The 127585-nt window shown below is 38.2% G+C and overlaps 2 protein-coding genes and 1 pseudogene across 2 annotated transcripts; 2 read left to right on the top strand and 1 right to left on the bottom strand.

The window, feature by feature from the left end:
• Nucleotides 1-12263: 12263 nt before the first annotated feature.
• On the bottom strand, nt 12264-56360 carry LOC107508782 (annotated as a pseudogene).
• Nucleotides 56361-57518: 1158 nt separating this feature from the next.
• DYNC1LI1 (dynein cytoplasmic 1 light intermediate chain 1) lies at nt 57519-87730 on the top strand. Its single transcript, XM_016140758.2, has 13 exons — nt 57519-57750; nt 57962-58035; nt 73115-73231; nt 73961-74191; nt 76004-76173; nt 78305-78398; nt 79364-79499; nt 80096-80207; nt 81509-81568; nt 81692-81736; nt 82410-82530; nt 83447-83602; nt 85753-87730. The coding sequence occupies exons 1-13, from the start codon at nt 57605-57607 to the stop codon at nt 85863-85865; spliced, it is 1575 nt and encodes a 524-aa protein (XP_015996244.1). The 5' UTR covers nt 57519-57604; the 3' UTR covers nt 85866-87730.
• Nucleotides 87731-100744: 13014 nt separating this feature from the next.
• CMTM6 (CKLF like MARVEL transmembrane domain containing 6) lies at nt 100745-117343 on the top strand. Its single transcript, XM_016140759.2, has 4 exons — nt 100745-100986; nt 109198-109374; nt 111839-111937; nt 114555-117343. The coding sequence occupies exons 1-4, from the start codon at nt 100849-100851 to the stop codon at nt 114690-114692; spliced, it is 552 nt and encodes a 183-aa protein (XP_015996245.1). The 5' UTR covers nt 100745-100848; the 3' UTR covers nt 114693-117343.
• The last annotated feature ends 10242 nt before the right edge of the window (nt 117344-127585 follow it).

The raw sequence follows: 127585 nt of genomic DNA, 5'->3' as shown, positions 1-127585 counted from the left end.
CCTTAGCTTTTTGTATGTATAAGATCATATCATCTGCGAATGTAATTTTACTTCTTCCTTTCCAATTTGGATACCTTTTCTTTTCTTGCTTAATTTCTCTCACTAGAACTTCCAGTACAGTTTCAAATAGAAATAGCAAAGGTGGATTTCCTTATTTTATTTCTGATCTTAGTGGGAAAACATCCAGTCTTCCACCTTTAAATATTGTTAGTTATGGGTTTTTGTAAATGCTCTTTATTAGGTTAAAGAATTCCTTCTATTCTTAGTTTGTTGGGTGTATCTTTCATGACAAGGTGTTGGACAAAGTGTCGAATGCTTTTGTGTCTATTGAGAGGACCATGTGGTTCTTGTTTTTTCATTTTATCGATATGATGTATCACAATAACTGCTTTTCAGATATTAAACAAAATTTACATTCCTGGAATAAATCTCATGTGTTCATGGTACATAATTTTTATATGCTGCTGAATTCAGTTTGCTATTATTTGAGTGACCATTTTTCTCTTTACATGCTTTCATTACCATTCTTATGTTTTAAATTCACCAATAAAGAATGAATCTGTAAAACTCTAGGCTCCCCAACCTCGACTCTACTAAAGGCAGAACCACGAATCCATCCTCTTGTTCTCTCTCTCTACTGTGACCTCACTGCGTAGCCCCAGACATGCTGTGTATTCTCCAGGTCCTATGAGTAATAAACTTTGTTTATTTCAAAGTTCCTCATGGTTGTTGCTGAGGTGCCTGTTGCAATCACAGCAACCACAAGGACTGGTCTGGCCTCAAAATTGGGGAAATGGTGAGTGTTCCCAGTCATTTCTAGCCAATAACATCACTGTCTACAGGCTGAGACACAAAAAGAATGACTACCTTGAAGGCTTTGTTTGTTAAATATGACATCTAGCTGCTCACATGCAGTATCTGTTGCTTATTTTTCCCCTCAATATAAGTCATATTTTCTTGTCTCTTTTCACCTGGTCCTCTGTCCTACAGCCTGAAATATGAATGCAATGGTTGGAACTCCAATAGCTATTTAGACCATAAAGAGTCCTAGGGATGGAGAAGTGGAAAGCTTAAACACCCTGTGTTCCTGATGATAACGTAGACTCTCCATAGCAGCTTCAGACTGCATATGTGTGTGTATGTGTGACAATAAAAATAAAACCTTGTCACATGCAAGGCATATTCATTGTTAATTTGAATTTTCTATCACTTGCAGCTGAAATAAATCCTAACTGATCCAGCGTCTGAATCAAACTAAGCGCATAGATCTGATCGATTTTTGCATGTGTCATTTAAATTTATTATTTCATTATTTACAGCCCCATGTTAATCCTATAATAGGTCAGAATGTAAGCACTAAGTTTATGTTAGAACCTTTAGTATTATAATAGTCAGGTCTAATATATAGTTGGTGTTCACATGTGTGGTCAGCTAGTTGTTTACAACTGACTCCAGTACTGAACGAGAAGTGGCCATGCCCTATCTGTTGTTAAATATTTTAAAAATCACCCCACATAAGAATTGCATTCACTGATTTACACATTTAAAAAATAGTTACGGAATGTATTGTGCTAGATGTTGACTCAATAGAGAATGAAAAGGAATATAGACCCCGTTTACTCATAGACCAATGAGGCTATAGGCATTATTAAAAGAGTCATATGTGTGTGCATACATTTCTGTACATATTATGACACATGAGAGGTAGAAGGACCAGAAAAATGCTGTTCTGAGAGTGCATATTTGGGGGATGTGACCTAGTCAGGAGGTCATGGAAAGCCTGAGGAAGCTGAGGTCTGAAGGATGGGTAGAAATTAACAAGGTAAAGGGAAGAGTAGGTGCAAAGGCCCTGTGGAGAGAGGGGTCATGGTGTGAGGGATGACACACATTCAGTGTGGCTTGAATAGAGAGAACAAGGGACAAGATGAGGTCCATGAGGCAGGGAGGATCCAGACTGTGCCTGGCCATATAAGCCATATTAAAGAGACCCATGAGGATCACTGTCCTTTATCACCGAATGTCCAATATTTTGAAACCCATTATTTGTCATATATTTTTTGTCCCTTTGTTGTTGTTTTCTCTACCTTTTTCTTAAGTGCAGTAGTACTATGGGGCACCATTCAAGGACCGTCAGCATGAATAGTCTTCATTTATCATCCTCCCCAACCTCAGGTAAATCCAGCCTGGTCCGAACATTCCTGAACTCAGAGCTGGGGACCTGGAACAAGGCTCAGTGCCCCAGAGTCTCTGGGTCATCCAGATCAATGGCCTAGCTGCAGGATCAAAGCCTAGAATAATCTTTCATCATCCATATTCCAGAAATGCCTCTTACAACCTTTGCTCATTTTATTGCTATCAGTTATCAGTTACCACCTGACCCAAGACCTCGTTCTACTAAGTCTCAGAATTGGCCTTGGAAGTGCCCTTCATGGTCTCTGGTTCTCTACAGACTCCTCACATGTGTGGCTCGCATTACAGATGTATTGGACATCGCCGGTTTGGACTTTTATGACTTCACTTGTATTATAACCTGAACTTGAAAACATAGTTACCATTGACCACTAGGTGGCATCCTGTCACTAAGCATACTATTTTTAGGGTAGGCACGTTAAGACAGCTTTCTTTGTTTGAGAACATCTGATCTGACCAGGAAAATGCCAGTCTCATGTGTGTCCTCTTTAGTTTGGCTGGTCTAGTCTCAGTACTTTGCCCACAGGGAATATGCCTTCCACTTTCGCCCTTTCATTTATCAATAAGACAACAGGAAGAACAATAGGGCCACAAAACCTTTTCCTTAGATAATCCAAGGAGGTCAAGGCCGCACTATTTATAGTAAATATTGCAAATTAAAATAAATCAAAATATCTTTTCCTGTGGGTACTTCAGCTCCGGTTCCTTGCTACTGTTTAACCTCCTGTGGTGATGTAGCCCTATTTCATAAACCCCTCATGTAGCTGTACCTTGCTCAATTATAGCAAATATTGGGAAACCAGACCCAGCTTTCTCTGTATCTTGTCCTAGCGCACTTGCAAATTGACAAGGCTTGCTCTCTGATTTCCTGTCATGGCATTTTGCTTTATTTCATGTCCCTGCCATTCTTAATTCAAAGTATTTTCCACCGGCAGTATATGTCAAAGCCTCTGTTTGTCCTGTACACTGGCCACTCTGTGAAAGATTTCCCCCCGGCTGAGTATTATAAGATGCAGAGAATTTTAAAGTAGGGAAAGTGGAGGGGGAGATTAGCAGGTTAGTTAGTGAGACATAGCAGTCCTGCTAACTAATGTGGGAATCCCCTGCTAGTTTGCATTCTGTTCAACTCTTTTGAGAAAAAAAAAACAGAAAATGAGAAACCGGCAGGGTGTGAAAAAAATACTTAATTAGAAATGTAAAGTCACCAGGCAAACTGGACTGTCACTGGGACCCCAGGTAAGAAGGAGGCTGGCCAATGGATGATATTAGAAAATGAAAAGCAACAGGTTAGTGGGAAGAGTCATGATCTATGTGGAAATAAAGGAGCATAGTGATGAAGAGGGCTATGAGAAGATAAGATCTGACGTACAGGTCCGGCCCTGTCCTGGAGAAGCAAGTGCCCTGAGCTTCACACGTGGTTGCCCTTCTTCGTGGCAAATATATTGTAATGCCTGCTATTTTCGTCTTGGCCCCCTTTTCTTTATCTGTAAAATAAGATGGTTCAACTAGACACTGTAGGAAAAAAGATGAAAGATATGGAAATGGAGCAAAAACAATTACTAGGTGTCTTCAATGGAAAAATAGGCAGACATTATGTAAACATACCCTTCCGGGTTATCTAAGTCTATGGATTATTTGTGCCTTTCATTTTTTAATTTTTTAGCTCTTTTTTAAGTCTATGAATTGTAGATAACTAATAGCAATAAAAATGGTTCTTGTCCATACAAATGCAAATACATTTTGATATGTGGAAAAGCAATTGAATTAATTCCCTCTCTCCCTGTGTGCTTCCAATTTTGTCACGTGCCATCTGTGTCCATTTGGGGCTCTCTGTTGACAGAAGTAGCTTTGGCTTACTACCCCGAGGTGATCTCGGCTAGGACCACATTGCAAGAAACGTTGGTGGAGTGAGATTTGACGTAAGCAGCCTTGAGAGAACATGTACACATGAAAGAAGGAATTCTGCAAGGGATCTTCACAAACCTGGAATGAATCTCATTCTTTTTCTTCATTGTGATAACTTTAAAAATAAAAAGCCAAAGTGAGAGGCGACAGGCATTGATTTGCGATCAAAGAAGAGCTATTTGGGAAGCACTGATTCAGGCAGAAACCCAAATAGTGTTCCGATTATGAGGTGAAGGCAAGGGGTATTTATGAGAAAGAGAACGGGAATAATTACATGAACAGAGGAAGGAATTTCTACTGGCGCAAATGAGTTAAGATGTTTTTTTAGCTATATATGGTGGTGCTAATTCTAAAGAATGGCCTTAATTTTCAGTTCTCATAGTCAGGATGTGTGCTTTCCTGTTAGCTTTGCAAACAGTTGTTTAGACTATAATGTTGGTTTGGCCCAGTCCAAAGGTTATTTGCCCGGTTCAAACATTCCAAAGGTTTGAGGAGTAAGAGGAGCAAGGCAATTCCTCTGGGATAGCAGCTCTGACTCCCTTTTGAAATGGGTCCGTTGACATTATTTTTCACAACTGTGTATTTTTGATGAGATAATTATATAACCTGGAGACAAACAATATTTATAAACACTGGCTATCTTAGCCTGATTCTCCTGAAACGAGGGCATACCTTTAAAGCTTGTGTGTAAGTCATTTATTTCGGAACATGACCCCGGAGACATGAGTGAAAACAGGGATGGAGGAAGAACCATGACAAGGATGCAAGATTAAGTTGACTATCTCTAAGGGTGACTGGTTGATCAATCCTCTGAGAAGCCATTTGAAATTTATATTCAAACTGTCCGACGTGGGGAAGCATTTGAGATCTTGCTCCCTGGCATATATCATCAGTTTGGCTCAAATAAACTCTTATGAAAATTCTCAAAAATAAACAAACAAACAAAAAAACAAATAAAAACTGTGCAACCTGGGGGTAAAACAGAAAAACATTTATCCACCAGGTCCTGTTCATCAAAAGCTGCTAGTTGGGGCATGAGCTTCCCACACACTTAAGTGCTGAACTGGTTTAGAGAGGCCAGGGTAGGAAATGAAAGGCTTGGTGAGGTACTTGTTGAAACCTAAGTGTAAGTAATCACTACAGCAGGGCCTAAACAAAAGGCGAGTCTAAGATAGTAGTGTATGCATAAATGCTTAGCAACCGGCTTTTAAAATAGGGAAGAAGCCCCGATTTGTAACATTTGCCAATCTCCATGGTATACATACTCCCACCGTGGCCAACTTCCAGCTACTACATGATGTCACTGAAGACATAGTTGGGAATAGATGTGCACAACGGGCCCTTATGAGCCAGTGGGAGCCAGCTCCTGAACACCTCTGGGAAAGGATTGGGAGTGGTGCCCAAGACATGCCCAATACCCTATTATTCAGGATTCTTACAGTTACAACTCAAATGAGCTTAAGATTTTAAAGCATTTTAGGCAAAGAGGAAATGTATTGGCTCACATGATTAAAAAATGCAGAAGTGGAGCTGACCAGATTTAGCTGCTCAAAAAACATAGGTGAAGATCTCTTCATCGTTTGCCTCTGTCTTCTTCCTATTGGCTTCATTCCCAGGCAGTCTCTTCCCCCATAGTAGCAAAACGAACACCATTAACTTCAAGTTTTCATACTATCAGCAAGGCACCACCAGCAGAGAGGTGCTCTTTCTCAGTAGTTTCAGGGGTGAGCGAGCAGGGAACCTAGGGTTTTTCTAGATTTGACTTTATACTGATGATCTATTAAAGGAAAACTGTTTCTCTACTCACAATACTTCTGACACCAAATGTGTGAGTGATTTTTTCCCCACGTTAACAAGTTTTCTAAATTTCCAGACACCAACTGAATGTCTTCTAATTTAGTTTAGTTCTGACACTACTCGGACTTGATTGGACACTGCAGATGTCAGTCCCAGGTAATGGGTCCCAGGTAATCCATACTCCTGTCTGATGTAGCTACAAAGCCAGGAGTTCCCACAACCTGCCCTTCTGCCCCTAGGTTTGAAAATTTGCTAGAATGGTTCACAAAACTCAAGAAAATATTTACTATGTTTACCAGTTTGTTATAAAGAATAGTAAAAAAGATACGGATGAACGGCTAAATGAAGATATGTATCAGGCAAGGTCTGGAACCGTCCTGAGTGCAGGAACTTCTGTCCCAACGGAGTTTGGGATGCACAACCCTCTGGCACGTGGATTCATTCACCAACTCAGAAGCTCTCCAAACCCAAACCCAAAGAGATTTTTATGGAAGCTTCATCATGAAGGCATGAATGATTAATAACTCAATCTCCAGTCCCTCTCCCCTCCCCAGAGGATGGGAGTTGGTGTGGATGAAAGTTCCAAGCTTCTAATCACGGCTCGTTCTTTCTGGTGACCAGCCCCCATTTTGAAGCTATCCAGGAGCTGTTAGAACGAAAGACTTTCTTATTACTGGGGAAATTATAAGGTTTTTAGGAGCTCTGTGTCCTGAACTGACAGCAGAGACCAAATATTCATTTTTTAAATATGTCACATATATATATATATATTTGTATATACATATTTGAGGCACTCCTTCCACATGGACATACTTTTCTCCATCTTTCTTTTTTTCATGTAACCGTATGTTAGATATCACTTCATAGCCCTTATAGCAATCTTCTTTATTCCTTTTATAGCTGTGTAGTACTCCACTGCATGACTGTATCATGTCTTCTCTTATAGACATTGTGTGGTTTCTAATCCTTTGTGCCGCAATGAGTAGTTTTATGCACACATCTTTTCATGTTTTTTTTTTTTGCTAGAGAATTCATTGATCATCAACAGCTGATCATAAGAGAGATAGCCAGTCATTATGTGCCTTCTAATTGGAGAACACAAGATGACCCATGAGGTAGTCTTGCCAAAAGAACAAACCTAAAGCAGGTTCCTAAAAGTAGAATTACCAGGTCAAAAGTTAAATGTCCATGTAATTTTGCTGGATATTGACAAACTTTCTTCCATATGGACTTTACCAGTTTGTATTTCCACCAGCAAGTTTTGAGCACCTGTTTCTGCAAAGCTTTGCCAAGACAGTGGGCTGTCAAACTTTTGACTTTTGTCAATATGGGAGAGAAGAAATTATATGTCAGAATCAGCTTAATTTTCTCTTATTACAAATAAGATTGATCATCTTTTCATATGGCTAAGAGACACTTGCATTTTTTTTTTTCTTGTCAACTATCTTTTTAAATCTCTAGTGCATCTTTTCTATGGAGTTGTTGGTTATTTTCTTTTCTATGTATTTCCTAGAGATGCCATTGAAAAGCTCTAGAAACAATGATAAACCCTCTAGAAATGAGGACCCTTAGTACCTGAGTGTGGTTTCCAAAGACCATGTCCCACTGGAAAAGATAAAGGCTCTTTGGGGACCTATGAGGTAGTCTTGCCAATAGGATCAATCCAGAGGAGATGAAATCTCTAGATCCAACTACAGGAAATGCAGAGGGCCGAGGAACATGTTAAATACACCATGAGGAAAGTAATCAGTAAAGTCTAGCCAGCACTGTTGATAAGAACTTTCCGTAATGATGAAAATATTTTATATTTGCACTGTCCAGTCATTAGTCAACATATTGTGCAGGCCTATCTGTAAATCCGATATGAACTCTTTCTTCCTCCGAAGCTGGTCATAAGAAACTCTCCATGAGGCCATGGGTGTGAGTTGATGAGGGACAGCAATGCAGCAGGAGTGGGTGTCAAAGGAGGAGCAGGTGCTGAACAGGACTGAGCCATCTGCTCAGACGCCTTGCTTATGCCTTCTAGACCTGCTCCAATCTTATCTTGTACATACCACTACCATTTGATGATGGATTGCTCTTGCGCATGCCTGATCTCATGGGTTGATGCCAGAGCCAGCTGGCTAAAGTCGATCAGTACCTGAAAGAGGGGGGTGAAGCCTAAGAAAAAAGAAGAAGATAGGAAAGCGCTTCGGGAGGGCATACGGTCACTGCTGCAGCCCCATCTTTATTTAGCACAGCCTTTATATAAGTTTTTGGATACAATAGCAAAGCACAGCGTACAATATAGTAAAGCACAGGGAACAATAGTAAGGTACAGAGTACAATGGCAAAGCACAATGTACATTACCATAGGAATGCTGACATTTACATAAGTTCCTATTCTTTTCTGGGCTGTAAAACATTTCACTATCTTAAGAAGATTTCTTTAGGAGGCAAACCTCCCCTCCAGGGTCAGTAATGTTTAACTCCACACCCTGCTTCCTAGAACCTTTGTTTAAGCAGTCTCAGCAGCAGCAGCTGCTTCATGGCTATCAGCTACGTGACTTCTTCAGTGTCTCTTAATGACTCCCGACAGGTTGACAGGTCAGAGGGCATGCAGTTCATAGTGTTACCTAATTTTCCATAGTCAAGTATTCAGTCTCTATTGGGGCTTAGTAGCAAAATAGAAACTTTTGTGAGAGGGGAATAGTTAATAGCAGAAGAGGGCATGGCTTTGCTCCCAAATCATACCTATTTATGCTATGGTTTTCCTACTGTGCCTTACCAGAGTCTTTGTCTGGTACTTTTATTTACCAAACAACACTTAAATGCTATGCTGTGTCAAAAGGCCCAAGTGCCAGAGTGTCATGTACCATAGCCTGGATTTGCTACATGGTGTTTTTTTAATTAAAAAAAATTTTCAACCATTGTTGACACACAATATTATATTAGTTTCAGGTGTACAACATAGCAATTAGACATTAATATAACTTATGAAACGATCACCCTAATAAGCCCATCCAACCCCTCTGGCAGAGAGGCAGGGAAAAGCTTTGTACATACCGGGGATAGGGTTTAATTTTAATTGCATTTCGATAATGTTTTTCCTGCTCTAGGCAGTGGTGGCAAATGGGGAAACGAGTATTTAATAAAAGTTTCAAGTTGCAAACTAATAATAAAAAAGAAGTCTGGATACTCTGAAGATACATCTCTTCATCACGAGAGGCATTCAGGCTGAGAAAAAGTTTGACATAGAGAATTAAAAAACAGCAGGGTGAATTCTCTTTTCTGTTCTCTTTTGTTTTGAAATGTAAGCACTGTGTCTAGACATGGAAATAAACACACAATCATTCGGCGTAATTATATCTATTGTCTATGGGGCTGAATCAGTCTTGCCGGGGTGGATAGACTAATGAAGAGGTTGACACTATTTCTTCCTTCCCACTTGGGCACAGACTGGAACAAGTACAGTTTTGGAAACATAAAATAGTGTTTTCGATGTCTTTATTAAGCCTATCATTTGATTTTCTTTTATTGTAGTCCCGGTGATGGTGGGTGCAGACTTACCGTGAAGCTAGAGGCTCTGGAGACATTCCGGAAACAAAATGCGGCAGGAACAAGCAACTGGGGCTCCATTGACTGGGGCTCTCTCAGCACTGCTTCCTTCCTGGCTATTTCCGACCTTAAATTCAGCTTTCTCAGCCCGTTTCCCTTCTGAAAAATGGGAAGGAGGGTGGCAATAGCAATATCCAGTTGTTTAGTGGATTAAATGAGATAATACACGTGAAGCACTTGGTTTGGGGTTGGCACCTAGTAAGCACTCTTTTAAGTTTTTTATTATCATATCATTCTTGAGCAGTCTTAACTGGGCTGGGGTTATTGCAGTGACAGTGTTTTCAGGAGAAATTATAAGAAATTGCCAATCTGGGTGCTCAAGCCTAAACCCTTAATACTACCGTCTACTAATTTCATCAATACAGTCTCATTCTTTGGGGCTTGAGGACCTTTGTAGATCCAGGTGTTGCCAATTAAAAACCAAAGTCCTGAGGACAAGGTCACCTTCCTGCACTGCCTCAGAGGGCAGCGCCCTGGGAGGGACAGGGGCGCAGGCGCAGAACTCTGGCTCTGGAAGGATGGTTTGGCTGTAGCGCCAAAACGCCTGGGTTTAAATCTTATTCTCAGAAACCGGCGACGTGGGTTTCATTATTGACACTACTCTTAAGTGCTTCAGTTTCCCCTTTCGTAAAAAAGCAATAATATTAATATAGTGTTTACGATACGTTTCCCTGTGGGGAATTTTAAAAAGGCAACGATTCTGGCTTTGTTGCATCCTCACAAGCTAGATAGATGCACACTAGCTTTTCCTCCAGTCAGGGCAGGCAGCGCATGCACACAATACAGGGATTCTTACCAAAGGCAGGTGCTATTGGTAGATATAGGTCTGGACCAAGAAAAAGAAACCCCAAGTGGCCTTGATAATAATGGCCGATGTTTTTTTTGTAGTCCTCGCTCAGCGCTAGGCACTGTTTAAATACTTTACTGCATGAACTCCTGACTTTTCATCCAAAGCCTATGATGTAGGTTGGATTATGATTTCTGTTTCACAGATGAGACGTCGCGGGTGCAGAGAGGTCACAGTTAATAAGGAGTGGAGCCGATTCGAACTCAGGCAAGTCCATGCTTTTCATCAACAGGCTGCCTTTGAACCTCCAGAAACACAAGGAAGGTAGAACCCAACATCACTCGAGACTTAGATCATCACATTCGGGCATCCGGCACTTACGTCTTGGTTTCCGGAGGCAGGGACTGCTACAGGGGTCTGGCATCCTGGGAATCACTGCCTGCTTTGTCGAGCTTGTCTAAGCTGGAGCCTCTGTGCATATATAACATCATTGCTCTCTCTGCGAAGGCTTGTACATGCAGTGGGGGAAACAAAACTCCTGGTGTTTTTTTTTTTTTTTTTGCAAAATAAAAGCTTAAAAAATCCGCAACTCTGAATACATTCTCACAGATGAAAACAAGTTCGTTCACCTGACGTTGCTAAATCTGGCACCTCTAGGCAGTGGCTGCTCAGTTCTTCTGTCTGATGTTTCTTCCTCTTAACCCATTTTTTCTTCCAGCACTTGCTGCAAAAACCTGCCCTGAGCGGCTGTAACCTGACAATTCCTTGCCTTAGCTCCCGGTGTCTCTCTTGCTTTCTGCCCCTGGGGTAGCTGCAAACTGCTCCACCATATTATTTTGCCGATCTACTCCCACAGTGTCCAATCACCCGGCAACACAAACTAGACTGTGATAAACTCTCTTATTCTTGTTCTCATGTGGGCCCGTATGAATAGGATAGATAACCAGAGATATATGCTGTGGCATAGTTATGTGCATACTTGATTTCACTAAGAAATGCCCGATTGCTCTGCAGGATGTCTGCACCACTCCTGCCAGCAGGGCCTGCAGAATCCTACACCCCGCAGTCCCAGCCAATACTGGGCATTATCCATCTTTCGAGTTCTTGCCAGTCTGAAGGGTGTATGTAAAGTGAAATCTCAAAGCTGTTTTATTTTGTATTTCTCTAATTAATTACTAAAGAGTTTGAGCATCCCATTATATGTCTGTTAGCCTGTTTGGTTTTGTCTCTTACAAACTGCTCATTTTCCTGTTGCGGTTCCTCTTTTTCTTGTTGGTCTGCAAGAGTTTCTTGTACATTTTAGATATTAGTCATCTATCAGTTTTAGACATTATAACTACTTTCTCCTATTATATTGGTTAACTTTTCCCATAATGTTCTTCACTGAGTATGAATAGTTAATTTGTTTTCTCAAAATTTTTCTTATGGTTTGTGGTTTTGAGTTTCATTGAAATCCTTTTCAACATAGACAGTTTCCCACATTCTCTCACTTTGATTTTATATATTTATTTAGGCCTTCAATCCATCTGGAGCTCACCTTTGTATGCGGTACTAGGTAGGGATTCAGTTTTATTTTTCTCAAAGATGTGAGTCAGCTTTCCTAAGATCTCTTCCTAAACAACCACTCTCTCCCCATTGCTTTGTGGAGCCAGAAAGTGGCATGTTTGTCATAAGTTGGTAGAGTCTCCCTGAGACTATAGATAAGCCAGAGAATGTAGAACAGAGTGGTGGAGAGAGGAGAAATGCTGTTTGGGCTCCAGATATTTCTAAAGCCAGACATCTACCCGGTTTCATTTTTACTTGGGTTTTTGTCATTTGTAACTGAAGTGACTATTACAACCAAGATGCCCTAATTTAACTTCTATCTAGAAGACCTAATTTCATATCCTGCTGAGATTCAAATTATAATGACTATTCTGGCCAACATAATTTATTTTTACTTATACCAATTAACTGAATGTGTGATATGTTTTGTAGGGTTCTTTTGTTCTCTTTCAACCTGAGGCAGAAGAATGGTATGCAGTTGAAAATGTGATTTCATTCTGAGATAACTGCAAAAGATCCTGAGAAACCGGCAGTTAAAAGTTCACAGAAAAGACATAGGAAATTTTTCGGTCTTGGATTAGGTAAAGATTTATTAGGTACAAAACCAAAAGCATAACCCTTAACAAAAAATTAGTAAATTCAAGTTCATCAAAATTAAAACTTTTTTTCTCTTTGAAAGATACTTTTACGAGAAAGAAAACACAAGTAATAGCCTGGGAGAAAATATTTGCAAAACACTTATCTAATAAAGGACTTGAATCCAGAACATACAAAGAACTCTCAAAACTCAGTAATAAGAAAAGCACCTAGTCAACAAAAACTGAGCAAAAGATTTGAACAGATACTTCGCTAAAGAAGACATATAGTTGGCAAATAAGCACATTTGGAAAGATATTGAAAAGATGCTTAATATCATGAGTCATTGGGGAAATTAAAATCACAGTATGATAGTACGACACATTCTTTAGAAGGGCTAAGATAAAAAAGGTTAATAATATCAAGCGCTGGTGAAGATGTGGAGTAAATAGGACTCTCATACACTACTGGTGTCAGTGTAAAATCACTCGCTGGTAACCGTTCAGCATACATCCTCCCAAAAGCATTGTATTAGCTCCTAGAGGTTCTTTTTAAAAATACCACAAACTAGGTGGTTTAAAATAACAGAATTTTATTTTATCACAGTTCTGGAGTCCAGAAGTCCAAAACAGAACGTAGGCAGGGTTGGTTCCTTCTGAGGGCGGTGAGGGAAAGTATGTTCCATGTCTTTCTCTTGGCTTCTACAGATGGCCAGCAATCCTTAGCTTTCCATGGCTTATAGATTCATCACTCCGTCTCGGCCTTTGTCTTCACGTGGCCATCTTCTCCCTGTGTGTCCTGTCTCTGTGCCTCTCCTCCTCTCCTTATAAGGACACAAGCCATATAGATGAAAACCTACTCTACTCAAGTATAACTTCATCTTAACTTTGTAGATTACATCTGCAAAGGCTTTATTTCCATATAGGGTCACATTCACAAGTACCAGGGGTTAGCACTTCAGATCTTTTTGGAGGACACATGAGCTGGAATAGTCATAGAAGCACTATTTGTATAGCAGAAAGCTGAAAACTATTCAATGGCTCATCGACACTCAAATAGATAAATAAACCATGATATATTCATGAAGTGGGACACCATAAAGCAATGAATATTAACTTTCAACTGCGAATGAAAAGTATGGCTCTCACAAACATAATGCTGAATGAAATAAATAAAAAAAAAAAAAACAACAACAGTATATACTGTATGATTCTACTTATGTAAAATATAAAAACAGGTAAAACTATTCAGCTAGAAGTCAGGAGAGTGGGTATATTTGGGTGATTAGTGACTGGAAGGAAGTGTAAGAGGCTTTCTGGGGTGCTAGAAAACTTTTTTTTGCTGTGGGTGTTGGTTAGTTACATGGGTGAATTGAGTTTGTGAAAACTCATTGAACTGTACAGTTATAATATATTCCCTCCTACACATGTTATACTTTGACTAAAAGATTTTTCATAAGTCATGATCATGACTTAAGGTTTTCTCTTATTTAATTTCTATACTAAGACTATTTTTTTCAAAGAAGCCAACAGCATTATTCACAGGTCTACGAGGAATCAAGCGACAGAAATGTATTGGCATCAATAATGCTTACTTTGTTGATTTTGAAGATTACTATGAATTCAAAGAGAAAAGCACAAGATTTACACTTATCTGTTTTTTGAACAGATAATTCAGACACATGGTATATAATTAGAATGGTCACAGAGTAGTAAGTAATCTTAAAAACTACCCCGGGTTCTTTATCAATAACTATCTTTTTGGTAGTGAGTGAAGTCTAGGAAGTGTAAGTACTATAACAGGCGTAAACCTGGCTTATAAACAAAATAATCATTTTTTTACCAGAATACCTAAGTCTTTCAGAGATCAAGAAAGGCCCAGGCTATCATTTTTTGAGGATACAAATATGGATAGATAAGGTATAGACATAAAGAATTGCCTCGAAAGTGTAACAAATGTTGTGATGTATGTTTTGTAACATAGTTTGTCTTTATATTTAATGAATTTAATAATTTTAACACAAAACTATCCCAAACAATGTAACTGCATTTCATTATAAAAAATGTCAAAAGTCTTAATGTAGGACTATGAAGGCACTATTCTAGATGGTAGGGATACATCAGAGAACAGAATAAAAAAAAAAATCCTTGCCCTCATAGAGTTTGCATTCTATCTGGAAGGAGAAAGACAATAAAAACAATAAATATACTAATTCTATGGTATGGTAGAGGTGAAAAGTTACCGTGAGGAAAAAAGTAGAGCAAGATAAAAGTGTTCAGGGGAGAGAGGGACTGCAATTCTAATGGGGTGGGCAGGTCAGGCTTCCTTGAGAAGGTGACAGTTGAGTGAAATCTTGAAGAAGAAAAGGGAGTGAGCCATATGGATATCTGGGGGTGGGGGGAGCAAGATTCACTTTGAATAGAGGGTATAGATGCTGCAAAGGCTCTAAGTTACTGCCATGTTTTAGAAATAGCAAAGATGAACATCTGGAGAGGAGTCTGTGCAAAGAGAGCATTAGGAGATGAATTAGAGAGATACAAGGGGTCCAGATCACACAGAGCCCCTTAAACACCATAAGGACTGCAGCTTTCACTCAGAGAAATGGGGCGTCATTGGAGAGATTAGAACAGAAGGGTGACTTTAACATGATAAGTCTGGCTGCCACGTTGAGAATACATTTTGAGAGGCAAAAATAAATGTAGTGAGACCAGAAAGGAGGCTAATCAAATATTCCATGTGAGAGATTATGGAGGTTTAGATCAGGATGGCAGTAATACAGTGGTCACAAATGATTGTACTTGGATATATTCTGAATGTAGAGGCATCAGGATTTGCTGACAGACTGCATGGGGGTAGAGGCAGTATGAGAGAAAGACAATAGTCAGGGAAGATGACAGACCAAGAAAGAAAGAAAGAGGGTTGAGTAGGTTTGAAGTAGTTTAGGAGGAGCTCCATTTAAACTTGACAAGATTGAGGTGCCCTACTTGTCTCAAATGGAGATGTCCAGTGGGCAGTTGGGTACACAGGTCTAGAATTCAGGGAAGAGGTCCGAGCTAGAGATACTTTTGAGTGCCATCAGCATAGAGTAGTACTGAAAACTGTAAGACCAGATGAGCTCGTCATGAGAGTGAATGTAGAAAAGAGGAGAGGGCCAAGGTCAAAGCCCTGAAGTCCTTTCATATTATGAGGCTGGGAGATAAGGAAGAACGAACAAAGGGGAGAAGGCATGGTGGTGGTAGGCAGAGAGGCAGGAAGAAAACCTGGGCAATGTGGAGTCATGGAAGCCAAGAGAAACAAGTGTTTCCAGGAGGTAGGAGCAATCAACTGGATCCAAGGTTGCCAATAGGTCAATAAAGATGAACACTTTGGATCGACCATTGGCATTGACAATATGGAGGTCATTGCTGAACTTGACAAAGGCAGTTTCTGGAGAGCAGTGGGAACGAAATCTATCTAAAGTGGATTTAAGAAAGAATAAGAGAACAGGAATTGATACCATGCCCTGCTGTAAAGGGGAACAGTGAATTGGGATGACAATTAAAGGGGAAGAGTCTTCAAGGTTTTCTTAAGATGGGAGAAATAAGAACATATCCAATGGTGCACTTGAGCCTTTCCTGCCCCATCCCTACAGGCTCTGTAGGAACTTACATTATAATAAAGGTGAAATAACCAAGGTAAACTCCACAAATTTTAGATATGCTTGATATTCTTGGTATAGAAGTCAGACTCCAGAAATATTTGGATTTTAATCCTGTTCAGATAGCCAGATTTTTGTTCTAAAGCCAAATCCTATAATACTCTAACCATGAATTATTGCTTCATAATTTGGACCAGTTCTGCATTCTGCTGAGGATTTAGGGGAAGGACCTAATTTCAATTTAGAGTAATTATTTTAAGAGCATACCTTCTTGATTAAGGTTGCCTGCTTTGGAATCTCAGCTCTACCACTGTGTTATTTTGTACAAGTTACACAATCTCTCTGGGATTCAATACCCTCATCTAATAAAATCAGGGTAGTAATACTACTTAATTCATAGGATCATAGGGAAGATTAAATGTAATAATACTTTAAAATAAAGCAGTGCCTGGAATGTGGTCAATAATAAATGTTCTTTAGTTCTTTACTTTTCACATGCTTGCATTCCCAATTAGCTGTGAGTAAATCATATTTTGGTGTATTTTATTTATACCCAAGAGGCCATTTCGTAAATCATTTAGTAAGATAAAAAATTTGGCATGCAAATGAATTACCTCTTAATTGATCTGTATAATTTTAAGAAACAGCCCTTCTTCACAATGCTTTCTAGGGAACTATGACAGTCCACCTCACTAGGTGGCCCTGAGTGGGGCTCCTGGAGAGTGAAACAATGAGCCTTAAAGAGCATCCAGCCCAGTGACATCTCACCAGCTGCCACAGAGTAGGTGAGGTTAACTTGGCCATCAAAGAAGTCACGAGAAGCTTTAAAATTTACTTGGCCATCATTCAAAGATCAGGCGATTTCATATAAAAACCTGATTTTCAGCCTCTTGATATATCGGAAGATCTGATAACCCCGGACCTGCAGTGGTGCTTCCTTTCGACTGGGCCAGCGTCCTCCAGCCCAACACAGCCTCCACCTTCCCCCAGCCCACCTGCTTCTCTCCCTTGCTTCTCCTCTAGGCATTTAAGTTTGTAACCTCTAATTAGTCCAAAGCTTCCTTTTTCAGATGTGGAAACTGACAGAGAAATCGAGGGCTGGAACTAGAACCTCGCCCCTCGGTCCAGAGCTCTCTTTTAATATCTAGTGTTGTCTCTTTTATATTTGGTATATTTGGTTGTTTTCAGAGAAAGACTGAAGTGAAAAAGCAAGTAAAAGACATGGTGGGAAAACTGAAATTTGGGGATTTGATGGGTACCATTTAGATCACTAAAATAAGATGTGAGAAACAGTAGAGGTCAGCAGGATTCTTTTTCTTTTCTTTGTGGAAAATAACTTCTTTTGGGGGTGGAGACATGATAAAGGTTCAATGCAAAAGATTCAAACAATACGGAAAATACAAAGAAGAGAGTAAAGATTTTCCAGAATTCCATTTTCATTTACAATTCCTATTAACATTTAGGTGTCTCTTTTAACAGCCCTCTTTATGTATTTATAGATATACTTATTATAGGTCTTCTATGCGCCAGAAATACCTGAGAGTCTGGGGCACATAATCTTTATCAGCCAATTCTTTAATATGGCCAATTGGGAGTTTTCTCAATTATATTAAAGTGCTTATGCAAATGCAATACAAAACCATTTTGCTTACCCCAACTCCCTTCCAGATTGTTATTCAGCCTACCTACATAGAAATTCTGGGGTTCCAGCGTGCACAATTGAAATTTTCCTGAGAATGTACAAGCTGTTCTGTAAACTGATTTTTCTAGTAATAATATTCCTAGAATATCTGTCCCTAGTTTATAAATACAGACTTGGAAAAAAAAAAAACTCACCTTCAAGTACATCTTTTGCATCCTCAAGAGAAGCTAGTAGGTCTCTTAAACAGACTTTGTTCTATGTAATTGATGACTGGAAAGATGGGGACCAGCTAATTGGAACCCAGAGTGCACATCCCAAAGTCTGTATGTTCCTGGTAAGTATCGATAGGAACAATTAGTTTTTCAATGATTACATTAGTTGAGTTTTGCTGCAATAATATTACATAGCAAAAACCCCCCAATGGCCAGCGATTTATAACAGCAGACATTTATTTTTCTCTCACTGGTGCATGCACTGCATGTGGGTTGGCCAGGATTGCTGTGGCCTGAGATTTTGGTCCCTCCACTTGTTTTTCCTTTCAGGAGCAAGGCTAAGTGGGCAATGGCTATCTGGTGCATTCTCTCCTCACGGCAAACGGCAGAAATGCAGGAAGAAAAAGACAAATTTCACAAATTCATATAAAACCTCCGGTCATCCATAGCTATCCACTCACATTCTGTAGACCAAGCCCAAAGTGAATGAGGTGGAGAGTGTACGCCATCCACAGTAAACCATGTCAAGGGTAGGGAAGGAAGAAAGGATCATGAACAGAAAATACTGTCTACCACAGGAACCAACAGGAGTGGAAGATAAAATCAAATTTGGACTAAGACCTACTGTTGAGCCTTATAAATGCAATTGGAATGCATACAGCTTGAGAACTGCAACAGCTTCATCTAGTTTGCCTCTTCAAAGACGCTTTGTCACCCAAGACCCTTATTGAAACTTCCTCTCTGATACTTACTCTGCCTTTATATTTAATACACTTTATGTTCTTAAATATATATATACATATTTTTATGCTCTTTAGGGTTATGAACACCTCACTTGGGTCTTAAAAAACAAGATTAATCTGGACTATCAATTTTTGAATGTCAAAAATAACTATGTTCTTCTTTCCCTTTCTCTGCTGAAGTCATACCAATCAAAAAAATAAATAAATTTCTGTGAATAAAAACAAAGATAACTGCTGCCAGGCAACAGAGAGCATTATTTTTATGTTTTTTGGAAAGTGTAGCATCTTGCTCCACTGTTTCCATGGAGAATTCCAATTGTCAAGATTAATCAAATGCTAGAAAATTGAAATTTATGCAAAGAGACTAGATTAGTAAGCAATTACCCATGCTAATGGACAACTCAGAGAAATATTTAGACACAATCTCTTACCACAGATGAGGCATTATCCATAGGCATCAGTTGACTCAAGTTAATACTTTCATGTCTGTCAAGTGCTTTTCTAAAGCTATTTCAATAATGTTTCATTAAAATCACAAATTACATGTACACCATTTCTAGTATAAATCACCACTGGATATTTAGGATGCATATGAAGTACATCAGAATACTGTAAGCAATACATAAGGAATGGTTGTGAACAAAGTTGTCTTTATTTTGTTAGCATGATAACGTGTCAATTTCTAAAGTTCTTTCCAACAAATTAATAAGACAGAATAACCAAGACAATTCAGAAAAAGTAGAAGAAATAGAGAGGGTGGAATTCAAAGAGCATTCCTATCAGATATTAAAACATACAAAATAAAGAAACATGTGCCTCTTAATGAAAGAATAGACAGCAAAATGGATTGAACAGGTAAGCGGGATAAAAAAAGACATAAAAATAATTGAAGAACATATACAAATGACCAATAAGCACATGAAAAGATGCTTGACATCATAGGTCATTAAGAAAATCAAAACCATGATGAGATACCACTTCATACCCACTAGGACGTCTGTAATAAAAAGAATAATAATGAGTGTCGGCAAGGATGTGGAGAAATCATTACAATGTCAGTGGGAATGTAAAACGAAACAGCTTCTTTAGAAGCTGGCAGTTCTTCAAAAGGTTAAGTATAGAGTTACCATTTGACCCAGCAGTGCCACTCCTAATAACCAAAAAGTGTAAACAGACCAATATCCATCAACAAGTGAATGGATAAGTAAAATTTGATATATCTATACAATGGAATATTATTTGCTTATAAAAAGGAATGAAGTACTGACACATGCGACAACCTGGATGAACTTTAAAAACATTACGCTATGTGAAAGAAGCCAGTTAAAAAAAACACATGCACATATTGTATGATTCTAATTTTATGAAATGTCCAGAACAGGCAAATCAACAGAGGTGGACAGATTAGTGGATGCCTAAGGCTGGGGTGACTGGGAGAAACTGGGGTGGGGTGACTTTTAAAGAATATGGGGTTTCTTTTTGGGGGTTATAAAAATGTTCTAAAATTGTGATAATGGTTGAACAACCATGTAATTATACTAAAAACCATTTAATTATAGACTTTAAATGTGTGAATTTTATGGCATGTGAATTATATTTCAACAAACCCGTTACAAAATAATTGGGGAAAGGAAAGGTACTACTTTGGAAAATGGATTAGCAACTTGAAAATAAAATCAGTTTAGACTCTTAATCAATATTAAACTTTAAAATCATTTCCAAATAACCCAAAGTTAAATATAAAAAGTTAAAGGTAAAAGAAAATAATATATCCATATGCAAAAGAATGAAGTTAGATTCTTCCTTTCTTTACACAGCATACAAATATTAACTCAAAATGATCAAAGACCTAAATATAACACCGAATATAACAGCTAAAACTTTAAAACTCTTACAAGAGTTTTAAAACTCTTACTGGAAAGGCTTCATGACGATGGACTTGGCAGTGACTACTTGGATGTGAAATCAAAAGCACAGGCAACAACAACAAAAAATAAATTGTACTTTATTAAAATTTAAAACTTTTATGCATCAATGGACACTGTAACAGAATAAAAAGGTAACCCATGAAATGGGAGAAAATATTTGCAAAAATTATCTGTAAGGATTAAAATCTAGACTACATAAAGAAGCCTTGCAACTCGCAAGATAAAAACAAACTACCTGATTAAAAAATCGTCAAGGACTCCAGTAGACATTTCTGTAAAGAAGATACATAAATGGCCCAATAAGCACATGAAAAGATGCTCAATATCACTAACGATTAGGGAAAGGCAAATCGAAACTACGACGACACACCACTTCGCTCCCATTAAAATGGCTATCAAAAAATCAGAACATCACAAGTGGTGAGGATGTGGAGAAATTGGAACCATTGTACATTCCAGGTGAGAATGTAAAATGGCACAGAAAACAGTATGGTAGTTCCTCAAAAAAATTAATCATAGAACTGGCGTATGAACCGAAAACTGCATCTGTATATATCCAAAAGAATTGAAAATAGGGACTTGAACGAATATTCACAGGAGCATTATTCACAACAGGAGCATTATTCACAACAGCCAAAAGGTGAAACAACCCAGGAGCATTATTCACAACAGCCATAAGGTGAAACAACTCAAATTCACAGGAGCATTATTCACAACAGCCAAAAGGTGAAACAACCCAAATTTCATCAACAAAATATGATATATACAGACCATGAAATATTATTCATCCTTAAAAAGGAAAGAAATGCTGACATGTGCTACGGCATGAATGGACCTTGAGAACATCATACTAAGTGAAGTAAGCCAGACACAAAAGACCTGCATATAATTTTTAAATTCCTAAATGCTGCTATATCGATAATATTTATTATATTACTTATAATTTTATTATATTATTTATTATATCACAATATTATAATATTTTTATATTACCATTATATTATAATATTTATTATGTTATAATCATTATTTTTCCTTCTCCAGGGAAGGAAAAGCTGCAGACTTTTATTTTCTCTTATTAGAATTAAGTGATGTTTGGCAGGTGAGGTCAGATAATTATCTGAACTGTTTTAAAACTGGGGAGAGCTATGTTTACCAGGTCACAAAATTGAATATACATACTAGAAGTACATGGGAAATGATTTTTTTTTAAAAAAACAGAACCCAAGAAGTGAGGGTAAGGATTACCATCCCCGAGAAATGAAAAGGAGTAGTGGTCTAAAGCCAGGCCAGGCAGGTGGTTGTGAACCACCAGGGCTTTTGGGAGGAAGTTGCAGGCAGCCCTCCTCAACCCCAGGGAGCCACAAGAAAGAAAAATCTACATCAATGCCAGGGTCCTTCTTATGGAAGTCAGTGAGGAGCCAATCACTAGGAGCAAGCAACATAAAGCCTGTTGATCATTCAGGGAGGATGACCCTGTGTGGACAACATATAGCACAATGACGTAGAGCAGATGTCCAAAGGGATCCACTGATGAAGTAAAAGGAAAGTCTCAGCTCTTGACTAGGTGGGACCAGAAGGAACCAGCCATCGATCTCCCTCTAAAACGTTCCCTGCCATATATGATAGACCGGCCTAAAGAAAAATAGAAAATTGGGAGCATGTGAGATCCTGCCTCCTGACATGTCATCAGCTTGGCTCAAATAGATTCTTACAAAAATTCAAAAAAAGAAAAAGAAAAACAGAAAACCGAAATAGAGTCCTAGGTTGTCTCAAAATATATGCACCATAGGTTCATTGGAACAATTTTATAGAAACTCCATAGGGACTCATATGTCTTTCCTAGACAATCTACAATTATTTTACCTTCTGGCTACTTCTTGGGCTAACAAGTAAACATTCAGGGCTAAGAGTGTTGTTGTGGTGGTAATAGTGAGTTTGTTGTTGACACCACTTTCTGAGGATCAATTAAAGCTACTTGTTTTCTTAAGATAGAGTTCAGTGAGGGGATGGGAGTTTTGAAGGGCAAAGAGGACATGGCAGAGCAAGAGGAGGCCAGAAACGTGAAGGAAAACAGAAAGATGTGTAGAAAATGAAGTGTGAGAAAAGGACCAGGAAGGAAGTTAGAAAGAAAAGGCGATATGGGCAATGAAAAGGGAGGGGCAAAAGACAAATACTCACGAGATTTTTGTTCAGATGGATGTGTCCTTGTGATCCTTGCACAACAAGAATATCATTTAAACCTTGACTTTGTGTCCATCCTGTTAGGCTTATCGCAGTGTCTAGAGTCGTGGCTATACTATAGATTATGTATTTATGTCTTCTATTTATGCAAATGTTTCAGCCCATACATGTACTGTTTTCACTTGTATGATACAGAAAAACTGAAACAAAAATCTCGTTTGACTTAATTTTTTCCCTCATAAAATAAATGTGGTTTCACAAAGACCCAGATAAGTCCCTTTCTATTTATAGAAATAATGCCTTGTTTGGAGGTCTGGCGCTATTCCAAATGCTATCATGGCTAGAGGCACCCATGATGGTCCAGAAATAGTCACAAACTTGGATTAAAGCAGAAATTGGCTTTGATGCAAAAGGGAAATAAATATATGCCCCAAATAGCCAAAACAATCTTGAAAAAGAAGAACAAAGTCAGAGGATTCAAAATGCCTAATTTCAAAACTTACTACAAGTTACAGTAACCAAAATAGTGTGATATTGGCATAAGGATAGATAATAGGTCAACAGAATAGAGTCTATAAACAAACATACATATTTATGGCCAATTGATTTTCAACAAAGTTGTCAAGACCATTCAATAGGGCAAGGAATAATCTCTTCAACAAATTGTGCTGGGGCGCTGAATATCCACATGTCAAAAAATAAATCTGAATCTCTACCTCATACCACATACGCATATTAACTTGAAATGGATCCATAACCTAAATTTAAGAGCCCTTTTAAAAAACCCTTAAAAGAAAACGTGGAGTAAATATTTATGACCTTGGATTTGGCAATGGATTCTTAAATATGACACCAAAAGCAACAAATTAGATAAATTGGACTTCACCAAAATAAAAAAACTTCTCTCTGTATCGAAGGACATTATCAAGAAAATGAAAAGATGACCCAGAGAATGAGAGAAATTATTATATGATAAGGAGCTAGTATCTAGAATATGTTTTAAAAAAAACTCTTACAGTTCAACAATAAAAAGACAAACAACCCAATTTTTAAATGAGCAAAAAAACCTGGATAGACATTTCTCCAAAGAAGATGTACAAATGACCAACGAACACATGAAATGATGCTCAATATCATTAGTCATCAGGGAAATGCAAATCAAAACCACAATGAGGTACCACTTAATACCCGCTAGGATGGCTATTATTTAAAAACAACAACAACAACAACAACAACAACCAGAATCAGAAAATAACAAGTGTTGACAAGGATGTAGAGAGATTGGAGCCCTCATACATTGCGGTGGGAATGCAAAATGGTTCAGGTGTAGTGGAAAACTGACGGCTCCTCCAAAAGTCAAACATAGAATTACCAAATGACCCCACAATTTCACTCCCAGGTATGTACCCGGAAGAATTGAAACTAAGTACATGTACACTTTCATAGTAGCACTATTCATTACAGCCAAAAAGTGGGAACAGCTCAAATGTCCATCAACAGGTGAACGGATAAACAAATTGTGGTATATACATACACTGAAATTTTATTCAGCCATAAAAAGATATGAAGTACTTATACATCCTATGACATGGATAATCTCTAATACATTATGCTAGACGTAAAAGATCACATATTGTTTGATTCCACCTATTGAAATATCTAGAATAGACAAATTCATAGAGACATGTAGATTGGTAGTTTGCAGAAGCTGGGGATTGGGGAAGGAGAGCAGGGAGCAACTGCTTAGGGATAAAGGGTGTTACTTTAGAGTGATGGGAATTTTTTGGAGCCCGATAGAGGTAGTGGCTGCACAATGTTGTGAATATATTAAATGCCATTGTATTTTTCATTTTAAAAGAGTTAATTTTAAATAATGTAAATTTTACCTCAATATAATCTTTTTAAAAAGAAATATCTATTACAAATCACACATTGCATATTTTATCCTGAAAGATTAAAGCCAACACGTGACTAAAACCTATCGACCCGAATTATGTCAAAAACTAAACTCATTGATTTCGTAAGCTTGATTGTCTTTTCTCCTTATGACACTTTCAGTTCTTTCTAGTTCTCTGTAAGAGATTAGAACCACTATGGGCAGAATCGGGGGAAACTGGGAGAAGAAAGAACTCCTGGTGGGGTGATCACTGACTGCTGGCCACATTATCAGTAAAGTCTTCATAATTATATAATGACAAACTGAACCCCTGAATGAAGTTTTATAAGTAAAATGACTTCATAAATATGACATCTTTTATAAATATGACTTTATATTTTATAAGTATAATGGCATTCTTTATTATCCAAGACAATCTATCAGGATGTCATTAAATACTTTAAAATGCTTTGACCTAAGGTGTGATGAATTAGGTTGAACCAAGAAAAACTGCAGATATTCAAGTTTTTGTCCTATAAATCTGGCGATTTCATGTGGTTTGACCTAACAAATGCATGCATTAGTTTCTATCTACAACACAAGAAGGGAGTCAGTAGCCTTAGTCATACCTCAGAAAGGCATTTAATCAGAAAGGCCACACTCAGAATTCAGATATTCTGAAGTACCTGCAGAATATCTAACTGGAGATGGAGGCTAATGGGTATAAAGCTCTGGGGCTTAAAAGAAAGATTTGGGGTGAAGATCAAGTTCTAGAGAAAAAAGCCCAGATTTGATAACTGCAGCTCAGATTAGATGAGCTCTCTCAGAGAGAGTTGTCACATGACCCCGATGAAAGATAAGGTTGAAAAAACAACCACCAGGTTGAAAAAACAACCACTACCAATTGTCTCTTTTTAGACAAATCACCAATTTGGCAAGGTAGTGAACTTGGTGAGTGACCCAGATTGTCTTTGAAATGTTCTCGTGTTTTTAGTTTCCAATAAACCTAATTGCTTAGGCTACCAAAAGGTCCACGTGATAAGTTCCATATGTATGTTATCCTAAGAAGGGCATCCAGGTGTTAATAGCTACTGTGGCAGAGACTGAGAGGAGCCCCTGTAATCTTTCTCTTCTTCTTCCTTAGTGATAAGAACTCTGAGATTTCTGGTCAAGATAGCCAAGTAGCATATGTCAACTGTAATTGAAAAATAAAAAAAAAACTTTTTTTAAAAAGAATCCTGATGTTTAGCTTGGCACATTGGTGCCCAGATTACAAATTCAATCTCATTATTTGTTATAGTTATATTCAGATTTCACATTTCTTCTTGAGCCAGTTTTAGTGGTTTGTCTTTCTAGGAATTTGTGCAATTCATCCAGGTTATCTAATTTGTTGGCACACAATCGTTCACAGTATTTCCAATCCTTTTCATTTATGTTAGGTTTATGGTAATGTCCTCTCTCTTATTCCTGATTTTAATACTCTGAGTCTTCTCTTTTTTTCTTAGTCTAGCTAAGATTTGTTAATTTTGTTGATCTTTTCAAAGAACAAGCTTTGGGTTTCATTTGCTCTTCTTTTTCTAATTTAATTAGATGGAAGCTGAGGAATAGATTTGACATCTTTCCTTTTTTAAAATCCAGGCATTTATAGCTATAAATTCCCCTTTGAATCTATCTGAATCCCATGTTTTGGAATATTGTGTTTTCCTTTTCATTCAACTCAAAATATTTTCTGATTTTACTAGTGATTTTTTCTTTGACTATTTATTTGAGTGTATTGTTTAATTAACATATATTTGTGAATTCCCCTAAATTCCTCTGTTATTAAATTTAATTTCATTCCATTATGTTTGGTGAAGACACTTTCTATGACTTTAATCCTTTAAAATTTTCTGAGACATGTTTTGTGGCCTAACATATGTTCTGTCCTGGAGAATGGTCCATGCGCACTTAAGGAAAGTGTGTATTCTACTGTTTGTTGGAGTGTTCTACAGATGTCTATTAGGTCTAGTTGCTTTCTAGTGTTAAGTGTACTATTTTCTTTTCTGACCTTAAGTCTTCCAAATTGTTGTTGATCTTATGTCTAGTCAGTTATTTTATCCGTTATCAAAAGTGACATGTTAAAGTCCCCAACTATTATTATTGAATTGTCTATTTTTCCCTTCAATTCTGTCTGTTTTTGTTTCATTTATTTCTTTAGTCTACTGTAAAGTGAATACATATTTATAATTACTATATCTTCTTGAAAGATTGACTCCTTGATCTTTAGAAAACATCTCTCTTTGTCCCTTAGTGTCAATTTTTGTCTTCAAGTCCATTTCGTCTGGTGTTAGTGCAGCCTTTCCAGCTCTTTTGGTTATTTTTTTTCTTGATGTACCTTTACCCATCCCTCTGCTTTCAACCCATTGAAATCTTAATTTTGACGCTAAAGTGTCTTTATAGACACAATATAGTCAGATCATGGTTTGAAAAAGAAAAACAATCTAGCCTGCCAATCTCTGCTTTTGACTGGAGCATTTAAATCATTTACGTTTAATAAGACAGAACTTATGCCTGCTGTTTTGCTATTTGTTTTCTATATGTCTTATGTATTTTTTGTTCATCTATACTTGCATTATTGCTTTCTTTTTTTGTGAAATATGTTTTAGTATACCATTCTTACTCCCTTGTCATTTTTTTAGTATATATTTTTGAGCTATTTTATTGGAGATTACAATTAACATCTAAATTTACAATAATCTAGTTTTTACTAATACCAATTTAATTTCAATAGCACGTATACAGAAATTTCTCTTTTATATAAGTCCATTCCCTCTGCTCTTCTTTGTTCTATTATTGGCAAGCAAAGTACATTGTTTTATACTATATGCCCATTGATACAGATTTATAAGTACTGTTTTATGCAGTTGTATTTTAAATCAAATGGGAGAGTTTCAAACAAAAGTTACATTTATACTGTATTTTATATTTATCTATGTAGTTACCTTTGCCAGTGCTCTTTATTTCTTCATGTGGAGAGAAGAAGCTATGAATAGGGTAAATTAAACTGACATAAAACTCAAGGTTCTTATCATGATTCAGCCCCTTTTCTTGAATAAATGTTTCTTGTATTATTGCAAGCCTTTGATTTATATCCAGCATTCTGAAAAAAATTTTGATAATTTTTGCCTGTGTTCTCAATACTTTTATTGAGGGGTGGATTTTTGGAGGTTTTTACTCCACCATTCTCATTGATGTCACTCCATTACCTAGCTAAAAGTTCTATATTCCCCATCTTTCCTGGAAGCTATGTGTGGATGTATGACTCAGTTTTGGCCAAAAAGTTATAAAAAATATTGTGTGCAGCTTCTGGGGAAATCACTTTAAAAGCCAGCTGTCATGTGCCTTTTGCTACCTTCTTGTTTCCTTCCTCAATCTGCTACCTAGAATGTGAATTTAAGGACTGGAGCTCTAGAAGCTACTTTGGACCATGAGAATGAAGGCCACACCCTAAGAATGGTGGAGGGGAGAGCGAGAAATAGATGGATTGTGATTGCTTTGGAGCCACCATACGAACTGTAGACAGCCTGTCTCCGGACATTTTATATTAGAGAAATATCTTCCTTATTTACTATTTTATTTTATTTTATCATTTTTAAAATTTTGAATATCACTTTATTTTTTAATTAATTAATTTTTCATGGTGACATTAGTTAACAAAATCCAGTAAGTTTCAGCTGTACACTCTAACAGTGAGACATATAAACATTTACACTGTGTGTTCACCTCCCATAGTTAGATTTCTTTCTGTCACCACATATTTCACCTCCTTTATCCCGTCTACTTATTTACTATTTTAAAATATTTTTCCCCTGGTAATTACAGCTGAAATGAATTCTGACTCACACAGTAGTTATCATTGGATTATAGGAGTATCAGCGGTTTTTACTTTTTAAAAATATTTTTTGTATTATCTGGTTTTTCATTTATTACTTTTTTAGTCAGAAAAAAGCTATTTACATGTAAATATATATGACAATATTAATGTATACTAAAACATAGACATATGTATTTAATATATAAGTATATAGATATAAAATATATATCACATTTGCATATATATTTATTCATAGACATTCATATACCTATATACATTTCCATCTTTTTATGTTTTGGAGGGTTGAAAGCTATCTTATATATTATTTGGTCATATGTCAGATAGAAGCAAATCAAGCAAATCAAGGATTCAGTCCCAAGACTTTGTTTCAATTGCTAGGGTAGGGGGAGGCGAAGATGAGCCAGAGCTGGAGATCATAATATGTGAGAGACAGAGGTGGATGCAGATTGGAGAAGTACAAGCTGGTAAAATAAGGAGCACTGGCACACCTGCCAAGCAAGATTTGAACTCCCTGCACCCCCTCTTTTTGGAGGGAGGCAACCCATGTAGATCCAGGGACTCTAATGGTATTTTAATGTTCATTTAATCTTTATCATAATTATTTTTCCTGTCTTCTCTGACTACTACATAATTACAACCAGGTAAGCCAGTTCTCCACACAGAACCAGTAGGGAGGAGGCAGCCTGGAATCATCTTGAAAAAGAAATAAACATATGATTCAAGCTAGATGACTGTCATACTTGCCTCTGGGGAAAATATAAGAGAATATGGCTTAGATGAGATTAGATACAAAAGATCAGAATAGGCATTTCTTTAATCTATTATGAGAATAAGAATTTTGAGCCTCTTTCTGGAACTTTCTATTACTCTCTCTCTAGAATGGCCATATCTTCCACTTTCTCTTGTCCTAATATTTTGTTGTTATCAACTATGTATGAACATTGTTAAGAATAAAATATTAAAAAGTTCAAAATCGCCCCTCCTTGCCCTCCAATCCTACTCTCTAAAAGTGACTGCATTCAATACTTTTATTTTATTCTTTTATTAGTTGCATATTTCTAAATATACTTATGTTAATATCTGATTTGTCAAATTTAGACATAATTTATAGCTTTCTGAATCAGTCAGTTTCAAGTCAGAGAAATAAAATCCTCATCAGATTACTTAGTAGAATAAATGTAATATACCTATAAAGGGATTGGAACTGTAATTTTCAGTTGGAGGTGATTTTGCTCCCAGGGAACATTTGCCAATGTTCTGATAATGTCTGGACACATTTTGTTGTCACAATTGGGTGGAGGCTACCAGTATCTAGTGGGTAGAGTTTCTTCAAGAATGTTGCTAATCATCTTGTAATACAAAGGACAAACCCCCACAACAAAGAATTATCCAGACTGCAATGTCAATAGTATTGAGGTTGAGAAACTTTGGATTATAAAACCTGAAAGAATAACCAGGGGAGAGGGAGGCAACCCTAGGACTAGCATCTACAGGAAGCCACTATCACCTCCAGAGCCAGCAGGTCAGTGGGAAAAGGCTGTGTTAACAGAGGCCATCAGAGGAAGCAACAACCCAAGCAGGATGGTTTGGCAGGAGCAGGGAAGAGAATGTTCAGAGGAAGATGAAGTCATAGAAGAGAAACAGCCACCACCAGAAATGTTGCCCAAGGCAGAGAGAGTTGGAAAGAGAAATATTCTGGCTTCTCCTTCACTTCTACCCTACAATTTCCTGGCACTTCCGTTGGCTGAACTCGGCCAGAAGCCAGTCATTGAGATCTGGGTAGTTTACAGAAGTAGCCCTGTGCGATAGGAGTCCAAGATGGAAAAGGCAGGGAATGAATTAGAGAGTAAATAGGCAAATACCCAGCACACCTTCCCATTACAGAAGATGAGAATCGAACGCTATTTAATGGCCACTTCCTTTAGTACCTCTCTTTATATCTATATCGATATAGATATACATACCGATATGGATAGATATACATATAATGTGTAAGAGATATGTATATCTCTTATACATTTTATGTTTATATTTAGGTCACTGAAATGTAGAATGCTTACTCATATTAATGTTGTTAATCATAACATAATGAGTAAAAGTTATTTGTGTTGTAAATGTTGTTAATCATAGTTATGTTTCCTTTCTTATACAACCTTTTGATTTTTTTTTTGGAGTTAATCATAGTCTCTTTTTTAAACAATTTTTAGAAATTTTTCAATTACAGTTGACGTACATTATATTAGATTCCCGGCCTCTTTTTTTGTCTGCTTAGTTTTCTATGCATAAAGCACTAATCATTTTCAAATTCCCCATTAGTTCTATAAGGCTTCTTTAATACATATATGTTTTTGTTTCATTTCTTCAAATGCCTTGTCTATTAGTTTGTTTTTTTTTTCAGTGATCTCCTTCCCATTATCCTCTCTTCTTTAGCCTCTGTCCTTTGAATATATCCATAAGTTTCCATATCTTTTTCTTTTAAAGAAAAGTTGATCTCTTTTTAGCTTTAGCCTGCTTCTGGGAACCCAACCTAAAACAATGGTCAACATTAAACATTTTTTGGCTTCCTGGCATTCACTCCCTGTTCCTACCAGGGAAATGACCTCCCCGCCACTTAACTATGGATAATCTTGATGTGACTGTAAATCTAGGTACCTGCTCTCCTATCATAAAAGCTGAAGGGGGCTGTGGAAGCTCCTTCCACTAGACATTTCCTCTCACGTCCTTGGTACAACAGACTCAGGCTTGTGACCTAAACTCTGCCAATTTGACATTCTCTCCAGGGATTATGACTGTTGAGTGAGTAATTCAGATAGAATGGCTCACTTTCATTTATTTCATCACGGTCTCCTGGGTAGCTTGTTTCTCCTTCTTGACCTTTCTGTGGTCTCTGCCTCTTACCTTCCAATACCTTGGTTTCTGTCCACTTCCAAGGTATTTGGTTGGCCTTCTGTCAATGCTCCAAGTCCTTCCAGTAATTTCCTTTTCGTGTAAGGTCTCTCAGTCAAGTTCTCCTGCTTATAACCTAAAGAATCACACATAGTACAGTTGTCTTACTTTCTTTTGTCTAAATGTCAAGAAAAAGGATCTGTGGCTAGATTACTAATTCAGAAGAATTCACGGCTTCTGAGGTTTAAGAGCCTACCTGGACAATTCGCCTCTTCAACGAAAAGGCAGGAGTTTACAAAGCATCTCTCATCTGGCTAATCTACATTTTAATCTTATGTGAGACATTAATTAGTTTCTCCAATTAGGAAGCTGGTGTCTGGTGTTCAGCCTCAAAACTATACATCTCAATCTAAAATTTCCTCTCAGTTGGCACTTTTCCTTTTATATGTTTATGCATTTTTTCCATTTCTTATCCTATATGTTCATGCAACAATCCTGAAAATAGAGAACTTCAATTGCATGAATACAGCTCTACTTCCTAATAAAAATATCTTCTGGAGGAAAACATTCTTCTTATGAGTGGAATTTTATCCCCAAAATTGTTCAGTTTTTTCATTGCAGTGAAGGAAATGAATTCAACAGGAATCTAAAGACCACTTTCTGGCATGAGTTACCAAGCAACTTTCTCTCTAAGAATGCCATCATTTTGATTTTATAGAATAATCAAGTGCCTGAATTTTTAACTCAAGAGATCATAAGATAATAATGAATTCATATTTTATGATTTAAAAAATATATAAGCAGAATCCTCTGTCTTGTTTGGTACACATTTTGCTATTTTTCTTTCACAGTTTCTTTGTTCTGTGTCTTCAAAGCAAATAGGTTTTCATCTATTTGGGATGGTTTTGTTAGATCCTGTAAAAGTGGGGATGGATGGATGACCACTCAAGGTGCTGATTTTTAGCCGCTTAGAATTCTGATTTTATGGTCATTAAAACATTTAACCTACAAGGAGCTAAAGAAAAAAATGCACATAAACGTCACCTACAATAGTCATAGGAAATTCACCCTTACACCTAGAAGCAAGGTCACTGCACATAGGTAGACAAACTATTATGGGATTAAAAAGCTAGACAAAGAAACAGTACGTAAAAGAGTATTTTCGTCAATATTTGGGGGGGGGGGGGAAGAAATCTTCCAGCAACATAGTTGTCAGTTTGGGTACTTATATATAAAATCTCAGAATAGAGTTTTGGAAAAAAAAATTGCATGCTAAATTTGCATTTTCTTTTTGTCTGTACCATGGTGTTACTTTTTATTCATTTACTCATTAGTGAAAGCCTAATTTGCGTAAGGGTCTCTGCTAGACACAAGTCTACACCAGTGGAAAAGTCCACAGTCCCAGCCTTCAAGATATTTACTCTCAAGAGATAGAAAGAGACATGTAAGTAACTCTTGACTAACAATACTGGAGTAAAAATAGGATCTACAAGTGGCCCACTATCTAAGGCTTGTTGAAGTTGTTAAATATATTATTTACAGTGTGAGCTTGTTGTATTTTATCAGTCAGTGTTCTTGGCTGCAAACTGTGGAAACTAACTAAGCAGAAACTAACTCCTCTAGTAACTACAAGAGAAGGATGTTAGGGGAATCAAGTCAGTATGGCCAGGCATTGAAAACCTAAGAGACTCCACGGGGCCGTGTGTTGGAACCCCAGTGGAAGCCACACTCTAGAAGGGTATAGACAGCAAGATACTACTGCCTGTAAGACATGACCTCCAAATCATCTCTACTTGCAAGTGTCGGTCACTCCAAATCTCAAACGCTAGGAGAGAACACCTCATTGATCCAGAATGTGCAGCCCCTCTGTCTGTGTTGGGTGACCAGGGAGGGTCTTCCCTTTAGGAAGCTGTCGCTACTTTCCACCAAGACCACACATGTGGGGCATTGCCCAATAAAGACCAATAAATAGGAGGGTGAGGTTAGGTTCCAGAAACAAAGAAAAAAAGCCAATTGTCTACTATGTGTATTATTAACTTCTGAATCTGAAAGTCTAGGTACAATCTAGACACAATAAAGACATTCTTAATGTTATTAGGGGAGAAATTATAGAAGATTAGAGGTGAAATCATCTACCTCAAATCTTTTATTTTATAGTTATGGAAACTAATGCCTTAGGTAACTGTGACTTTCTGCTGACATCCAGTGAGTTGGCTGAACAAAATGGATTACTACTCAGACTGTCACTCTCTGGTTGCCACACCCTTCAATGCAACATATTCAGAGCTAACACATACTGGTTTGGCTGTATTGACTGTTAAAATGTTGAAATACTTCTGAACCAGTTGGTGAGCAGCCACTGCCCCAATTCCACCAGTATAGACGATAACAATGTTCCTTGTGCCACCCCATTTTCTTGGTGGTTTTACCTCCAATAATCAATACTTGCAGCTCTTCAGCAGCTGCTCAAATGCAGGCACAGAGAGCTGGAAGCACTTAAGAAATTATATCCTTGCCCACTGAGGCCTTTAAACAGTGACTAAGAGGTGCTGGGAGATGACACCCCAGCTCCCTTGCCTCTGGATGGGAGAAATCTGCAGCATAGCTTACACGCCAGAGCTCTTCTGTCGGATCAGGCCGAAGTTACCCTCTGTGAGACTCTACGTGTCAACTTGACTGAGACACAGGGTACCCGATATTTGGTTAAATACTATTCTGGCTATGTCTGGAAGGGAATTTCCAGATGAGATTCACATTTGAATAGGTAGACTGAGTAAAGCAGAGGGCCCTGCCCAATGTGGCTGGACACCAGCCAATTTGCCAAGGGCTCAAATAGAACAAAAAGATGGAGAAAGGGAAAATTCAATTTCTCTGTCTCATTGGTTGAGCTAAGGCATCCACCTTCTCTGGTCCATGGACCGGGACTAATGCCATCAATGCTTCTGGTTCTCAGACCTTCAGACTTTGACTAGAACTCACACCATTCATTCTCTTGGTTCTCAGGTCTTCTGACTTGGATTAGAACTACATTATTGGCTTTCCTGGATCTCCTGCTTGCAGACAGCCGATAATAGCACTTCTCAGCCCTCATAATAATGTGAGTCAATCCTATCTATCTATCTATCTATCTATCTATCTATCTATCTACCTACCTACCTATCCATCTATCCATCCATCCGTCCATCTGTCCGTCCGTCTGTCCGTCATCTATCAATACCCCACTGGTTCTGTTTCTCTGGAGAACACAACTAATATGGTATCCTTGCTGGGTTTCCTCTCCTTCCCTGTTCTGCTTTGTCTACTACTTCCCTAGGAACATTTCCTAGGAACACTTCCATATGAAAATGCATCTCAGAGTCTGCTTCTAGGGCACCTGACCTTCTAGGAAAATTCCCCAAAGCCCTACTTCTTCAAGGCTACTCTGGCCCCTCCCATAGGATGTCCCATATCTCCCTACGATCTAGTAACTAGAGGGTTAAGGTCTGGCCCAGCAGGGGTCTTCTCAGAAGCTGCTGGCTTGAGGGGAGAGGAGCCTACAGGATTTGCTGTGACTAGTCAGGCCCTGTGTCATGGCAATTGTTAAATATTTTGATTATTAACCCTGAGCATATTTAAGTGTTAGGACTATATATAATAGAAAAACTAAACTAGAGTTTCTGCTCCATTCACAAAATCTCCCAGTTTCTAGGAAGACTCAAATATGTCAGGGCAGATAACTTCTTGGCCATGTTTGAGCTATTCGAAACTGCCATTTTGGCTATAGTTGATTGGACTGGGGATCGACACCTCACTCAAGCTGGGCCGATCAGGTTCTCTCCCTAGAAATGTAAAACTTGAACAGAGGTTGAGTCACCATAATGCCATCATCACCCTAAGGGGAGGTCCGTGGACACCAGGCCCTGCTCTATCCAAGGTTTCGATACTTAACTCTTTCAGTAGTAGTTTTCCAATAAGTTCCCATTTTTGCTTACATTTGCTATAGTAGCTTTCTTTTTCTTGTAACCAGAAGATTCAAATAATATTCTATATTAACATCTTGTAACAACCACTATTTGTTTGTCTTGTTCGCAGCCTCCAGCACCCGGCATAGTGCCCAATACAGATTAGGTACTTGGGAAATAAATAGCTCTCTATAGGAAATAGAAAATTACCATGATTTGGGTACATATACAGTCTTGAAAATGGGAAAATTTAGGCAATAGACAGATTGAAAGTAGACAGTCTTCTTTTTGATGACAAAAGAAAACCCTAACTAATTTGTGTTTTTCAAAAGTGTTATGGTCAGGAAAGATTTTTAAAAAAGAGAAAAGGATGAAGAAATGTTGCAGATTAAAAGAGGCTAAAGTGTATGATCATGGACGTGATCATGAAAGAGAGGAGAAGATTACTGCAAAGGACATGATAGGGCAATTTGAAAAATCTGAATATGTGCTGCATGTAAGACAATATTGTTTCAATGTTACGTTTCTGGAATTTGATTGTTATACTGTGGTTATTTGAGAGAATGTCCTTGTTCCTGGGAACTACACGCTGAAGTTTTTAGGAGGAAAGCTGCATAATGTTGGCAATTTACTCTCAAATGGTTTATCAAAACTATTACTACTAGTAGTAATAATATAGTAATAATAACCAATGTATATTTCATAGCTATATATGTGCATAGAAAGAGGGAAAGCAAATGAAACAAATGTTAATAGTTGGTGAACATAGTTAAAAAGTGTATAGAAGTTCTCTACTATTTCGATTTTTCTGTAAGTAAAATTATTTCAAAATAAAAGTTAAAAATGACCATTTGCAATGACATGGATGGACCTAGAGGTTATTATGCTGAATGAAATAAGTCAGACAAAGATAAATACCATATGATTTCACTTCTATGTGGAATCTAAGGAACAAAAATAAAAAAACTAATCAAAAACAGACTCACAAATACAGTGGACAATTTGGTGATGGACAGAGGGGATGGGGGTTAGGGGGTTGGGAGAAAGGGGTGAAGGATTAAAGAACTACAAATTAATAGTTGATAGTTGGTCACGGGGATGGGGAGCGTGGCAGAGGTAATGCCATTAGCATTAAAATAATGGCTAGGTGGAGGGAGGAAGGTAGCAATTGGGGGATTGTTTTATGAACTATGTAGATGTCTAATCAATGTACTGTATACTTGAAACTAATTTAAATAAATAAATATTTAAAAATAAAAATAAAATAACAGTTAAAACTGAAAAAAGGACTGTCTTCTAAGAGCGATCTCATTAGGGCGATAGAAATGTTCTACAACTGGATTCTGGAGATGATAGAACAACTTAGTAAATTTACTAAAAATCACTGAATTGTATACTTAAAGTGAATAAAATTTATGGTATGTAAATTTGACCTTAATAAAGTTATTTTTATAAAAAGATTGCCTTTATCTCTCTTCCTTCCACCAGCCACTAATTCTGGAGCTTCTCAGTAGAATTAGTCTCACTGATTACTCACCTGTCTCACTGGACACTAAAATGATCTCTGATCACTGGTAGGCAGACCCATAGCTGGACATTCTCATAACAGTGCTCAGCCTTGACCCTTCTTAGAGACATCCATGGAAGCCTGTATTCTTGCTGCTAAATTTAGATACTCTTCCTTTTGATTATATTATTTATATATATATATATATCCCATTCTTGAGCAATAGCTTCCTGATTGGCCTACCCACATCTACTCAGATGTCCTCCAACTCATCTTCTATACTGCTGTCATCTGATCTTAGCACCCTCTTGCCTCAAAACTTTAATGCTTTCCATTTATATTTGCAAGGGTTCATTTGCAGAAAACTGACTTAAAGCTCTTTCGAACAAAAAAGGATTTAATACAGAAGAGTAGGAAGGGCTAGGGGAAGTGGGTTCTAGGCTGAGCCCCCTAGAATGACTCTCGGAACATGATAGAACTGGCCCTCAAGAGAGTTGTCATCTCTACCACAAAGTCGGGAAACAAGGAGCTGCCACTGGTACTCTGGTACCCCATAATACGCTGCCTTGGATGCAATCCAGGGATGAGAACATTATTACTACTTCACTTGGCTCAAGAGTAATGCTGCTAGAATTGCAATGACAAGGACCAAAAAAAAAAAAAAAAGCTCCATACCTTCTTAAAACTTTGGACCTCTGGACACAAGAGTACCTCCTAGACCATGCTCCTGACCATGCTTACCACCAGAAACTACAGGAACAGTCTAAATGTAGTCTTACCTCATCTCTACCTTCCAAATCTCACATAAATGAATTTGATTGGCCGAACCTAAATTGCATCCATTACCCTGGTTGCAAGGATGTCTGGAAGATGTAGGTTTTAGCTTTCTAGCCTCAGAGGTTCAGAGAGGTACACTAAAGAATACAGTGACTATCGAGCACTAATCTGTCACACTGTTGCTCTCAGTTTAGACACAGTTTGCAAGGCTTTTCATGGTCTGGCCTCTATCTACCTACCGCTTGGCCCACCTCTGCCCATGTTCCCCTTGTTCTCCTCACTCTGCCTTTTGGTCTCTTACAGAGACCATTCTCCCACCACAGGGCCTTTGTGCATGCTGTTCTCCTTCCCGAAATACTCTTCGCTCCCTGCTCCCCCACGCACACCCCACTTACTGTGCCTCTTGACCTAGCTCATTCTGCTCTCCCGTGTGGTTTTCAGCTCCAGTGTCACTTTATTCTGGAAACCTTTCCAGCCTCCCCACCCCCTGGACGGGTACTCCAGCCAAAGGATCTCATAACACCTTGTATCTTTCCTTGGCAGGCACTTTCCACAACTGCAATGTTATAATTGTTTGATCGTTTTATTAATAATTGGCTCCTCTACTAGGCACTAGGCTCTATGAGGTCAGGAACCTTGTCTGATTCTGCTCCCTATATTCTAGAAATGTAGAGAGGAAATCAACTCCCTTTGGGGAGAAAGACTAGAGGTGAGGAGGGAGGAGAAGAATTTTATATCTCATTTTATATCTGTTTTACATTTTTTTTTACCATGTGTATATATTTTAATATTAATCTTAAAATAAGTAATAGAACGGGGGGTGGGGAGGGGTATTTTCTTGGAGTGGTTTGGTTTTAGGGCCAGAATTAGATACTTTTGAAAATTTCAGAAGTTAAATTTTAAAAATTTATTGATTTATAGTAATTTATTTTCTGAAATTACCCGAGAGGAGCCTAAAACAGGAATAATTTTCATAGGAGTCCTTCTCAGTGGAATTGAAACTTTTCTTGAGGTACTTCAGAGAGAAATGTTGAAGAACGCTGCCAGCCCACTGCCCATGAAATTCTACTAGAATAACAAAAATAACCTTCCACTTTAAGCACTAATGCTATTTTTGTCTTTACTATATTTTCTAATTACTCCGTACTAAATATGCACTAAAATAAGAAAAGTTAAAGTAAAAAGAGAGTTAATAACACCTATTCTAACATTTTTCTCTATCAAATCCTTTGAAAAGCAATACACATAGATAGTAGCAAATGAAGGATGAGTCAGAAAGATAATAGTGAAACTGCATAGTTTACCTAATCTTACAAGTAGAGGTATGTGCTTCTCGGAGTTCTGGTGTTACCAGTCACATAAAATCACGATTCTGGAGAACAATAGGGAAGGACTTAGAATTTGCACTGAGTAGAAATATGGCCACTTCCTTTCATGAAAAGGAATGATGAATGTCAAAGCACCTTCTGGCCTCAGACCAGTAGCTCTGGTTAGAGGCAGCAAAATGAAAGGAACTGAGAACACCCCAGCACATCCAGGGCTGCACTCCCATAGTCCTGCTCAGGTCTATGGGATAAAAAACCCAAGACCATCCTAAAGCCAAGGCTTTTGCTGAATCTTGAAGTTGGAAGGAAACTAGGGGGTCAGTATTCTAGTATAAACGTCCCAATTTAGACATGTCTTCCATCACATCCCAGCCATATACTCATCCAGCACCACTGTAAACACTTAGAGCTCAAAGAACACAAGTCAAACAATTAGCGTTAACAATGAACACTTAAAACTCTTTAACACGTTAATATTGAGGAGCATTTAAAAATTGGAAGTTGGAGGACCACCTGGGAGCACTCAAACCAGAGAAAGGGACTCTAAGTCAGTAAAATTATGTCTTCCTTCACTTTTCCTGTTGTGCCGAATTTCTTCGATATCAATTGAGTATGTGTAGTCTCTGGAGGAAAAACAAATTTAAATGCCTCTTGCTTTTGTTCACAGTTTTTCTTCATCAAAGTTTCCTCCCAACTAATTAGCCTATCTTTGTTTCCTAAATATAAAACATTTAATATACTAAAGCATTAAATAGCTTTAAGGTAAAAACTTTAATTCAACTTGAATTAGGAGGTGTCTGAGATATATATCAGGTTGGTGACCACACGGACACAGCTAGTAAATTGAACCATTTGGGTACCATCTCTGATTTACCTGAGATGTTATTCAGCCTTACTCCATTTATTTCCTTTCTTTCTTAACAACTCCATCCCCTATGCCTCCCACTGCCTAATTTGGATCTAAGTTAGAAATTACAGCAATTACAGTTAAGAATTTTGCCTAAATGAAAATGACTGCACTCAAGACATAGTTTTTTTTTTTACACTAATTAAATGAATTGGTCCTATAAGTAAGAAGAAACAAATCCGGGGATATAAGTAATGAATTAAACCATACATGCTGTTGCTACAACTCTTCCCAAGTATCTTGAGAGAGAAAGCCAGAAATTTCACTTCCAGAAATCAGGTTGTTGCAATCACCATATAAAATCGGGCCAACAGAAAGGCGTTTTCAGGCACTAAACAACTGGTTTTGCTGGTGGTGGCTTCTCTTGGTAAATCATCAGTAAAAGTTAGACAACATGTGGGTGTAAACTGGCCATCAAAACGGGCAGAAACCCAGAAGAAAAAGGTTGGGTACGTTTATCTTCTGCTCGTCAGCAGAGCAGCCTGTAGTTACTTTGAACTAATTTTGAAAGTTCAAGCAAATAGACTAAGCCTTTTAAAGGAGTTGCAGGTATTGCCACTTTATTAGGAAGTCTTGGAAAGCCAGAAGCTTCCGAGTGGGGCACATGGACCCAAAGAAAATGCTTTTGAGTGTGTATGAGAAGAAAATGGTCTTGAATCCATTAGAAGTGTGACATGTTTTCACTTTCTGCCATTTAAGAAAGATCTGTGACAAAGGTGTCACATGAATTTAATAATAGAAAAAGAGCCTATGAAAGACACCTTAACATTTGAGGGTGTGACGGCTAAAGAGAGAGGCTTTCTCTCTACCATGCCTAAGCATTACCTCATTTTGCCCTAGGGTGGCTCAAACGTATCCATCAAAGCAGAGAAACAGTCTGAACATGGGGTGCACACCCACCAACACTGCTGCTTGTTAATTTTGGACCTGTGAAGACAAAGCCACGTCTTCAATTTGAATATGGAAAAGCTGAAGACAGCAGGCTCTTCATTAGGTTTCTCAATTCTATCCCTTGCAACAGGGAGGCCCTAAATGTGCCAGGCTTTTCTAGGCCATCATATACACCGTGTCACACAATCTCCTGGACAATTCAGTGGGGCCAGTATTAACCTCACTTAAGTTTTTACAAGTGAGAAGCCACCCTCAGAGTGGGTAAATGACTTGCCCAACACTAGCCAGTGGGTGGAGAGCAAAGATCAGAATGCAACCCCATCTGACCCCAAGCTCAGGCTCTTGGTTGCAAGGAAATGTCTAGAAAAACTGAGAGTTGTTGGCTGCCCCTCTGAGCTGCAGGAAGATGTCCTCGGCCTGTCCCTCACCTTCCTCGCTGCTTAATAGCATTTCTTAGCTAAGTGTGGTTTCCAAGTGAGCAGCATCAGCCTCAGCATCTCCTGGGAGCATCTGAGACATGAAGAAACCCAGGCCTTGCCTCAGACCAACTGAGCCCTCTGAAGTTTGAGAAGAACTGATCACCTTTCTCACCAGTACATCTATTACAGGCCTTTAATAGTGTGCTAATTATGTTGTGGCAAAGTGCAACTCTGAGAAACTGTTTCTGTGCCCTTTGTCAAATTTTTGACTTTTAAAGGGTTCCTTATAACTGAAAAAGGGGTGTCACTTCTAACTGACTCCTTGCCAGAACAGAAATCTCCAATAAACCAGCAGGAGAAAGAAACAAGGGAGGTATTTAAAAAGGTTTTGCTGATAAGCCTGGCCAGCTGCATTTACCTGGGTAGTACAAGGTAATGCTAAATATTAACACCTAAGAAGATTAGTGGATTGTAGAAGGAAGATTCCCATTGGGTAAAAGGTCATTTACTCACAAATCTCTTCAGTGCAAGGGAGCCTAAAACAGTCCTTGGGGAGGGGCCCCATAGTGGAAGTGACAGTCTATCACATACATCATGCCCGAGTCTAAGTCTCCATTCCACAAAGAAAAAACTAGCTTCCCTCACAAATGCGCTTTGCCTTTCCCAGAGTGCTTTTCACTGACTCGCTCTGACCCAATGGGCTGTGTTCCTTCTGGTTTATTTTTGTTCCCAGGCACTCCACCAAACCTCATGATTCTTCTAAATGTAGGAAGAGAGATATTTTATCTTATGTATAGTCAGCTGATAGGGAAGGAGGTATCCTTTCAGGCTCCCAAGCACCAGAAGAACATAGCCTCCCTTCTGGCTGGGAAGCTCGTCGTCTGATCATTCCATCTTTTGTGTCATGATGTAATTTAATTTCTAAAAACATCCCAAGTCTGGAGTGTGATGGGCTGGCCGAGTGTGGCCCATTTGTGCCACTCTGAGGCCTGTCAAGGGCTTGCTCGTATATGTGCCAGGAGAAGTGGTAAATAATTGCCAAATATTACAAGTGACTTAGCCGCTTTGAGACTTAGTTTCCTTATCTGTAAAACAACAAAGACCATCTGGGAGGAGATCACCTCTAGGGTGATCTGAAAGCTGGAGGACTTTGATCCTGTATGTTGGCAGGTCTGGCCTGCAACAGCCAAGGAGCGTTATATCTTGTGTCACAGATTTCCACCTGGGAGTGCTGGTGGGAGGCAGCCCCTTAACTCTGTTCCCAGCCTTTTGGCTCTGTTGCCTTTTGAGTCTGTGATACCATACCCGAAAGTTCGTCTCGATGAAATCCCCAGAGGGTCAAGTGTTCACCACAAATTCACAAGGGAATGGCCAAATGGTTTATGGCACATCCAGGTGATGGACTAGGATTCAGATGGCAAAAATATTATGAAGAATTGTCAATGACATACAGAATATGTTTGAGCCCACTGTGAAAGAATTTCAATCTAAGCTGAAACTGGAAGATATTAAATGGAGAATCTCACAATGTGCCCTCAGAAGAACGAAACTTAAGAAGCAAGAGACTAACTTCCCTTAAGTGTCTGATTTATAAAAGACAGAGACTTATCCTGGCCAACGAACACTCACCACGAATCCCTCCCTGTCCTCAAGCCAATGAACTTACCGCTTGGGCTCTGGCCGAACTACCCCTCTTTACATTCCTTGTCCATGAATACAGTCCCCTTAATCCCAGCCCCCCTGCTATACCATCAATAGACTCACCCGTAGCTTCCTATAGCATGAATTTCCCAAATTGCAATTACTCTGCTATTCCCAAATAAATGTCAATTTCTGGTTATTTGAGCTTGCCTCAGTTTACCTCTTTAGGTTGACATCATTATATGATATATGAAAAACAGGAAACAAAAACCATATGTGCAGAAAGACCCCAACTAGTCTTAATATGGAATTATATTATGATATGAAAGATCTGAATTTTATTTATATATTTATAAATTTGTCTATTTTGTTTCTATATTTATAAAAGATCAGAAAATAGAATTATAGTTGATTTTCCCATTCTTTACCTTTTTCTGTATTTTCTACATTTTCTACAATTACCATAAGTATTTATTATTTTTATAAACAAAAAGAAAACAAAAGTGTTCTTTCTTTTTGGAAGAAGAATTAAAACAGTACATAGTTAGGCCTTCTTATTTACCTGTAAGAACTCTAAGGTAGGTCCCAGACACTACACTAGACATCTTATACTCATTGGACTGTCATGGCCATCATAGGTAATCAGCATTGTTCTGTATTGTCTAGATATAGATGATGGAATCTGAGCCCTGTTCTTTCCTGTTTCTTGCAAATGCTGTTGTCTCGGTTTTCTGCTGAGTGTCGATGGCATCATCTTTTGCCCAGACTTGTGCTGACTCTGGAGGGAGAGGGTGACCTCATTTACTCTGAGTACAGTTAGAGAACAAGGATGAGAATTGCCAATGGCGAAGGCTTCAATTTGCTCTTGCTCCACAGCCAGTAGCTATAGCTGGATTTTTTTTGCCAGGCAAACAGACTGTGTAAGGCAAAAATGGTCTTTCAAAAAAATGTACTCTATATTTTAAATGAGGACTGCATGGCTTGTTTATAAATCTGACTTTGACTCATGTAGCAGCAGATGCTGTTAGTGCCCCATCCATATGTGATTTGCCTACCTGGAGGACTTTCTATTTAAGGCCATTCTTTGACCTTGGGGGTAGGGTTGTTCAGTCCCATTTAGGACAGGCCAGAAGTGTCAGACAGTTAATGTCCAGGAGCAACTTCAATTGTTGAGAGACGGGAATTGGTATATAAATACCTCAATTCTCTCACCCCTCGATGAGACAGTTTTGAGGCATGTTACAGCAGACTCTCGGAGTCCTCAGCAGGATTAAGCCTCAGTTGCCTACAACAGAAACCTGCTAATCAACACCTGCTTTACTGGCTCCCCGCCCTTCCCTTCTCCCTCACTCATGCCCTCATTGTAGTCCTGAATAAAGGAATTGCAACAAATTTGCCTCAGGGTCTCCTTTCCGGGGGAAACCAAACTAATAGAACCTCACTTCTTATGTACCTGACAATGTTCTTGGGCCATTTAAACAAAAGATAGCACCTTTACACCCACCCCAAAACCAAGGTGGTATTAGGGATTTTAAGTTCATCAACTACATAGGCCATAAAGCATGAAGATGCCCTAAATTCTAGTGGTTTGAAACTCTCTAAGTTGAGTATGTTTAGCACCAGTTAAAACCCTTCATGCCGGTAAGCAGTGAATTGTTTCCTGTTACTACAAAGAAAGAACTCATTGTGGACACTGGCTGCAAAAGAAAAGACAGAACCCACTTCATTCCCCTAAAGCTATAAAGATATTTCCCCCCGGGCAAGCATGAGCTTTTAAATTATTGTGCCCTAAAAATAACATTTTCACTCCAGAACGGGTTATAAAAACTTAAATGGTGGGTTATTTTCATCCACCTCCAGAGCAGCTGCTCAGGAACTCTGAATGCTGGAGGGGATTATGTAATGACTTGGTGCTGTCTTCTGCCTGGCAAAGCAAATCAAATCATTGTTCTGTGATGGGCTTCCAAGGTAATATAATAGGACATATGAGGCTGTATGAAGGTTGAGAAGGAAAAGGATGAAGAGTGGAAAAGATAAAGAGAGCAGTAGAAGTCTGGGTTACATGCAGGGCCTGTTTATTCTCCTGCTTACCTTCGCGAGCCTCCTACCCTTTCCGCCAGGACCATGCTCAGGAAGGCCTTAATTCCCTCTGCCTTGTTCTACCTGTCTGTGATTTTCCCCATGCTACCTTCGCAATTAATCCCTGACCTAGATGTCATCACCGACCTAAAGTTAACCACTACCTACTACTGTCAATCATTGACCTAGAGTTGACCATTGACCTAGAATTGACCACTAACCTAGAGAGTTTACCATTGACCTTGAGTCGATCACTGACAAGTATGTGGAGAACACAAAGACTTTAGAATTATCTACTGAAGTGGAATCAAACATTACCAACTTTGTGGAAGAAGTCGCTGAGGCCATAGTCAATTACAATTCAATTCGCAGAGTTTTTTGAATGAAGATTATGTAGATTGCTGCTGTTTATATGACTAGAACACCAAATCAGCCTAGCACCTGACAGGAAGCCACGAGTCCTTCTCAATGCTTGTTTAAAATGAAGCAAAATCTCCATTAGCTGTGACCATCTCTCTGCAAACTGCCACTTTCTAAGAAGATTCTGAACTCCTGAACAAGCCCGCCATTACAGTATAGGAGATTGCACAATTGTAGAAAACTAGTGAGAACATGGGATGTACCCAGCTAAGGAGAAAGTACAGAGTGGAGCGAATTGTATACAGAAGAAAGGCATCTCTTAACCATTTCCCATTTAATATGGGTTCAATAAATGTTCATTTGAACTAAAAAAAAAAAAAAAAAAAGGTCTGGACGGAACTAGGGCTTTGTGAGGCCTAAGAATATTTTTCAAACTACAATGGTGTATGACAATTAACATTTGTATTCTGCCCTTATGAACAAGCCACCAAAGAGATAATTTGAAGGTGATGTTTTTTCTCATGCCCCTCAGGTCACAAACAATCTGATTTCAAAGAAGGCCAAAGAATTAGCAAACTCAAAACTTGAAAAGAGAAATTTAGGGGGAAAATTTGGGGGGAAAATTTTGGGCGAATCATGTCTTTTGACAGTATGTACTGCACATGTAGAACATGCAAATCAGATGGTTGTCAATGAAAACCCAACCATCACTTAGGGGATTTCTTACCCGCAAACGTTTAGAAAACTTGGCTTAAATTCTCCTTCCTGAGGTCAGGCAGCTCCAGAGCCTCTCCAGGATTTCAGACTTCACTTCCTCGTGCTTGTTTGGATCCTGGACTCAGTGGTTAAAGGCAGCTTCAGTTCTATCGTCCTTGCATCATGTCTGGATATAAAACTCCACCTCCCTAGTGGTTCCTGCAAAAATATCCACGAGACCAAACATGTGATTGTTTTCTACGTTTACTAAAGACGCATTAAGATATATAAGGGGGATCATATCACAGATTATGCAGCCATCCACCCTCTCGTAAGGACTCTGCCAGTTCCTCAGGTCACACCTCTTTGAGAAATTTTTACACTCTCTATACACAGAACTTCAGGTGGACAGTCCCTCAGCTTTGGCTGATTCTCTCGAGAGGAACAATCACATCAAGCTATCTGTTTCTCTAGCTTTCAGCCACCTTTTCCCTTAGAATGCTGATAAATCCAAATTTCTCTATCTTGTTATAGTAAGAAATATTAAGGAAAATGGTGAGCTAAGATAACCTGATTACCATTACCTCACAAGAAAATCTACTTATAGATTAGCTATTGGAATGAATAAAATATTTCAGCAAAATTGGTGGATATAGGATTGACATGCAAATATTAATAGCATGTCACTATACCAGCAACCAACAATTACATAGCCTTATTTATTATTACTTACTAACATAATAATAACAAATAAATGAATTATAATATATTTACAAAGACTTGATTTAGGCTATTTGCAAAAAATATAGGGTACCTAGTGATGAGTCTAACAGAAGATATCCAATAGAACAATCTAACTGTTCTTCTGAAACTGAGAGTCAATTAAATAAACTGTGGTTTATTCATACAATAGAATTCTATATAGCAATTAAAATGAATGATCCGAGATCCACCTATGTTTCTATATGGCTCAAACTTGAAAATATAATATTGAGTGAAAAAAACAATTTGCAAACTGTACACATCATATATAATTCACGTAAACATTTAAAACATAGAGAATAATTGAATGTCTGAACATATATCTGCACAGAATAAAATTCATCTATATTTAAGACAGACTACCACTAAAAAAGAAAAAATTTGAAAAGGGTAGAGAAGTAGGTTTTCTTTAAAAATTCTGAGGGGAAAAGACTTTCTATGGAGATATTGCATTATTTTTATATGATGTTTATATTATTAATGTATATTAATATATAGATACGTGTATATTACATTTTTATATTAATATATTTGAAATATTTTATAATTAGAAATTGAAATGGAAATTTTATATGGATTCAGAAAAGATTTGCATAATATTGACAAGCCTGTCATATTCTTCAATGATTTTTTTTTTATCTAAATATGTCTGTTTTGAAATGTCCAAGAGGTTAGCACTTAGCAAGAAGTTAGACTAACCAAATGTAATATAATAACAGACAAAACTCCTCGATTGAAGTTTTATGGTGAAAGAAAGGTCAAATTAGATGTGCAATACTTTGCCCTCATTTTGAGAGCTTTTTAGGTAATCATGAGATAAGGCAACATTCCTAACTCTCAGTTTTCCTATCTAGTGGCTGAACTATGAAGCCCCTTCCAGCTCTAATGTTTTATGAGATCCTTGAATTTTAAGCTCTTTGTGAGACCTTAGAACTGTTTGGTTTGCTAGGAGTGGCCTGCTTCTGGCAAAAGTTAAAAACAGTCTCTTTTTGTTAGATGGAGAAAATGAAGTGGGGAAGGCCCAGAATACAGAGGACAATGTGGAGATGCAATCGACACCTAGACTTGGCAGACAAATTAGGAACCAGCTGGAGCAGTGAAAGGAGGGATGAGAATGTCAGCCCTGCAGATAAGACAACGATTGTTCTGCCCTCTTTGACAACAGCAATGTTTAGGGAACAAGTATATCTACCTTGCTTTTAATTGTTGGGCTATTTTGAATTCTACTTTACATGTATATCACATCACCTGTAGTAAAAATTGGTAGTAATTTAAATATATACTATAAATGCAACGGTTGGCATTATTGTTTGAAATGATTAGTAGAATGGCATCATGGTTATGCTTTTTTAAGTAAAAGAGTCCTTATTTTTTAAAAGATATCTATTGAAACATTTGTGGATGAAATCACACGTCTTGGATTGGCTTTAAGATAATTCAGAGATGAAGAGAGAGGGTGGGAGTCAAACTAAAATAAGATTGGCCATGTGTTCTTAATTACTAAAGTTGAGTGATGGGTACGTGGGGTTCATTATATCTTCTCTCTACTATGATGTGGGTTTAAAATTTTCCATATTAAAAATGCAAAAATAATACTAGTAAAATAAAATGCTTTGTGAGCTAGTTTCTTTTCTCAGTTATCTGTACGTGCTGAAATTCTGCCCCCTTTGCCTTAAACCCTACAACTTGCTTGGGGCATTTCCCCAATTTATTCCCACAATGTCTAGTATGAACTGATTTGCTTGCCAGGCAATGATAAACTTATAAATCAATGTTGAAGTTGATTTCATAATAACAGAATTCTAAGGAATTTTTAAAGAAAATTGGAATTCTTGTCTTTTTCAGGAAGAAAAACTATCATCTCCCATAATGGATGGACCAGTAAATCATTTCTTTTAGAAAAACTGAACTTAGACTTGTTAAGCACCTACAATAGTATTTGAGTACAATGTTTTTTATTTAACAAAAATTGATTTGATTAGGAATAAATATTATTACCTCCATCTTAGAGATGAGGAAGCTTGACCTTGCCAAGGTCACATTGCTAACATGTTTGGAGCCAGGATTTCAGTCCACAGGTGGATAAATTCAAAGCCTGTATTTTTCTACTTCATAACCTTAGTCTGTGGTCCAACAGTATGAAAACGCACCTGGAAGCTTTAGAAATGCCCCACCTCCAGTCCTACTAAATTAGAATCAGCATTTTAACAAGGACCTATGGAATTTATGTGTACATTTAAAGCATTTAAACACTGAGAAACCTTGCTATACTAAACATCTTATAAATTTATCTCAAATAGGAATAACGATAAACATTTCTGCTAACATTTATTGAGTCCTTACTATATGTCAGATTTTATTTGTTTGTTTACACCTCATAACTCTCTTAAGAGCTGAAGAAACTTAGGTTCCAGTTAAATAACTCTAAGGTAAGAAAGTTAACAAGTGGCAGAGTCTAGATTTGAACTCAAATTGGTCTGACCCTGGACCCATTACCCTAGGTACCTCACTCCAAACATTAAATCCAAACATTTTATTTCATCTAAATAAAGCAAATTAGCTGTCTATGTCATTCAATTTATCATTAACACTGTTTAATCCAATACTTATTTTTGATAGTGTGGACGGAGTCTCAACTGTCAGACTTAATATTGCTATTTTAAACAAAATTTTAACCCATGAGATCATCTAGTCAATATACTTCTTAGGACCAGTGTATCCAGATAAAAATATATCAGGGTGAAAATTTTAGTAGGTTTTCTGGCTAGTCCTTGCTTATCAAAGGGTGAACTGAAATAGGAGCTCGACTCCTCAAAACAATCCTGTGATTTACTGAGGAAGGATCAGAAAAGACATTCTGCTTCTGTTTCACTTTCACATTACATGGCTACTCTAACCTTATGTAGTAAAAGGTCTAGGATCATTAGAACTCCTTATACACCTTCAAATAAACAACTCTTTAATTTTACACAGTATAAAATAATTGATTTGTTTTGTTTATAAGAAATTTCCCACTGGGGAACTCTTTCATCCTCTTTCATATGTGGGAGTAAAAAAGAAACATACATGATGTTTCTGTTGGTGCAGAATATATAATAGTTTATAATTCTAGGCTTACGATAGGTAAAAGCAGTGAGAAACTGTAACTCTAAAATAGACCAAATTGTTATGAATATTAAATCACCTGCAACTACAAAAGACAGTACACTTCCGAAAGTACTAAGAAATTTCATATTTTTTCCATTTTGCCTCACACAGAGACCCAAAAGCAGAAATCTTAACGACTTTTATGACCGAGGGCTGGCAGATCTCAATCTATAAAATCAGTTACTGGACATTGTCTCTTTTAGAAAGTAAGGAGGGTGGCAGAGTTTAACACTGGAAATCTAAGAAGAAAGCTGCATTAAAATCATTATTTTTTTTAAAAGGTAATGGACTTGAACTTGTGAGTATTTGATTACAAGGAAATAAGATCCTCCATAAATATATGTAATAAATATTCAGCTAACAATACATTAGCCAGTGAATCCTTTTCTTTCTTTTTGGTGGTAAAGAACAGATTAAAACAATGATGACACTAAGCATTCTAAAAATCCTATTTATTCTGAATTTAGAAATGGGTAAATAGATAATTAAAACACTTAGATAAAGAATAAATAGGCTTCTAGCCTAAAGATAGTCTCTTTGTTTTCCCTGTGCATTTCACTGGTTGTCTACTTAAGCTGTGAATGTGAATTGATTTATAGGTTGGTACCCTTTCATTCATCACTTATTCTTCAGGAATGAATTATAGTGTGATGAGAAGCTCAGTCTGAAATGAAAAGATAATTCTAATTATTACCTCATCCAGGAATTTAAAAAATATTCAAGAGGGACTATTTTTCAATGATACATTTCTAAGCAAATAAAATCTTTTTTCTTTGTAAAATTCAATCCTAAAGTACGCTTGCACACAAACACATATGCATACACGGGTATTGATTTTTTTAAGAAGTAGGGGAGTGGATTTCATTTTAGGCCTACAAAAGAGATTTTTTTCCCTAGCATTTTCTAGGAAGGGGAAAAAAAACGTACCAAAAAAAGTCTATTGCTTTCTTCTTCTGCCGTATGCCCTTCTTTCTCTTTCTCTCTCTCTCTCTCTCTCTCTCTCTCGCTTTTTACGAGCATATTAATTAGAGGGCCATCAGCTTGCTCAGCCCAGAGAAACAGCTGCCACCAAGGACTTTCTAGAAGCCTGGGACCTGCTCCCTGTGCCCCCTTCAGGAATCCGGGTCTCCAGGGCATAAGTTGAGTCCTGCCTGCTCAAAGTACCTGTGACAGGCAGATGTGAGTACAGCCACAAGCACTGTGAACTCAGTGAAGTCCACCTTGGAATCTCTGCTTGTGTCCAAGTCCTTCGGCAGCTTGTCTGCAGTATCCTTGTCCCTTCCACTCTGCAGGAAGCCCGGAGCTCCTTCTCTACAAGCACCTTCAGCTCCCCCTTAGTCAGCATCTGCTTGTGGCCCTGGACACTCACACATCCAGCAAAGATGTCGATGATCATGCCCATGGCCATCTCCAGTTCTGAGATGATGCTGGATTTGGACCCACGTTCTTCCTGGCTGCTGGTGTGGCTGAGGAAATGCCTCCCCGCCGCCCCATCTAAGACAATGAAGTTCTGTAAGGGCTCGCCTGATCAAAATCCTAGGTGAGGAGCAGGAGAGAGATGAAGTCTGTAATTAAAGAGAGTGGCGACTGAAAATCAATTAGATATCTACCATTTCATTCATTCTAAAGAGGCACTTAGAATAAGATAAACAGGACTAAAAGGAAAGCAAAAATAAGAAACACTGAGAGTCTGTTTTCTCTCTAACTGGATCCCTGGATCTCCTGTGGGGAGACGTTGTAAGCAAGGACTCTGCCAATTCTAACATTACAGTTTTGTCTCAAATGGCAAGGATGTTAGCACTGCCTCGCACCCCCCGCTGCTCCCCTCCCCACACAATTCAATGTATAGTGTATGGGAGAGAACTGTTTAACCTCTGAAGTTCTTCCCTATACCATTTTATTATTTACTCATAAAGTCAAATGTTAATGGTCCACTCATCTCCATACTTATATTTCCTTTTTCTTTTGGTTTTGGCTTTTCAGTGGGCATTTACATCAACTGTGATTGCCAGCATTTGGCACAGTGGGTGAAGTAAATCTTATTCGAAAATCTGTTGGAGGCAGCCTGTGGGAACTGGTACAACAGGAAGCAGCTCGAAGGGTGGCCGCCTTGTCCCAGTTCTCAAGCAGAGGGAGGCATCCCCGACAGAAAAGGGAGGTGGCCTGTATCCCCCACCTCAGCCCTACAGAAGGTTCCCCTCCTAAACCAGTTTTCTGCAGAGCTCTTGCACCTGCCAAATGATCGTTTTTCTTCAGATAAGGAAATACCCAACCGTGGCCTTCAGGAAGCTGATGAGTAAGCAGGGGATGGTCAACTGAGAGAGGAGATGTATAGCTCCCAGAAGATGAAAAGCTGGAGAGGGAAAGGGCTGTCTTTATTCTGCGTAGTGTTTCATTTCCCACTTCCAGGCCCCAAGGCTCAGCTGAATTAGAAACAAAACTGAAAAAGTCCTCTGGGGTACCCTCGTCCCGGAGCATCCCAGTCAGATCTAGGCACTTCCCCATATAACAACTGGGGATTATTACTGATGAACCCAAGGAAGCTCAGAGCCTCCATTAAGGTAAATCTGTATTCTTATAATGTATTAAAGTAGCAGGAGAATGAGTAATACATTTTAGAAGGATTTATTTTAAAAAATGGTTAAAATATTGTAAACAAGAGCTCCTGCTTTCAGGTGTTGGAGTGGAGAATTTTTTTGTACCCATTTCTTCTCTTAAAACACACACACACAGTCATCATCATCATCATTATCATCACCACCACTATCATCATTCTGAAATTTTAGAACCCTGGTGATAAGGAGTAAATCTGTTCAATCACCCCTACCTTTATCAAAACATTACTGAGTGTCTGCTATGTCCCAGGCACAAAGTGCTGGGAGTACATTAGTGAGGACTTCACAGAGCTTAAGTTCTAATAAATAATTGTGTATTATGTTAGAAGGTAATAAATATTACAGGAAATAATAAGGCAAGCAAGAAGAATCTGGAATTCTAGGGATGAAGCTTCGAGTGGTAGTGTTAAATAGGGTGGTCGGGGTAGACCTCATAGAGAACCTGGGAACTGAGCCAAGACATTGCAGGAGGAGAGGGAGTTAGCTAAGTGGCTATCTGGAAAAAGGTATTGGCTTGGACGGTTCCTCACCGCCTTCAAGGAACAGCGAACAGCTAAAGCAAAGGGATATACAATATGTTTAAGAAACAGCAGTGAGGCCAGTGTGGCTGGATGGGAGAAACTGAGGGAGAGAGTGGAGCAGGAAAGTTCAGAGAGGCAGTGAAGCCAGATACTGTACAGTTTCGTGGGTCTTTGTAAGCACTTGGCTTTTTATTCTGATTAAAATGAGGGGCCACAATAGGTTTTGGGTAGAAGAGTGACAAGAATTTAAAAAAAATTCTTCTAGTTGCCATGTTGAAGTGCCTTTTACAGTAATTTAGGAAAAATAGCTCCGACCAAAGTGGTACCAGTGGATGAATGATAAAAAGTTGGATTGTGGGTATATTTTGAAGCTAGAGACAGGATTCCCAATGGATTCAATGTGGGGTATGAGAGAAATAGAGAAGCCAAGAAGAAAGACTTAGGCAACCCATGAGTTGCCACCTAGTGGGAAAGGCCGTGAGTAGAGCAGCTTTGCAGGGAAAAGTTAGTTATTGTGAAGCACACTGAGTTTGAGGTGTGCTATTAGACATCCCTGTGGAGATATGGAATTAGCAGCTGGATTTATTAATCTGGATTTCCAGATGGAGTTCTTTGCAAGAGAGATAAATTTGGGAGTTTTTATCATATGGATAGAATTTAATAGAACTGGATGAGATCACCAAAGGAGTAAGTATAGATAGAGAAGAGGAACAAAGACTGAGCTCTGGAGTCCTCTAACTTTTAATTGTTCAGGAAAAAAATGAGGAAATGGTGACGTAGACTGAGAAGAAGCAGCTAGCGAAGCAGGGGTAAGGAGAAAAAAAAAAAAAGACAATATGGTGACAAGGAAGCCAGGAAGCCATGTAAAGGATATCTGGAACTAATGAACTATATCATGTGCTGCTGATAGGTCAAGAAAGACAAGGATGGAGAATTTATCATTAAATTTAGCAACAAGGAGGTCACTGATGACAAGGATAAGAGCAGTTCCTGTGGAGTCATAGGGGTAAAAGTCTGACTGAAGGCAAGGGGGAAGAGGAATTGAAGATAGCCTATAAAGACAACTATTTTCAAGAGTTTTGCTGTTAAAAAGAGGAGAGAAATGTAGCAATAGCTGGGGAAGGAGCAGGGTTAAGGGAAATTTTTTTTTTTTTTTAAGATGGGAGAAGTAATAGCTTATTTTTATGCTAATGGAAATGATCCGGTGGAGATCAATAAATGATTAGAAAAATGGAAGAAGAATTGTTTGAGCAATATCTTTTGAGTTGAGAAGAGGAGATAAAATCTAGAGCATAAGTGGAGAGATTGCTTTAGTGTTAAGAGTATGGATTATTCTATGATAATTGGCAGGATGATTGGTATGAAAGTGCAGATACTGAAATGGGGGTAAATATGTTATAAATCCTGAAGGCCTCCAGGGAGGAAAAAAAAAAACCCCACATACACACACAACAAAGGATTAGGAATCAGAATGACTTTGGATTTCTCATTGGCAACACTTAAATCCAGGAGACAAGGGGTCAAGTAAGGCCTTTAAAAATCTATGGGAAGATACTTTGCAACATAAGTCTATACCCACGCACACTATAACTAAATGTGTATAGACTAAATGCATGTTTAGACATACAAGGTGTACTGATATCTTCTGTTTGCCTCTTCAGATCCACTCTACACCCTTCCCTATCCTTTCTGTTCAGGGAGGTAGACCTGCACGGACTCTTTCACTTGAGTTCTTTGGCCCTCTGGCTTCTGGTTGGGTTTGGCCAATGTGAGACACTGGCAAGATATCAGGGGACAGAAGGAAAGAGGTCAGTCCTGTGTTCCTTCACTGAAAGCCACAGATCTTGTTGGGCAACCTTTTCCTATAGCTGCAGCTCTCTTCGGATTCTAGTAAACATTCCTACCACTTTCCCCTTCAGGCCTAAATCTTCCTGCTGTTCTGAGCTCCATATATTAATATTGTTCACACTATTATAAATAGTTCCTTCAATAACTTTTCATCTAGAATCCCCTTAATAATGCCATTTTTTTTTTTCCCAGCTAGACTTTGACTGGATACACAGGTCTCTAAAAATGTAGCCATATACCTTTTTCTCATAAAACTATTGGAGGAACTTCTCCACTAAATAAGTAAGAAAAAAGAAAAGGATGACAGAGGAATGAGGCAAAGGGAACAACATGAAAGGAGATCCCAAGATGACAGCTGTGTATTAGGTATACAGAACCACCAATTCAAGTTGGCACGGGCTAGAAAGTTCTTAAAGACGTCTTGAAGATGAAATTGTTAGACTATCTAATGAGGAATTTTATACAACTGGTATAAAAATTTGAGACTGAATTAGTTAAGAAAATAAAAATCTAAGGAAATGAAAACCAGACAGTTAATTTTAGTTTTAACAAAAAGTTGAGCCAGTAAGAAAGGTAATCATAACATAGGAAAATAGCTCAACTGTAAATGGCATTTATGTAACAAAAATTCCAAGGAACTGCTAAATTCTTTCCTTTTATAGATGTCCTTATAACACATATTCTCTATTTTTGTTATGCAGAGATTTCCATAGAAGGTATTTATCATAAAAGCATCTAAAGCTACCAAAACTTTATTCTAATTTGATTTAACCTGGGCCTTTAACACAATGGAAAGTTAAAATCTGTTTCTACCTCTGAGCAGTGTGACCTGGGATAAATTACTTAATTTCGGAACCTTTACCAAGTATGGGAATTGCAAATCACACCACGTAGAGTGCCTGGCACATAGTAGGCACTCATAAATGACCACTCTTGTCAGCTATTTTAATGAAATAATGCTGGATAGGGATATTATAAAACCACAAGGAATACAACTTTGACCTCAATGTAAATGGGTAGTTAGGCATCTAGAAGTGATGAGGCATTGGAAGCCTGATCCTATTATAAAACTAATACTTCCCAGACTAAGTAAATATTATACGAACTGACAACTCTGTATATAAACAAAATTGAGGAAAAAATGCTGAGGAAAAAAGATGAAAAAAGATAACTGAGGGGACAAAGTACAGAGAGTGAATCAACTCTTGGAGGGACCAAATGCAGTATATAAGCTCTCCTTGACAGCAGTGATTTAAAGTCCCAGATTCCTCTGGAAGTCCCTGTCCTACTTGTCAACATAGAAAGCCTGGGATTCCAAGACAAGGTTCAGGTGCCTTTCCTAATCATCAAACGAAAAAATGAAGCGTTTTAGCTGCATGATTTCTTTGGGTCCATCAATTTCAGGGGTTGGTCAGATATTAATGGTTTGAAAGCTAAAGGAAAACATCAGCTATTAATAATAAACATGTATCGAACACTTAAGATGTGTCAGTCCCTGTTCTAAGCCATTTTACCTGTATCATCCCATTTAATTTTCATAACCATTCTAGGTCCTTTTATCCCCATCTTATCCATAAGTTAAGTGAGACGCAGAGAGGTTAACGAAATTCCCTACGGTTACATAGCCAGTAAACTGATAGAGCTGAGTTTGAACTCAGATTTGCCAGCCTCCAAAGCCTTTTAGGCTTCTAACGCAATGTTAATGTATACCAAATATTCTTTAGCTGTGGATTTTCTCACGAGCCTGACAGTGTTAATGACATATATGAGCAAGCCATGTTCAAATAAGAGATGATTGCCATAATGTACAAAAGCCAGACTATTTTGAGCAACAGCTCTTGCAAGGTGTAACAAGATAGAGCCTTAAAACCGTCAGCTTTCTGGACACTGAGCTCAGACATTCAAACATATTTAACCAGTAACGTTCTGACAGCAAGGGGGTTATTTTAGGTTATAAAATAACCTCCATTTGTGTATTCCAGTACCGACTGCACCTGCCATTTTAAGTGTTGAATATATGTCTGTTGACTGGATGGATGACTCATCTAGTGGGTCTTTTCAAATCTCATTCGGAGCATCTCATACAAAAGTCCAGAGCATTAAAGCAAGCCACATCGACACTCTTCTTTGTCACGCAACTGCTCAAGGAGTGAGAGAACCTGCCTCTGATGTGGAACAAAGGTTTGAGAAACACGTCGCCACCTGAGAATGCAAAACGCAAGCCCAGAAATCGGGGACTACAGTAACACTCCAGAGCGGGATGCACAACGGCCCCTTTTGCAACGGAGATGCCTATTTCCATCCAGGCGCCTGTGAAGCGCCGTTGTGGGCGGGAGACCTGCGCTCAGCCTGTGGTGGGATTGCAATGACAGTGCAAGAATTCCAAGCCGGCTGCGGGATATGCGGACCCAACAGAAGAATGGGAGGGAGCACTGTTCACCTGACACATCCCAACCCGCCCTACTGCAGCCCAGGGCTGTGGGTGGAGCAGTGGGAAGCGACTCAACACGCTAAGCTCTACCGAACTGGGGTTGCAGAACATCATCCTACCGTGCCGCCAGCGCACGCGCACCCCCCCTCCACGCCCGCCAGCCTGTAGCGCACGCGCAGTTCCTCCTCCCTCGCTCCGTCAGTCCCTTGCAGGGCCCGGGGCTACGCCCCCGCAGACCCCGCCCCGCTCCCGTGCGCCGAACGCTCCATATCCGGGTTCCCGCTGCCGCCGCCGCCGCCGCCGCCGCCGCCGCCTCGCTCATTCAGCTTTGCCGGGAGTGGTGTGATTCCCGACCAAGATGGCGGCTGTGGGGCGAGTCAGCTCCTTCGGCTCCTCTCCGCCGGGATTAGTTTCGACTTACACTGGCGGCCCCTTGGCCAACGAGCTAACGTCGGGCAACGGCGGCGCTGCAGCAGGCGACGACGAGGACGGGCAGAACCTTTGGTAACGACCCCACCCCTCCCTAGGTCCCCGCAGGCACTCCCGGCCCTGCGGACGCCTCGGGATCCCGTGCCCGCCGGAGCTCGGCGCCGGGCCCAGGCCACCGTGTTCTCGGCAGCGCCCGTCCAGGCGCGCCGAGGCCATGTCCATCCCTCCCGCGCTGCGGCCCCGGCCCCTGGCTCCCGGCCTCAGCGTGCGCCTTGCTCCCCGTTAGGTCCTGCATCCTCAGTGAGGTCTCCACCCGCTCGCGCTCCAAGCTCCCCGCGGGGAAGAACGTACTGCTGTTGGGTAAGTGTCCCCTGCCTCGCCCCGCCCCGCCTCCACTCCGGCCAGGGTCCGGGTCCGCCCGCCGGCTCGCCCGCTCGCTTTGTGCGGACCGAGGGCCCTGGCCCCGCCCCGCCTTCTGACTTGTCTGTCGATGACAGCTGGGAGGGAAGGGGAACCGGGATCCCTGCCCCAGGACCTGCAGGGACTCGCCCTCTCCAGAGCCCTTTCTCCTCTCCTGGATGTGGGGAGGACCTGACAGCCTCCCCTGGCAAGGACAATTCGATAGCCTATCTGAGGGATTCTAGTGGCTTGGGGTTTACGTAGAAAATAAGGATGGTTTTTTCTTCATAACAAAAATTGGTAGCTAGAGGCTTTTCGCGACAGCTCTAGTGCAAATGGTATGCCATTAATATTTAGTAGCCGACTCTTTGTATAATTGACAGAGAATCTAGAAATAAGACCTGATAGTCGTGATAAATGTTTTTATTTGCTTCAGCTTTTTCGCGTACAAAGGACTCGTGTTGCAGCGGCCTTTTTAACTTTTACTTATTCTGAAATTTGTAAAGGGCAGTAAGATACCTTCCTAGTTAAGTCCTTTTGGCCTAATGTATGTAATAAGGAGAAATGGTCCAAGGTCTCAGTTCTGATCTATATCCCCTCTGCTCTCTGGAAGTTATACATTTTGTTTATTGATTCTAGGAATGAGAGTAGAGGACAGCAAGGAAGAACAATTCACAGATTCATAATTTTTGTAGGCTTAGCTCCTGAGGCATTTACAGGAGAGGTTTTTTTTTCTGTATTCTTTAAATGTGAGATGTTGTAATTTGGCTTACACGATGATGGTTAAATTTTAAAACTCTGACATTGTGTCTCGACTATTTTCGTTACTATTTTCGTTACGTACACGTAAGCACAGGAAAGAAAAAGTCACATCTACTTGACAAGACCTGCTTTTAATAGGCATGATTAGATAGAAACAAATTACTTATTTTTCATGAACTGCTGCCAATCTAAATGTGATTCTTGCTGTTCTCTAAAGTCAGATGGAGCTAGTTGAAAATTTTTGTATACCTTTGTTTTTAATGTGATTGAAAGTACCTACTGCAGATTAACCTGGATTCAGTCGTGGCTCTATCACATACTAGCCTGATGGTCTTGAGCAAATTCCTTGACGTCTATAAACTTTAGTTTCTTTGTTTTTCAAATGAATATTATAGAAATAATAATGTCTGGCTTCTAGAATTATGGGGAGAACTGAATGAGATAATGGTTGTAAAGTGATAACACCACAGTGACTTTTTTATGATGAATTTGTCTTAACTGGATTAGAAAATATTTGATCAGAACTCTTTAAAAATTGAATTAGTGCCTATGTAAGTGATACTTATAGGGCAAAGATAGATTAGGATCCAAAAGCAAAAAATTCCAGAAAATCTTTGAAATTTATTAATTTATAAACAGATTAGTATTAATTACTAAACTAAAATGGACAAGACAATGTGACCTTATCGAAGTGAATTATATTTTAATTACTCTAAGTTAAATAAGATTTTTCAAGAATTGCCATTGTAAAGATGATTCCTTAATTTTGTTTTTATCTTATAAATTCCTCTCAGTTATTCCCGTGCATTAAATATTACTAAGGTGGTTCTATTTCTAATGAAATAGAAGTGACAGTTTTGTTAATTTCTTGATGTATCTAATTTGCACTGAGGTTGCACCATGTTTTTTTTTTTTTAAACGTGCTTTGACTCTGGGTCAGTTCACATTACAGTGTACTAAGAGGCCCCAGAGTCTTCCAACCCTCCATAGTAAGAATAGATTAAATTTCCTTTTTTATGAGCTTAATAATATTCATAAAGCCCCATCTAGTATCAAGTTACATGAGCTTGAAATTAAAGGTTTTTATGGGAGTACTATTGGGATTTTCATCAAAGTCCTTTTTAGCTATGGAAGAAGCTAATAATAGATTTTTATACTGATTGTATAAATAGGATTAATTTTCCAGAAAAGCTCTAAATATTTCTTAAGGATATTTAACCATTATGTGTTATAGCAGCATGTAGTCTGTGCTGGTCAAGGGAATAAATATATAAATAGAGATTGTGGTTTTCTTTGTTACGAGTTTGAAGCTGCTAGGCAGGAGGATGCTTAGCCTTAATATGCCTTTCATGAATTATGGTAATCTCTGGAGTTCCATATTGAAAAAGAAAAAAATATGAGGTTTTAACAAGGTATTACATTTCCAGAAATAACCTAGAATAGGAATGATCACAGCTTAATATGCCTTGGGCACAAATTGCAGTTTAACCTTAGCTTGCTGCATGTCTTCCCCACCCATTGCCTATGGGAGAAAAGGGCCAGGACTAGCAATGTATCAGCCACTCTCAAAGCATTTTCATATAAATCTTAGTTTACCTCCTCTTTTCCCTCCTGCCACCCAAATCTAGGAGATAGATGCTAGCACCAATTTTTGGATGAGATAACATAGACCTTATAAGTGAGTTTTTCAGGGTCACACAGCTATAAAGATCCTGTGTTTTGTGACTCTGGCATGTTCTTCCAACTTGATAGAAGTCCCTGCAAGGGGAAAAATGCTGTGTACTCTTTCTACTGCGTAACTTTTTTTAAAAAGCTACCTTTGAGTGCAAGTACTAGTAATTATTTTAAAATAAAATCCAAATATTTGTTAGAATTCTAGGATGAAGCTTTTGAAGGGACACCACTGTGTTTAAGCAGTCATTTAACTGCTTAGGCCTGACCCTCCATGAAACCCCAAAACACTGTGACATTAGTGTCTGCCCATTCTCTTTCTTGAAACAGTTTGAGAATGAGCTTCAGTAAAGTTTGGTTTTAATATTACAGGCAAAACCTCTTGTGCATGTTTTGTGTGTGTGCGCGCGCACGCATGTGCGTGTGTGTATTTTAAATAGGATTTAACTCATGATTGTTCCTTTAGGAACTATTTTTTTCTTAAGCTTTATATTTAATCAATTTTTACTACAGCGATATTTGAATAGCTGCTTTTAAGGGCACTTTCTCCATATCTTGGTTACTTTCCCATGTTTTGATAAGAAAACTCCTAAGAATAATAACAACAAGAAAAACTAATATTTGTAGAAAACTTACATGTACCAGCCATTGTAAGATTGTTTATGCACCCCATCTATCCCTTAAATATCAAGAAATGGACCCAGAGCTGTTAAGTAAATTGCTGTAGGGTTACACAGCCAGAAAGAGTCAATGTAAGAATTCTAAATTGTGCAGCCTGGCCCCAGAGTCTCTATTCTTAAGCTATCCACTGGACTGCCTAGAGGGAAAAAAAGCTTTCTTGGTAGGAAAATTAAGAAAGTATTTAGTAATTATTAAGGAATTTTATCTGATTTTCCTAATGTATCTGTTTCATTATGAAACTCATTGATTTAGATTAATTGAATTCATTGTCTACTAAGACACTTACGTAAACGTGGCCCCCAGTACAATGCCTGGCTTCTAGATAGGACATTAGTATAACTTTCTGATTTGAGGTTTGAATTAATGAAAGCTAGTTGGCTCTTTGGTAAGTCTTGTAAGCCTCATTTTTCTCATCTGTAAATTAAGATATTTGGATTTAGTGATCAATAAAGTCTTGTCTGATCTGGCAGTCTATAATTTTTTTAAATTCTAAAGCTTATGAGTTATTAGATATTTTTAAAGAAATGTTTTGAAGATGTTTCATAATTGGGTTTACATTAATAAAGTATTTTCTTTTAGATGTGGGCTGAGTTCACCCAAGGAAGAAATCTAGAGTCTCTATTTTCCATGAAAGCACTAGTCCAGGATAGTGTACAGCCAAAAAAAATCCCACATAATGCTGAGTATCAACAGGAAATATATTTGAAACAGTCTTCTTTCTTATTCAGGAACAAAACTAGCTACTTTTATGCCTGGATTATTGCAAGATATACACAGGGGAACTAGAGATCTGTTTAGAGAAGTGACTTCTCAAGTAAGTAGGTTTTCCATGTGCGGGTTGACTCTGAAAAGAACGAGATTGTTCAGTCTGACACTATTAATCTTGTGAGAAGTTGGGATTAAAGACCATCAAGGTTATATGACTTGTGAGAAACAGATTTTATCAGTTGTAGTATGTTAATGCAGTTTTCTGGCATGATTGGTTAGAGGAATGTGATGCCAGGAATAGAATGTTATCACATGTATGATATTGGATTGGTAATTTTCAAAGAATTAACAAAATTATTTACTGCATGTTATATGTTACTACTATTGAAAATATACCAAATATGAAATGTTTTGAGAGTCCAGTGGTACATTGGTATTTTATGATGGTCAGATGGTCTGACCTATTATGTAAAAGGCCAGATACTAAATATGCATTTTGAGCCATATGGTCTCTGTTGTAACTACTCAACTCTGCTCTTGTAGCCCCCAAACAGCCATAGACAATACACAGTACATAAATGAATGGATGGGACAGTGTTTAATTAAACTTTATTTACAAAAACAGGCAGCAGACTAGATTTGGCCTGTGGGCTGAAGTTTGTAGACCCACTCTGGAAGTTATTATGGGCATCAGTTTTATCAGTAAGCACAGATGCCACATAATCAGTACTCAATATATAAATGTTGGATAAACGATGACCGGCTTTTACTTAAATTATCATTGTTATTCCAGCTAGAGGTATAGTCTGAACGTAGGTTTAGAAAGTGTTAAGAGAAGTTCACATATTTCCCCCAGTGCTGTTGTCGAAAACAGCTGGAAGAACCACAGATGTAGGCTGGTAGAGTGGTAATGCAGCTGGCGTGAAGTCCACGTGAGAGAGAATGTAAGCAAATGCACTTTGAGAATGTAAAACTAAGAAGAGCCTTGAGCTAAGAAAAAGAAAGGACCCAAGCTCAGCATGGGACTTTTAATAAGTGAGTGACCATGAATTAACCTTTTTGGGCCTTACTTTATTTGCAAAGTCAGGGCAGTGGCTATTAGAAAGACCTCACAGGTTACTTCTCTATTCATTTGTTCATCAAGCACTTATTAGAATGTGCTGTGCATAAAATACTTTGCTCAGTCATCTAGGGAGAACAGGGCCAAGATTCAGTCTCAGACCTTTAGGAGCTTATAAACTCCTATAGTAAAAATCAAATATGTCAGTATGAAATAATTGGTAGAAAGGTCACATGAGATTTTATGGAAAAAGAGGTATCAGTAAAATTTTGCTAAGTAGGATGTGGAGGAGAACACTGGGCTGTGCACTAAGGGAACTCGCAACAGTAGCTAAAACCTGGTGAAAAGGGCCCAGGCAGCTCAGATTTGCTGGAGTCGGTATCTAGAGGTACCAGGTCTGGGAGTCAGCCCTTCTTGCCTGTTGAAGCTGGGGGATTGTGGGCACATTACAACCTCCTGCCCTGTTGAGATTCTTTCATACTTCATGGGATTAAGAGAACTAAAATTATGTCTAAATTACTTTCCTCTTAAAATTGGAAATCACTGTTTTAAATTATAAAAGCATTACATGTTTCTTGCCAGAGAGAGACAAAAAAACTGACAAAGAAAATGAAAACGCGTGATCCTACCACCTAGAGATAATCGTATTCATTTTTTCTACTTCTATATTTGTTTTTTAAACAAAATAGGCTCACAGTCTATATACTATTTTTAAATCAGATTTTTTTAAACTTTATCAGAGGTTCCCCCCCCCCATAGTAATAGATATGGTTTTTTTCCCTTTCAGTGACTGGATAATAAATGGCTATACCATAATAAGAATTGATTGGCAAATAAATTATTGTTATACCCCATTTTCCACTTGTCCAGTATTATCTTTGGGATAAATTCCTAGAAGTTGATTTGTTGAGTCAAAAGTATATATCTTTGAAGCCTTTCTATATATTACCAAACAGTTTTCTGGGACAGTTGTACCCTTTTCCATTCCTACCATCAGTATGTGGGAATACTTGTTTGTTGAGAACCATTACCAATACTAAGGATTATTCATTTTAATCTTCCCCTGTCTGGTAGATAGATTAAAAATTGGCATCTTAATATAAAGGCAGTTTAATTGTAGAATATATACCATATTTGTTGATTAAGAACTATTGCTTTAGTATGACATTGACCTTCTAGAGCACAGGAACCTTTAATGACCATTGGGATTAACATTTATTGGACTTTATAAATATTAAAGTAATATTTTCAGTTCATGTGTAGTTGGTATGCAGGAGCGAGGAAAGTGATAAAGGATAAGTTCTTAAATTTTATAACATAATGTAAATTGCTGAATGATGATATTCAAAGGTAGGGCTTTAGCCAACCAGTGGGATGGGAACATATGTATTATGTCTGCTACCTGGCTGTTCTGGGAGGTGCTATCTTATGTAGCATGTTCACGTTTTAAAGAAGTGGGTTTTGAGCCCCAAGTTACACAGCTGAGCTAGGATTCAAAAATTGGGTTTGTTTAACTTTCTACTATTTAGGTACTCCTTAACATCGGAGAGATGTAGTCCCGAACAGCCTTGGATAAATGTTTATCTACAACCACAGGGTGCAGATACTGCAGCTGGTTAATGGTCGCTCTCTGCCTTGCCTGCAGAGGCAAGGGAGGAGATGCTCCTTGTGAGATGGGGAGCAGACCAAAAGTCCCCACCCTGCCTGGGTGATCCAGATAACCTGTGGAAGGCCATGCAGAAGATCTGAGCCAAAAAGTAGTTCCAGTGAAGACCCGTCATGGCTCTTATCACCAGAGCTTTCAGATAAAATAGGCTGATTTATTTTACATCATGCAAAGCCAAATCAAAAATGTCAACTTCACAATGTTGATATCTCACTTTGGATAAAGGAATATGGTGGTTAGAAGTCTCTCCGTTCTGATTATCATGATCCTGCGAACTATCGTGTATCCAACGGAGCTGTGGAAATGTGAATCAAAGCTCTGCGTAGAATGCAGGTATCAGGCACACAAACCTGTGCAAAGCAAGACAAGTACAGTACTTCAGCCTTCCTTGACAACAGAAAAGATGGAAAAGAGGGAGGCAGAGTTCTTAAAGATATGTCCTCTTTAAGAAAATTTAATATAGAAGTACAAATATAGATAAAATATAGAGAACAATTTTAATGCCATCACTAAAGGGTTCTTTGTAGAAGGACTTTCATCTTAGTCTGTTTAAACAGAAGCTCTCTACTTATATATGTTGACAGATTATTAACTACTTGATTGGCACACTTAAACCTAGTGTGTCTGTTTCACTGCCAGCTTAAGGCCACAGAACTGAAGGTAAAGTTTTCTTAGAGTTTACATATGTTACGCAGATGAATTCCTTCATCTTATCTTCCAATGTCGTTCAGCTTGGCTATGGCAGAGCAGCTGAGTATCCACTCTCAGTCCAATGACTAAAAAGTTTTCCTAAAAGTTTAGTGAAGGAGGTATGTATTATGAGCTTACACTATTAATTAATCTGCTATTGATGAGAGGCAGCCACTTGAGTTTTATAAAGATGAACAATGAATTGCTTTAATAGATTGTGGTAAAGGCCTGGTAAAGGCCTGGGAAAGGCAGTTACAGATGAGGTATAGTTATGAAAATAGAGACTGTGGTTGTTTTTAAAGATAAGAATTTTAGTTAAAGATCTTCTGCATATCGGAAGGGTGCTGTAGAATGAAAGTGTACCCCACAAAGTGATATATTGAAATCCTAACCTTTGATGTAATGGCAGTAGGAGGTGGGTCTTTGGTAGATGATTAGGTCATGAGGGTCAAGCCCTCAAGATTGGTTAGGACCCTTACGAAAGAGACACCAGCCAGCTCACCAGCCAGCTCACCGCCTTCTGCTAAGTGAGGACACAGTGATAAGATGGCTGTCTTTGAACCAGGAAGTGAGCCCTCTCTAGATGCCAAATCTGTCAGCACCTTGATCTTGGACTTCCAGACTCCAAAACTGTTGAGAAATAAATGTCTTATTGAAAAGCCACCCAGCCTGTGGTGCGTATTTTTGTAGGAGTCTGAAAAACTAAGAAAACATGGTTTCCGTTTCTGGTGAGCAAGCAGGGACAGTGTCCATTAAGAATAGGCTAATGTCTTGTCTCTAAACACTTTATAAAGCAAGGACTTTATATCCTGCTTACTGTTAAGAGAACTTGCCCAAAGAATATTGTCAAGTGAAGGGACAGACTTGATGCACTTACAGCCTGCTAAAGGAAACAAATAAGCCGACACAATACTGAAGTGTCTTAAGAGTATGATGTGCTGTTGGGAATACAAAGAAGGGTGCTTAACCAGACTTGTGAAATCAAAGCTTCCTAGAGGGAGCAAAATTGAGACCGAAAGGATAAGCTAGGGTTCTCCCAGGTGTGGTGAGGAGAAGAGAAGAATATTCCAGAAAAAAGTGGCGGCATGTTCAAGATTTAGAGTTGTGAGAGGGGAAGGCTTCTCTACTGCACTAGAAAAAGTTGGGAATGACTGGAGTCTAGTATGGGGGCTGTGGAACATGAGGAGAGATGGGCAGGAAAGACAAGGGAGCCTTTGTAAAAAACCGCGCGGCCTTTACAGTTTGTCCTTTACTGCAGGAGCAGCAGGAAGACCTCGAAGGGGTTTTTTCTGACATGTTAGGAAAGTTCCAGACATACAGAAAAGTTGAAGGAATTTTAGTTAATATTTACACATAAACCTAGATTGGCTTTTTCACATGTCCCACTATGTGACCCTTTGTTTAAAGGCATTTGAGAGTAAATTGCAGGTATTAGTATACTTCCCTCTGAATACTTCAGTGTGCATATCATTAACTAGAATCTCCTGAAGGATCTTCAAAGGGAAATGGGCATAATGAGTTGTTTCTGGAACATCTCAGTTGTAGGATGGGGAACGAATTGTAGGTGACTGTTCCTTCTGAGTAGGATGTTTATTTAGTGAGGAGAAGAGAACTGGAGGAGGCCATGTGTTAAGTGCCTAAAGACATAAAGAGGAAAAAAAAAACAGCCTAACAAATAATGTGATTGGAAGATGTGTATAACCCTAGAGCAAGACTGCATCTTTGCAAATACATCAGATTAAGATTTCTGGAGGTAGTAGGTAACACATGGATCTTGTTTACAGAATTTGACTTAATTGGCCTTTTCTGGGTCTTTTATAAAGTAGATCTATTTTCAGATGTCCACATTTGTCACTAAGACAAATCACGTCAGAGTTCACTTAGGTGAAGAAAAAGTGACAGCTGCAGAAAATAGTCATTACAATTGAGGCTTAAGACTTATGAAAAGAAGAAATGGGCTTAATGGGTGTAAAATATGAATGTTCAATATTTAACCAACTATAACTTCCAACTGTTAATTAAAGTTAAAGAGGGGAGAAGAGTAGTCGATAGAAATTTTGTTCCCAGAAAGATTTTGTTTCACTAAAGTGCTGCTTTAAACATCTTGAGAATCTTTTCTCTGCCAGGCATCGTCAGGTATTATAATATTCTTAGGATTAAGATATTCTGTTTTTTCCCCCTCATCTCTTTCTCTCTGAGAACAAAGAGGAGTTGCCTTCTTGAGAAGGTTGACTTAGATTCCCTTGGGAGGCTTGGGTGGATTATTGCCGTGCTCCTACAATCTTTGTAATTGTGGCCTGGCTTCAGTTTCCTCATCCGTAAGTAGGGAGGATTTCATTAGAATTCTTTATAGTCTGTGTCTGTTTATGAAATGTTCTTTTTTCTCAATATGAACACTTCTAATTTGTTACCAGAAGTGAGAAATTTTGAAATCACAGGGAGGGAACAAATCTCACGCTACCATATTTACCATGTTACATTTGAGAGATAATCATCGCTCCCCCTTAGAGTTGTGTTAGAATTACTGTGGCTTAAATGAATATAGTAGGCACTTGGCAAACATTTGCCACTACTGGTGCTCCTATAGAGATGGAAGTGGAAGGCACTGAAGGTTCTGTTTCACCAGAATATGGGCAAAGGGAGGCAAATTACAGTCCTTTAATTTTTATTTGTGGAAACACGTTGACAGACTTGAAATTTCATCATTTTCCTATCCTAACTTCTTAGGCTTTTGCATTTTAAACCCATTAATACACAAAGTTTTTAACTACCCCCAAATTTGGTAAGGATACAAAATTTGAATCCTTTGTTTAGGGATTTGTGAATCTCATTAATATTTTGGCACTTTTTTTTGTTGTTAAAGATCTTTTAGTGGCTGCTCTGTAGGAAGCTTAGGAATATGCATTTCACTGTGAAAGGAGCAGAGTTAATAGGCACTATAGTCACAGGCACTCTCAAGGCACTGGGGATGCAGCAGTAAGTTAAAACACAGAAAAACACCTGTTCCTCTGGAGCTTCGATGTGAGTAGGGGTAGAGAGTGACTAAGTAAAATGCATATTATGTTATTAAGTTCGATGAAGAAAAATAAAACAAGAAGGAATAGGTGTTTTGGGAGGTTGAGATTTTAAATGAGGTGGTTAAGGGGCGGCCTTCCCGAGGAGTGATATTTGAGGGAAGGTGGGATGAAGGTTAGGTAACAGATTTTTAAAGATAGCATGTTCTAGGCAGAGGGAACTGCGTATAAAGGCCTTGAGATTGGAGTCTTATGTTAATAATCATATGAGTGTTTGGGGGGAAAGGTGGCAAGGTAATGATATTGTTTTTGTACATGTTGAAATGTGAAGTGTTTATGGAGATGCTGAGGCTGGAAGAAAACCTGTGGGAGTCATGTGTGGAGATTCTCCTGGAATTACGTAAAGAGTGAAAAGAGTAGAGGACTGAGGAATGAGCCCTGGGGAACACAAACCCCGGATAGGGCTGAAAGAGCAACCTGTAGGGAAGACTCAGGACCAGCCACCTCAGAAGTAGGTAGTAGAGCAGGAGAGGGTGGAGGCATTGAAGCTATGGCAAGGGAGGGGTCTTCTCCCTTAGACACGCTTCTGTGGCTTAATCTCTCTACCGGCTCCCGTCCCAATCAACCTTTGAGTACAGCTGCTCCCCCACTACCATGGCTAATAATGAGGTCAGGCCTACCTCATTTCCTGCTAGAACTCCAATAATAGCCTGTTATCTAGTTTCCTTACTCCTGAACTTACCCTTGTCAGTCAGTCTTCCACACTTTGCCATAGCAGTCTTGCTCAAACACCTAAACACTTCCGGTGGCTCTTCGTTATCTTCGGGATGAGGTAACCATCTCAGCTTGGTATGAGATGCCTTTCATGGTTTGGCATCTCCTATCTATTCTCACTGTCTGGCCCCTTTCTCCCTCACGTTCTAGATTGCAAGTATTCAAATTTTTTGTCCTTCCTAGAAGGACATTTCTTTGCCTTGGGGCCTCTGTGTATGCTTTCCTTACTTCCTGGAATAACTGACTCTCCATGGTTCATTAATACTACAAGATTTGGCTATTGTTTCCTTCTCTACAAAGCCCTTCTGACTTCCAAACAAAAAAGAATTTTTCCTTAAGGCCAGCTTCCTAGTTTGTTGCTTATCTCTAGTGTAGTCCTAATAACAGTATCTCGAAATTGTCTGCTCTCTGTTTCCCCCTCCAATTTACAAGCTCCTAGAGGATAACAACTTTGACATACGGACATTTGTATTCCTAGTGCTTGGTTTAGAGTAGTAGATGTCTAATGCAGTGGTTCTCAAAGTGTGGTCCTTAGACCAGCAGCATCAGCAACACTGGGAACTTGTTAGAAATGCAGATTCTCTGGCCCCACCCCAGGCTAACTGAATCAGAGACTCAGGATGTGGAGCCCAGTAATGTGTGTTTTAACAAGCTCCACCCCCAGGTGAATCTGATACATTTTTGAGAACCATTAGTCCAGTGAAATGAATGATCAGCAACATTCACTCAGAGGAACAACCTGCAGTCTCATAAGTATCTTGTATGAGTCCTTAGAAGGAAGCAGCTATACTGTAGTGATGGTTGTAAGAACTTAAAATGGTGAGCATGTGTGGTTAATTTAAAATTGGCAATATTTTTCTTTGGTGTGCAATATTTTTTTGTAAAATATACATAACATAATATTGATCATTTTAACCATTCATAAATGAACAGTTCAATAATAGACATTCTAGTTGTTTCTTTTTTTAATTAAATATATTGGGGTGACATTGGTTAATAAAATTATTTAGGTTTCAAGCGTACAGTTCTATAATACATCATCCATGTACCGTGTGCCCACCTCCCAAAGTCAGATCTCCTTCCGTCACCATATATTTGACCCCCTTTACCCTCTTCTCCCTCCCTGCTCCTGTCCTTCCCTCTGGTAACCACTAAACTGTTGTCAGTGTCTGTGAGTTTTTGTCTTGTTCATTTGTTGCTTTCAGTTTTATATCCCACACATGAGTGAAATCATATGGTTCTTGACTTTTTCTGAAGATTGACAATATTTCTGATGTCATGAATTTGGGCTCAAAATCTCTTCTGAGCATATTGACTTAAACCTTTAAAATCAGATTAAAAGGAATGTGCAAACATCTTTTAAAGAATCATTGGCAATGTCACTATTAGAGATAACCAAATAATCAGTGCTTTTTTTCTGGCTGATATTATTATGGTTTTTTTCTTTTGCTTATGCTTAAGACTATCTATGAGTATATATATTTTTATTCAGAAAACTTTATATTTGAGTCACTTGAAATATTAAAAATAAGTTGAAATACACTGATTTGAAATTTTTTTTGTTCCAGAAGTGTGTATTTATCCTTCCAGCCAGCTTCTCTCCCTCCCTCCCTCCCTTTTTTTATTGAAGTATAGTTGATGTACAGTATTACAGTAGTTTCAAGTATACAGTATAGTGATTCAACATTTATATATCTTATGAAGTGATCACCACAATAAGTATAGTAATCAGCTGTCACCATACAAAAGTTATTACAGTATTGACTATATTCCCTATGCTGTACATTACATCCTCATGACTTATTTGTTTTATAACTGGAAGTCTGTACATCTTAATCCCCTTCACCTTTTTTGTCCATCCCTACACTCTCCCTTCATCTAAATTTTTTGACTCTTTTTAAGGTTATCTATACTTTCTAACATCTTAAGAGAATTAAAGAGAAAAGAAATCGTAAGTCATATTAAATGAAGTTTTATCTAATTACTGCCTATTTTTATGGATCTATATATACTTTAGAAAATTCTTATTGAACATTTTATTGTTTTAAGCTGTCGTAAGTCTGGGCACTAAGTTTTTGCTTATAATCTGTTGTTTCTGTAGGATAAACAGCTTTCAGTTATCATTTTAGCTTAAGAGGACTCCCTTCAGAGCAGGTTTAAGTTCACAGCAAAATGAAGTGGGTAGTAGAGAGTGTCCGAATATTCCCTGTCCCCATGTGCACACCCTCCCCCACTGTTGGCATCCTGCACAGTGACACAGTTATTACTGTACTTGCAATCAGCGAACTGATAACTGACACGTTATCATCTAAAGTCCATAGTTTAAATGAGAGTTCATTCTAGGTTTGTACATTATGCAGTTTCACAAATGTATAATGACATGTATCTAGCATTGTGGTATCATACAGAATAGTCTCACTGCCCTGAAAGCCCTCTGCTCTGCCTGTTCAGACTCTTTAAAAGGCTTTCATAGATCTACATGGTGATTTAAATTATTTCTTATTATCTCTAATGCTCATGCCTGTTGAGGTGACTACATAACATTCTTTAAATTTTTTTGATTTATGTAGCTCTTGAACAGTTATAAAACCAAAACAAATTGTAAATTAAATGCTATAAAAACTATAGAAGTGATAAATTCAAATTAGCAGTCAATATAACAAGTGACATTTTACTGAAATTAAATGCCAGTGTTGGGTTTAATAGTAGACATAAATATTCACATTTTATTTTTCACTGTTTATTATTTCCATTTTGAGCATGATGGATCATCTTGGGAATCATTGTCATTATCATAGATATTACTGTTTTCAACCCAATCTGTTATTTTGATGGGCCATTTTAATAGTACACTGCAAAAATATTACTGAAAAATAAGTATTCATTTAATGGCAGGCTCTTTAATGCCTATTTAAGGCTATACTTATTGCTGTTAAGTATCAGAAAATGGTTCCTAAAAAGAACCAATCTGGCCAGTACAATTGATTGTAGAACTAACTGCTCTATGACACTTTTGTTTTTTTGAGTTTGGCATGCTCATTTTGCCTGGATCGCTAGGCTTCATCTTGGCACCAGTAGGATTATAAACGCCATTGCAGGGTACTGAAATCTTGTGGCAGCACTTAGTTATATAAAGATGATCATTCAGAAGATCTAAGACATCATTTTTTTTAAAAACCTTGACATGAAAATGAAAACAGTTTTTAAATTCTCAGAGAATTCATTGATCTCCAGGAGTGAGTCCTTGGATCTAAGAAACTATTATTAATTTGAATTGCCAACAAATAAGTTTATGAAACAGTGACATGTAGTGTTTAAATAAATTCACAATATAAAAAAAATCCTCACCAAAACATTGAATAGCTAGCCTAGTTTTAAATCTTTTAAACTTGTGCCAGGTTTAAATCACATGATTTTCTTGCTGTTAATATTTTTATTTAAAGTCTACGTTTTATTTTTGTCTGTTCTGTATTCCCCCTACCCTTGTTCTTGCCAAACTTCCTACCCACAACTGCTACCCCTCTTCCTTGCTGTGTATTTCTTATGGCTTCATGGTTCTGATGAGACTACAGTCACAGTTCCCCGCCCTGGTCGGTTTTGATGTACCATCTGTCCTCTGTGAGTGGCCTGTGGGTAGGCACATGACCCAAACTGGGCCAATTAGGATTGTTTACCTGAGATTTTTCAGACTGAAAGCCAGGAGAGTTCCTTGTACATTAAACTGTGGTGACGTGAGAGTTGAACTTCCTGAAAAATACCCACAGAGGAAGCCATTTGTAATAGGCTAGAACGAGAGGCTTAACAAGAGGAGCAGAGATACCAGGAGAGAGAATCCTGGAGGTGACGTCAGTATCTTCAACTTTATAGCTACTTGGTTATCTTCCATGAAATTAACCTTCTGGTTGAAGCTAGTTCCAGTTAGGTCTCTCACTTGTCACTAGAAAGCATCCTTATTTATATCTATGTGTGTGTATATTCCATATTATTAAAAAGATTTGTCTTTTTTTTTCACAGGTGAAGATGGAGCTGGGAAAACAAGCTTAATCAGAAAAATTCAGGGAATAGAGGAGTACAAGAAAGGAAGAGGATTGGAATATTTGTACTTAAATGTTCACGATGAAGACAGGGATGGTGAGTGTCATTTATTTGTAATATAAGTTTCTTGAAGTCTTTCTGAGGTACACTGCTGCTCATATCAGTCTTCGACTTTTATTAGTGTGTCATGTTCTGCTAAGAGTCCTGTGTAATGCCAATAGGTAAATAGTTCGATTTAGGCATACTTTTTTTTATTAGTTTGGATTGGGATTCATATAGAAACATTTTTAAACATCTTATGGTATTCTGGTGTGCAGACTTTAGTTTTCTTGCTATCTTTGAAGAATCTCAACTTTTCAGTTCATTTTCTCACAAATAGTGAAATAATAGTGTCCTATGATTGTTTGCTGACTCCTTTTCACCTTCTTTTCATTTTTTGTCATAAAAATGTCATCTCCAGCTTTTCTCATCTGATCAGCCATTTTTTCCCCCTATAGATCACTTGCCTTCTTATTTTTATATATAATATCTTGAATATGCATGGCTCTATCTGCCGATGGTATGAATAGCAACAAGTCATATAGTCTGTGTTTCGGAATTGAGAAATATGAAGTAGAGGATGCTGGTGTTTCATGTTGATAGTTAAATCATTTTCCTGAATATTTGTTGAGCCTTTACTAAATTGGTAGTTGTGGCCTAAGTAGTTGAACGTGGTTAAATGATACATCTCCTATAGAGATGCCCTAAAATACCAAGTAATATTGTTGGTTGAATGATGAATAACTTAATCCTTTTGCTTTGGTAACTTTCCTTTGTCTACTGTAGATCAAACAAGATGTAATGTTTGGATATTAGATGGAGATCTATATCACAAAGGCCTCCTTAAATTTTCGCTGGATGCTGGTTCTCTGAAGGACACTCTAGTTATGCTGGTTGTTGATATGTCAAAGCCTTGGACTGCTTTGGATTCTTTACAGAAATGGGCAAGCGTTGTTAGGGAACATATTGACAAATTGAAAATTCCTCCTGAAGAAATGAAAGAAATGGAACAAAAGCGTGAGTAGTCTAGAAATATTAATATGGATTTCAAATACAAATTTTTTAGCTGTCATAATTGTTAGGAATTTTTGACTTTCAATAAGGTTTAAGGAAGGAAACATAATGTGAATACTGTTTTTGAAATTCAGTTTAAATGATGTGCTAGGTTTTAATATAGCTTTAAATTGGAAACATACATAATAGCAGACTCCTTTGCCAAGGCCATATGTGTTCATTTTGGAAAGTACTTTTTCAAGATAAAAAAAAAGAAATTGAATCTTCTTCAGCTGCTCATTTGCAGAAATATTATTTGATAAGCAGAACAATCTTATCAGCCTTGTCAAAATGAAATATGTCCAAAAGGATGTTAACAACATAAATATAAAGATATTAAGTTGCTTTTATGATTTACAAAGTACATAATATATTTTGTAAATGCCCATGTAAATTGGAAATTTTCATGGAAATTATGAAGATGATATGGGTCATTTCTAATAGGTTATAAGCCAGTTGTCACAATTCTTAAATTCACCAAGAGTGCTTCATTTGCCAATGTCATACTTTTCTTAAGAAAATATACAGATGGAATACTGCTTTTATGTGTTATTGTTAGCTGATAATAACTTTTAGGGGCAAATTGGCAGTGTACTGGAATTTATATGCAAGGAAACAGTGAAAAGTTAAGAGAATGTATATTCTAAGTCATTGAAAACGGTAGTTCTAATTGCTTTTAGTCTGTACCTTTCTTTCCCTGTTGGCCATAGCCTGTGGGGTTTTTTTTCCTCTCTAAATTTATAGAGGTGGTTCTCAATGTATGGTCCCAAGACAAGCAGCATCAGTATCAGTAGCCAGGAGGAGCTTGTCAGAAATATAATATCAGGTCCCACCCTAGACTACTGAATCAGAAACTCTGGTGCATGCTCAAACTGAAGAACCACTGTTAGATTTCAGCCTCTGGTTTGAAGGGTAGTAGCTACCAGAGCTGCTAAGGGTATATGTAAACCCCTGTGTTCTTAAAGGAACTGCACTTATGTGTTCAAGTTTCCCTCTTCCTCTTTATGACTGTGTATTTCTTCATATACTGTTTTACTCTATGCAGATTTGTTTTGCTTTTAAACATGAAAAGTGGTCTTATATGGAAATCCCCATGTGTGTGTGCATTACTGATTGTTTCCTTGAGAATTCCTGGAAGAGAATTACTGAGTCAAAGTATACATTATTAAAGCTCTTGATACATTCAGTTTAATTTAATTTTTAAGTGAAGGTTTAGACAGTCTTACAAATGAGTTCTGAAAATTTATCAGGATTGGTAATATCTTACCAATTCTCATTAGGGTTACAGAATGAATGTGGCCCAAGATTGCATCTAGGTAAAAAAGGAGAAGACCCGAATAAAGGGTTTAGAGAAAGGAAATTAATATTAGAAAGCCATTTAGGACTGTCTTTTAAGATGTGGGATTCTCCCAGCATATGCACCATTTATTTATTTTTTAAATCTTTTTTCAGTACCTTTTGTGAATTAGAGAAGGTAGTGTGAGACAAAGCTAGATTGTGACTTGCCCAAAGTAATTCACAGAAACTAAACCGGGCTTATATTGAGCCTTACTCTTTGGAGCCGTTCAGTGTTATGCTCTGCCTCCTAATAATGAATGTGAGTCCAATGTTTCTATATTGCCTTTGAAATAGATTTCTCAAATCTTTTTAGTTTTTTCTTTTATACAAGATGAAGTATAAACTCTAGTAAAATACATATTTAAATTAAGGCAGAAAAAGCTTCCTGTTAAAATAGAGCAATTTCTAAACTATTAAATTATTTACTTTGATTTTCAGTGATTAGAGACTTCCAAGAATATGTAGAGCCAGGAGAAGATTTCCCAGCTTCTCCTCAGAGAAGAAATACTGTATCACAGGAAGACAAAGACGACAGTGTGGTTCTGCCTCTGGGCGCAGATACACTTACACACAACTTGGGCATTCCAGTACTAGTAGTTTGCACGAAGGTTAGTTTGCTTCCTGGATGTTCTGCTACTGATATTAACCAAAGATGAACAACTATTTTGTTTCCCAGGCTCCTTTTGGAGTTGATACATTATTTTTCCTAGATATTTTTTCTTAACAAATAGAAATAATAATTTAAAATGTTGATTTTTACATGTTGGTTTTGTGATCTTAATCATAGTTTCTTTGAAAGAAAATTGTTACAAATATTCGGTTTGTGATCGAATTTCATTTTCCTAATTTCAATTAGTTTTTATTGTACAGTCAATTAAGAAATAATTACAAGTAAGACTATTAATTATTAATTTTATATAAAAATATTTTTCCACATTAAATTTTGATGTACTAATGCCTAATATCAGAAGATAATGTACTGAAAATAAAATAAATTTTTAAACACCTACCAGTACTCATTATATAAAGTTATCAGGGGCTTTTTATTTATTAAAAAGCTTTTGGGAAGATTGCTAAAATCAAAATTCTGTTAATTGAGTTCTGTTACTATGTACACTTTATAATAAAATCTGTTTTCCTTAGAAACAATTTATAGTTCAAGTTTATCTTCTCCCTATTTGGTCCTAAGTAGTATGCCTTTACTATTTGTAAGTCATGGAATAGTAAGAAAAAGATCATATAAACCCTTTTGAGATCTAAAATGTAACATTTAGTTTAAGTTTTACTTTAAATACTACAAAAATTATCAATAACAAAGGGATTGGGGGTAGCTTTAAAATAACTAGGTCCAGTCTGTTATCCACTTTTTTAAATGATGATTCTGTTTTATTTAATTATTACTTATACCTTTTCTTTAAAACTGTTTTTAAACTAGAATCCTTTTGTATGTAGTTTGTTTTTGTTTGTTGTTTGTTTGGCAAAGAGCTGTTTATTGGCAGTTATTGCCCTGTTTTGCACTACAGCTTGCCTCATAAATTTCCCAAGGAAAAAAGAGGTCTGAATCAGTATCAGATGAGTCAGAGATTCACAAATTTTTTTAAGCCGGAAGAGGTCATTTACTATATTTCACAAAATCTAAAATACCATCAGGTGTTCTTCAGTTTAAGAGCTTTTAAAATGTGTAGGAGGATGGGAGAATGTGAGTGTCAGTATGGATGAAAAATGGTGGCTCAACTGAGTTTAAAGATTGTGGAAATTGAGATATAGAGAGACTAAGTTTCTTGCCTTAGGTCCACATCCTCTTATTGCAGTTAAAAATTTCTCTGCTAAACTATCATGCTTCACTAAAAATGTCATAAGTCAACAGTATAATAATTACATATAGCTTAAACGATTTGAAATTACTCTTTTAAAAATGGACAGATGTGTGCTACATCATTTTTATATAAGGATACTCTGTTCTATGATACATAATCAAAATTATATCAAATTTGACCCCAAACTAATACTAGGGATAATGAAAATTATTAAATGTTTATTTTTAAATTTTATATCCTCAGTTTAGAAAGGTTTTGGTGAAGTTGTTGGGATTGTGATGCTTGAACATGCCCCCCACTCTTTTTATATAACATTTTTCTGTAGCAAGCAGAATTCAGAATTTGTTTCATTGATCGTATAGGTGACATTTCAAAAATAGCCAGTTATTCCCCTTTTTGGTTATTAGTTAAATTGTAATGAGAGTGAATAAAAGCACCAAAAAGAAATGAAAGTCAAATAAGAGTTATCAGGTAAACAGAGGAACAAAGGAAGTAGTGAGAGTTGCAGAGTCCCTAGATATAAAGAGTATTTTATAGAACTAGTATAGATTTTAGATCTTAAATTTTTTGTTCTAGAACATGAGTAGTTGAGGTAGCAAGTATTATAAGCTTGTCCTATTGTTCATTTGTTTTTTTTTTTATGTACTAAAACTTTCTCATTGGTGTCTTTACCACATTCATTATAACATAGAAGTCAGCGCTTTTTAAAGAAAAAAAATTATTCATTAGTCTTGAGACTCCAGTTAAATGTCTCTAGACAAATAGAAGTAATTGATATTCTAGGTGCTAATGTTCAGTCACCCATCAGAGCTGTGGTTTTGTTGATATTCTTCCACCCAAAATTGAACTGTTTAAATCATTATGTTTAATTTTAATTATTTAAAGTTCATGTTGTATTTTTTAAATCATTTTAATTCAACAGTGTGATGCCATTAGTGTATTGGAGAAAGAACATGACTACAGAGATGAACATTTTGATTTTATTCAGTCACATATCCGGAAGTTTTGTTTACAGTGTATCCTTTTAATACAGTGGTTGTTGCAATATATGTTACCTGTGTGTATTCTTTTTTTTAAGGAAAGGAATTAAGGTTGAGAAATTCCATAAACTTTTCTTCCTGCCTGTGGTTGCAAATTTCAGTTTATATCCTAAAATACTTAGGTGAAATTGATTTCAAACCAATCTGTATTGTTAACTGTTTAAATAAAGCCCAGTTCTAAGTTATATATAGAATAACTCAATATTCTTAGTATAATAATCTTTTAGCTGGCCATTATACTGTTGACCTTCTATTTTAGAGTCTGAAAAAGTAAAACTAGATTCTCCTCCCTGCCAAATCTGGTATGTATTGGGTGGTAGGGCAAGATCAATATTTGTATTTGTGTGTTTTAATATGTGTAGCATGTTATCTCTACATATAATCAAATGCAGTGGTTTCAAATTCTGGCTGTGCCTGAGACTTACTGAATTGGAACATTCCAAGGTGAGGCCTCTGGGTGATTTTGATGATCCCAAGGTTAGAAAACCTATCGTAAGGATTCTTGTCTAGTCGTAAATTGCAAGGATTAGGTGAGCCAATGAGTAATACTTAGAACTAGTAGAGGGAGAAAATAAGGGTTGTTAGTGAATGCTTTAAAGAGAAGTTACTGTTGAAAACTTCACAACTTGAGCGCATTGAGGAAAGGTGTTCTCACCCACCCCTCTTGGATCAGATATTTTGCAGTTGCGTTCCCCAGCCAAAGTATTTGAGTCTGAAAAGTGCAGAAATTACATTAGGAGTAAATAGGCATAAGAAGTAATATATACATGTTTATACTTTTGAAATCTTTGATTACCATATAAAATACCTTTAGAAATTATTTTGCATGAACCTGTAGAAACTAATATGCATGTAGATGTAAATGCTACGCTAAGAGCACAGAATTTTATGGTGCCTGTTAATGGAATTTGTCCAAAAATTTCTTTAATGGCATTATTCAGATGGTGCAGCACTTATTTACACTTCAGTAAAAGAAAACAAAAATACAGATTTAGTATATAAATACATTGTTCAGAAACTATATGGATTCCCGTATAAGATTCCTGCTGTTATTGTGGAAAAAGATGCAGTATTTATGTAAGTATACCCTTAAATCTATTATTTTATCATGTATTGTTGCGAGTTCACAGTGAGTCATTTTTTAGTTTTGAGGTGAGACCAGCAGACCTTTCCATGATGAAAAGGTGGGAATCTGTTCCTAGACTGTTTTATTTATAACCCGCCTTGATCTATTTCTCATTGCCTTTTTAGATTTACTGCTGACCTGAGCCCTTTTCAAAAGGCCTTTCTCATATAGCTAAACTGTCTGTTGGGTGCATGTATCAGTATATCTATTTACTCTTTAATTGGTTATGCTATATAGAGCACCTATTGTATGATCATGATATGCTTCTAAAAAGTTATCCGAATAAAATCGGGAGGTAATAATTACCCGCCTCCCCCCCCCCCACCAAAAAAAATACAACAGCATTTTTAAAATCAGGAAGATTGATCATCATTTTAAGTCAAAATTAGCAAACCATTACTTGAGTATTATAATTAAAAAGCTGGTTAGTTTTCCATAATTTGTCAAATTTAACTTCATAAAAATGTTCCCATAAATGCGATTATGGCTTGAATGAAAGAGTGGCTATATGAATGCTTGAGAATGTCTCATGTGCATTTCTTTTCAGTCCAGCAGGGTGGGATAATGATAAGAAAATAGGAATATTACATGAAAATTTTCAAACTTTAAAAGCAGAAGATAATTTTGAAGACATTATAACTAAACCACCTGTCCGAAAGGTAACAGTTTTAGTATATAGTCTTAATGTTTAGGCTTTTAAACCGAGAGGAAAGTCCATAATTTTAAGATTGTTAAGTAGAAAGGTAAAGGGGTTCTTTCCTATAAAGGAGTTTTCAAGTATGGTTTGGGTGTTTATAATGTACCATTCAAAATAAAGATATTTATCAAAATATAAATCAGCTATTCAGTTATTGACTCATACCTTAGCCTTTGGCATATGTAGATTAGAAAATATCAGTGCAGATTTCATATACTAATGGAAATCATGGATTAGTATGAATATGTGGATCTTGAACAGTATGAATTAGGTAGAAGCTGTGACCGTTCCAACTTAGAGCTCAGCCAAAAGCCGGGAAAACATTGCTAGAATGAAAATGAGTGTTTGCATATAGTACTACTCACTGACCTTTAATATGGATATGTTTCAAGAAAAAGTAATTTTGATTTAACATATAATAAAATTCTCACTTAAGAATCCAAACATTTACATTGAGCATCTGTATTCTGCTTGTGGTTAATTAGAAATAAGAAAAGGAATGTAAAATGACAAATCAGTTGGTGTGGTGTTTACCATGTCTGTTAAATGCACACAACAACAACAAAAAAAAGAAAGACAACAGTTTTTTTTTTTACCAACAAACTGTGCTTCATTTTAGTTGTCTTTTATTCCACAAATATTTGTCGAGCCATTGTTTAGGCACTAGGTGCTAGCTAGGAGAGTGATGCAATACTATATCAATTCATATGCCATTTCTCAGATGGTCAGTAGTGCTATGGAAATAAAGCAGAGAGGAGAGTGGGTAGAGAGGACTCTGGTGGGGAGGCATGCTGTTGTAGGAATGGTTAGGGAACAGCTCTGGTAAGACGGGAGAACATTGAAGGCACAGGGAACAAAGAGTGCACGTGCCCTAAGGCAGGAATGTGCAAGGGGGCCAGAGAGGCTGAAAAGGGCCCTAAGGAAGTGGTAGGAGGTGAAAGGCAGAGTTAAGATCTCGTGGGGCCTCACCCAGGCTGCAGTCAGGACTTTGGATTTCATTGTGAGTGTGATGGAAAGCGCTTGGAGAGGGAGTTTGAGCAGAGGAGTGATGTAATCTGACCTAACGTTTTAAAAGGATCACTGGCTACTGGGTGGAAAATAGATTGTGGCATTTGTGAAAAGCAGTTTGCTCCCATTTCCCTGAAATAAAAATGTAATGGTTCTTTTATCTGCTGAATTATTAGGAAAAATGAGTTGCAAATGTCCCCTGCTTCTATTATTTCTAGACTTGCTCATTTATGCATTGCTTATTGTTCATTTCAGTTTGTCCATGAGAAGGAAATTGTGGCAGAAGATGACCAAGTATTTCTTATGAAGCTACAGGTATGAAATTACATCAGAAGCAGACTTAGTATGGTTAATGAGTAAACTGTTCTTGTATATATTTTCTTTCAAAATATAGCAGTACATGCTGTGAATAACCTAGAATTCCTTTGTGTTTTTCAGTCCCTTTTAGCAAAACAACCACCAACTACAGCTGGAAGGCCTGTGGTCAGTATTACAGATTTTGACAAAATTATTAAAATATGGTGCATATTGCTTTAGTTCTTTTTTCCTTAATCATATACATGTCTCATATGGGTGTGCTTTGATATAAATTTGATTAAGAATTCTTCAGAAATTTGTGAGGTTTTAAAAGATAAACTTCACTCCTTTTTAGATGACTTAAATTGTAAGTCTCTATTTTGCAGTGTTTGTTATGTATCATTTACTGTGCTGAACCATTTGTATGTGTTATTTTATAAATCCCCACAATAGCCCTATGAGGCAGGTACTGTTATTACCCCATTTTGCAGATGGGAAAATGGAGGCCTTAAACAACATTACGGCTTACCCGAGATTACACAGCCAGTGAGATGCAAGCCCATATTGGGACCCAGATCTGACTCTCAAGCTTATAATCATAACCACACCTCATTATTCAATATGTTCTTTTTCCAGAAAAAGGGAAAATTTGTATTCTAAAATGTGATGGGTCTCTAGTATTTTCTAATAATGAGGACATGATTGCTAAACATTTTTGTCAATGGTTTGCAATGTAAAAGTACCAGTGGAACAGATAGGATACAGTTGCAAAGTAATTTCTTTTTATACAGTAATTTTCGTGAAGTTGAAGTTGAACGTTATCAGTGTTTCTAATTATGGTTTTCCTGTTTTTACACAGGATGCCTCACCAAGAGTCCCAGGAGGTTCCCCTCGAACACCAAACAGATCTGTGTCATCCAATGTTGCCAGCGTGTCACCCATCCCTGCAGGGTCGAAAAAAATTGATCCAAACATGAAAGGTACATTGCTCTTTCCTGGAGAAAACAACACAATACATTTTACAGAAGAAAGAAATCTACCTAGAATCCTCTATTACCATAGCTATTTTCATTTTTGTGCAATAGCTTCTAATCTTTTTCTCTGTAGATATAATCTCATAGTTAATCAGACTGAGAAGCATTTTATATTATAGTCTTAATACTTCACTTCTATGTAAGCTTTGTGAAAGCTTTGTGTTATAATCATTCTCCAATGGTGGGTCATTGAAAAAATTCGTATTTTTACAATAATAGGTTACCTGCAATTAATGATAGATAGGCATAGTAGCTATTTCTTTAGTAATAATATTAAGCGAGATAAGGATGTCAGAGTTTTTACATTTTTATGCCTTTTGATAATGTTTTTAGATTGTTCAATTTACATGTCAAATATTGAGTGTTGTGGCAATTTTGCCACAATCTAATCTGTAGTTCTTAAATACTAATAAGAGCTTTCTCCTTTAGAATTTCCTTTCTGTTCGTATTTCACTTCTGTGGATTGTTTATTGCTATCTTTTGCTCATTTATTTCTTGAAACTTTTATTGGTTTTCATGTAGGATTAGATAACTGTGTGATATTTGAGGCAGATATTTCTCAACAGTTATATTTTTGAAGAACTCCTTTTAAAGAGATATATTAGAATTTAACATCTATTTAAAAATGCCTTTGGCCTTTTAAAAATAACATTCTAATTTTTAAATAATTGCTTTACAGGTTACTCATACTTAGTTTTGTATATGAGTAGTTTAGAGAAGAAGTTACCCAGTCTCTAAAGATCAATCTAGACTTGAATTTGGAACATACTACTCTTAGTATACTTAGTATAGTAAGTATACCATAATAATTTATAGAAAAATTGAATGTTTTGATCGAAAGTTTTTGCTTTTTGTTTTACAGCTGGAGCTACAAGTGAAGGTGTCCTGGCAAATTTCTTCAACAGTTTGCTGAGTAAAAAGACTGGTTCTCCAGGAGGCCCTGGCGTTGGTGGTGGTAGCCCTGGAGGTGGGGCTGGAGGTGGAAGCAGTGGTTTACCACCATCTGCCAAGAAGTCAGGTATAGTTTACCTAGAACTTAAAAAAAAAAAGCTTTATTAAGATATAATTCACATACCATGTAGTTTACTCATTGAAAGTATACAATTCAACATTTTCAGAGTTACGCAAACTAATTTTAGAATATTTTCATCTCCCCCAAAAGAAACCGCCAGCCTAATAGCAGTTACTTCTTCCCTTCTCTTGAAACCTTCAGTCCTAGGCAACCACTGATCTGCTTCTGTCTCTGTGGATTTGCCTATCTGGAGATTTCATGTAAATGGAATCATACAGTATATGCCTTCCTTAACGAAATGCTTTCAGGGTTCATCCATGTTTCAGTGTTTCATTTCTTTTTATTGTATTGCTGAATAAAATTCCATTGTACGAATATGACACATTTTATTTATCCATTCATCAGTTGGTAGACATTTAAATTGTTTCTGCTTTTTGGCTTTTATGAATAATTTTGCTATAAACATTTGTTTTTGTGTGGGCATGTGTATTTATTTCTCTTGGGTGTATAACTGAGAGTGGCATTGCTAGGTTATGTGGTGACTATGTTTTAAGTTTTGATGAACTGCCAGTGTTTTCCAAAACACAGCACCATTTTTACATTCCCCACAGAAGATATGAGGGTACCAATTTGTCCACATCCTCTCTAACATTTGTTGTTGTCCGTCTTTCTGATTAGAGCCTTCCTAGTGTCTGTGAAGTTATATTATTGTGGTTTTGATTTGCATATCCCCAATGGCTAATGATATTGAGACTCTACTTGTGTTTATTGACCATTTGTATAGCTTCTTTGGAGAAATGTCTGAATCCTTTGCCCATTTTCAAATTGGGTTATTTGTCTCTTTTTTTTCATTTTTATATTTTTATTTGTTCAATTATAGTTAACATATAATATTATATTAGTTTCAGGTGTACAACACGGTAATGAGACATTTATATAACTGACAAAGTGGTCACCTCAGTAGATCCATTTCCCATCTGACACCATATGCAGTTATCACAGTACTGACTATATTCCCTATGCCGTACTCTACATCCCTGTGACTATTTTATAAACTACCAATTTGTATCTCTTAATGCCCCCTCTCCCACCTATTTGTTTTTTTTTATTTGAGTTTCAAGCATTCTTAAATGTCTTTACTAGATCCTCACCAGATAAAGGGTTGGCTAATGTTTTCTCCCATTGTGTTGATTGTTCTTTCACTTTCTTGATAGTGTCTTTTGTAGCACAACTTAAATTTGGATGGGTTAGTGTATTTTTCTTTTGTTGCTCTTTAAACAGACTTTTTAACCCATTCTTTTTAATCCCATCTTTTTGCCACCCTTGTCACAAATACCCGTAGCTACTGTTTTTGTTGTTGTTTTAGTCTTTTTACAGGTTTCTGAATATAAATGGAATACTTCTTGGCTTTTCCATGGACAGTATAGAAGATTAACTTTCTCAGGGCCACTAATTTAGTTACCACTCATCTTTCACCATTCTGAAATTTTGTCACTATTTTCTGTTATACAGTTCTTATTGTCCTGTGCTTTTTTTGAAAATACCTTTATGAGATTAAATGATAGGTGCTAGTTTTACTTTCATTTGATAACATGTCACGATTTAAAATGAGAAAATTTATTTTTAATTTAGGATGTTTATTTAAATTAGTGTTAACCTAAAAGGTCCAAAGTGAGAGGCAGCAGCATTTATTTGATAACTTTAAAAGAACAGCTATTCAGAAAACACTGATTCAGGCAGAAACCCAAATAGTGTTAGGAAAGGGAAGAGGAACAATTACATCAGTTATATCAGTAGAAAGAAGGCATTTCTATAGGCACAGATAAGCTAACGTAATGATGCTAATTCTAAATGCTTTTAATTTTCAGTCCTGTAGTCATAATAATCTAATTTCTTATTGTCTTTACGAACAGTTGTTTGGGATACAATGCCGCTTTGGCCTAGTCCAAGGTTATTTTGCCCTGTTTTAACATTCCAAAGGTTCGAGGCATCCTCTGGGATGGCAGCTTAGACTCCATTTTAAAGTGTCACAGAATATATTAATTTTTACTGTAGTATGCTAATGAAACCATTGGCAATTTTTAAATGAAGAGACATTGGTATAAAAGATACTTTTTGACTAATGTCTAAATTTTGTTTTTTTTCCTTCAACATAGGCCAGAAGCCTGTCCTATCAGATGTTCACGCGGAACTAGACAGAATTACACGAAAACCAGTTACAGTTTCTCCTACAACACCTACGTCTCCTACAGAAGGAGAAGCTTCTTGAAGATACCAAATAAAGCCATTTATTCAGTTTTCTGGGATAATGTAAACTTGCCTCTGCCTTTTCCTTCAAAAGTGAAATTAGGGAGCTGGAGTGCTTTTTCAGATGGACTAAATTTGTCTTTTTTTTTTTTTTTTTTGGTGGTTGCCCATCTTTATAAAAGCTATACAGAAGAAAAATGATTCTTTGCTATGTAGGCTTGCTGTTCGCATTGCCACTTTGCATAAGGAAACAGTTTTGGATCTTGAACAACTCAAAATTTATAGATCTGAAATATAGCCATGTGATCATATTCTAAAGGCTATTTAAGACAGGAAAGTTCAGGGAAGGGCAAAACATAATATGCTTTGGGCATTTGACTGACTTGGAAGTCCAAGCTAATTTAAATTAAGACTATTAAAATCATTTTTAAAAATTATGTGTTTTACTAGAAAAGAGAAATAATTGTCACATTTTCCACACCAACATAAATATATCACCACACATGTAATATGCTGAGAAAACTACCAGAAAGCATTCGATATACTAGTAATTGTTTAAATCCACGATCCTGTAAGTTGTCATCAAAATATGATTTCGAAATATTGGTCAAGATTTATTTCTTTGAGAAGAAAAGAAAGCACACTGCCTAAATGTGTAAAAGAAAAATGCAGAGGTTGTTAAATGTAAAGAGGTAACTGTCTTTGGATTTGTCTATATATATATATGTCATTTATATGTATGTCATATATATATATATATGGCTCTGCCTTAATATACCCCTTTTTTGTTTGTGACTTTCAACTGTAATCAGTTAATAAAATATTTATTCTCTGCATTCAGGTTCAAATAACTTGTTGCATTCTCTTAAATTTAAATTTGTATTTAAGATTTGTTAGTAGTTTGAAGTGTTCGACTTAATAGGATTATTAAGTATTCTGATCTTAAGAGACAATAAGTACATGTGATTCACTATTCTGTTTCCTTAAATTGGGAGTTTACCGTGATCAACACATTTTCCCCACATGTCCGGAACTGCAGAATCCATGGTCAGCATTCCTAGTAGATAAAATATAGCCTTTTATCATTTCATGGGCAGAAGCTGTTTTTAAAAGCTTGACAAATGCACTGACATGTAGTTACTCTCAATACCTGTTAGTAGTTCCACTTTTTTAGTAGTTTTCAATGCTCATTTTAGATCCTTCAGAAGAGTTTGAAGTTCATCTAAAGAACACATGTACATTGGACTTGAGTCAATTCAGATAATTGGAAAAATGTGGTTACTGTACTTTTAAATTGGTCTTTGTTACTACTTTAAAATAGCCAAAGAATTTTTTTTTTTCAACAAAATGGTTGAGGACAATATGTCTACTATCACATAATCCTTTCATTAGAACCTTACAATCTCCTTATAGTTTTATAATGGTATTTGGCTCCTAATAGTTGAATATAAATGCTTAAAGTATATAAGAGGGTTATAATTTGTTTGAATGTGAAAAAAACAGTTTTCATGGGCATGGAAAAATTAATTTGTAAAAACATTTGTTTGATAAAATATGAGGTGAAAAATGTCATTGATAAAATCTTTAGTCCAGAAAGGGTTTTACAATTATGGTGTTGTAAAGACCAGTTTTTCTAAACTACTACTTGATGAAACAAGTGAAGTAATGAAGGAAAGAATTACAGACTGTGCATCATGCTATACTTTGTTATGTCTGCTGTGTTTGCATGTTTAGACCAACTCATCTTTTTCTGTGTGATATTGGAGATGTAGTAGAAAATCCTTGCAAGCAATTGAGTTGTTACCTGAAATAACTGTAATTGTTCATTTTATCTGGGATTCGATTTTAATTAATCTAAAACCGTGTTTACCATGTTTAAACCTTAAACCTTTTTTGTCTCAATTTTTGCAAGGAAATTGGTTTTTAAAGTGATTTTTTTATTATTATTTTAAGCACTTTTTATTGAAGTATACAGTACAGAGAAGTATATAAGTTACAGGTGTATGGTTTGAAATACCAAAAAGGGACTACATATAACCAGCACCAAGATCAAGAAAGACAACATTGCTAGCACCCCAAATGCTTCCCGGATGCCCCCCCATCAGTACCCCTACCCGTCAAGTAACCACTGTCCTAATAACTTTTAAAGACACAGATAAGTTATATTTTTAATCTTTATATAAATGGAATCATAAGAGTTTATATTCTTTTTGTGTCAGGCTTCTTTCAATATTCTGTGGTTCATCCATTATGCACATAGCATTCGTTACCAATTATTGCACCATTATGTTCCATCATGCAAATTTATTATAATTTATCCATTGTGTTATTAATGAGTGTATATTTCCTCTAGCTACTGTATCAATTTACCATAATTGAGTGGCTTAAAACAATACACATTTAGATCAAAAGTCCAAAATCAGTCTTAACTGGGCTAAAAAGGTGTCAACAGGGCTGGCTGGTTTCTTTTGGAGGCTCCAAGAAGCATGTTTCCTTCCCAGCTTTCAGAGGCTGCCTACATTTCTTGGTTCGTGGCCCATTCTCCATCTTCAAAGCCAGCAAACCAGCATTGTATTTTCAACTCTGCTTGCATCGCATTGCTTCTCACTATGCCCTTGCTGTTTCTCTTGTATCAAGATCCGTGTGATTAAATTGGGCTAAACCTGAGTAACCCAGTGACCACTCTCTTTACTTTCTCCTTGCTTGCATGGTCTATGGAGACAAATTGGACATAAATATTATCTTTGGTCCTCTATAGTTGGTTTTTCTTCCCCCTTTGGCTTCTTTCAAGATTTTTTCTTTTATGAAATCCAAATATGATATGCCTAAGTGTAATACTTTGGGATTTATTCTTAGTGTTCTCAGAACTTCCTGGACCTGTGGTTTAGTGTTTGACTTAATTTGGAGGAAATTCTCAGTCATTATTGCTTCAAATATTCCTTATGCTGCTTTTTCTTTTCTGGTGTTCCCATTATGTATATGTTAACAGCTTTTGTAATTGTCTCAGTTTTTGGATATTCTCTACCACTTCACCCCCAGTTATTTTTTTCTTTGCTTTTCAGTTTTGGACATTTCTATTGAAATGTCCTCCAGCTCAGATTCTTTGCTCAGCTATGTCCAGTCAAATAATGAGCCCATGGAAAGCATTCCTCATTTCTGTTAACAGGTTTTTTTTTTTTTTAATTTCCAGGATTTTTAAAATTCTTAGAATTTCCATGTCTCTGCTTACATTACCCATCTGTTCTTGCATATTGTCTCCTTTTTCTGTTAGAACCCTTAGCATATTAATAATCAGTTGTTTTCTATTCATGCTATGGTAATTCCAACATCTCAGCCATTTCTGAATATGGTTCTGATGCTTGCTTGCTGTGTTTTTTGCCTTTTATTATACCTTTGTCATTTTCTGTTGATCGCTGGCGTGATAGAGTGGATAAATGGAACTCTAATGAATAGGCCTTTAGTAAGGTGTTGGGGGATAGAAACAGTCTAGAATCCTATGATTAGGTCTCATTGGGCCTGTGCCCCTGGGCTGTGAAAACAAATTCCCCATCCCACCCACTGCCCCTTAGGACAGGATGGCTAGAGGAGGCTGCACCCGGTGTTTCCTTTCCACCAGATTGCTTAGGTTCTGATAAAACCCCAAAAGGTCAGGCTTGGTAAAATAGTTTCTCTTGAGAGCAGGCCTTTTAAGAACAGAATACTCTGGCGCTTTTGTGTAATTAAAAAAATGGTTATTTTCCTCCCCGCCTGCCAGAAGTACCAGTGAATTTTTCTCAGATCTTCCCTTTGAGAACTCATTAGAGTTCTTGGAGATAAAACTCAAGAAAAGTGTGGGAAATCCTCCTAAAACTATGTATATGTGTTTGTGTGTTTAACTCACAGACTTGTCCACTCCGAGCCTCCAACAATTAGTTACAGTTCAGTCTTTCCTACCCACTACTGTCTTCCTCAGAGGTTACTTTGTAGTTTCTGCTTCAGTAAGTTGTGATTTTCTGTCCACCTTCCTGTTTTTCCAATTTTGGAACAGCCCTTTGACCTCACATCTTTGACAGATCAAAGAAGAGGTTTTGATTTCAGCTTGTTCACCTTTTTGTTAGGATGGAAAGATGACTTCCAAACTCCATATTTGCTGGACTGTGGAAACTGGGAGTCTAATCCCATTAAAATCCTAATCACACCTGCAAAGTCCCTTTGCCAAGTAAAGTATCATTTACAGGTTCCAAGGATTAGAACATAGACTTCTGTGGGGGACCATTATTCAGCCAACTACAGGATGTTTGGGTGGTTTTTAGTTTTTTAATTGCTATGAATTGTGCTGGTGTGAAATGTTCTGTGGAAAATGTTCTCACTTGTTTTCAGTAAATGTGTAGACATGGATTGGTGGGTCCACGGGTTATCTGTATAATCAGCTTTAGTAGATAATGCCAAATGGTTTTTCCTCAGTGTTATAAGTGGTTTTATTCCTGGGAGGAACTATTGCAAATTATTTATCTGATAAGGATCTAGTATCCTGAATATATAACTTTTACATCTCAGTGGTAAGACAAGAAACCCAATGTTAATGTGGGCAAAGGACATGAATACACATTTGTCTGAAGAAGATATACAAATGACAAGCACTAAAAAGATGTTTGATATCATTAGTAATTGGGGAAGTGCAAGTCAAAACCACAATGAGATACCACTTCACAGCCCAAATAAAAAAATGTGTTGGTGAAGATACGGAGAAATTCCTCATACATTGCTGGTGGGAATGTAAAATGGTACAGTCATTTGGAAAACAGATGGTTTCTCATTAAGTGAAATGCATACTTAGCATATGACCCAGCATTTGCACTCCTACATATATATACTCAACAGAAATGAGCGTATGTCCTCAGAAAATTGTATACAAATGTTATAGCAGCATTATTCATAATAGCCAAAAAATAGAAACAACCTAAACATCTATCAACAGACAAGTGGATAAACAAAATGTGGCATATCCATACAGTGGAATATTTTTCAGCTATAAAAAAGAACGAAGTATTCAAACATGCTACAATATGGATGAATCTTAAGTGAAAGAAACCAGTCACAAAAAGTCCATTGTGTGATTCCATTTACATGTAATGTCCAGAAGAGGCAATTCTAATGAGACAGAAAGATTAGTGGTTGTCAGGAAAGAGGTATATGAGGAGTGACTAATATGTATGGATTTTCTTTTGAGGATGATGAAAATGTTCTGGACTTATATATTGATGGTTACACGGTCCTATGAATATACTAAAAACTGACTTGTACAGTTCAAAAGAGTAAATTATGGAATGTGAATTATATATCAATTTTTTAAAAAATTCCCATTACTACCTACAATATATGAGAGTTCCAAGTTGTTTCACATCTTTTATCTACACTTGCTATTGTCTGTCTTTAGTTTTAAACACTCTGGCAAGTACACAGTAGGATCTCATTGTTTTAATTGTATTTTTTGTTAACTAATGAAGTTAAACATGTTTCATTGTTTATTGGTCATTTGGTACCATTATTGAGGGGAAATTATCCTTCATTACACTACAGTACCACCTTGGTCATACTTCAACTGTCTTTTTAAAATTTTTTTTTCATATCCATTTTCACATGCGTTTGTTTCTTTTGTAAAATACCTGTTTAAGAGTCTTGTCCTTTAAAAAAAATTTTTTGCCCTGCAGGAGAATTATCTGACTTTTTCTTACTCATTTTTTACATATTCAGGCTACTAGTCCTTGTGAGATACGTCCTGCAAATATATTCTCCAATTCTGTGGTTTGCCTTTTCACTCTCTTAATGGTATCTTTTGATGAACAGAAGTTATTGATTTTAATATTCCATTGTCAGCTTTTCTTTATGGTTATTGATTTCATGACCCATTTTAAAGAAGTCTGCCTGCCTCAAGGTTACGAAGATACCCTATGATTTCTTTTTCCTAGTTTTATTGTTTTCCTTTTCTTCAATCCATCTGGGATCGATTTCTGTGCACGGCATGAAATAGGGGCAAGATTCAGTTTTTTATGTGGGTCTTCAGTTAACCCAGTGCCATTACTGGGGGAAAGTCACCCTTCATGGCACTGCAGTGCCACCTTGGTCACAGTGCGACTGTCCGTTCTTGCATGTGTCTGTTTCCACGCTTTCTAGTCTCTTTCATTTGCCAGTCTGTCCTATTCCAATACTACAGTCTTAATTTCAGTATTTAAAAAAAGCCTTTATCTTGTAGGCTAAGTCCTACACCATTGTTTATCCTTAAGATTATTTTTGCTATTCATGACCTTTTGCATTTCCACATAATCTTTAGAATCAACTGGTCAATTGCCACAAAAACAGCAAAAAGCAGCCTGGCATTTTGATTGGGATTGCATTGAATCTATAGATTGATTTGGGGATAATTATTACTTTTATGACATTTTCCAAACTATGCACAAGAACTTCCTATTTATATAAGTCTTAAATTTCTCCTAGCAATATTTGTAATTTTCAATGTATCATTTACAGCTCCTTTTGATAGATTTTTTTCCCAGTAAATTTTTTTTGGATGCTCTTGTAAATGGCATTCTTTTAACATTTTATTTTATTCATTGCTGGTATATAGAAATACATTTTTTCATAATGATCTTATCCAGCAACCTAACTCAAATCAATTTATTAATAGTTCATCTGTGGTTTATTTTGGACTTTTTTACATACAATTATGTCATCTGAAAGTAATGAGATTTATTTCTTCCTTTCTAATGTCTTGCTTTATGACACCTGTGCGCCAGTATAGACTACTATGGAACCGATCAGAGAAAGCATCCTTATCTTGTTCCTCATCTCAGAGTGAAAGTTGTCAGTATTTCTCTATTAAGTATATTTGTTGCATGCTTTTTGTAGATACTCTGTCAAAGAAAGTTGCCCCCTTTCCTAGTTACTCTATTGTGAGTTTTATCATGAATGGTTGTTGAATTTTATAAAATGCTTTTTCTTCATATACTGAGATAATCATATTCTTTATTTTCTGTTAATGGTATCAGTTACACTACTTTTTAAAAATATTAAGCCAACTTTGTATTCATAAAGTAAATCTAACTTGATCTTGATGTATTTAGTTTTATTATATTGTTGGAAATGGTTTGATAATGTTTTGTTAGGATTTTGCATTGTGGTCCTGAGGAAGGTTGGCCTGTAATTTTCAGTTTTCATAATGTTTTTGTCAGTGTTTGTTATCAAGATTATGTTGACCTCATAAAAGAAGTTGGGAAGCATTCCCTCTTGTTTTTCTTCGTAAAGAGTTTGTGTAAGGTTGGTGTAATATTTGTCAATATTGTTTCTTTAAAATGATCCTATATCAATTTATAAGTCTTTTTGTGGAACTTAACAATGACCCCAATGGTAATATTCATTGCCATCTTCTTATTGGGAGGTTTTTATTTTTAGAGAGATTACTTTTTAAACTGGCAATATACCAGAATATGGGGAGTTCCTCCTTTACTGATCTCCTTACTAAGTAAGTTGTTCCCAATGCTGAAATGGGATTGTAGGCAATGATGTCAGGGGATCCTTGCTGATACAAGTTTTCCAAAATTCTTTTTTCTTTTTTTCCTGGAAAGTTCAAATGTTATCAATGCAAAATATAAATGCAACAAATGTTATCAATGCAACAAATGTACTGGCAGACTCACTTGTTCATTTTTGAGAAAATATCTGCCAAATACTGAAGTCTACAAAACCAGATGGTCTGTAAGTAGTCCTTTTAAGCAAACATGATGGGAGAAAAAATGTGGCTAGTTTAGCTTATAACTATAGCACAAATGCTTTTCTTCAAGACACCCTTGTATTTCAGTATGCAACAGAAGTGATACATGTGTACTTCCCATTTCTTCACACAGACCTTTAAAGGGACCAGTACTAAATGGCTGCAATTTAATAAACTTAGTAATTTTCACTTCTTTAGGAGAATTCTTAAGTGAAAATGGCTTTATTTTTTCCCACATAGTAGTGAAGAATACAATGACTACGATTTCGCTTGGGTCCCATTGCCTTGCTTCATACTTCACCAGCAGTGCAAACAAATATCCACCCAGTGAAAAAGGTAAATGATCTCTTAGTGGTAGGGTGAGAATAGTTTTCACCTAACGAACCCCTGCAAAGGGTCTCAAGAATCCCTAGGAGTCCTCTGATGGCACTTTGGGAACTCCTGTTACAATCCATTTGATTTTGCCACATGTTGGCTTAGAATTTAAAACAAGGCTTTGAATCAGGAATTTTTGATGTACGTACTGTAGAATGTGACTCTTCCAAGGATTTTCTATTTGGTTTATGTCTATAATGCTACAACTTCGCCATAGTTAACTGAGTTAGTCTTATATTGTTCTGTGTATTATGTGTGTGTTAACTGTAGTCTCTCCAAGGTATGCTCAGATGGGAAATACTATTTAAATGGTAGATGATGACCACATCTTTTGCTGCTCTCCCAAAGCCTATTATAAACTGCTGTAGATGCTCAATATTTGGGGCACACAACTTTCGAGTAAAATAGAATTGTAATCTAGCCCTGCCTTGCAAGATGTCTGAGCAATTTAGCCACATCCTCCTCCCTTAAGTGGGCTTTGTAAAGCCATGAGACTCTTAATCTGCAAGATTTGCAGTGCCAAGATGCTGTGGAAGACAGTGGATAGAGCCAGAAGAGCTGGGCTACTCCATTTACTAATCACACGACTGTGGAAAGGTCATCTGTTGTTCTATAGCCTTAATTTCATCATCAGTATAGTGGCAAAGACAACTTGCTCAGAGATAGAGTTATAAATGAGGATAAATGAGATTGAGGGTGTGAGGGTGTTTTGTAACCTGGAAATGTTATAAAAATGCAAGTTTTTTAGTCACCAGAGAAGAAATTTTAATTTACATAATTTTCTTAAATATTACTCCCATGAGTAAATTATTTAAGCAAGCATATTTAATATTTATCTATTCTAAATATTATTGTAATTAGATCACTTTGGAAAAGCCTACTGCCTTGTGTACTTGTTTCTACAAAACATATATATTATATATTTGTTATATATAATATATAACATATATTAGTATTAGACCAACATCTAGCTATTTGTGAAAATAAACTTGGATCCATACATGACATCATACACAAGAATAAATTATAAATGTATCAGACTTAAATGTAAAATATGAAACCCTATAAGTACTAAAAGGAAATGTGGGCAAATTTATTTTGTATCTCAGTGAAGATACAAAAAGGCTTTCTAATTTTAATTTAATCCACATGCAATAAAAAAAATTAATTTACCTACATAAAAATAATTGAAAAAAACAACAGGATGCCAAAAAGGATCATGAATAAAGTCAAAGTCAAATAAAAAGTTGAGATAAAATATGACGTCATGGATAAAGGGCTAATATTCTTAATATATGAACAATGCTTACAATAGAGGTGGGGAACAAAAATCCCTATAGAATATAAATAACTAGGCAGAAGACACAAACAGACAAGTCAAAAATGAAAATGCCCTTGAAATGTGAAAATATGTTCCACTTTCCTCACAGGGGAAATGCAAATTAAAACTACACTGAAGTATTATTTCTCACTATCTGAATAAAAGAATTTCAAAAGCTCGACAACATATTTTGTTGGAGAGATGACAGAGAAATGGAAGCATCCACTGCTCCTAAGAGTGCAAAATTGTATGACCTGTATCAAGAAGAATTTGCAGTATTTAATAAAACTACACACAAACTCAGTAATCACATGCTTAGGAACTTACCCTAAAGATGTATATGTGACAATACAAAAATAACATCACACAATTATTCATTGTGGCATTATTTGTAACTGCAAAATATTGGAAACAAATGCCTGTACATAAGCAGTTGGTTAAATGGACTGTGATCGTTACACAAAGGACTATTACGCAATTATTTTTAAAAAAGAAAAAAAATCTGATTTCTATGAACTGATATGGAGCACTTCCACATTAGTATTTGTCTCTTTCCGCAAGGAACACAGGAAAGATAACCAGGGGTAGGTCGGACGGGAATGAGATGGAAGGGATGGAGTCTAAACGACATTTCTCTCAGTGTCTGTAAGTTTTTACTTCTGGAACCTTTGTTAATATTTCACATTTTCAAAAAAAATTCAATCGGCGATGAGGAAAAATATCTAAGATTGTTTTCTATAATCTTTAATGATATTCGGTTTGAGGGAAGGCTTTGTCCTAAGGGTGGCCTGGTGTGACAGGATTCCCTGTAATCCAAACCCAAACTGGGCCCCACCCTCTCTCCTCCCCAGGCAATCAGAAGCTTCTACGTTTCTTCACCGCATCTCTCGCTCAATTAATCAGACCGTTCTGGACTGAAGGACAACTAATTATGACTGGGGGAGCAAAGAGGCTAAATGATCCCCAGTCTCCCCCTGTTCCCCGCGCCACTTTCCTGCAAAAAATCATTAGGAATTAACTTTCCATACCGAGTGCAGAAACTCTAGAACAAAAGGCATTATTAGCATTCCTTTCCTTTCCCATTGAGGCCCTCTGCTGGCATAAATGAAATGCGGAGATCGAGGGTTTTATTTGTCATCCTCAGGTCTAGTTTAGTTGGGAGAGGAGCTTTGATAGACGGTCATCCCTGGAGGATCCGTGATCCAAACTTCTTTATGTTTGTCTGGCACCCCTGTCCACTCCGAGGTGTTCGGGAATGTCGACGAGGAAAACTTAAGACTTTTTCTTTGCCTTCCATCGCACTACTTCCTGCGCTCCCTCCAGCTCCCTAAACACTCCTTTATTTCTCTGGCCCCTCCTCCCCTCTCCCATTCTCCCCAAAGGTCTAGTATAAAATACTCTTCTTTCTGTAATTGCATCCCTTTCACTTTGTGTGGTCCTGTCAGTTCTGTGAGCATTTCCCGCATGCTGCTTCTCCTTCAATGCTCCAGATCCATATTTGAAATTACTCACCAGGGACTCCACCTAGAGCCCTTTGGCACTGCAACCTCAGTGTGTCCTAATCTGAGTTCATATTCCTTTTATGAAGATTAAGGATCCAAAACCTGGAAGTAAGGCGAAAGGATTCCTGAGTGCCTTTTCAATGCCACCTTTTAGACTAGGGCAGTGGTTCTCAAAGTACAGTCCTGGACCAGCAGCACTCGCATCACCTGGGAACTTATTAGAAATACTGATGCTCAGGCTCTACCCAATGTCGACTTAGTCAGAAACTTTAGGGGTGAGGCTTATAAATCTGTGGTTTCACAAGCTCTCCTGCTGATTCTGATGATCGCCCAAGTCAGAATGACTGAACTTGAACCGAGATTGGCAAACTATGGGCTTTGGGTCAAATCCAGCTCAATGCCTGTTTGCGCAGTGTTGTTGGGACATGGCTGCATTGTGGCATTTATTTATGTATTATTAATGGCGGCTTTCACTCTATGACAACAGCATTGAGCTGAGTAGTTGTAACAGAGACTGTGTGGCCCTCATGGCCTAAAATATTTACTATCTGGCCCTTTTACAGAAAACGTTTGCCAAACTCTGAACTAGAGCATCATCTACCAAACCCTCCTAAGGGGCACCGATGGTCTAGTGACTTACTATTTATTACTGAGTTGGGCCTAGAGTCTCTAAGTTAGGTGTCAATTATAAAAGATTGATAAGTTGCAAATTATTTTTGTGTGAAAAAGATGAGAATAATTTCCTTCTGCCCGAATTAATCACAAAGGCAACAATTTTATTGTCCTATAGAACGTTAGCTAGTTTTGAGTTAACCTAGCAATCATGAACCTTTTGATTTTTTCCCTGTCATTATCTCTCTCACACACACATACACACACACACACACACACACACACACACACACACCATGGTCTCTCTCATATCCTCTGAACCAGTTTTACGTTCTCTTGGTTACTAGCAAGTTAAATAAATCTTTGAGGTATGCTCACTACGTACTTCTAGAAGACCCATCTTTTTAACTTATTGAAATTTATACTTTGACACTGACTAAAGTTAATTCTTCCTATATTCGCTGTCTCTGTCATTCTTCTCCTTCCATCTCCTAGTGGCATGGACTTGAAACCTCGAACCTGTTCCAATTCCTTCCATACACTTCAAACAAATCCATCTCAAAATCTCACTGGTTTTACCTTCCACAGCTTCTCTTGAAGCCATCCCCTCTATTTCTATGTCTAATGCCGGAAATGAATCCCCTATTCTCTCTTTCCTGAATTTTCACAACAGCCCCTTTTTGGCTCTTTGTAATCAATCCAGTCTATATGAAGCTCCTGGAAAAATATGTCCAGTGAAGACCTCGGACCATTTCACTTTCCTACTCAAAACCTTTTGATGGTTCCTCACTTTTCAACAATAAAGGATAACCCCAGGTCCTGAGCCTGATTTTTCAGGACCCCCAAAATTTGACCCCAAGCTTATCTTCCCGATTTGTCCATCTTCGTCTCTGTAATCTGTGCGTACATGCACTCTCATTTCCTTCCTTTATATTACCCCTCTGCCTATAATACCCTCTGTCCCGTTATCTCATCTCCAAACCTAAGTACTCGTTAACCCCCAGACTGAAGCTTCCTCATGCTGATCCTTTTAGCCAAAAGTCATTTCTCTGCTGAGAATTCCCAACACGTTTAATTTGTATCTCTTTTATGGCACCTATCATTTTCTATTTTGTGACATGGTCCTTTGTGCATGTTTCTATGGTCTCATTGTGGGACAGCTTCTAGGATCGACTTTGTATCCACATTATTGCCTAACTGTGCTAATACGGATAAGAGAGCCAGTGAAAATTTTTGAGTAGCAGCTGCTGAAAAATTAAAACCTCAACAAGAAAAGTAGCACCAAATTATTTTTTGAATGTATAAAATCTCATCAAACTATATTTTCCTAAACTACCTTTTTTTGAACATTTTCTTTTCCTCATTTAAAAAATATTAACTATTTACTATTAAAGGAGAAAAATGAACATTCTTCAAAAAGTTAAATGGATCTTCCTTTTTTCTGTTTGGTGTCTATTTTTTTTTTTTCCTCCATAAATAAGAGTTCTTATTGCACTATGGCAAGCTCCAGTATTTAACTATTCAGTGTTGTTTATTTGTTAATGAAGATGGCAGTTTTCTGTGTGGACACACCCATCAAAAAGGCTCTAAATGCGAGTGTTTGTTGATGAAATTCTAAAATCTTTATCTGGTCTTTTAATTGATTAAGAAAACATGAGGGACACAAACTTTTTTTTTTTTTTAACCGGGAGGAATATTAGTGTCTATATCCCGGGTGCCACCAAATCAGGGCAAAGGAAGTTATGGCACATCTGCTGTCTCCTACCTAATGGTTTTCATTCATGTCACATTACAAAACAGTGTTCCTCTGTATGGGTGGGTTTTTCACTGGTATCACCTGAAGGGCTTGTTATAAAAGTATGTTCCTAAGTCCTACCCAAATTCAGACCCTTTGGGGCTGGATTTCTAAGAATCTTTAGTTTTTAGTTAAACACCCAGATGATTCTTATGTACCCTGAAGTCTGTGAATCGCAGGCTAAATTCTTATCCTCTACTAAATTCAAACAGTAGCAGAGACCGCTATAGAACTGCCCATGTGCACCTTACATGAACCAAGAGGGCTGAGAGAGTTTGTCCATCTTCTCTCCTGTTTCAGAGTGTCCTTTTTCTTTATAACTTTTCCTCAATATTTTATTTTGAAAATGTTCAAATACACAGAAGAGTTGAAATAATTGTACAGTGGACACCCATATACTACAGCTTTAACTACATTGCTTTATCACAAGTCCAACCTTTTATCCATCTCTGTATTCATCAACCCATCTTATTTTTTTGGATGAATTTCAAAGTAAATTTCAGTAGTGTCTAATTTGGGATGGTGGTGACTCGAAGAATAACAGGACAGTGAATCCTTGTATCCCTAGTGAAACACAGTGGCCTCATGTTATTATATAGGATTGGTGGCTGTTTGGCCTCTGTAGGACATTTAGAATGCTTTTAATCAAAAACGGATAATTTTGGCTGGCAGTAGACAGACCCAGCAAAGTAGTATCTACTTGTCTCTATTCATTTGAATGGGAGCTTTTGTTTTGTTACTGGAAGAAGAAAGGGAGGCTTGGGAAAGAAGACAAATGTAGAAACAGATGATAGAAGTAACCCCTCCCCTCTTCCATGGGTTTTGAGTCCCTAATGGAGAGATGGGTTAGAGGTGAGGTTTGCTGGTTTAGTGGTTAGCAGCAAGGTTTCAAGTCGGATTGTCTAGGCTTGCCTCCAGCTGCCCCTAGCGGCTTGACTTGGAATATGAATCTCAGTCTCTTGGCCTCAGTTTTCTCATCTGCAAAATGAAAGTAATGATAGTACCTACATTATATTGTTGTAGAGAAAATGTGTGCCTAACATGTAGCTTAATCAACTTAGTTGCTAAAATACAATTACACTCCTTGATGAGTTTAGGTTCACAAAAAATTAACTCATGGGCCTATAGCAGCTGAACGGGAGACAAGTAAACTTAATGATATTGACAAGTAAACCTAACAGAAAGTAAGAGAGGTGCAGAAGGTAGCAATCCTCAAAGCCTTCCCAGACAACCCACTGCACTTGAAATCCAATTTCTTCCCTTGCTCTGCAAGGCTCCTACATTATCTGGCCTCTGCCCGCATCTCCAGTTTCGTCTTCTCTCTTTCTCCTTTTCTTAGCTCTAGCCACACCAGCCTTTGGTTTCAGAATGAGCTAAGCTCATTTGGTCCCCAGGACATTTGTACTTGTTATTCCTTTGCATGAAAGTCCATCTTAGTTCTTTAAAGGCCTGAGAAGAAGTGGGTGGGCCTAGAGGCGACAGGGGGCGTGGCCAGAGGCGGGGCGGGGCGAGATGGCGTCAGAGCAGGGCGGAGTCGCCCGGAAGTCAGGGCGGAGGCCCAGGAAGTGACGGCCGCGCTTGTGGAGTTTTGGAGTCGGTGAACTCCGCACTGCCAGGTCTGTCTGTGGTCGCTGTGTTCCTGGGCCCTGGGAGATGGAGAACGGAGCCGTATACAGAGCTACCACGGAGGAACACCCGGCCCCTGCCAGGGGCGCCCGGAAGGGCCTCGCCGCCTACTTCTTCCTGGGACGGCTCAAGTTGCAGCAGCGCGTGCTCAAACTCTTGCAGCTGGTGAGCCCGTGGCCAGGGCGGCGAGCCTGGGCCGGGGAGGGGAGCCTGGACCCTGGGCCATCGGCCTGTCGGCTTGGGAGGGCAACCTGGTAGTTCAGGAAGCGGCCGTTTCCACACCCCGAGTTCCTCCTCTCTCCGCCTGGGGCGGGGGGCGTGACCCTCCACCTCCCCGCGGGCGGCCCCTCATCCCCAGATTTCCCCCGGCTAGGTCGCCGCAAGCGACCTAGGCCCCCCGAGCGTGTTAGGCGGGCCCAGGAAATGCGTCGGAGGAGACCTAAGTGAGACATTTGGACTTATTTCATTCACTCATCTATCGCCCCCTTCGATTCTTCTCCAGCTCTTACTCTGTATTGTCTCCGAAAGTGCCTGTATTTAGACTACGACGTGCTTCTTGTTTATCTTTCTTGCTGTTTTCCTGGTGCGAGCCCATGGAAGTAGTTTATTTGGTGGACAAAGTCTTCCTATATCACTCACGGCATTGAGATATGTGTGTCCAATAAATAAATTGTCTCCCAGAAGTTTTATATCGATTAGAAAACAACTGTTTCTGAATGGGCGTGTGTGTACGAAGTTCAGAGGCAAAAGGACAGCTTTTTGTGTTTGTAGGTAGCAGAACTAGGGCATGGTATTTTCAATTTCATTGAGTTTCAGTTTAGGTAGTGAAGGTACCTTAAACCTGTTAGTGAAAATGTTAAAACATCTTTGATTTAAATTTTATATCAGTTTACACACATATTGAGCTATATTCAATTTTAATCAACAATGAGCAACATTTTCTGCAAGACGAAAAATGAGACTGCTAGAATGCTTATGGGTTTGTTTTGTTTTGTTTTGTTTTGTTTTATTTGTTTTATTTTTTTAACCATTGTAAGTAAAACTAGACAGTTGGTTTCCTTGGGAAGAACTTAAATTCTTAGAACTCAGATAACCAGAAATTATGTTCTTAGAAATCAGATGACCTACTTTTATTGAATAGAAAGATAGCATCAGGACACTAACACTTCTCTTGAGCCACCAAAATCATCTGGGAATAATTGGGAAATCACTCAGAGGCAAGTGACATTGTGGCCTTTGGAATGCAAGAGGATCTGGCTCTGTCCCTCCAGCCTCTTTTTAGATAGTTCCACACTGGCAACCTTTCAGTTCTTACCAAGCATCAGGATCCCCCTCCTTCCTTTATTCCTTTACATCAGCTATTCCTTCTATTCAGAATTGTTTCCTTCTGCTCTTGTCAGCTCTCACTGACTTTTAGATTTGTTTCTCTGCAGTAGAGCTAAAATGTTTCTATTTGAAAAGATCTCTTTCTACCAGAGAAGAATTAATATTCGTCCGAAGCATTCTTATTGCTCAAAAGACATCGTCAATATTGGTCTGTTGCCCATTAATCTCTTATTTTCAGTTGCTGTTATTTTTTCTTTGAAAATGTAGTGCTTTCTCTCTTTGGGTATACTATTCTGGATCCATACATCGTATCAGATTCTAAGTCCCCAGAAGAGAAAGGAACCTTGCTCTAAAACTTAAAAACCAGACACTGTGTACTTAGGAAATTCTTAAGAGTCCGAGGAGGTTGAATTGGATTTCCTCTGAGGTTCTTTCCACTCAGAATTTTTACAAACCTCTCAGGGTTGTGTTGATACAGAGTTGAACACCAAAAAGATAGGGAGCGGAGCCTGCAAACACAAGGGGAGGTGAGAGATTGAAGGGTGAAACTAGCTTTTGAGTTGTATGTAGGTAACTCTTGAGTTACAGCATCTTGGAGTTGTGTAGCTGTGTCCACCCTTCATGTATGACCTTAATTTTGTCAAAGACTTGTCCACAACATAAGTCTCCTCTAATTACCACCTACCCTTTCAGAGCTGAAGAGGGAATAAAGGTTCAGCTAGGAATTCAATGTAAGGAGTCAACTGCAGTCCTAAATTTATGCAGTTTATTATCAGTTTATTCTATTCTTAGACTGGTCCTTATGCCCATGTGTTTTATTTTGTGAGGGTTTTATTGTTGTTACTACTTTTGAGGGAGTTTGTTTTAAGGAGAGAATTGGCATTTGGCAACCTAATTCCTAGTTAGCTGGTGCAATAATATAAATATGTGTAATATTTCTCTGTGCAACAAGCTGACATTGTGTTTATGGTACCAGTTGAGGTCTTGATGGCTGCACAGTACTGTGATTATAATGACTCTTCAAACAAGCAGTTTGATTTAGAATTCACCAGTGATTTAAATTTATTAATTATAAATGTTACTCTATAAGTGCCAAGAAACAAATCACTTAGAAGCAATTTGTCTTCTGTTGGTGTTCTTTTCATTATTTAAATCTGAAAATTGTTAGGTACTAAAATTGAAATGCTCTGTTTTTACCTTGAGGAAGATCCATGATGTCAGCAAATTTTATCTTTGAACCTTTGAGAATAAATGTTTGCCTAAGGGAGGCTGAGCCTCACTTCTGGCTGACAGATGGGTTTATTTGAACTTTGCATATGACTACAAGGTTTTTAGTAGCAAGTTCATTCATTCACAAATATAATTTTGTAGATGGAGTCTTATAACTAATGGCAAACATTAAAAGGTTATATTTCTAAGAAATTTTTTTTGTAGTAGGCTGTTAAAGACAAACGATGGAGAATTTGTATTTAGTGTAATGACTTAATTTCAAGGAAGACTGAAGTTTCAGAAAAGATAATGAAATTGAAATGGAGAGAGACACAGGGTATCTGAATGTTTCAGTCACTAGAACAGTGAGACCATCTTTTCCCAAATGTGGTGGCCCCAGCAAATTGATTTTAATATATGATTTAATAGCAAAAGGGGGAAATGCACAAAACTGGTTGTAACTTCAAAAACTCAATATTATAGGAAAACCTACACAAACATACATAGTCATGAATTAACTTAGTAAGTAGTGTTTGATGGGGGAGGACAAGCACAGAGTGGGAGTCAGGAGACCCAAGTTCTTGTCTGTGCTTGGCTTACTTGGGACTTAGCCTGTCAGAGTTTAACCCATGATTTGTAAAGAAGAGGGTGAGGCTATATGCTCTCCACAGACCCTTCCAACTCTAAAAGCTTGATGATTCCTTTAATTGCATTTGGTAAAATTTTATGTCATTAGAAGGAGCTGCATTAGGTGTCCTATAGTTAGGTATGCAGCTTGATATTTAGTAAGAAATATTTAATATGATGTCTTCATGCTATTGAGAGCAACACTGATTGCCAGAAACTTATGGGTTGCGCTCACCGTTATTTTCTTACCCAATTCAGTGGGCTTTATCTTTTCCTCTCCTTAACCACTTTGGTATTTATTGCTGGTGACTACCCATTTTTCAATATTCTTCTTTTCCTTAACTTTTGCAATTTTTTTAAATAAAAAAAAATGGCTTACCAAAAAAAGTAAGTAAAAAATATGATTGAAATAAGCCACACTATAGCCCTCACACTTTCTTACCCCCAGCATCACTGTTTAACATTTTGGACTGTGTTTACTTGCTTCTCAGACTTGCTCGTCTAGTGCCAGTTACTCTTCCCCTCTTACTCTTGAAGTGATATCCTCATTCTTTCAGGCCCCACCCAGCCCTCTGTTCCTCTTGTTTTCTAACCAACTAAATCAGTCAGGCGGTCCCTGTTGTCCATGTAGAAGTCGATACTCCCTGGCATGGTCATCACAAAACCATACCCAACACCATGACCATTTTGCTCTTCACTCTCCATCCACTTAGGCCAATTGCCTTGTTACCCCTTTTGGGCATAGTATGCAAATTCTTGCCTGCATGAATCTGTACTCCCCCAACCCCCCCGCCCCGCCTTCCCCTCCTGGACTGTCCTGTTCCTGTACATATGCTTGCTGTCACTTGCTCTAGTTTGAATTTTGCTTTTCTTACTCATCCTTCTCCAGCTGTTCTTAGTCCAGGCGGATCTGAACATTTTCCTGAGATTTCCTGAACTTAGATATAATGAATGCTCAATTATGAGGTATAGAAGACATTGCGTTCTTATCGTTTCTTGTACACTGATTTTGTTGCTCTGTCATTACACGTTCCTATGCATGTTACAATGCTGCATGTAATACTCAAATCCTTTTAATTTTTTTATTGAGGTATAATTGACAGGTAACATTATATTAGTTTCATGTATACAAATAATGATTCAGTATTTGTAGGTATTACAAAGTGATCACTTTAATTTGTACTACAGACTGTGTAGCGCTGTGGGAGATTATAAAGGAAGCTTAATAGCATCAGAGATGGCCAGTTAGGAGAAAATTTCATACTGAAAATAGCTTGCAGTGCTAATTTCTTGGCCTTTAACTGGGAATAGGAATTAGTAAATGTCCAAACTTGATGGTATACTCCTGCAGTCCCTTAGGGTGCCCATGCAGAATCCGCCTCTTACTATTGCTCTGAGGCTTTAAGTTTAGTAAGAAGATTCCTGTTAATAAGTTTGAAACAGGACTTGTAATGATTTGAGGTCGCTTCTGGCTGAGCTGGATCCTGCTCCTTTCTTATGAGAATAGATAAGCAGTCTTTATTTTTACTACAGATAAGATTCTTTTGTCATATAGTCTGTATGGATGAGTGTTCCTGGTAATCTAATTATTGCAATAAGAATGGTTCAAGATAAGCTATTTCCCCAATTAGAGCCTTAGGCTGATATTCTTTCACAGTTAATTGGCTTTTATACAACTGAGATATATTTTGGAAATTTCTCATAGAGAAACTACTAAAACTTGGACAAGATTTAACATAGAGGCTGGAATAAGGAAAATGGAATATTAGATATTTAGTATTTTATTATACTCTAGTCATGTAAAAACCCTTCCTATAATTATAAATACAGGAGACTAAGGAAGTACCTTTACACAATGGCCTTCTGGAATTTGTCTTGGTTTGTCACTTTATTTCCTGTGGTTCAATGATTGGGACTGCCTCACCTAATGTCTGTCTGAAGGAAATTGTTTGGGATATACCAGACTATTTTATGCTTCACTCTACTCCTAGCTTAGGATCTATTTTTGTCCTCATGTAGATTCTTTTCAGTTGTAGAGATACGTGAATTTTGTATTGCCCACTGGGAGGGGGGAAAAATTCCTGAGAGGCTTAGATACCAATTTAGATTTGGCCTTTTGAAAAAACTTTTTGTTTTGAAATAAGTATAAATTCACAGGAACTTGGGAAAAAACACACAGGGAGGTCCTGTGCATGCATGTGTGTTTTCTTCTATGCAGTTTGATCACATGCGTAGCTTCTTATAATCACTACCACAATCAAGATACAGAACTTTCCATCACCACAGGGTTCCCTCATGCTTCCGCTCTGCAGCCACACTTTTCCTCGCCTAGGCACCAATAATTTGTCCTCCATCTCTGTAATTTTTATTTGAGAAAAGTTATATAAATGGAATCATGCAGTACATAACCTTTTGAGATTGGATTTTTTCACTTTTAATAAGTCTCTGGCAATTCTTCTAGGTTGTTGCATGTATCGGGTTTGTTCCTTTTTATTGCTGAGTAGTAGTCCATGGTATGTCTGTACCTACCAGTTTGCTTAACCATGGAAGGACATCTTGATTGCTTCCAGTTTGGGGCTATTAGTAAAATCGTTATGGACATTCATGTACTAGTTTTCACACGACCATAAGTTTTTATTTCTTTTGGTCAGATGTAGTTTTGAGGAATGCAGTTGCTGGGTCAGATGGCAGCTGTGTGCTTAGTTTTTAAAGAAACTTCTAAACTCTTTCCCAGAGTGGCTGTACCATTGACCTCGTTTGTATGAAAATGTTTTGTATGATAACATTTTCATTATACACCATGAAATATATCTGTCAATTTTGTATCAGTCTTGTTGCCCTTAGTATATCTGGTTGCTTCTACTGGCCTGCCTTGGGTCAGATGCCATTTCCCCACAGGCTTTGACTTGGGTCATCAGTTATTTTGATGATTTTAACTCTCAGAAGGAAACTCCCTAAGATTCCACAAAACCCACACAAACCGCCCAAGCGAAACTTTCTTCATTCTTTTCCCTCCTATTTCTTGAGAAGAGTTAGCCTCAGACCTGAGCTCTAAATCCTACCTTTAGAGAACCTCATTTCTTCCTGTCTTTAGACCCACCTATCTTACTGGTTTCTGCCTAAGTAGTTTAACACAAGCAGTTCTCTCCCATCTTGAAATTCCCTTCCCTTTGACCTCATCCACTACTGCCCTATCTGGCTACTCTTTTGAAAGTACCCTTCTTGCCTGTGCTGTCTCTATTTCACTTCTCAATATGCAGTACTGTAATCTAAGCTTCTCTAGCTGACTGACTACCCTGAAATTGTTTTTGCTGATGTCACCAGCAATCTTCTTACAACTCTAATTAAGTGTTTCAGTATGGTTCTTACCTGACCCCTAAGTACCTAAGTAGCATGTAGGACTCTTGATTACTTTCTCTTCATAGAAATGCTTTTTTCTTGGTCTACTCCCCCATGGACTGCTGTTCCTAATTGTCCTTTCCTGGTGTCTCCTTAAATCTTGGGGTTCCTCGGAGTTCTGCACAAGGCAGACTTTCCTTTTTCTGGGTGATCTCACAGCCTACTGCCACATCTTTATCTCCACCTCAGACCTCTCTCTCGAGCTGCCAACCCCATATACCCGTTCGCCTCGTAGACAGCTCCACCTAACTCTTCCACAGACTGCCCATACACAGCGTATTTAAAACTAAATTTATTCTCTCCCCAACATCCTCATCTCTTAAAAAGAAGGGGAAAAAATTCCCTCTTATTTCTGCAGTGAGAGCACTTTAAAACCCACTCGCACTTAATTATTGAGTTTCTGAATCAACAGCCAGAGTAGTTAACTATTCCCCCATTCAGTACAAAAAAAGCATTCTGACCCACATCTGTTTATCATGGACAGCCATGGCCAAGTAGACCCCTCTGGAGCTCTCTTCACTCCTACCTCTGCTGTCACTTGACTTGTGTTATTCCAAGACTGGCTTATATTAATCAAATATTTCATTAAATATTACACAGACTAAAATTGAGGGTGAAAAAGAATGAATTGTTTCTGGGAAAACTAAATTGAATGCTTTGGAAAGATTGAAAAATAAGTTACTAAAGTTACTAAAACAGGTGCTTATGGAATTGAGTAAGAGCAAGGCAACTGTGAAAGACTAGTAAAACTAGTCCAGGTCTCCAAGGGTTCTGTATTCTATCCAAGATCTTTTGCCACTTCAGATAACATATGTCTGGAGGTGGTAGTCATAAATGACGAAAGTGATTAATGCAGAAAACATGATGTAGAATTCTACTTTGTAGGCTCAGACTCAAAGGCCTGCTTCAAATGACTGGTGAATAAGTGTGCATTTCTGTACTAAGTTAAAATGCTTAAAGTACATACGTCATATCTTGTTTCCTACTCTGTTCAGATCCATCCTCTCTGATAAGGGCTTCTACCGAATCCTTCTGTGATTAGCCACTCTTCTTCATGACTACCTCTACCCACCCTGGGTACTCTCTTTCCCCTGATATTTCCTAAGTCAGCTTCCCAACTGGATGTCTGCCCCAAGTTTTGCCCTTCCTCCAGCCCCTTCTCTATATTGTAGCCAGTGAGAACTACTAAAAGCATAAACCTGATCATGTCACCCTTTACTTTAAAACCCTTAAAGTCCAGATTCCTTAAACTAGTTACAGAGGACATTTAGACTGGCCTCTGCTTACCTCTCTAGTCTCATTTAATCGTTTCTGTGCTGCCATCCCCTTTCGCAAACTGAAAATTTCAGCCATGGTGACTCAAGTCGCTTCCACAGTTCAGTTGCGGGTGGTAGGATGTATGGATGTGCTTTGGGGTAGAAGGATGCCAGGCTCTCTTACCTCTAGGTCTTTGTATGTAGTACTTCTCTGCCTAGAACTTCTTTCGCTTTCTTTAACCCTGACTCTACTATCTTTCAGATCTCAGCTTTCCTTCAGGATGCCTTTCTTGACCCCCAGGTTGTTGAATGCCTCTCGCGCGTGCCTTCATAACAACACCCTGTTTTCCCCCTTTTCTATAGCACATGGTAGTTATTATTTGCATACCTATATTCCCTTCAAGGCAACCAGACTGTAAGTTCGGTGTTGATCAGCCATTTAGTAATCTTGTTTATCATAGTCTCCACTTTATAAGTATTTGAGTGAACAGATAGTGTTTCCTGAATACCGTAGGTTTCTCCAAAAAACACGTGGTACAATCTTTTGTTTCTTTTGTAGGTGCTGTCTCTATTGGCCTTTATCTGTGAAGAAGTCGTATCACAATGCACTTTGTGTGGAGGACTTTACTTTTTTGAATTTGTAAGTTGCAGTGCCTTTCTGCTGAGTCTCCTTATACTGATTGTGTACTGCACTCCAGTTTATGACAGAGTCGAAACCGTCAAAGTGAAGTCATCGGTAAGCATGAAAAAATATAATCCTTATAACAAAAATGTAGCTGTTTTGGAATCTTGTATAGTATTGTTATTCAAAGTAGTAATACTTTCCAAACTCAGTAACGTGATAAGAATTGCTCCAATTCTGCTTTAAGTGACTGTTTTCCCCGTCACATGGGATGAATGAAGGAGAAAGTGAATTTAGAATGAAAGCAACAAATACGACCCATAGTTTACAATTACTGATGGTTTAATCTAATTCGTGTTAGATATATTTTTTTTAAAAACTGGAGTTTTATCACTTTTGATTTCTCCATTTGAGTGTCACTCATTGGTTCTACAGTTATTCATTGTGTACCTATTATATGCTAGGCATTATGCAAGACAAAAGAGGTAGAAGTAATGAATTAATGTGCTGTATTTTTGGAGTTTATAAATTACATAGCATGTAATTCTACCTATATTGTTTTGATTTTATTATGAAAATAGTTGTCTATATGTGAATTAAGAAGGCATTTATTAGAGATGCATAACTTTCTAAAGACTTAGTGTGCTGACCCTGAATTTTTATTTGAGTAAAGTATGGATTTATGAGATGACGTGAGCTTATTCACATAGGTGCCGCATTTAAGGAAGAAAGAATTGAGTAATTTACTTTTTCAACAGCATTCGAATTATCAGTAGTGGTTTGTAAAGAATTGTACATGTCAGGGTTGACATTAAAAGGATTCACATCTCTGAGGGAAAAGGTAAAAATTAGGATAAATCAGCTATGATAGAAGCATGTCTGTGACATTCTAGGGACAGAGGAAGGAAATAACCTGGTGTAGCTTCATCTATCAGCCAACCAAAAGTCAAATACATGTCACTTCAATTAGAAGAAAGAGAGGCGTTTATAAAAAGTGAAAAAAAATTAGGATAAATTTTTAGCTATTAAGAACAAGAAATAATAGTATAAATACAAAGCAGTAAGATTACGTTTTTTGTTTTTAATTAATGAAAACAAGCATTGAGTCATTGATTATACACCTAAGATATTTATTTTTTTCTATGAACCTTTTTGTACTTCTTAAATTTTATGCCATAGGAATCTGTTACCTCCTTTTAAAATAATTATTTTAAATAATTATTAAAATAAACCCAAAATAATTATTGGGTTTAAAACATTTTTAAAGTTGATACCAAACAGTTAAAAAGATAACTTTGAAAAACAGGTCCATCAAATCTTTGATGAGCTCATATACGCAGTTCTTGGTAAGGCCAATGACTGTTCTTTCATCTTACCTGATAATAGCTGCTGTCAATGTGCACTTGTGTGCCAGGTACTGAATGTGCTGTGATTTAGAATCCTTATACCTTAATGCTGCATTTTTCTGTTGAGGAAACTTAGGTTCAGGGTGGTTAAGTAACTTGTCCAAAGTTCCACAGCTAGGGTAAAAAAAGTAAACAGATTTGACCCCAGGAAAGCCCTCACTCTGCGCATTCTGTCACGCAGCTTAAGCAAAATCTTAACTGGAACCAGTGCCCTAGCAACTCTCCATCCTGTCATGGCAAACATCACCACAGGAGTATCTCTATAACAATGACAGCTACAGAACTCAGTCATTGTATGAAATACATATTAAAAAGAGTTTGCGGAGGGAATACCTTAGAATTTTTGTTTATTATAATCTTTGAAAGGTGTTCATGACCCTTTACAGATAAGTATGTGAAGATTTGGACAAGGGAAAAGTTCACCAGTGTCTAAACTGATTAATTTGTAGTTTGAATGTGTAAATTGATGTTTGAAACATTAAGTTTTGAAACCATTTTTTGATTTCCTGTCTCTCAACAGCAAAACAGTATCAGTATCCATAAACATCTTTTTAATTTTTACTTTAATGCTGCATTAGTAGTTTTTAAGAACACTGATCTTTTTGGCAAGAAACAATATTACAGTATTTTCCAGTTTAGTGTAATGGTCTAACTATAAACAAAATGTGAAACATTTATTACATCAAACTTGATCATTTAAAAAGTTATTTTTGAGTAGGTACCGATTTAAGAGTACTGGAAACAAAAGAAATAAATCAGTCATTTTATCCTTAAATGTTTTTTGTGAATATTTCATTATATTTCTTTGTTTCTATTAATAAGTAATTTTTCAAATTTAAAATAGTTGTAATTAAGAGACTATACTGTTTTTCACCTAACATTGTAGGTAAAGCTTTAATGTTTGTTTCAGTGATTTAATAACCACTTTCACTGTGTACATTATTGTGTGTTGTACTCTCTGAATATCCCCTGTCCAAAGTGTGGAGAGGGCTCCTTTACAGGGTATTAATTGAATGCCTGGCTTATTGAAAAGTTAGAAGTCAAAGTATGTAAACTTGGGTTGTGTGAAGGAAAAAGTACAACACTAAAGTTTTTTAAAAGTAAAAATCTAAAATGTGTTTTCATCAACCTAACCATACTGTAATCTTTATGTGTTTTATGTATATTTATAGGATTTTTATATTACTGGGGGGATAGGACTTCTGTTTTTGTTGGCATCCTGCATTTTCGTTTCCACACATGACAGGACTTCAGCTGAATTTGCTGCAACTGTAAGTACCTTGTATTTTTATCTTTGCTTATTTTTGTTTCATTAAAAATATGAAATCTGGAAAGTACTTGACAAGTTATACAATATGAGAGAGTAGTTTGTCTTTTAACTTATTTTTTAGTGTAATTTTCTTTGTTATTTGTTTATTTGTATTTTTTTATGCCTATAGCACCTGGTATTCCTAGATGGTCTCCCATTATTAGTGTAATTTTGAATAGAAGATCTAAAAGCAAATAATGATAGCTTTAAATATCATGGCCTTAAAACCTAGAACCTGTTTAAAATTTGAATTTTGTTCACAAAAACCCATTTACTCCACATATGAGCATGTTATTGCTAGCGAAATTGGTAGAATTGACTTTATTATATTTCTCTATTTTTCATTTCAATAAAAACATACCTACATGTCAGGTGCTGTTCTAGGTATAGAGAATACTTAGAAGAAATGATCCAAAAGTGGAGCCTAATAATTAGATAAGTAAATGTTTTTGTCTGAAATCCTTGGGGGAGCAGATTTTTTTTTTTTTTTTTTTACAATTCAGAATATTTTGGATTTTAGAAAGGTAATACTGTACATCTACTTCATTATACAATACTTTCAGAGGGCCTGGGCAGCATCCCGTATTCCAGCATATTAATATTTCTGAAGCATATGAATATTCACAGTAAAAGGGATAATTATACCTCAGCTCAATTTTGAGCTCAATAAATTATGAAAACTGAGTTTATATAGCTTTCTTGGATTTCACAATTTCAAATCAAGGATCATAGACTTGAATTGCTACCAGTGTTGTAAATGTGAACTACTAACAACTGGATAACAAATTCTTTTGCACATCTGCTGGTTTTCAGTTGCTACTTTGTTTATGACAAAATTGAAGTTTTAATTAATTGGGTTGTCAGCTAATAGATCATTAAAACTACTTTTTATGCTGGAACAACTTGAAAGGAGTTCAAGAATTGAATGGCTGTACTATATCTACCTGTTCATGGTTTCTTAGCACTCATGTATAAAAACAAAACATAAAAATAAAATTAATGCTAAATTGCAACTCATTCTAGCAAAGAGTAATATTTATCCACGCATGCACAAACCAACTGAAGAGAAAAAGTTTCAGTAGAGCCTTATGATTAATTTCAGTTTATATACATATTTTTGTTGCAAAGGAGTATGAAAGGGCGATGAAAACATTTTTGAGTATACAAATATGTTACTATAAAATCCTATGGAGAAAGCAAAATGGAAATTGAGGAAAAGTTGAGGTCAGAGAGGGGAGAAGTGTGTCATAAAATTCTTAACTATTAAAGAGCTTATTTATGTGTTTTAATTAGGGGATATATTAGACTGTTACAGTATTTAGATTTCATTGAATATATTTAAGAGAGACTGGTAGTTTAAACACTCATTTTTAATGTGCTGGAAATTACCTTTTGCATTATTTAAATTATGAAAAATTTTATAGAATCAAACGAGGAAGACAATTCCCCCCCCCCCCCCCCAAATTGTGAAATGTGTGAGCAAAAGAGCTGGAAGATTATATGGCATAGAGAGCCCTGCATGGACTGGAGCTCTCTGAGGTGATCAAAGCCGGCTTCACAGACAACATGCCATCCGGTCTGCCTTTAAAGTATTGACTCAGTTTGCCAGACCACTAAGGGGTAGATGCCATCAGGGGAGAAGATACTTAGATTTTGGGAGTGGGATTAATAATTAAATGTAGGTTGGATGTGTTGGGGACACTAGGGTGAATTAATGAATTTGGAGCTCAGTTTGCTTTACAGTGAAATGAGGCAGAATGCGTATCTTTAGAGTAGAGGGGCTGCGTGTAAAAGGTCAAGAGACTGCAGCAGACTAAAACAAAATGTTAAAAATCATGGAGATGGAGTGTTGGAATTGGAAGGGATTTTAGCCATTACCTACATCAGTTTTTACTTTTTATGGAGAACATCGTTGGTCCCCATTTCCTTAAGGGTTTAGCTAGTGAAGAAGCTAAATTTGAACCAGATCTTCTGTCTCTTGACAGAATTCTCAGAACGATTATATGTTAGAAGAATGCAATGAGGAAGTGATTTAAGGAAGAGGAAGTAGGTGGCGGCATCATATTGTTGTGTCATTAGAATGTGACAATTAACTGGAAAATATTTTTTTAGGTAATTTAACTTAAAGGTATTAGCAAAATAGAATTTCTGTTTTGATATTAATAACTTTTTCCATTTTTACTAGGCTCAGCTGCCTACTCATATATGTCCCTTATCCCTTCTATGGATCAGTCCAACTGGATTACTGCTTATAATCCTGTGTTTTATATCATAGGATTTTATTTTTCATCTATAACCTCAGTTTCATAGATTGGCACCCCACACATACCATGCACATATAAGACAGGACATTTGTATTTTGTGACACTTTGACTAATAGCCATTATCCTGGATTTTGGGGGTAACTTTAAATCTTTTTGATGACCTTAAATTTTTTTTCCCCACTAAAGTTAAGGATAATGTGTGTAAGATAAAATTGACGAATTGTCTTGCTTATGTGAAACCTCTCAAAGCCAAGTAGGAAATGTGAAATTATATTCCGAAATTCCTCATAACCTTTGCCCCTTTTTCTTCTTTAGGTGTTTGGATTTCTAGCAAGTATTATGTTCCTGTTGGACTTTGTCTTTATGGTATATGAAAAACGACAGGAGTCCCAGCTGAGAAAACCTGAGCCAACCGTTAATACAGAGCCCCTCACCGTGCCACTTAATGCTTAAAGACTCTAGGGAGCAGGTGTTGCGTAAGGTGGCAACTGGGAAGTACCTGAGCCTTGGCAGAAGCTCTCGTGTATTTTGTGAAACTTAAACCTTGCACTTCTTGGGAAGAACAAGGGGAAGGGCAGGAAGGCAGTTTTATCAATATTGACTGTGTATTAGTCACCACAAATTAGATCAGAGAGTTTTTGTTTTTTAAGAGTTGAAACTTGTATCAAATGAAATTTGTTTTTTCTTTTTTGTTTGTTTATTTTTTTGGAAGTGAGAGCGATTGTTTTCTTTAAACTACAGCTCAATTGGTGACAAATTATTCTGCCATTGTTACTAAGCTTAGCTTTCAAATTTTGCTTTATAGCTGTATAAACAGCATGATGAAGTTCATTTATAAATTGTTTCGTTTTTAAGTTAATTTGCTGAGCTATGAGTTTTTTTGATGATTAGATAAAACATATTTAAGTTTTACAATATTTAAAATATTGGTGTAGGTTTTTTCTTAAAAAATAATACCAACGCTTTATCTCACTCAGCCTTAAAATTATACTATAACATTTTAGGATAATATTAACTCTTTTATAACCTAATAGAAAATGTATAGATGTTGATATTTTTCTATATATAAAGCAACACCTTTAGCAGCCCCATGTTTATACTGCACTTTGATTGTTGATATCAAGTAAAAAAAAGATTTTTATATAACACATAGAATGCCTAAGGACCAAAGATAAGAAAGATGTTCTTTTGCAAAGTACAGTGAAATTATAAAAGCAGGCTTTGACCACTTACCAAGTGTCTGACAAGATGAGTTCATACTGTGAGTTAGAAAATGATTCATTCGCCTGTCGGCATATGATTATTTCTAGTGAAATTAAGACAGCTCTCCAGGTCTTCATCAGTGTTTTCTTTGGAGCCAGTCATCTTTTTAAAACCTCAGCCTTTGATTTTCATCTATTTGAGATGCTTCGCTGTCAGGCAGAGGTGGGCCTCTGGCTCTGATTCTTTTTTGTTGGCAGTTGTCTTTCCAGAATCTTGGACCCTTTTAATTGCATAGTATGTTAGCAGGATCTCTAGGATCCTTGTTCCCAAAGAGGCGCTGCTCTAATTTCCCTTTGGAGGAGACCTTCTTAAGAAAGAGAATATCTAGAGAATCCTGCCGAGGTTAACACTGTGATGGTATAAGGGAGCAGTCAAACCATTGTCAGGAGATACTGCATAACCAGTTCTGATAGTTTGGAAGAATCTTTGCTGACAGGATGTCTTAGAGCCAGCCAGACAAGGCACTTGGGATAGAACCTTTCTAACCAAGTGGTTCATAGAGCTGATCTTTCTTGTCCTCCTCCTAGATTTTTGACTCAGGACTGGTGTTACAGTGCTGAACCGATGCATCAAGTCCGTCAGGACTTTGGTGGAGGGCTCCTTGGCTGGGTGGCCAGCTTTTCCATCAGAAAGAGCGGAATTATGTTTCCAGTGAGACAGCTTAATGACCTCATCCTTTTTTACTATCTCATCTGCCTTTTGTGGCTAATGCGGGTCTCAAAAATTGGTCATTATGGCCAAACACAGCTTCTACTCTGTCTCACTGACTCAGGACCTTATTCGTTTGTATCAGAGTTTGGGTGCTAGTGCGAGTGGTTATGTCACCACTACCTACTTGGGAGATAATGACACTGATCATGGATGCTGTTTTTACTGGGCGTGCCATCCAGGAGAGGAGGAAGAGTCTGGGTCTTGGGTTCAAGAATAAAGACTGATTCAAAGATTGCCAGCTTATGGTAGGCAGGTTCTGGAATTTCACATCAAACTTTACCCTTGCCATTTTGAATATCGTCTAGACCCAGCTGGGATTCACAGCAAACCATCTGGGCTACCTCAGCGTCCATAGCATGCTTTGGGTCTGGTTGAGTTGATGGCCACGTCCTCAGCTGGCCTCACACATACAGCTTGTTGGCATTGAGCTTAAGCTCTGGTGGTTCTGAGATTTCACTTCGTAGTGTTTCATTGGTGTAGAAGTGGGTCTCTTTACTGGCTACTCAGTCCTTTCTTTTTCAGAAAGATAATATATTCACTGGTATTTTTGGTCACTTTAGAACCTTTCTTCACACTTTTTTATGGGGACCCATGACTGATTAGCCTCCCTCTTCTGTTGTAGAAGGACTTAGGAGTAAAGAGACCATTGTGGTAAATAAAACGTTCAAGGAGAACCTGGGGCCAAAACCACTGTTATGTACAGAAAAAGGCAAACTCAAAAAGTTTGAAATAATTTTTATTAACATCTATGGAAAATTTAATGTTATATTTTATACTGTAGGAGTGGAAAATTTTTCAGTAAGCCAGTTACAGGGAAGTGACAGGAAGTGATATCTTCAGGCGCCAGCCCCCAGGAAAAGCACTGACAGCCGCCAGGATGCAGATAGTGAAGCTGCCTACAAGGCCCTGTTGGATCGAAGATTTAGAAGTCCCCCGGAAACAGATACCTTTGTGCAAGGCGCTAACATCCAGCTTCTGCTTTTGTAATCCGCTTGCTTGCTTGTTCAAAAGCCCACCAGGATGTGATTTTAGGTTTTATAAGCTTCCTCCACTGGAAGCTCGGGGCTGATCTCTGACCCTGCGTGGTAGAGAGTCAGTCGCTGGCCAGCTAATAAAGGCTCATAATTCATCTCAGTTGGCTCCGTGGGTCTTAGAATTGATCGCACCACAACATTTGAAGGCCCCAGCAAGATCTCTCCAGAGGGGGAGCTCTCCTAAGACCCGTGACTCCGGCTGCCTTGGCCGAGGACCTGCCCAGTCCAGGGGACGGCCGTTGAGAGACATTCCTCAGCCCCGGACGCCAGGCGGACTTGCCCAGGAGGGCAGATGGACAAAAGTGAAATGCTGTAACAGTTGGGCACGAGCCATCTGGAGCAGCTTCACCGGTGAGTCAGACTGCACTTGGATTTGTCTCTCGGCGGGCACTAAAGGGAACTAGTGGAAGGCTGGACGCAGCAGTACTTCCCTAATTCGGTCAAAGTCGGAGATGTCAGACTTGACTTCAGGTATTCAGGTTTTCGGGTACACTCGGGTTTTGTGTTACCTGTAGTTTGCCTTGTCTGCATTATGTCTGTCCGTTCTGGTCGAATGTACTATTACCCTCCTATTGCCTTGGTTTTCATAAGTTTACTTATTTTGATTCTTTCCTTAGGTCTCGCCTCTGTGGCCCCATCCAACTGGATGCTAGGTCAGAGGCTGATCCTAGTCCAGGCTTATTTGGCTTTTGTGGGGATTCTCTCTTTTCTTGCCTATTTTTACTAACATGGGTCAGGCTTCTTCCTCGAATTGTCCTAGTCCCCTTCAGTGCCTCCTTAACCATTTTAAGGATTTCAGGAGATGAGCCCAAGCCTACAGAGCTAGTGTCATTCCTTCTGATCTTCAGAGGTTCTGCCAGTTAGATTGGCCCACATTTGGAACAGGGCAGTCATCAGAGGCATCACTCAACCTGAAAACAGCCCTTCAGGCATGGGGTATTATCTACGGAAATCCTGGCCACCCTGATCAGGTTCCATATATCGATGTGTGGATCAATATTGTTTCTGATGCTCCCAAGACCTGAAGGACTGTGCTGCGGCCAAGAGTCAAAGGCGACTCCCAAATCTGTCCTCTCAACACCAAAGGGGCCAAAAGAGAAACTGTCTGTATAGACACCTAACTCTCTTTACCCTGTCTTACAGGCACCCCCTGAGGACCCCGAGATCACTAATCCTCCTTCTTACTCCCCTCGTAACCCGGTCCTGTCTCCATTTGACAGGGAGGCAGAACCCCTCCAGAGTCCTCCTCACACCCGCACTGGGACTGTGTACCAGCCCCCACAAGACCCTGATCCTGTTCCTGACTCTTCGAACCAGACAGCAGTCCTGGCCCCACTCTGGCAATTGGCTCCCCCGGTTGGGGGAAAAACTCAGGCCATTCATGGTCTATGTCCCTTTCTCCACCAGTGATCTGTACAATTGGAAACACCAGAACCCCTCATTCTCAGAGAAATCCCAGGGGTTAACCTCTCTCCTAGAGACTATTTTCTTTACCCACCAGCCGATCTGGGACGATTGTTAGCTACTCCTCCAGGTCCTGTTTACCTCAGAGGAGCGGGAGCGGATCCTGGAGAAGGCTGCAAAAGCAATATTAGAGCCCAATGGGCAGCCTTTCACTGATCCGGCCCGCGTCCAACATTTTCTCCCGAACACCTGTCCTCCTTGGGACCCCAACACCGACCAAGGTAAGGAGGCTCTCCAACGGTATTGCCAGCTTCTGCTCCAGAGCCTCCAGTCTGCCTCCTGACAACCCACTAACTTACCTAAGGTAAGCGAGGTCATCCAAACTAAGGATGAGTCGCTGGCGGTGTTCCTGGAACGACTCTTAGAGTCGTACCGGTTGTATACCCCTATTGACCGGGAGGACCCTAATAATAGGAGGGCTGTGAATTTAGCCTTTGTCAGTCAGTTGGCCCCAGATATTAGACACAAACTGCAGAAGATGGAAGGGTTTGAAGGAAAGAACCTGTCTGAGCTGGTCAAGATAGCACAACGAGTATTCAACAATAGAGATGAGGTAAATATAGCACAGACTAAGAAGATGACCAAGGCCCTGTTTGCAACCATACAAGGAGCCAAGCCAAAGGCACTACCAGGAAAAGGCAGAGGCCAGGGATAGGGAGCCGGGGAGAACAATGGACCTAAGAGAGTTGGGTTAGAGAAGGACTGATGCTCATACTGCAAAAAAAGGGACATTGGAAGAATGAGTACCTGAAAAAGGACAAGCCCCTGAGAAGAAGGCCCCCCTTGTCCTCTTCAAAGATGCAGAATGAGGAGGTCAGGGCTCTTACATTATGAGCCCCTGGGAGCCCAGGGTAACTTTAGAAGTCAGGGGCAAGCCTGTGAATTTCCTGGTGGATACGGGAGCTACCTACTCTGTCCTACAGAGCACCCAGGGCGCACTCTAAAAAAAAAAGATGCTTATACAAGGGGCCACTGAACAGGGGAAATCTTACCCTTGGACCCAAGCCAGGATAACAGATCCAGGAAAAGGAACAATTACCCATTCATTTCTAGTTATGCCAGAATGCCCTTACCCGCTGCTGGGTAAAGACTTGCTACAGAAGTTAAAGGCCACAATTTCCTTCGAGGACGGGCATGCTGAGCTGACTGTCAGGTCAGGCCCACTGGCCAGTGTACTCACCTGCCCATTGAGGAATACCTTTTGCTAGAGGAGCCCATAGCAAACTCGCCGGGGGTCTTGCCTAAAAACCTCCTGTTAACCTAATTCCAACAAAGGATTCCTGGTGTCTGGGCAGAGGCAAATCCCCCTGGCTTGGCAGCACATCATCCTCCTATTATAGTAACGCTGTCCAACTCAGTTACTCCAGCCCGGGTACGTCAATACCCTATCAGTCAGAAGGCCCAAGCGGGTATTGCTGTTCATATTCGAAGGTTGATAGAGGCAGGAATCTTGGTTCCCTGCCACTCTCCTTGGAATATTCTCTTTCTCCCAATACAGAAGCCCGGCACCAATGACTACCGACCTGTCCAGGATCTCAAGGAGGTTAATAAACGAGTTGAGACCATCCACCTGATGGTCCCCAACCCTTACACTCTTCTCAGCCAGCTACCCCTGAGTCATCAAGTATATACTGTCCTAGATCTGAAGGATGCCTTCTTTATTCTGCCACTGGCCAAGGCTAGCCAGCCCATCTTTGCTTTTGAATGGGAAGACCCGGACAGACTTTACTCAGGACAGTTGACTTGGATTCGACTGCCTCAGGGCTTCAAGAACTCCCCAAATCTGTTGGATGAAGCCCTAAATCAGGACTTAGTCGAATTCCACCAGAGGCACCCTGAGGTAGTACTTCCACAATATGTTGATGATCTTTTGCTAGTTGCTGAAACAGAATTAGAGCATAAACAGGCTACTGAGAACCTACTCCAGGAGTTAGTCAAGAATGGGTATCAGGTATCTGCTAAAAAGACTCAACTTTGCACTCCCCAAGCAATGTACCTAGGGTAAAATCTACAGAACGGAAAAAGGACCCTGTCCTCTAGTCATATCCAGGTTATCTGAGGATACCTCAGCCGTGCATCAAGCGACAGGTTCGAGAGTTCCTGGGAGCAGTAGGCTACTGCAGGCTTTGGATTCCGGGGTTCGCAGAGATAGCTAAGCCTCTGTATACTAGTACCGGAGGGAAAGGAGAGAACTTAGCCTGGGGAGAAGAAAGGAAGGCATTTGAAGCCCTGAAGGCAGCCCTAACCACAGCCCCTGCATTAGCCCTGCCCAACCTGGAAAAGCCATTCCAGCTCTTTGTTACCGAGGTGCGGGGAATCGCGAAAGGGGTCCTGACACAGACCCTAGGACCCTGGAAATGACCAGTTGCATACCTCTCCAAAAGATTGGACCACGTGGCAGCAGGATGGCCCGACTGTGTGAGGGCGATCGCTGCCACTGCAGTCCTCACTAAGGAAGCCCTGAAACTGACACTAGGGCAGACCCTCCAGATCATCGCCCCACACGCAGTTGAGTCAGTGCGTCACGGCCCCCCGGACCTGTGGATTTCCAACGCTCGGGTCACCCAGTATCAGGTCCTGCTTCTCAACCCACCTCACATCAGTTCCTGAAAACTGCCACACTCAACCCAGCTACCCTGCTGCCTGACGATGACCCTCGCGAACCCCTGCATGACTGTCTTGAGGTCCTAGAGGACATCACCTGCACCAGACTGGACCTGACAGACAGCCCTTGGACGAATCTGGACACTATTCTATTTACAGATGGTAGTAGCTTCGTCTCAGAAGGAGTCGGGTATGCTGGGGCTGCGGTGGTTACCACTGGGACTGTCATCTGGGCACAAGCCCTAAGCCATGGAACTTCAGCTCAGCAGGCTTAACTAATAGCAGTGACTCAAGCTCTGCGGTGGGGTAAAAACAACACTATTAACATCTACATGGACAGCAGGTATGCCTTTGCCATGGCACATATACATGGGGCGTTATATAAGGAAAAGGGGCTATGGACCTCAGGAGGAAAAGAGATTAAGAATAAGGAAGAAATACTAGCCCTTCTCGAGGCAATTTGGCTGAAAAAGAAAGTGGCAGTCATCTATTGTCCAGGGTCCAGAACTCGGGCCCCGAGGTAGCACAAGGTAACTTCTTAGCTGATCAGACAGCAAAGGAGGCTGCCCTAAAACCAGTGGGGCCAATTGACATTCTGCCGGCCCTACCTACACTTAGGGGAAGTTGAACTATGCAACAAGCTGGGAGGCAAAGAGGCATCTACTGGGTGGGTTAGGCTCTCAGACGGCCGCATTGTAGTACCTGGGGCCTAGAGCCGAGACATAACACAGGTTCACTAGAGCACTCACTTGGGAAAAGCCAAGTTAATTGAACTGTTGCAAAGAGACTATTACTTTCCAGGGCCGCAACGAATGGCCATCCAGGTATCAGCCCGGTGCCACATCTGCACACAAGTGTATCCAGGGCCCTCTAAGGAAGTACAGCACGGGACGAGACTTCGTGGACAGACACCGGGGGAACATTGAGAGTTGGACTTCACTGAGGTCAGCCCGGGAACCTTCGGATTTACGTACTTGCTTGTGTTCACTTTTTCAGGATGGACTGAAGCCTTCCCCACCAAGCAGGAGACCACTCAGGTAGTAGCAAAGAAATTAGTCTCAGAAATAGTGCCTTAATTTGTGGCCTGCCCATAACACTGTGGTCCGACAATGGCCCGACGTTCATCGCCCAGACCAGCCAGTCTCTAGCAAAGGTGTTAGGGATCAATTGGAAATTGCATTGCATTTATAGGCCTCAGAGTTCAGGACAGGTAGAAAGGATGAACATGACCTTTAAAGAAACCTTAGCTAAGTTCAAGCTGGAAACTGGTGAGAACTGGGTGAGCCTCCTTCCCTTTGCCCTGTTAAGGGCATGGTGCACACCCTATTGTAAGGGCATCATGCCTTATGAAATAATGTTTGGAAGACCCCTACCTCTCCTCTCCAAGTCATGGGAAGAAAAGCTGACAAGTTCATAATCTTTCACTGCTTAAGTCTTTGCAGGCCCTCCATCTTGCACGGCAGGAGACCCACCAACTGGTCTCTGCCACCAGAACAATTGCTCAGCATCCAGTCCAGCCACACAACCACACTCTGGGTGATTGGATCTGGGTGAAGAAGATAAAGCCTACTTCTCTTGAGCCCCACTGGGATGGACCTTTCCCTGTCATCCTCACAACACCCACTGCAGTCAAGATAGCCGGGCACCATTATTGGATATACCATACTAGGGTCAAGGCTGCGCATCCACCACAGGCATCGGAACAGTGGACCCTGCGTCAGACAGAGAACCCACTAAGGATAAGACTTTCGAGGGTTTAGTCTGGACCATCTTTATTATTTCTGTTTTTCTACAAGTCGCTCACTGTCACTCTGGCAATCCTCACCAGCCCCAAATGTATAATTGGGAATTAACTAGAACTGAGACGGGCGTTTTTATTTCCATAGTGAATACCTCTGGCCAACCTATTTTCAGCGTAGACCTGTGTGTCATCCTTGGGCAACCTGGCAAAGCTTACGATAAGGCAAGGGGCCTACTCTGGTCATCCCCATGTAGTTGTGGGGACCTCACTACGGAAAAAGGCCTTTAAGGAACACAGCTTTATAAGTGTCCTCAGGAAGGAAGCCCCAAATGCACTAAGCCAAGTGAATATTACTGTGCCTCTTGGGGCTGCGAGACAATCCCACCATGGGAGAGTAAACCGGAAGGGAGAGATCATTACATATCTCTCAGCTGCCCCACTCAGTCTGTATGTACTAACCTAGGAAGCTATAATCCCGTAACCCTTACTATAAAACAATGAAATGCACAGACTTGGACTATAGGGAAAACATGGGGGCTTCGTTTATATGTATCGGGAATTGATCCTGGTATACTCATCACTGTACAGTAGCAAGTCACCTGCTGCTTCTCACCTCTACCCATAGGTCTCAACCACCTACTGAACCCTTTGATCCTTTTGCCCCCGCCATGACCACCTCAACCCCTTAACTCCTCGGAGAGTGCTACTTGGAGAGTGCCAATCGTTTTTGTATTTATCAGTTTAAATCCTGTGGGTTGTTTTTATCTCTCTCAATTTTTTTAGCCTTTTTAAATAAATCCATGTTATTGTCCATACCTTTGTAGTTGTTAACTTACTACAGAAGCATGATATTTAGAAGCAAGCTTTCTCCAGAGTTCTAGGAGGTGGTTCTGTAACCGTGGTGAGTACACGTGTAGAATCCTGGACTGTGGATCTACCCAGGTGTGGGGCATGAGCAGAAAAGAAACAAACCCAGTTCTACCCATGGGCTGTCCCTCTTGTTGGAAATTTGGAATATACTTTCAAAAAAATTTTAGGAAGCTATGTACGAAGAGTTATAAAGGAATGTTATGAACTAAACAACTTTAAATACTTGCAAAGAAGCAAATTTGGACTCTCCATTCACATTTCTCGATGCGGCCAGCAATGCTAAAAACAAAATCGACACATTCTCTTTTGGACTGTTCAGTGATTGGGAAAATGTGAAGCAAAACTAGCGTGGTTCTGGTAAAGCCTCAACTATTTGTGTAGTTTGCAAAATTCCTGCCTCCACCCTATAGAGAATAACAAAGTCTTTATAGTCATCAAGAACTCACTGGAATTTGTACATTCTTCAGAATTTTATGTTTTGTTTTGATACAGAGCACTGTATCAATATGCAGTTAAGTGCAAGGAGCAGAAAACCTAATTAACTGGGTCTTAAACAATAAAGAAGATTTACTTCCCAGGAAGTAGGACAGTTCCATGACTGGTAGGTTCAGTGGCTTAGTGCTGTCCTCAGGGACCCAGGCTCTTTCCATGGTTTTCTGCCCCTCCATCTTCTGCTCTGAGTTTGGTCCTCAGGATTGATCCTTCTGGTGTAGCAAGATTGTGGCAGCATCTCTGGGCATCATCGCTTGCACAATGGTGTTTGAAGGCCAGAAGAGAGGTGACTGTGTGTTCTGTTTCTCTCTAAGCTGTTCCGTTTTTGCAGAAGCCCCTTGGTGGACTTCACCTACTTGCTTACTAGAACTAGACATTCCATGGTTCTGTTAGCAAGAGAAAGGGCCATCGGGTTGGGGACCAACAGTATCTGTTGTAAGGTATTAAGGATCGTGCCCCAGCTAAGAGAAATAAAACTCCCACTGTAAGACTTTTTTGTAGATCTGATTACCCTCAAAACAATTTAAAATAGAAAAACTAACAGGTTTTTTTAGACTAAATTATAATTCTACAAGTAATGTGTATCATTAAAATTGGTTTAATAAAAGGTGGGAAATCTTCTTCCCCTGATATTTTTGCATTTAGCTACTTTTAATTTTAATTTTTTAATTTTAATTTTTAATTTTTAAAATATGTCAAGCAGTGGACAGAGGATAACACCTGTTGCAGACATCACTCAGCTTTAGTAGAGCATAACATTTTGCTATATTTGCTTTAAGGATTCTTGTTTTAAAAAGAAAATGAAGTTATATTTTTAAAGTACCACCACCTCTAATCTTATCCACTTTCCTTTCCTGAAGGTGAACACTGTCTGGAATTTGGTGGGCATCTTTCCTATCTGTTTTTTTGTCTGTATTATATACATACAGGTGCATCTGTCATCAGTGTGTCGCATGATAGTCGTGCTACATGCATCCTTTCATAGCTTGTTCTTTCAATCAATGTTTTGAAATGTATCTAATACAGTAACTCTAGTTCATTCCTTTTAAGTACTATTTGGTATTCCTTTGCATGAATATGCCACAATGTACTTCTCATTCCCCTGTCGATAGAAAAATGTTAATGTGATTTTGTTTTTGACTATTTCAATGAATGTCACGGTGAACAAACCATACTTGAACATCTCTGCACATGTGCCAGAGTTTATATGTGTACTTAGAAATAAAATTATTGGGTCAGAGGCTATGTGTGATTTCAACATAGCTAAACGTTTCCAAGCGGGTCTCCAGAGCAGCAGAACCGGTTCCTGTTCTCTTCGGCAGTGTGGGAGAGTGCTTGTTTCCCGACTCTTGCCTTCTCCTTAATACTTCAGCTTAACAGTTTTGCCATTCGGGGAATGAGGTGGTCTTTCATTTTATTTTACATGCCCCTTGTTCCTGGTGAGTCTGATTATCTTTTCATTTGCTTGTTGACCTTACAGGCGTCCACCCATCTGTGAGTTGTTTATCTCCTTTGCTTTTTTTTTCATATTGTTTTTCTCCTCTGCAAATTCTCAACATATTATGGATATTATCCTTTGTTGATATGCTTTGGAAATAACTTCTTGCAGTCTGTAACTTATATTTTAACTTTGCATCTGTGGTTACCATAAGGTCCGAGATGTTTTCTGCTTTCTAAAATGTTTAAAGATTTGCATTTTGTATTTAATACTTGATTCTGCTTTGATTTTTGTGTAAGTACCTTGTACCGTTGGATTTATTGTTTCAGCATGCGACGCCTTCTCCTCTGATAGACAACATTGCCTGTGTCACTGATTGAGTTTATGTATATGGACGGGTCTGGTGCTGACTTTCTCGGGCTGTTTTTCTATACCTTTGCTAATACCATGAGCCTTGACAAAATCTTAATATCTGGTAGGGCAAGTTCAAAATTGTTTTGTTCTAGACATTTTTTTTTTTTTACTTCAAAGACTTTTAAGAGCAGTTTTAGGTTTATAGTAAAATTGGATTGAAGACACTTTTTACTATAAATTTTTAAATTTTTTTAAAATTTAGTTTCAAGTACACAGTACATTGGTTAGACATCTATATAGTTCATAAAATGATCCCCCCAGTTACTCCCTCCCTCCCCTGACCCTCCACCTAGCCAATGTATTAATGCTAACTGCATTCCCTCTGCCATGCTCCCCATCCCCGTGACCATCCATCAGCTACTAATTTATACTTCTTTAACCCTTCACCCCATTCTCCCAGCCCCGCAAACACCCCTCCCTCTGTCATCAAATCGTCCACTATATTTGTGAGTCTGTTTTTGATTAGTTCTTTTAATTCCTTAAATTCTGCTTATAAGTGAAATCATATAGTGTTTATCTTTCTATGACTTAAATACCTGCTAGGTTCATCAAAGTAATATCTTTTTCCATCCCCTTTTCATATGTAGGGGTCTTGTTTTCTTATCCTTCCAGCCACTCTGTCTTTTGGTGGGAGCACGTAATTCTTTTCCGTTTCAGGTATTTATTGATAGGAATGTAGTTGTTACTATTCTTTATTCCTGTTTTTGATACACGTTTTTTCTTCTTAAAGAAGTCCCTCCAACATTTCCTGTAATACTGGCTTGGTGGTGATAAATTCCTTTAGTTGATTTTTTTTTGTCTGGGAAGGTCTTTATCTGTCCTTCAACTCGAAATGATAGCTTTGCTGAATAAATTATTCTTGGTTGTAGATCCTGGCTCTTCATCCTGTCGAATATTTTTTTGCCAAGTCCTTCTGTCCTGCATAGTTTCTTTTGATAAAGCAGCTGCCAGTCTTACGGGTGCTAAACAGCACAGGAGAGTTAAAATTCAATGAAAAGGTTAAATACTACTTAAGGAAAAAAATAGTGTTTGAGGCTACCATCTAGAATATAGCAGAGAGAGATGCAGAAGTAGAAAATATTAAAGAGAGGTTAAATGTTTGAGAAGATGAAATGAGACGATCCCATACCCACCTAATAGGGGAGCTAGATCCAGCCAGGGAATAAGAAAAGCCACTTTCAAAGTAAAAAGCAAATGAGCATTTTCTAGAAATGAAGAAAAAGAATCCTCACACTCAGGAAGCATACCATATCCCTAGCAAGTGTCAGTACATACAGACCAGGGAAAGGCCCTGAGACTGAAACTCCACCTCTCC

Source organism: Rousettus aegyptiacus, unplaced genomic scaffold (genome assembly GCF_014176215.1).
Source record: "Rousettus aegyptiacus isolate mRouAeg1 unplaced genomic scaffold, mRouAeg1.p scaffold_m13_p_4, whole genome shotgun sequence".
Lineage (NCBI taxonomy): Eukaryota > Metazoa > Chordata > Mammalia > Chiroptera > Pteropodidae > Rousettus > Rousettus aegyptiacus.
This window is presented reverse-complemented; position numbering and strand designations above follow the sequence as displayed.

Excerpts from the sequence above, each read along its gene's own strand:
- DYNC1LI1 (XM_016140758.2), top strand. The coding sequence starts at position 57,605 with ATGGCGGCTGTGGGGCGAGTCAGCTCCTTCGGCTCCTCTCCGCCGGGA. Across the intron at positions 58,036-73,114 it reads GAAGAACGTACTGCTGTTGG|GTGAAGATGGAGCTGGGAAA; the intron begins GTAAGTGTCCCC and ends TTTTTTTCACAG. Across the intron at positions 81,737-82,409 it reads CTACAGCTGGAAGGCCTGTG|GATGCCTCACCAAGAGTCCC; the intron begins GTCAGTATTACA and ends GTTTTTACACAG.
- CMTM6 (XM_016140759.2), top strand. The coding sequence starts at position 100,849 with ATGGAGAACGGAGCCGTATACAGAGCTACCACGGAGGAACACCCGGCC. Across the intron at positions 100,987-109,197 it reads TGCTCAAACTCTTGCAGCTG|GTGCTGTCTCTATTGGCCTT; the intron begins GTGAGCCCGTGG and ends TTTCTTTTGTAG. Across the intron at positions 111,938-114,554 it reads CAGCTGAATTTGCTGCAACT|GTGTTTGGATTTCTAGCAAG; the intron begins GTAAGTACCTTG and ends TTTCTTCTTTAG.